Consider the following 139987-nt stretch of genomic DNA (forward strand, 5'->3'; position numbering starts at 1 on the left):
GGAGGGCTGTGGAGGGCAGCAGTGGGGGCTGCGGTTGAAGAGGGGGGCTGTGGTTGGAAGAGGGTGACTATGGAGGCAGACAGATTTATATGGGAGCCCCAGCTTTGCCACCTCTTAGCTGTGACACTTTGCACAAGGCACGTTAAATCTTGACCTCAGTTCCTCCTCGTTAAAATGGGGATTACATTGCTCACTTCAAAGGAATTCCTGAAAACTACATAATAATCATGACATACCAAAGGTTCTGATCCATAATAAGTGTACAATAAAAGTGAGACATGATCAGGGCTGGTATGGAGGCATCTCCATTAGCAGGTGATCAGACTCCTTCCATCTCACTGCTCTGCTATCCTTGGCATTCTGCCTCATGGTCCAAAGTGGCTGCTGAGCACCAGCCCTCATGTCTGCATTCCAGCCAGCAGGAAGGAGGTAAGGGTGAAAAAAGATGCCATTTCTTTATGAATATGTCCCAGAAGTTCATATAGATCACAACAAGCCAGTCCACTTTACGAGCGGAGGTAGACTCCAAAAGGTCTGATGATTCTCAGAAGGTAACGTGTGCAGCGGGGGAGCAGGATTCAAATGTAAGTGGGCTGCCATCCGAACAATAGCAGCCAACCGAAGGGCTCCCTGCACTCCAGCACCTATCCCAGAGCTTATACCTAGTCATTTAATCCTCGCAGCTAGTGAGGGAAGAGCTGGTTACCCCATTGTACAGAGGAGGTCACCGAGGCTCAGAGAGGGTAGGTGATGTGCTCAAGGTTTCAGAGCCAGTACATGGAAAGGTTGGGACTCCAATCCGGGAAGTCTGCTCCAGAATCCACACTTTGACCACCACGCTCCACTGTCACTCAGCATTGTAAAGACTCCCCTTGGAATCCTGTCTGCAAATGTGGTTCAAGTTGAGATGAGAAATGAGGCAAGGGAGGGCCGCTGGTGTCTAACAGTCCCATGTTCAAAAATAATAAAGTACAGCGTGGGCAACATGGTGAGACCACCGTCTCTACAAAAAGTAAAAATTAACTGGGCGTCATAGTGTGTGCCTGTAGTCCTACCTACTTGGGAGGCTGAGGTGAGAGGATCGCTTGAACCTGGGAGGTTGAGGCTGCAGTGAGCCAAGATCACACCACTGCACTCCAGCCTGGGTGACAGAGTGAGACCCTCAAAAATATATATAATAATAGTATTAAAGTACTTCTTTTGCGGTGTATTCATCACCTTGGGCTGCCATAACAATGTGTCATAGATGGAGTGGCTTAAACAACAGAAATTTCCCCCAGTTCTAGAGGCTGGAAGTCCGAGATCAAGGTGCCAGCAGGGTCCATTTCTGGTGATGAATACTCCCTCACTTGCTGGCTGATTCACTGTGTCCTCATGTGGTGGAGAGAGAGAAAGATTTCTCTGCCTTCTTCTTAGAAGGTGACAGTCCTATTGGATTAGGGCTCAACCCTCATGATCTCATTTATCCTTAAATACCTTCTAAAGACCCTATCTACAGACACAGTCATAGTGGGGGTTAGAGCTTAAACATCTGAATTTGTGGGGGCTGAGTGGAGGATGCAATTCAGTCCACAGCACAGGGTTAGTTTATTTCAGGAATAAATGAACTAGAATTTCAAAGTCAGGACCATAGATTCAAAAGGTGAGACCCAGCCTTTAACAGTTTAACTTTTCTCATGGTGTCTAGAACGATGTAATCAACATTCCCACTGTTCAGATGGGGAGAGTGCTGAGTGCCCTTGACAAAGTCCTTGGAAACAGCCAGGACCTAGACTTTGCTAGGGCATTTGTTTGTAAACCCACAGAGGCGATGGGCCGTTTCCTAACTGTGATTGTAATCATCTTCCGAGCTTGGGTCTGGCTCACAAACGATACATTGCATAAACTAAAATCCTTTTCCCTTTGAGGCTCGCTCAGCAAGCTTACAGAATCTGGTTGATTGGTTTGTACTTGAGTTTTTTCCCTTCCTGGTGGAGACAGAGGGAAGTCATATGTCGGGTTCTGCCATGTGCCAGGCCCTTCACAAACATTAGCTTCCCGACCCAACCTCTGCTCCTTGTTACTTCCCAGTTAGCAGCTTCGGGGTAAAGGGGCTCTCAGGGTCACACAGTGTCAGAGCTGGGAGTGAGCCCAGAGCTGTCATTCAAGCCCCTGTTTGCTTTTGCTGTGCTCTGCTGACCCCCAAAGGAGCTTCTCTTAGTAAAACAAAATTCTGTTTAAAAAAACTAAATATCCAAAATTCACCATCTGTTGCAATCTCAATGTATTAGGTTGGTGCAAACGTAGCTGCACTTTTGAAAGTAATTGAAATTGCCATTGAAAATAATGGCTAAAACTGAAAACACTTTTGCACCAACCTAATAAAAGGGCTGTGCTGGTGAAAACTCCTGTTGGAATGGATTCTTCCCCTTGGAATCTTGCCAATCAATTAATTTGCAGCTCTGCTACTGGCCTCACTTTCTAAAACTTGAACCTGGGAGGTTGAGGCTGCAGTGAGCCAAGATCACACCACTGCACTCCAACCTGGGTAACAGAGGGAGACCATATCTCAAAAAAATAGGTTTTTCAGCCTTCCCTTGCTGGGTTGTGCTCTATTCCTCCGTTTCCTCTGTAGTTGACACACTCCCGTATGTGGGCAGCGTTCTCCACGTAGTAACACCCTGTACTAATGATGAGCGCACTGTCTACGTGACTCTATTTAGGGCAAGGCAATTCGGTGTAAATCCTGCATGAGGAATTCAACAAGAACGGAAAGCTTCAGAGAAAAACATCCGCAGCCTTCCCCTTTGTCTCAGTCACTATGGTTTCTGGGCAAATTAAGAAAACACTCAAGAAGCTTTTCTTTTTTCTTTAATAGAGCTGAAGCAAAGAGCCTCAGATGGCCACAAAATGATGAACACATTTATTTTGATTTTTTACTTATAATACTTGCATATAGAGAATTACAATAAATATAATATTCCCTCCAATTAAACAACAACAAAAAACCTTCTCCGTGCCAAAGCAGGGCAGCTGGCCAGGAAAAGAGGAGAAGATGGCCCCTGTGCTCCAGGGCAGAAGATACCTGGCCCACATCCCCCTGACCCCAGAGAGTTGTGGGCCTCTGTCAGGAGGCACTGTCCCTAACAAGAGCCGTGGGTGTGCTCTGGGCTTTCTGTTTGCCACTGCTGCTCAGTGATCAAGCCACGTCATCTTTCTGAGTGTCTTCTTGTGACATGCAATGATGATATTCGCTTCAACTGGGAAAGGCAACACTCAGATTCAGGGGTATGTGTGTATTTGAGAGCCCTGGTGAACTCAAGCTGTAGAAATTGTGGTCTTTAGCAGAATCCATTCGATGAAATTAGAGCCAACCCAGGGCCTTGGGAGCTCTCCGGGGTGCTGAAAGAATTGTCCTCAGACTCCGAGGATCAGCATAGTCTGTGCATAGGAGTGAGCCAGTGAGAATGTCATTCACTGACCACCTACTGTGTGCCTGGCGCCTGGCTTCCTCCACAGCATTATCTCATTATCACACATGGTTGCTACCGGACTGTTTGCCTCTGCCTGGCCTCTGCTCAGCCCTCCTGCTCCTGAAGCCCCCAGTGCCAGCCACTGCCCCAACCCGTGTGTGGCCTGACCACCTCTGTCCTTTGGTCTCTAGCACAGCTGACCTGCCTGTGGCAGTGCCATCCAGCCAGCCTCCTGGGCCACCGACTTGCTTTGTATCTCCTGGCCTTGGAAAGGCTGACATGGGCATGTTTGTGAAGGAGCTTGGAAAACTGGAAGCTGAGGTTCTTAAGGTCACGTTTTGATTATTCTCTACCATGTTTGTCATATGTGTTTGGTTCAGGAAAATTTGAAACTGAGCCTGGAGGACGGGGGTATTCAGGCTGTCATCCTATAACCCCATTCCCCTGTGCTGGACTGTTACAATTATTTCTATAAAATCAGCCTGTCCGTGGCACTGTGAGCCACTTGAGGGCGGAGCCTGTGCCTTATCCAGCCCTGTAGCTTCTGAGCCTGGCACAGGCTCCTGATGACAGTGAGGGCTCAGTCACTGTTTACGAACCCAGAAATGAAATGATGGAAGAGTGAGCCCACAACTTGGATTTCTGTCCTGAGAGCTGGCGTCTGTGGGAGAGGGTTCTGTATACACTCATGCCAGCCTGCACTCACTGAGCACTTGCTGGGCTTCTGGCTCTGCTCTCAAAACTGCACGAATATCAACATTTCCAGTCCTCACTGCAACCCACGAGATAGGGACTATGATCCTCATTTTACAAATGGGGAAACTGAGGCAAAGAGCTATGCATAACTTGCCAAATACCGCACAGCAGGTCAGTTGCAGGGCTGAGACAAGAACCCCAGTGGAGTTGCCAGCTCAGCTGTCAAGCCTCTGCACCACCATTCCCGGTGCCAAGGCTTTGTCCTATCCCCCGTGGACCTAGTAACTAAAACTTCGGGTGTCTTTCTTGATTGTGCCCAGTGACCATCACGCAGCTTGGGTGGGAAGAAAGGTCCTGGCTCCCACACTGCTGGGCGATGCTATGGGGATCACTGCATCTCTCCATGCCTCAGTTCCCCCAACTTCAGGGGGATGCTCACTCCTACCGTGGAACTGCGAGGAGGTCAGAGGCCATCTGTGTGAAGCCCAGGGCCCTGTGGTGGCATGATTGTATGCTGCGATCTGAATATGGTTAGTCATTATTGATGGTCTTGAGGTTTTCCTGTGTGGTGCTTCTATTTCAGAAAAGGAAAAGGGGATGGCCTAAAGGCAAGAAGAGAAACCCCCTGAGGGACCTTGCTGTTCCGTGCTCCTACGACAGGGTGAGATGCAGGAGATTACTCTGACCCAACGTTGAAGTAATCTGCAGGGCTCACCCTGTGGCCTGGGCCACGTGGCTGGGTTGGCATGATCCCATCTCAGCCTTTGTCTGTTCTTTTAGGGCCCTTGGTTAGTTAGGGAACCTGAAACCACTGGGAGTGTGGGATGCGCTGCTTAGTTATTTAAGCTGTAATGAGGTCCTGGTGCTAGAGGAGAGAGGACAGAAGAACCAGGCTTGGGTTCCAGACAGGCAAAGGGGTAGGTGTGGGCTTGGCGGGTCTGCTTTCCATCCCAGGCTTGAAGACATGGGTGCTCTGTGTCCTTGGGCAAGCTGGTTAACGTTCAGGAGGCTTAAGCCACCCTTCTCAGCACCTGGGACCTTGTCCCTTTCCCGTGAATCTTGCACCATAGAGGAAAGGTTCCATGCCAGCAGCTGACCAGAGCTCTGAGGGTCGCCTTGCCCCATCTGGAAGCTTGTACACTTTATCTTCAGGGTTCACACAGCTCTAACGCTGAGGGGCTTTCTTCAGTATTCCTGTGGCTCATATGGATGAAACTGGTTTGGCCACAGCCTTTCTCCCTCCCCCTCTAAAGAAGTCCTTGATCAGGAAGGGGAGGGGTCTGCACCTGGAGTATTAGGCCACACCTGTGAGCAGGTGGCATTATGTTCATTATACAGAGGGGGAAACTGAGGCACAGGTGGGTTAAGTGCTTTGTCCACATAATGCAGCATGGCTATTTGAACATGTCCCCTGCCAGACACAGCCACCCAGCCTTCATATACCTCATGTCCTATGGGGAGCCCCTCTTCTCGTTCCTAGGCCTTTTACCAGACTCTGGGTTAGCAAAGCCATTGGAGGATGTTCCCCTCTTAGCCTCCAGTTTTCTGGTTAGACTGAACAAGATGGGCAAACCCGTGACTTGTTATGAAAACAGGAAAGTGGAATGAGCCGCCCCCGGCCGCTCCCTTCCCCACCGGTTCCCACAGCCACGTACGTCCCTTCCCTGGCACAGGTACATGATATTCCTGAACAAGCAGAGAAGTCAGCTGAGGGCCACACACCCCGATCTGCCTTTCACGGAAATCACAAAGGTGCTGGCTGCTCAGTGGGCTCAGCTGTCTCAGGACAAAAAGGGGTAAGTCCTGTTCTCTGTGGTGAATACAAAGCGAGTGCCTCCCTGAGATGGGGCCTGGGCAGCCCTCAGACACCACCAGGGGCCATTCCCTCCTAATCCATTTCTCCCACCGGAGCCAGAGGGAACCCTCTAGAGTGCAGACATGAGGTGCCACTCACCCACCCATTTAGAGCAATTCATGGGTCCTCTTGCTTTTGGCAGCATCTCCTAAACTGGGTCACACAGAGTGGCCCATCCAGGAAACATGGGCCAGCTGTCAAATAAGTCATCTGTCACTAGTGCCCAGCCCAGGACCCTCTGCAGGGAAAAGTGCTGATGTTTGCATGAGGGATCATTGAAGAGAAGTCTAAGGTTCCCCAGGCGGGAGCTGATAATGCTGCCTTTCTCTGAAGTCATCGGACCAAACCTAGAGAATGGTATGGCCACAGCAAGGCAGATGCCAGTTGATGGGAAGGAAAACAGTGCCATTCAAACAATGAATGAACTTGCTTGGAGGTAGTGAGTTTCCTGTCCCTGGAGGTGTGCAAGCAGAAGCTGAGCAGTAGCTTCTTGGGATCATCCTAAAGAGCCCCAGGGAGGTTGGACAAGAGGGTGACCAGCCTCCATCCCCATCCCAACCCCAAATCTGGAGCGCCTCAGAATCTCTGTGCTCCTTCCTCCAGAGGTATGTGTCCCCTGTGGACGAGGCCAAGTAGAGCTACATCTGAGAGCTGCAGGCCTTCCAGAGCCCTGAGGCCTACTGAGCCTTCCTGCAGAGGTGTGCAGCCCACAAGGCGCTGTGTGGTGAGTGGGGACGCAGGGGTGGATGGGAGCTCCCCTCTCCCAAGCCAGGGTCTGGGATGTTTACACAACAGAAAGTGCGCTGGGAAAGCCTTTGGTGTTACTCCACCTCCTTCAGCGCTCACAGCAGTCACCCTGATTGAAGAGCCAAAGCAGTTGACATCCAGTCTCCCTTTTCAGCCCATCCTGAACTGGTTGAAGATTAAAGGTAAGAGGCAGCTTGTTCCCTTCTACTTGGGAGGGTCAGTGGACATTCAGGGAGTGCTGGGGCAGTGGTTACTTTGTAGCGTTTAGAAAAGGGAAAGGAATCACAGTGACAGACCTGGCACGGTCTCAAATTCCTGCATGCACATGGTCACTGTGGGTCTTGCTAGTAGGCAGGTTCTGCTCCAGCAGGCTCAGGGTGGGGCATGGGAGTCTGCATTTCTGACATGCCCATGGGCTCACACTGACGATGCTGCAGGTTGGTTCCTGCAGCACTCACCACTCCTACACGTCGCGGCACCCTCCCACAGCCCAGCATCTCTGCCGTGGGCTTTTCTCAGATGGCCATGGGGCCAGATGTGCAGGGCAGAGCTAGCAAACTGAGCATCCATGTAAACCCATGCAGGCAGCTTTCCACCACCACTGCCATGCTGGCACAAATCCAAGGTGGGTTCCACACCCCAGAGAGTTCCCATGGGACTGAGCCCCGTTCCTGTAATGGCCCTTCCCAGTCACCTGACTCACTCCCAGCCCTACCGGTGCTTCCTGAGGTCAATACCCAAACAAACCATTGACACCAGAATCGTCATCTGGGGGGCCCAGCTCTGCCCCCAGAGCCTGAGGCAGAGGAGGGAACCCTATTCATTGTCTACTCACTATGCCTTCACCATGGAGGGCACCTTCCACTCATTTTTCTTTGTCATGCTTTTTGAAAATATTCTCAACGCAGAGCCCATCAGAGGCACGTTTATGTTGAGACCCACAGGGTGGCCACCAGCCACCAGGATTCCAGTCTCCTCTGAGGGGCACAGGCCCGCAGGGCAGCATTGAAGTGTCCTTGTCAGTGGGGGTCCAGGCGCCAGTCTCTGGCCCCACCAGTGGCTGCTCCAGGGCAGAGGTAGGCCTCTCCCAGTGGTCCTGGGTCCACCCCCATTCACCCCGCATGTTCCTGCCTGCGCTCTCCATGGTCCGGGCCGGCCTGCGTCCCTAGGACATCACAGCAAGGCCTGCCTATCCTTCACATTGCCGCCTCTCTGGCTGAGCACCGGAGGAAGCGTGCATCAGGGGCTCTGCCATCCACGAGACTCCAAGACCAGCCACATGTGTCCCATGCTCCCACCGGGACTGGCTGAGAGAACTGCCTTCCTAGTGACCAGGGTGTGGGCTCCAGAGTCCAAGTACCCAGGTTGGAATGCCAGCTCTACCACTTGGGGGCTCTCTGTGGCCCTGCACAAATTGCTGGAATACTCGCTGCCTCAGTTTTCTCATCTGAAAAATGGGGCTGTCACAGGCCCTTCTCAGGGCTCAGTGTGGATGAATGAGCTAACCCACAGAGAGGTTGGTACTCAGCGCCTGGTACATGGCAAGTGTGCAGTAAGTGTTCACACTTAGTGCCTCTCCCTGTGCGCTGGGGCACGGCCCCCACCCTAACTTCCTCCAAAGGAGGGGTCAGCAAACTTTTTCTGGGAAAGGATAGATAGCAACTGTCATAGGCTCTGTGGGCCACATGGCCTCTGTCACAATCATTCAACTCTATGCTTGTAGCAGGAAAGCAGCCATAGAAAATATGTACACAAAGGGCTGTGTCTGTGTGCCAATAAAACTTTATTTGTAAAAACATACAGAGGGCTGAGTTGGTCCACAGGTAGCTACTCTGGCCCGTCGTACTTACTGGGTTTCCACATAACCTTTGTTCTCAATCAAGTGCCTGTAGATAAAAATAATCAACTGGAAAATCTCTGGTCTGGCATAGAACTAGCAGATGTACCCATGCCTGGTGGCGTCTGTGATGGTTCCAGGGGAGCTGCAAGGCCTCTGGTCCTCATCATGAATGTCAGATCTCTTGGTACCAGAGCTAAGCAGAGGGTGCCTAAGAACAGCTGTCATTCCTGCTCCTAGTTTTCTCCCAAAATGCCATTTGTCCGAGCTTAGCAGAGAACAGCTCATCTTGCTGAATTCTTCATTCATGCTGAGGCCCTGCGGCCTTCTCCTCATTTGGGGGATTGTTTATAAATTGTCATCATGCAAAAAACCTGGTGTGTTACCAAGAACGGTCACTCCAACACAGCTTGGTCTTTAAACAAATAAAATATGTCACTGCCTTATTTAAAACATAGTAATTTTAAGAGTTAGCCATATAAAATGTATTAGTAGTCAATATGCATTTTTAAAATATCACCTAGAATCTGCCATGCTAAGAAATGAAGTTTTCATTTTTGCTCGTTTCTCTCTCATCTTCATTCCGTACCTAGCCGGGTGCTTATACATTGACATCAGAGGTACCTGGTGTTTCCTCTTGGCTCACTGGGGTTTTCAGGCCTCAGATTAAATTGAACAGCATTGATCCTCCTCCTCCGGCAGGTAACACGAAGACCCCTCAAATGATGTTTGCAATCAAAGAAGGCGGCTCTGACCCTCTGATTGGTGTCCCCCAAATAGGGCTGAGTCCTTTTCTGAGACAAATTCTTTTTTAAAGGATGTCTTTTGTTTCCCATCAGAAACAGGGACCCCAGGAAGTGAATTTGAGAGTGAGAGCCTTGACTTCTCAGAAATTGATGTCAGTGTTTTGGGAGGGAAGCTGCATCACACCTCATTTGGTGTGGGAGGCTGAAAAACGGTCTCTCCCGGAAGACATCCATGTCCTAATGCCTGGCCCCTGTGAATGTCACCTTCTGTGATGGAAAAAAGGTGGGAGGGTTGGAGGATGTGGTGAAGGATCTTGGTGGTGGCAGGGCGGGGGGAAATTATGCAGCCACCAGTGTCCCAACAAGAGGAACGCAGAGGGAGATGTGACCCAGGAGAACAGAAGTTCTTGTGATCGCAGAGGCAGCCTGGAGCGATGTGGTCACCAGGAGTGGCTGGAAGAGGTGAGGAACTGGCTCTCCCCTGAAGCCTCCAGGAGAACTGTGCACTGCCCACACCATCATGTTGGCCCAGTCAGACTGATTTTAAACTTCTGGCCTCCAATACTAGGAGAGAATAAGTGTCTGTTGTTTTTTGGGGGGTTTTTTTTGTTTTGTTTTTTGGTTTGGTTTTTTTTTTTTTTTTTTGGTTTTTTTTTTGAGACGGAGTCTTGCTCTGTCGCCCAGGCTAGAGTGCTGTGGTGCGATCTCAGCTCACTGCAAGCTCCGCCTCCCAGGTTCACGCCATTCTCCTGCCTCAGCCTCCTGAGTAGCTGGGACTACAGGCACCCGCCACCACACCTGGCTAATTTTTTGTATTTTTAGTAGAGATGGGGTTTCACCATGTTAGCCAGGATGGTCTCGATCTCCTGACCTCGTGATCCACCCGCCTGGGCCTCCCAAAGTGCTGGGATTATAGGCTTGAGCCACCACGCCCGGCCCAGTGTCTGTTATTTTAAGCCACCAGTTGATGGCAGTTGGTTACAGCAGCCCTAGGAGACACACATTTGAACACAGGAGACTGTGGATCAATGAAGTGAGGCCCACACATCCATCTCTTACTCCGTGGCAGCGTGTCCACACGGAAAGGAGTCTGAGGCTGGCTGGGTGAGGCCAAGAAGACTCACAGGGCAGCGATTCTGAGATGACCTCTAATGGAGAATAAATGAGAAATTCCCAGAGGAAGCCCTGGACGGGGTGGATGCAGAGGTACATGATGCAGACAGGGTGTTCCGGGCAGAGGAAACAGGATGTGCAAAGGCCCGGAGATGGGCAGCAGCGTTGCAGGTTTGGGGAGTCATGAGCAGCTCAGGATGCCTGGACCAGGCTCTGTGCCTGGCGTGTGGGCACGAGGATGGGGCTGGGTGGGGAAAGGACTCATCCGATGTGGGAACAAGCTGGATGGAAGCTGGAGGTGTTTCCCCTTTGAGTTTTAATTGACAGTGAAATATACGTTTAATTAACAAATGAAGAATGACTGAAAATGAGTTTTAAGGGGCAGATCCATGTGTTTACAATGGCGTTTTCTGGAAGGCTACACAAGAAACTATGTAGTGAGTAGAAATGGGGTGTTGGGTCTCTTGTGCTTTTGACTTTATACCCCCTCCTTTTTTAAAATTTCAGCATGCACTTATAATCACTCTGTAAGTGGCTTTGCATACAATACCTTGTATCATCAGGACATGACTTAAGGACTTAAAGGGCAAAAGACTTCCTGAGTGCATCATCTGCCTGAAAGGTCAGTCCTCGGTGGACCAGGCTGGGTTGCTGTGGCAGGAGCCACTTAAGTGGGGTTCCAGCCTGCAGCCACTCCCGATGGAAGGGGCCTGCTCTGGGCTGCAGGCTACTCTCCCAGCAACCCAGCCACCCTCTCCTGGAGCCTGCCTTGGCTCGCCATGGCCTTTACGATAAGGCCTTCCACAACCTGGCTCCCATCTCCCTGTCCAATGTCATCCACCCACCACGTCTCCCAGGCCTCATGGAGTGCTGCCAGTAGTGAGCATGCAGCGAGTTCTAGAACCTTACTTTCTTCCTTACCAACCCACAACCACCTCCACATCCCCAGGCATCCACTATGATCCGTTTGCAGCACACCCTCCAGAAACACTCCACAGACATGCAGGCACCTGCAGATTAGCGCATACATATTCTGCTAAAAGGATGCGTTCTTGTTTCATCTTAGAGTTCATTTTGGTTTAAGATTTCAGAAAACCTCTGAAAATAAGCAAGACCTGGAATTGGTTACATGCTCTCTCAAACAACACCGCCAACTGTCAAAACGCACCTCTCTCTACCGAGGCCCTAGCACTTTCTCTCTCACCGGATGACAGAGGTCTTGAGATGAATTGAAATTCTCATCTGTGCTCAGACACGCATCACACCTAGCAAGGAAATTTACAGTGGGGAAAGGGAGTTGCCAGACCCAGCCCTGTCCACACAACGCCCATGTGTCTTTTTCAGCTGATTTTACGTTCAGAGAAGGCTGGACCGCCTGAGCCTCCTCCCTGCTCACCTGAAACCCTTTCTGTCCTCAGGGAGATGAACACAATGGCCTGTACTGTGGGACCTGCAGGCAGCTCTTCAGCTCCCTGCGCAACAAGAAGCAACCTGCTGCAGAGGCAGCACCTGCAGCGCCTCACAGGTAACCAGCCTGGGCCAGGCTGCTCAGCCACAAACACTGGCCTTGACTCCACCTGCACCAAAGGTCACCAATGGGCAGCCCACATGACGCCTCTTGTTATTAAAATGCAATTTTGGCCAGGCGCAGTGGCTCATGCCTGTAATCCTAGCACTTTGGGAGGCCGAGATGGGCGGATCACGAGGTCAGGAGATCGAGACCACCCTGGCTAACACGGTGAAACCCCATCTCTACTAAAACTACAAAAAAATTATCCGGGCGCGGTGGTGGGCGCCTGTAGTCCCAGCTACACGGGAGGCTGAGGCAGGAGAATGGCGTGAACCCAGGAGGCGGAGCTTGCAGTGAGTGGAGATCGCGCCACTGCACTCCAGCCTGGGCGACAGAGGAGACTCCGTCTCAAAAAAAAAAAAAAAAGAAAAGAAAAGAAAAAATAAAATGCAATTTTAAGACAGACTCTAGCCAAGCCCACTTACCACCAGGTGGGTGTTTAGGACAGGATAGGTCTTCCACTGTATCTGTTTTCCTCTTAGTTCACCAGGTTCGCCTGCTCTGGGCCCCCCAGGACACAGACCTCAGCTTCTCCTGGAGCCCTTGGTCACTTTATTCCAACTCTACGAGCTCCTTAACTATCCCAGAGCACCCCAGGCCCATAGCCACCTCGGGTCCGGATGCCGCATTCTCTGACATGTGGCACATTCTGGGTGCCCATGATTATGATCAGGTTCTGTGCCCATGTGGCCTCAGGGCTCTTGTGACCACCCTTCATCCAGGTCTTTGCTCACCTGTCTCCTGCCCAAGGATGCCACCCCAGTCACTGGTGCAAACTCCAGCCCCTGCCCGTTTCTCTTCATGATTGCATCGCCGCCTCGCAGCCTCTTCCACTTGCTCATTCCTGGTGTTATTGCCTATCTCCCCCTGGAAGAGAAGGCCCTCAAGTTCAGCTATTGCTTTGTCTGTGTTGTTCACTGTGGTGAACCCTGGGCATAGAACCACACCTGGCACTCCCAGTAGGTGCTCCATAAGTATCCAATGAGTGGACAAATGAATGAATGTGTTCAACAAATGACCCTGGAGCATGTATTCCTTCCAGGAACAGAGCGAGGTGCTAGGGACACAGGAAGGACAAGGCAGAGCTCTGTGCTAATGAAACTAAGGGCCAAGCATGTGGATGAATATGAATATCCTGGCATTAAAACATCTTGCATTCTAGTGAAATGAGACCCATTGGACACAGAGAGGCCCCACTACAATTGCATCTGTGTAAAATCGAGAGAATGATCATGAAAACAGCCACGGCAGGTGCTGGACTAAGGGGTGACATTGGGTTTTCTCTTCCCACCTATCCTTTAGGGTTGTTAAAATAGAACTAGGTTTCACGTAGGCCCCTGCTCTGCAGTCTGCTTCCTGAGTCATGCAGGGCCAGCTATGCAGCCACCCTGTGCTTCCCCGGCCTCGTCTGTAAAATAAGGATGACACCGCCTGCCGGGCAGTGCTCTCCCGTGAATACACAGTGCCTCGTGCAGGGCCCAGTGCAGCTGAGAGGTCACCTCCTCCAGGAAGACTGTCCTGACCTCGACTTGGGGTTGGGCCTCCCCAGGGCTCCTAAGGCTTCCACACATACCTTTCACTTTGCAATGATCATCCCCTGTTACTGTCCCACAACACACATTACACACAACACTATACAAACACATGCACTCTACACACACACAACATACACATGCGCTACATATAACACACACTATAGAGTACATACACAACACATACCCCACCCTTCACACTCATATACACACATACACTACCCACATACACTCCACACACGTGTAGTACGCACTACATACGACACACTCATACCACACACGCGCACACACAGGTCTGGAGGGCAGTGCTGTGTGGGGATCCGGGCGCATCCCTGATCCATAGCAGATACTGAATATTTGCTGAAGGAATATCCAGGAGGCTCGTGCTACGTCTGGTGTTTGAAAGGAAATGAACTGTTCTTGGTAATGTCTTGTTTAGGGTGAATAACGGCACTGAAGACAGAAAATGCGTCTTATCACCTGCTCTGGAGCAAAACATGTGTGCTTGGATGGGTAGAGTTATTCTGTGTAAATTACCCACCAGAGAGAATTCAGGCCTATTTCAAAATCTATAAAACCACGTGCTGGGGAACCATGAAAAGTTGTAGACGTATGTGGCCGTGAACCAGTGTAACTCTCTGGGGGCCTTTGTGATTATTTAAAAGGAAACAGACATGGGCAAACCTTGTTTCATCTCCCTTCTAAATCACCTACAATTGTACAGTAGCAGTCGGGCTCCTGAGAGCTTTCCCACTTCCGCTTTTCTTGGTGGAGCTTTCTGGAAATCAGTGCTTCCGGCAGCTGCCGTCTCCGAGGCTGGGCCCTGATTGGGGAGGGGGTTGTTAACCTTGCATTCTTTAGGGCTCGGGTCTCAGATGGTTCTTGTAGCCCTGGGATCTGAGGAGCGAGACCAGGCCTTGGCTATCTCCACCCCGGAAGAACCTTCCCTGCTCTTCCACATCCAGCCCAGGCCTCGGCTTCCTCGTCTGCAAAACGAGGTGCTGAGAAGATGGGGGCAGGGGTCCAGCGTTTTCTTCAGCACAGCTGCTGAGCTGTAATTCCCGTGCCATAGTGCCCACTGGCTGAAAGTCTATACAGTTCAGTGGTTTCCAGTACATTTTCAGACATGTGCAGCCATCACTGCAGTGGACTTTACAACATCTCTGTCACCCCAAAGAGCAACCCCTTTTCCACTGGTGTCACTCCCCCTGCTCTGCATCCCCAGTCCAGCAGCCTAGGACAAGCTTTCTGCCTCTGCAGGAGTTCCCCAAGTTTCAGGACTTGATGTCTCCTTTCTGTGGGGAGTCCAGCAGGCATCTCCACCTAGGGACAGCTTAGTGGACAGTGCTGTGTCACCATCAAGGGCCTGAATCCCTGCTCTGTCTCCTACTACCTCTTTTACCTTGGGCAAATTCTTCACCCATTGCTTTGGTTTCCTCAGGTGAAAACAGGATAATCGTGCTAACCTCAAGGGCTGCTGTAGGATTCGATGTTCCTCATGTCACAGTCTCTAACCGTGTGGCACATTCTGGGTGCCCATGGTTACAATGATGGGTATGGGGACTGGAAGGATCAGTGATTTTCTGCCTCCACCCCCTCTTAGGAATGGAAGGCACCTGCTGTGTGGTTCCCTGCATGCTGCCCTTCTCCTGCTGTGGCTTTTCACCTTTGTGTGCCAGTCTGGCACCTGTTCATGCTTCAAAACCCCATCAAAAAGACAATAACAGGTGCTGGCGAGCATGTAGAGAAACTGAAATCCTGCTGCTCTGGCAGAGTCAGAGGGCACACTGCATTGGAGAACAGTCTGACAGCTCCTCAAAAGGTTAAACTAGAGTTGCTGTGTGATCCAGCAATTCCGCTCCAGTGGCCAATCTGAGGTTTCATTCTAGGCTGTCTGTTTCCAAGGACTCTGTTCTTTACCACTTTCTATGTGTATACCCAAAGAACTGCAAATGTATCATCAACCAAAAATATAAACATGAATGCTCATCACAGCACAGTTCGTAATAGCCAAAAGGTGGAAACAAACCAAATGCCCATCGAGGGTTGAATGGATAAACAAAACGTGGTCCATCCTTACCACAGCGCAACGTTGAGTCGTACAGAGGAGTGAACTGTGATATGTGCCATGATGTGGAGGAAACTTGAAAACAAAGTGAAAGAAACCAGACACAAAGGACCACACACTGTGTGATTCCATTCACACGAGATGTCCAGAGCAGGAGATCTGTAGAGGCAGAAAGGAGATTGCTGGTTGTCTAGGGCTGGGTTTCGGGAGGATAAGGGAGTGACAGTCAAAGTCTGAGAGGTTCTTTTTGAAGGATGAAAATGTCCTAAAATTGCCGTGATGGTTGCATGTCTGTGAATCTACTAAAAACCACTGAATCACCCTCCCTCCTTCCCTCCCTCCCTCCCTCCCTCCCTCCCTTCCTTCCTTCCTTCCTTCCTTCCTTCCTTCCTTCCTTCCTTCCTTCCTTCCTTCCTTCCTTTCTCTCTTTCTTTCTTGAGTCAAGGTCTCACTCTGTCGTCCAGGCTGGAGTCCAGTGGTACAGTCACAATTCACTGCAGCCTCAACCTCCCAGGTTCAGGTGATCCTCCCACCTCAGCCTCCCGAGTAGCTGGGACTACTGGCGTTTCCCACCATGCCTGGCTGTTTTTTTTGTAGAGATGGGTTTTACACCATGTTATCCAGCATGGTTTTGAACTCCTGGACTCAAGGGATCCATCCACCTCGGCCACCCAAAGTGCTAGGATTACAGGCGTGAGCCACTGCACCCAACCATGATGTGTGAACTACATCTCAATAAAGCTGTTAGGCCAAAAAAAAAGAAAAAAAATTATCAGTCAAGGACCCTTCCCCCAAGAGGCTTCCTCTGCTGGCCTCTGCCCCTGCCTGGTCCTGACATGTTCCGCTTGTCTGTCTCTCTGTCCACCAGATGGGGGACCCTGAGGCGGGGACTGATTCGCACACATCTGGACAGAGAGCCAGGCCTGGAAGTGCTGCTCATTCTATGCTCATGGGCCGACCTCTGTGACAGGCTTTCTTTGCTTTTTAGGGGAATTCAAAAAAGATTCTGCCGCATACTCAAAGCACCCAGAGCCTCTGGAAGAAGAGAAAGGACAAGATTCAAATGAGGCTGAGTCAGAGGAGGAAGCTGAGGGCCCCGAATCCCTTCCGCTCAGAAGTCTGCATCCAGAGAGGAGTTTTGCTTCACTCGACTTGTGTTTCTCGCAAGGGTTTGTCTATAGATTGCTGAAAAGTGAGTAATCAAGTTCAGCAACTCCCTGGCAACTGTGATGACCTAGGGTTTATAATCCTAGTCAGAGTAACCTACAGAGAGGTTATAATATGAGGTGGAACAAAACAGAAAAGTCGCTAGAGGAATAACGATAGTAAAAATTACAATCAGATGAAGAACAAAGTTTTCAATGAGGTACAGTTCTAAGCACTTCATACAAATAACCTGTCTTAATTCTCATAAAAGTACTGCGAGGCAGATACTAATATCATCTCCTTCTAAAGATAAAATGCAGCACAGAGAGGTTAAGTAACTTGTCCAAGGTTGAACAGCGAATGGCCAATCTGAGATTTAAATCCAGGCTGTCTGGGTCCAAGAACTCTGTTCTTCACTACTTCTCAACAATGTCAACTATGTAAAATGACACACACACATAAACCCACATCAATGGTAATGGTGGTTATCCCTGGCTGGCAAGATGAAAAAAGATGTTATGTAATTCTTCAGTCCTTTCTGTGTCTGCCACATTTTCCCCAATGGATAGATGTCAATTAAACTATCAGAGGAAGAAACAAACTCTATTAAAAATTATTTCAAGGGCTGGGCAAGGTGGGTTACACCTGTAATCCTAGCATTTTGGGAAGCCGAGGTTGACGGATCACCTGAGGTCAGGAGTTCCAGACCAGCCTGGCCAATATGGTGAAACCCCATCTCTACTAAAGATACTAAAATTAGCCAGGCATGGTGGCATGCACCTGTAAAAAAATCTCAAGAATGAACTGTTTATACAGGGCTACCAGTCATCACCTGCATAAGGAGGTAGGTACTAGTAGCATCTCCATCTTCTTTTTTTTTTTTTTTTTTTTTTTTTTTTTTGAGATGGAGTCTTGCTGTGTCACCCAGACTGGAGTGCAGTGGCACGATCTCGGCTCACTGCAACCTCTGCCTCCCAGGTTCAAGCGATTCTCCTGCCTCAGCCTCCTGAGTAGCTGGGATTACAGGCGTGCCACCACACCTGGCTAATTTTTGTATTTTTAGTAGAAATGGGGTTTCACCATATTGGTTAGGCTGGTCTCGAACTCCTGACCTCGTGATTCACCTGCCTCAGCTTCCCAAAGTGTTGGGATTACAGGAACATCTCCTTTTAAAACTGAAGACATTGTAGCACAGAGAGGTTAAGTAACTTGTCCAAAGTTGCACAGCTAAGGAAGGGGAGGTTTTGGATTGAGAAGAACAGACAATGATGGTCTTCTCTTCCCTTTCCTCTCAGTCAAGGAATTGGAGCTCAGGGAGCTGAGGAGGACTGTAGAAAGAGCTGGAGCAGAGGAGGAGGCCCTGCAGAGGCAGCTGGTGGAGTTCCAGGTGATGGCCCCATGTGCGTGCCGGAGGCTTGGGGCGGGAAGCGCCCACATGGCTCAGCTGGTGGGGGGGCCCACCTGGAGGTGCTTAGGAAGCAAAGAGTAGATACCACTTGGTCCACTTAAAATGGTACTCTACAAACCCTGCATGCTAGGATGTGTTTGCTATGTACCCTTATAAAATACACAGTGTTTGGTCCCTTGGTGTTCCTGGTGCGTGGGAATCTGTGCCATGAGCCTGCTCGTGTTGCTTGCTTGTTTCACTCAATACCCTATTTCATCCATGCTGCCACGTGGCCTCTGGCCTCTTCTGTCAGATCTGCCTTGTGGGCCCATTCCCTTCCTGGCAGGTCCCAGTTTGCCCCAGCTTCCCACACCCATAGCTAGGGGTGTGATGAACATCCTTACACATGCCCTTTTATGGAGCTGTGGGGTGGGCTCTCTGGGAAGAGGGGTTACCTGGTCATAGGCAGTATGTGGTGTGGACTCTTCAATGGCAAATTTTGTAAGTTTAAGCGGTCATGGTGGTTCCCGGTAATGAGAACAAAGGGAATAAAATGAGGAGAAACCATGCGTATTGTCACATTTTAAACATTTGTTGTTTTGGCTAGATGTGGTGGCTCCTGCCTGTAATCCTAGCAATTTGGGAGGCTGAGGCGGACAGATCACCTGAGGTCAGGAGTTCAAGACCAGCCTGGCCAACATGGCAAAACCCCGTCTCTACTAAAAATACAAAAAAATTAGCTGGGCATGGTGGCACATGCCTGTAATCCCAGCTACTTGGGAGGCTGAGGCAGGAGAATCGCTTGAACCCGGGAGGTGGAGGTTGCAGTGAGCCAAGATCACACCACTGCACTTAAGCCTGGGTGACATAGCAAGGTTTCATCTCAAAAAATAATAATAAAATAAAATAAAATAAAATTGTTGTGTTATTCTGCTTATAAAATTAACATATTCATTGAGGCTGGGCGTGGTGGCTCATACCTGTAATCACAGCCCTTTGGGAGAACACAGCGGGTAGATCACTTGAGGCCAGGAGTTCGAGACCAGCCTGGCCAACATGGTGAAACCCCCGTCTCCACTAAAAATATAAAAATTAGCTGGGTGTGGTGGCGGACGCCTGTAACCCCAGCTACTCAGGAGGCTGAGGCACGAGAATTGCTTGAACCCAAGAGGTGGATGTTGCAGTGAGCTGAGATTGTACCACTGCACCCCAACCTGGGTGACAGAGTAAGACTCTGCCTCAAAATAAATAAAATAAACATATTCACTGAAGAAAATTTTGAAAATTTCAGAAAAGTATATGAAGAAAATATAAACCCTATTGTTAACATTTCAGTGCAGTGTTTCCAGTCTTGTTTCTATAAATATCTGAATCTATCCGCCTACTTCTCTCCCTACCTAAATATATCTGCATGGTATTTGTATATCTGCATATTTATCTTATATTTATCTAAATAAATATATCTAACTATATCTCTATATAGACATAGAGATAGAAAAATGGAGAGAAAGAGAGATAGGGAGATGGACGTAAAGGTAAAATCCATCCTGCAGCTTCCATTTGCAGAAGAGCGTGAGCATTTTCACATCTCCTTTGACGTTCTTTTAGCAGGAAAACCTGTGTGTGCAAAGGGAAGGAGGTTGGAAACGCAGAGGGAGGGAGGGAGAAGAGCAATAAATGATGCATCCTTGTGCAGAACAGGAGGATATACTCTTTTCTTTAAAGAAAAAATCATGAATGCCATTTCATCCTAAAATATTCCGAAATGATCCTTCAGACAGTCAGAAACTGCAGCCATTTCCCTTCCTCTCCCTGGACGTTTTCACTGTTAACATCTTCATGCGCATCTTTCCTTCTAAGCATTTTTCTATTTATGGATGAATGGGTTGATAGTCGGAGAGTTGAAAACCGGAACTTCTCAGGACACCACCAGCAAGCAGGCTTTGTCCTTGGAGCAGGGTCCCTGGGGGTGACGTGCTGAGCCAGGTTTCAACACGTTAGATGGTGGATGGTCTGGGGGACATTTGCCAAACAGAACTGATGCGGCCTCACTAGTGCGTCACTGGCCAGCCGTCGGCACCGTACAAACACTAGCAGAAAGGCTCGTCTGTCAGCAGCACGATTCCTATTTCCTTTTTTTTTCTTTTTTTGAGACAGAGTCTCGCTCTGTCGCCCAGGCTGGAGTGCAGTGGCCGGATCTCAGCTCACTGCAAGCTCCGCCTCCCAGGTTTATGCCATTCTCCTGCCTCAGCCTCCCGAGTAGCTGGGACTACAGGCACCTGCCACCTCGCCCGGCTAGTTTTTTTGTATTTTTTAGTAGAGACAGGGTTTCACCGTGTTAGCCAGGATGGTCTCGATCTCCTGACCTCGTGATCCGCCCGCCTCAGCCTCCCAAAGTGCTGGGATTACAGGCTTGAGCCACCGCGCCCGGCCACGATTCCTATTTCTTACCCAGAGGAGGGCACTGTTCATATTGTTCTTGGTGTGCTTCCTGTGCCTCACTTAGCACTCCTTCCCATCTACACATAGTCCCCTTTGTTGTCACCTCTGTACGGTGTGATGCAGCCAACCCCAGCACCCTGTCCCTGTTGATGGACACTGCAGTGGGAATAGCCTAAGGTTACACCAGCACACGATGGTGCAGTGACTCCTAGAGCACACCACGGCTGGGCACAGGCTGGAGCACTCCTGCTCTCAAACAGTGAAGCTCAGGCCCAGGCCCCTGGCATGAGAGGGGTGGGTGGGCCCTGCTGTTGCAGAAGCTTAGAGAGACCCTTCCCTTCCACGCCCCTCCCATTCCCCTGACCTTGAGTGACAGCATTGGCCTTGGAGTGATTTCCATGTGAAATTTTACACATATCTCATGTAGGATTAGACGAAAGTGGTCAGGCTCAAGGGCTACTAAGGAAAAAGGAATAGGCAGACTTGGGTCTCATTGGATGCAGGGAGCAGGTAGGAGACACGTTCTTTAGTGTTAATAAACCCACCAGCCCCTGTTCTTTCTTCCTTGACACTCAGATGCAATTCCTGCAGTCATGACATTGGCCGCTTTGGGAAGCAGTGAAGAATGCTGTGGGCTGTTGGGCAGTGGGGTGGGGGCTGGCTAACGTCAGATGCGCATTCACATGAGCATCCTCACAGGGAAGGTGTGATGGAAGGTGCTGGAGCTGGCACCTGGGCAGTGTGATGAGAAAGGAACCTGGCTTTCAGAAAGCAAAGTTACAAATGCATCTAGCATCAAGTAATGTCCAGAAACCAGTTTTGCCAGGTTCAGCTCCTTCCTGGCTCCAGCCACTCTCTCTATTTCCTGCAGTTCCCACTCCAGTCCACTCACTCAGCTCATTCCTTCCAGAAGACATCTTCTGAGCACCTACTGTATGCCAAGCCCTGGGCTTGGTACTGGAAGTCCAGAAATTAGGGATGTTTTATGACTTCACAGGGCTTTGAGTCTCAGAAGCGTGGCACAGGGGTAGTGAATCAGGGGTACCAGTGTGGTCAAGGCATCGGGGTGACCTTGAGTCATGTACAGCAGGGGTACCGGGGGTGCCAAGGTGGGGAGCAGGGCTTCAGCCTTCAAGACCCAGTCCCAGGGCAGAGCAAGCCTCCAAGTTCTTTCCCAGGCCCAGTAGGTCTCCAGGAGGGTTTAAGAGGAGAGTGAGTGAGTTACGATCAAGTGAGGCTGGTGCTCCCCCAGCTTTGTCCTGGCAGTAACTCTTCCTCTCCCTTCCCAACTCTGCAGCATACAGCCATGTCCTGCCCCAGGACCAGCCTCCAGGACCCCTCCCAGGTGCTCGAGGGTGGCTTCCATAGCAGCAAAGGAAGGACGGAAAGTCCCAGGGCTTTGCAGATGGACAGTCAGACAACTTTGCTGACCAAGGAGAAAATAAATTGTGTGTGTGTGGGTGTGTTCATGAGTGTGCATGTGTGTGCATGCATGTGCATGTATGTATGCATGTGTGAGTGTGTGTGTGTGAGCAACCAGCTCAGTCTGTGTCTGTGTCTGGGGCTCAGCAGAGCATCTGCACTGTAAATATTGCTACTGTGGACTATAACCTGGGTAGCTTTGATTTGGGAAGATTTTGGTAATGTGGCTCCATCTTTCCACACCTGACATCCCTCAGAGGGACATGTACACACCTACTCTGACCATGTGCACAGGTACCAAGCAGCTGTGGGGACAGACCACTTCTGGTTTTGGCCTCTGGAGTCCTTATTTAGAGCCCATTGCTACCTCCTGTGGGCCTTCGTGGTGACTTGGGGCACAGTTGATTTTCTCCATTGAATTAGGACAATAATCGCTACTTGTCAGCCTCAAAGAGTAGGGTGAAGATGGAGTAAGGCAATCAACTTGTCCAGGTTTGGATCCCCAAGAAACCAACCCTGAGATAAGCATTTGCCTGCAAGTGGGTTATTTGGGAGGTAATCCCAGGTAGGGGATGTTATAAATACATTTTCATGGCCGCAAAAGAAATAGCACTCAGACATAAATTTCATTTTCTCAGGAAGGCAATTTTACTTCTATAGAAGGGTGTGATTCATGGATGGAGCCATGGCAAAAGCACACCTGAAAAAGGGAGGGGAAGGGGTTTTTATTCCTGACACAAGTAGCCCCTACTGCTCTGTCATTCCCCTGTTGGCTAGGGTTGGACTGCACAGTCTAAACTAATTCCGATTGATCATTTCAAAGAGAGCAAGGACACGAGTTGGAGTGGCGGGGTGAGTTGTTTGGCGGGAAGGACAGTTACAGAACAGGTGACTCAAGGTGACTCAGGCCAGAGCAGGTGACCAGGGGTGACTCAGGACAGAGCAGGTGATAGAGGCTAGGAGAGGGTTGTTTACTGAAACTAGGGGCAAGGAGACAAAGAGAACGAGGAAGTTAAACTTCAAAATGAAGAACGAAGAACGGGGGAGCAGAACATACGGATATATTGGTTCTTTGGAGAGTCTCAGAACTCAGTGTACTTAACAATTTACGGGCTAAAACTTTTTAAGAGGAATTTATTATATCACATAGGGAGTTATGGAAGAGAAACTGGAAAGGGAAGACAGCTTTGTGAATTAGGGGGTTATCCCAGCCACTGGAGCCGGGAAAGCCTGAAGCCAGCGCAGCCCCTGCATCTGAGAGTCAACACGTGATGGCGAGGTAGCCAGGGTGTCTGTGCAGCAGCTCCCTCCAGTCTGCAGGAGGACCGCTTCCAGGAGGACTTCCGGCCTGCTGTGCCGGTGGCAACGTGCGCACAGAAGGCCAGAAGAGCCCGTGGGCAGGGAGGGCGGTGCTGCCCCTGGGAGGCTGTGCCCTGGGCGCTTGGGTGTGGGGTTCGCCAGCGCGCCTGGGAGCCGATCAAGGGCGCGCACCCCGCAGTGGGAGAGGGGGTTCCTGTGCAGCGCGGGAGGAGCTGCCAGGACGGAAGCTGTCTGGGGCAGAGCCCTGGCCACGGTGGTCTCGCAGCACAACGAAAGCACAGGGACTGCGCAGTCAGGAGGCGCTCGCTCTCGGTGCAGCCACCCGGGTGCGCGGCCGCACTGCTTGCAGCCATCGCCCTGCGGGGCCTCGCGACTCGGGCATCGCCCAGCTCTCCAGGCAGGACTAGAGCTTCCAGAAAGTCCCAGGGCGCCCCTCGCGCATCCCAGGGGCCAGGGGGGCGCTGCAAGGCCTGCTGGGAGGTGTAGTTTTCGCTGAAGACGGGGGCTGCCCACAGTCAAAGCAGGGTGGGCTCCGGAGCAAGAAACCATCGTGGACACGGCATCTGCGGGAGGAAAGCAGCTCGTTCTGGCCCCGCGAAGGCCGCCTTGTCCAGGAGCCCCAGCGCCCTTCTCCTAACCAGGTGGATGACAGCTCCCAGCGCCTCGAAGGCCTGCTCTGTGCCGCGCACCCTGCACACACAATTGCATTTCCTGCATGCAGCCCTGCGGCGGGGCAGGTCGAGTCGTTTACAAATGGAAGAGAGGAGCCCAACACCTTGTTGGAGGTGCCGTCAGCAAAGGCGCGGGTTTCTTTTCCATCCTGATTGTGTCTGTTTTCTGCTCTGGCCGCGGGGCCTGCAGGGCCGTTAACCCCATTTGCAGGAGGAAGGGCGCCCTTTTCTTTCCAGACCAGTCTCTCCCTCTGGTCAGTTACACCGCCCCTATTGGCCCTGCCCTCCCACTTTACCCCCTCCCCAAGGTATGGGGCATTCTCCCTGCTTCCCCTCTGGGCTGGGAGCTCTTCCAGAGCCCGGCCCCTGGTGCCCGCTTGGCCAATCTTGATGAGTGATTAACACTCAGATTCTCCAAATTAGACTATGAATAGGATTGACAGATAAAGCAGATAGAAATACAGACACCACCAGCTAAATCTCAATGCCAGATAAACAACTTTCAGTAGGTACATAGTCAGACAGGATCAGGCCAGGAGAGACACCCCCGACCCCCATGCAGCCAGTGCCAGGGAAAGGCTGTCTCCCAATCCCTAGAAACACCTGAAGATGGTGATCAGCAGCTTTCCAATTAGATCGCAGGAGCTGGGCGAGTGGGCTCAAGTGCGAACACTAAGAGGCAAAATGGTGGAGTTTAACTGGTCTGTAACCTTCTAGGAAAACTTCACTGGTAAGGGAAACACGCCTCAAAGGAGCATGCGTACAACTCTGGTAAACACACTGCAAATGCAGCCCCCCCAAGTACTGGCAGGCCACTGTGAATACAGACAGCCTACCCCAAAGGAAGAGTCGGGGAGAAGGGACACAACCCCGCAGAAGCATGCCAACATGCAAAACCCAGGGTCAAAGGTCAAACCGCTCACTTGATCTCTCAAGTCACCCGCTTGGCCCTCCTCCAAGTGTACTTTACATCCTTTCCTTCCTGCTCTAAAACTTTTTAAAGATAAAGTGTCACATTAACTCTAAAACTTGCCTCGGTCTCAAACTCTGTCTCATGCCCCTAGGTTGAATTATTTCTTCTGAGGATGCAAAGAATTGCAGTTGCCACAGACCCATATGGATTCACCACTGCTAACATAAGTATATCCCTTGTAATATTTGGGATATACTTATATAAAAGTTATCCATTTTTTATCTGAAATTCAAATCTAATTGGATGTATTAGTCTGGGTTCTCTAGAGGGACAGAAGTAATAGGATAGATCAATATATGTAAGGGGAATTTATTAAGTATTAATTTACACGATCAGAAGGTCCCACAATAGGCTGTCTGCAAGCTGAGGAGCAAGGAGAGCCAGTCCAAATCCCAAAACTGAAGAACTTGGAATCTGATGTTCTAGGGAAGGAAGCATCCAGCCTGGGAGAAAGATGTAGGCTGGGAGGCTAAGCCAGTCTTTCCTTTCACATTTTTCTGCCTGCTTTATCTTCTAGCCTCACTGGCAGCTGATTAGATGGTGCCCACCCAGATTGAGGGTGGGTCTGCTTTTCCCAGCCCACTGACTCAAATGTTAATCTCCTTTGGCAACACCCCCACAAACACAGCCAGGATCAATACTTTGTATCCTTCAATCCAATCAAGTTGACACTCAGTATTCACCATCACACTGGGCATCCTGTATTTTATCTGGCAACTCTGCTCATTTAGCTCAGCCCCTTCCTGTCATCACAGGGAATACAGGTGCCCAGAGGGGGAAAGGGGTCCTCCCAGACACACAGCAAATTGGTAGTAGCTATCCCCAGGCACCTGGAACTGAGACAGGGCTTTTCCACAAAATAACACAAAAGTAGCAGTTTCCAAGTAAGGAGGGGGCAGTGCCATGGTCCAGGAGGTGCAGTGGGTGTCTCAGGCGGCAAGTGGAAGGATTTACCTGCAGATGGTGGGCAGGGTTAATTCTGGCCTTGGTGCTACCTCCAGGAGCCTGCAGGACCTGAAGCCCACCTCTTCGCCTTCTTTTCCCCACCTGCCACAAGTGAGTTAGAATAGCTGGGGGAGCTAATACTGCCAGTCTCAATGTCAGCAGACACGCCCAATCCCCACACTCAATCTTATCTCCACCTTAGCTCAGGTGGGGCACTGAGCAGGGCACCACCTCTCTGAGCCTCAGGTTTCAGATGTGTAAAATGGGATGTCAACACCTGATGGGATTACTGCAAGGATGAAAGCAGATGTGATACTTGTATCCTGCAGGGGCTCTAGACCTAGTTATTCATGTTGTTATTGACAGTCACTCTCCCAGGATCAGTTCTGAGAGATGCTGTGATAATAACACCTGGATGGATTGCCTGGTGTGTGCCATGCCTGTGCTGACTGTCTCGTCTCGTGTAATCCCCGTGGTTGAGCCTTATTGCTAAAGTGATTCCATTCACAGTGCACCTTGGGGTTCAGGTTGGGCCTTGGGTTTCATGTCTGGCCAGCAAGCAAGCCCCCCAGCTGAGGTGCCCACACATCTCCACCCAATGAGCCAGCACTTACAAGACCCAGGGCCACCATTCTGGGTCATTGAGGACAAAACAGCCAAACCTGGGCCTTCAGCATTGCGTGTGAGGCCGGGGAGCGGAGAGGAGTGACAGACACAGACATTGGTGCACACACGCCCCCTCCCAGTGGGTCAGGTCACCGATGCCAGCCTGGCCTGCACCTGGAGCTTGGGTCCCAGGCCTCGACAGGACATGCTTCTCTGCACAAATTTAAAGTACCCCAGGAAACCAGATCACTAGGGGTAACGGAGCACAAAACAGGACCATGGCTGCCCTGGGACAAAAAGGAATGAGCTGGGTGGGGAGGCTTCCCTGGCAACAGAAGGAGAGATGCCTGCACTCATCGGTGAGCCACGACTGTGCCCCCTAGCAAGCAGAGCTGTGGCATCACAGTCTGAGTCACCCTGCTGGGACAGGAGGCACGGTAAGAAATGGATTTTACATACGATCCAGCACACAGATATAACTAAGACCAAGCCCCTTGCCCAACAATATTTACTCCACTTCAGAGGTGCGCTCTGACCCTTTGTTTTCTTTTCTATTTCATATTTTTTTAACTACTGTGCACAGCCCACTAAATTGCTTTCGGGACTTCCTAATAAAGCGTGGGATGCAGCTTTAAAATTTTAGACAATCCTCATCACGGCCCCTTTAAATTTGACTACCCACTTTTATGACCAGGCAAGTTGAAGTCGCGGGCCTGAGCTATTTCCTCTCTCCACGCTGGGAAGTGCCTAGACCACAGTTGGGGGCCGGCCAGCCCTTCCATCCCAAGAGCCAGCCCCTGTGGCCCCTGAGGCCCCTGTGTAAATATGGAACTCTCAGGCCAGGATCGGGACTGCCAGGCTCAAGCAGTAAACTTTGTAAGTTCTTACAAAACAGAAGTGCACACAGGGACACTATAATAAAGCGTATCGGGAGTTACTGAAACTCTCCAACAAGTTTAGAATCTCTGGTTTCAAAAACTATTGCAACATTATAATAAGCAAATATCCATAACTTAGAAATAGAAAAATATAAAGATGGTCACATTTGACTAAAAGAACAACATTTTTGTACCAAGCTTTGATGACACAATTATTAAAGAGGAAGATAATTTTTAAATTAAATTTCCCTTGTAATTCAAGATACAGTGATAGAAGGCACAAATGGGCAGTTACACTGTAGTACATTCAAGTCTTATAGCCACTGCTGGTTCTTTGTATGACCCCCACAGGTTACAGGAAGGTCAGCCATGAAACATTAAAATACCACTATCTGTCTACATTTAAAATTTAATTCAGAGTCACATAAAAATGATTTGTATAAGGAGTTAACTATTTTTAGAAAAATTGTTCTGCAAGAATCATCAGCTCTAGATATACTGACATTTGTATTTCAAAATTATCAAAAATGTATCTCAAAGTTATTACAGCCTATAAGATACTCTTAATAGCTCAAATAACAAATGCATCAGCAGAAAGGTCCTTCTTAAAATGAAAAGTGACCTAAAATGACTTGTGAGCTTGTATTTGCCAAGAGCAACTGACGTCACATTCAATTAGATAGATTAAAAACAAAGTTGCTAAAGGCATAAGCTTTGAGGACCTAATAAATGAATCTGCAGAAAAGTGAGTCAGGGAAAGCTTCTAATCCAGTTATCACATTAATAAAGTATTTTTTGTTTTATTATATAAATAATGACAACCAGAATATTATTTTGACAAATTTGTAAGTTGATGTTGTTACTCATGCATCACTATCATCCTTATTACATTGTATAAGTAATAAATTTTTCAAGGGAAAAGGTTTCTATTTAACCCCTTTAACTGGACTTTCCCCCTGCTTTTTGAAAAAGGGGCCTGAATTTTTATTTTGCACTGGGTCTTTCAAATTACGCAGCAAGGTAGGACCCCGCAGGTGGGAAGCTCTGGGCTCTGAGTGGACTGTGCCATGCTGTCTGTGATATCTGCTAACATAGAATGTCTCCCCTCAAGAGTCTACCAATATGTTACTACGGATGTGGGGAGTACTGGCTTTGAATCAAAAGATCCTTGGTGAAAATCCCTGCCTCACCACTATGTGTCCTTGGGGAAGTCACCTCTGCACCTTTTCTTTGGCATCAGGTAGTGAGATGGCACAGGGGACCTGCATGGAGGGGAATGTAGGTGACTCTGAGTGCTGAATCTCCTCCCTGCGCAAAAGTGTGCTCTAAGCACCAGCCGCATCGACATCACCTGGGAGCTGGTTACAAATACCGAATCTCGAGCTCGTCCCAGACCTACTGAGACAGAATCGGCATTTTAATAGTATTCCGAGATGATTTGTAGGCCTGGGAAAGTCTAAGAAGCATGGCCCTAGACAAACTGCTTGGGGCAACATTACCTGAGTGCTTTGCCCTTTAAATTAGTCCTAATTCTTGTTATTCAAAGTATGACCACTAGAGGACACAAGAGTCAAGTGGTTAGTTGATTTGCCAAGCAGGAACTTGGAAAAAGAAAAAAAAAATGGCACAAACAGGGCTGGGAGTTACCTCCAAGAGTCAAATCCTCCTCTACAACCCCGATCCCCACCCCGAAGACAAGAGCTTTCTGCTGACCTCCTCAAAAGCATGGTTTTTATTGGGAGGGCCAAGGTGAGAGTTGGGGTTTTTTTGTTTGTTTGGGAGCTTTTGTTTTTGTTTTTGTTTTTTTGAGGCAGAGTCTTGCTCTGTCACCCAGGAGGGGGTGCAGTGGTGTGATCATAGCTCACTGCAGCCTCAACCTCCCGGGCTCAAGCAATCCTCCCACCTCAGCCTCGCGAGTAACTGGAACCATAGGTGTGCACCACAACGCCCAGCTAATTTTCTTATTTTTATTTTTGTAGAGACATGGTCTCACTATATTACCCAGGCTGGTCTCGAACTCCTGGGCTCAAGTCATCCTCCCACATCAGCCTCCCAAAGTGCTTGGATTTTTCAAGCACTTTGCCTCCGTGTCTGGCCTCAAAGGCATGTTTAATCGGAAATGTGCATTGGCCAAGGGCCTCCAGATCTGAGGTGGGAGGACTGATTTCCACAGCAGAGGCCCTACAGTCGAACCAGCCTGCAGGGATGTGGGAATCCAGGACTGGGGGGCGGGGGGCTTGCACGGTGCTCACTGCCACCAGGTGACCTTGGGCAAGTCACTTCTCTCCTGGCCCTCGTGCCTCTATCTTTAAAGTGCAGGCAGTTGGAGCGCAGGATTCCCAGGGTCCCTCTCGGTTTTAAAGCCTAGGCTTGGATGGTGTGGGTCTTTTCCTGTTGCAGCTTTCTGGTTTGTGCCCCAGAATTTGCCAGGGAAATAGAACCAAGCTCCAAGCTTCTGTCTTCAGAGATAAGATGGCCTTTTCTTCCTGTCATCTAAGGCCCTGGGAGGCCCTAGAATTTGGAGTGTCTGGCAGGCCTGGACTGTTAAGGTACCCAGCATCCCAGAGGTGACGGCATACTTGTCTGTGTCAAGGGGGCTCTGGGCATGGGTAGGGAGGTGTGAGGTCAGAGAGGGCAGAGCTGAGGGCACAAACCCAACCATTTCACAAATGGGGAAACCAAGGTTCAGAGGAGGACATGGCTGTAGCCCGGGTCCCTGTAGCCCAGAGTCAGTGGTGGAGCCAGGACTTGAACTCAAGTATTGGAGTGCAAAAGGCGGCAGCCCAAATGCTGAGGGCGTCCTCCCGAGGGCTCTGGGCCCTGGAGTCGAGTGGGTGCTCGTTGCCTGGGTCTCTGGGGGAGCTCGCACTCCCTGGCATTCTCATGGGCACCTCCTTCCCTGGGCAGAGCTCCAAGCCTTGGCCAGCAGAGCAGGACGGGCCTGCAGGGGTTGCCCACGGTCCTAGTGTTCTTGGGGTTCCTGCTAAGGTAACAAGAGCAGGAGGCTCCCTCCCCACGCTGGGTCCTATCCAGTCCTCTGCTTGGCTCCAGGGGCACTCACTGGGATCCTCAAGCCTGCTGGGCCAAAGTGGTAGAGGCCATATCACCCCAGAGCATGGCTCTGACCAGGCCACTTCCCTGCTTAAAAGCCTCTAGGGGCGGGGGCACAGTGGCTCACACCTGTAATCCCAGCACTTTGGGAGGCCGAGGCGTGTGGATCATGAGGTCAGGAGTTCGAGACCAGCCTGGCCAATATGGTGAAACCACATCTCTACTAAAAATACAAAAATTAGCCAGGCGTGGTGGCGCATGCCTGTAATCCCAGCTACTCGGGAGGCAGGAGAATCACTTGAAACCGGGAGGCAGAGGTTGCAGTGAGCTGAGATCGCACCACTGCACTCCAGCCTGGGTGACAGAGCAAGACTTCGTCTTGGGGGGAAAAAAGGTTTTAGGGGCTTCCTATTGCCTGGGTGATACAGCAGGTGACATCCACACTCCTCAGCCTGGAGTTCGATGTCCTTCGGCTTGGGACCCAACCTCCTTGGCCGTGCACACCAAGCTGTCCTGCCCACGGGAATCTCTTGCTGGGCCCACCTAAGCCCAAGCCTGCCTGCCCACCTCCCTTTTTCCATCTCTATTTATAGAGCCCCTGCCTGGTGCCAGGCAGTGCTGTAGGCACTGGGGAGGCAGCAGTGAGCAAACAGAGCCCTCCCTCTTTGGACTCACGTTCTAATGGGAGGCAGGCAAAGAAATCAACAGCTAAGCTTATGGCACCCAGCAGGGAGACAGGAAGGGGGATGGGATGGGAGGGCTGCAGTGTCCCCTAGGGTGGCCAGGGAGGGTGTCTGAGAAGGTGGCACATGTATTGGGATCATGAACTGGGCGTGGCTGTGCAGCATCCAGGCAGAGGGAACAGTAAGTATAAGGACCTGAGGCAGGAGTGGGCTCAGCATGTTCCATGATCGGCAAGGCCAGCTTGAGACCAGTGAGGAAAAAAAGGTGGCGGTGGGAGATGGGGCCCACACTGCCAGGCCATGCAGGGCCTTGGGGGCATTGGAAGGACTTTGGCTTTTACATTGAGAAGACAGAAGCCCTGGAGGGCTTTGTCCAAGGACTGATGAGCCCGGACATTACAGGCTGCTCTGGTGAGCCTGGAGGGCAGACAAGGAAGGAAATGGGGAGACCATGGGAGGTGACCCATTTCCGCAAACCTGGACCCCTGCGGATGCCGTTCCATCTACCTGAGCCCCTCCCTGCAAGCTGTGCTTGGAGGACGCCTATATGTTCATGAAAGCTAAGCTCAAATGCCATGTGCCTGCTCTGGTACCGGATGTGAGCCCTAGTAAGAGAGCAGGGGGCTGGGCTGGTTTTGACACCATGGAGTGGTGCACCTGGCCTTTTACACAGGCCTCCAAGCCACCCAGCAGGGCCTCCTGGACAGCCTCACCCAGACCAATGGAACAAAATCTGTGTTGGGGGATGGGGGGTTGAGCTTCTGGTTTCAAAGTTCTTCCGGGGGTTTTAACGTGCAGCTAAAGGTCAGAGACACTTCACTCTCTGTTAGGAACCGCCTGGGGCTTTGGGTTAATTTGTCTCCCTGGGGTTTTGTGTTCATTTGTCTTGCTGGGAGTAGGGTCCAGCGAGATCGTCCTAAATTCAAATCCTGCAGCAGCCATAGTAGCTGTGGGATGTGGTCACTTAATCTCCCTGAGCCTCAGTCCCTCTTCCATAGCCCCAGGTGCCCAGCAAGCCGACAGGGGCTGGGGCCGCCTCTCCCACCTCTTTGAATTGGGCTGAGAGACAGATGTGCACCTTCCAGAGAGGACCGTCAGGCTAAAGGAGGCACAGCTAGTGTCTAACGGGAGGGTGGGTTCTAGGGAAGTGAAGATCTATAATGAGAGAAATGAGTGGGTGTGATCATGTTTCTCATACCGCAGTGTGTGAGCCTGTGCAAACGCCATGTCTGTCCCCTCTCAGGAGAACCCTCTCTCAGAGCTGTGAAAATTCCTACCTTGCCTCATTCAGACTCTCAAAATCTGAACTCTGTCACTTTAGAGCACAGGACTCAAATGTGACTGTGCTCAGGAATCAGATGGGGGTTGGGTTAGGATGCAGATTCCCATGGGCAGGTCCAGGGCAGAGCCCACGATTGCATTTCTAGCTCATCCTTGGTGATGCTGGCACCACTGGAAAAACAGATGGCACTTTGAATAGCAAGATTGCACTCCCTATGCCCTACTGACGTAGAATCTGCAACGTAACACTTTCTCCAAGAGATGCATTTGCATGCTAATGTTTGAGAATAACCAGTGCAGAGACTTGGAAGAATGCTTATTTGAGGGTTCAGCATGCCCTAGAGAGAGGTCAAGGAATACCTTTGTCATTCTGGTCTCCTTTGAAAAACTGTGAGTGCCTCTTTTGGTTTATTGTTAGGTATTGAGTTATTCAGATAATGCCTAATCTGCTCCACAAAACCCTCTGTCAGTGTGTGCAGTCATGCCTGGCTCCCAGTGGGGGAGGGACAGAGGTTGTACAATGGCCTGGGAAAGGTGTGGGTTCTGCAGAGAGGGAAGTTAACTTTGGTTAAGGCTGCTTACTTGGTGCCAGCTTTTGTGCAGATCGCTGCGCCTGGATTAGTTACCGTATATACTCCTCACAGCAGCTTTTGGAGGCAGATATTACTCCTGGGTTACAGATGGGGAAACCAAGGCTGGGAGGAGGAAAGGCACTTGCCCAAGGCAAGCTGGCTAGCAGAGGGTGAGACAGGGATCGAAGGCAGGCTTGTGTGTTAGATGGGACAAGGCTAGCTGCGGCAACATATCAACCCCAGATTGCAGGAGCTTGGTCAACAGAAGTTCATTTTTGTTCCCTAACAGTGCAAGCTGGTGCTCCTGGTTGGTGGGCCACCTTGCTCCACACGGTGACTCAGGGACCCAACCTGCGTCTAGCCTGTGGTTTCACGCTCCCCAGGGCTTCAGGGCCCCCTCCTGGTGGCAGTTGGAGGATGACTGTGTAGAGACCGTAGAGGCTTCTTTAAACCCACAGCGCAGAAGTGGGACGTATCATTTCCCAGGCTTCCATTGGTAAGAAGCAGTCACGTGACCACACACAGCCTGAGGGCACTGGGAGTTGTCACCCAGGCTGGAGTGCAGTGGCTCAATCGTAGCTCACTGTAGCCTTGAACTCCTGGGCTCCAGTGATCCTCCAGCCTCAGTCTCTAGAGTAGCTGGGACGACAGGTGTGGGCCACCATGCTGGCTGATTAATTACTTGTCTATTTATATTTTCTGTAGAGACAGTGATATGGTTAGGCTTTGTGTCCCCACCCAAATCTCATCTTGAATTGTAATCTCTATAATCCTCACATGTCAAGGGAGAGACCGGGGAGGTGATTGGATCATGGGGGCATTTCCCCCATGCTGTTCTCATCACGGTGAGTGAGTTCTATGGGATCTGATAGTTCTATAAGGGGCTCTTCTCCCTTCGCTCAGCACTTATCCTTCCTGCTGCCTTGTGAAGAAGGTTCCTCGCTTCCCCTTCACCTTCCACCATGATTGTAAGTCTCCTGTGGCCTGTCCAGCCATACTCAACTATGAATCCGTTAAACCTCTTTCCTTTATAAATTACCCAGCCTTGGGCAATTCTTTATAGCAGTGTGAAAATGGACTAATTTTCAGACGTGGTCTCACTGTGTTGCCCAGGCTAGTCTGTAACTTTTGGGCTCAAGCGATCCTCCCACCTTGGCTTCCTAAAGCACTGGGATTACAGGTGGGAGCCACCGTACCTGGCTGGGGTTGTGATGTTGGAAAATCACACAGCCTTGAAGTTAGAAAGGCTCTGAGGTTCTGTTCATCCATCGGGCACCTGAAGCTGCTCTGCAAATCTGGCAAGATGATCATCTAGCCTCTGCCAGACAAGAAGCTGCAGCAGGCCCAGTGACCTGGAGTCACCCTCTGGTAAGGCTGCTGCCCTGGGACCTGCGTTTCTGGGATGCTGCTGACCTCTGCCCTCCAGGCTGACCTGAGGCTGACAGGGAAGTCCAGTGGTTCGAGAAACGAGGAAAGGTGGGAGTGCGGGCCCTCCCGGTCACCTCTCACTCACCCTCCTCAGGTTACAGTGGTTATCTGATTGATCAGTCAATAAATACCCTGGACTGGTTGCTAGGGACAGTGTGGGTGTACTGCTTAAATGGCCCCTAAATCCATGCCCACTTGGAACCTCAGAATATGACCTCATTTGGAAATAGGGTTTTGGAAGAGGTAAGCAAGGGAAGATGAGGTCATTATGTGACCGGCAGCAAATACCCTGACATTCCTAGTGGGTTGGGGAAGCCTTCTCCTGCCCTGCTCATGTCTGTCTCACCACCTGTAGCAGCTAGGAGGGGCCCTACTCTGAGGACTGGTGCCCTTTTAAGAAGAGGAGTGTGGGCACAGTAACTCACGCCTATAATCCCAGCACTTTGAGAGGCCAAGGCAGGCTGAGGTCAGGAGTTCAAGAGCAGCCTGGCCAACGTGGTGAAAACCCATCTCTACTAAAAATACAAAAATTAGCCGGGCATGGTGGTGCATGCCTGTAATCCCAGCTACTCGGGAGGCTGAGGCGGGAGAATCGCTTGAACTCAGGAGGTAGAGGTTGCAGTGAGCTGAGATCACACCACTGCACTCCAGCTTGGGTGACAAAGTAAGACTCCATCTCAAAAAAATAAATAAAATAAAATAAAATAGTTAAAATGGTCAGTTTGGATGGGCATGGTGGCTCACACCTGTAATCCCGGCACTTTGGGAGGCCAAGGCGGGCAGATCACTTGAGCTCAGGAGTTTGAGATCAACCTGGGTAACATGGCAAGACCCCATCTCTACAAAAATTATAGAAATTAGCCGGGTGCGCCAGCGTGTACCTAGAGTCCCAGCCACTGAGGAGGCCGACGTGGGAGGATCTCTTGAGCCCAGGGGGTCGAGGCTGCAGTAAACTGTGATCACACCACTGCACTTCAAACCTGGGTGACATAGTGAGACCTTGTCTCAAAAAACAAACAAACAAAAAACTCAAGTGCTGTATTAGAATCATATACTAGAATCGCTTGAACCCAGGAGGTGGAGGTTGCAGTGAACCAAGATCAGGCCACTGCATTCCAGCCTGGGAGACAAAGTGAGATTCCATCTCAAAAAAAAAAAAAAAAAAAAAAAAAGAAGAAGAAGAAGAGGAAACTGGATACAGACACAGAGAAGCTCATGCCATGTGAACAGAGACAGGGAAGACTCCACGGAACAATGGGGACGCGACGGGAGACACACCGCCGCAAAGACCACCAGCAACCAGTGAAGCCAGGAGAGAGGCAGGGACCCAGGAAGGAGCCAAGCCTGCCCACCCCTGGGTTGCAGACTCCTGACCCTAGGACTGTTTGGGAGAATGCATTTCTGTTGTCTGAAGCCACTCATTGTGGCGCTTTGTTACGGCAGCCAGGGCACCACCAGCGAGGGGCAGAAACCAGTGGGCGAGCCATCTGCAGGCCAGGAAGGGAGAATGAGGAAGACGCAATTCACAGGCAAAGACACAAACAAAACACAAACAAGGGAGACCAAGACAGCCTGCATTGAGCAGGGGTGGGAGGGTGCAGCGGAGGGCAGCAGGAGAGGACGCCATGTGAAGGTGTGGGGAAGGAGGGCTGAGAGTGAGCGCCTTTGTGAAGCAGGGACTCTGGGCAGAGAGAGCAGCACAGGCGAAGGCCCTGGACTGGGAAAGAGCTTGGTGTCTTCAGGGGACAGGAAGGAGGCCGGTGCGGCTGCGTGGGTGTGAGGGGCAGACGGGGCTGAGCTCAGCGGGGAGAGTCACTCTGGGAGGCCACAGGAAGGAGTGAGCGTTTTCTTCTAAGTGCATCAGGAAGTCTATGGAGGGTTTTAAGCAAGAGAGTGACACGATGGGATTGATGTCATTTGGACTACTGTGTGGAGGATGTGAAAGCATCCATTCATCCATTCATTCATTCATTCATTCATCATTTCAACAAGTAATAATACAAACAACCTCAGGACCGTGACCAGGCCTGTGGATGAAAGAAATGGCAGAGAGATCACAGCCTTGGGGAGTCAGGGCTGTCGGAGAAGTCCCCTCTAAGATGACCTGGAGCAGGGAAGGGTGCTCCAGGGTGGGCAGCGAGCGCAAAGGCCGGCTGGTAGCTCACGCCCCTGCAAGCCATCTCTCCTCCAGGCTGGAGGCAGTGCTTCCCACAATTACTTCTCATGACTTTTTCATTTTGTGAGAAATTCCTGATAGTGATGCTCTCAGCTTTCTATCAAAGAGCTCAATTGTTCCTCAGGCAGTACCGATCTTAATCGTTACAGTCAAGAAGTTTTATAAGCACTTTTTTAAAAAAAATTTTTTGAGACAGAGTCTTGCTCTGTCGCCCAGGCTGGAGTGCAGTGGTAAAAGCTCACTGCAATCTCCTCCTCCCGGGTTCAAGCAATTATCATGCCTCAGCCTCCCGAGTAACTGGGACTACAGGCATATGCCACTATGCCCAGCTGATTTCTGTAATTTTGGTAGAGATGGGTTTCACCATGTTGATCAGGCTGGTCTCGAACTCCTGACCTCAAGTGATTCTCCCGCCTCGGCCTCCCAAAGTGCTGGGACTACAGGTGCGCATCACCACACCCAGCTAGTTTTTGTATTTTTAGTAGAGATGGGGTTTCACCATGTTGGCCAGGCTGGTCTTGAATTCCTGACCTCAAGTAATCCGCCCTCCTTGGCCTCCCAAAGTGCTGGGATTACAGGTGTGAGCCACCAAGCATGGCCTTATTAGCACTTTATAATTTGCAAAGCCTTTCTGCAATTCAGTTCAATAGCCCTTCCCTTGGCCCAGAGGTGTGGGGAGAAGGCAGATGTGCACACACATCTTATCTCACCTTCAGGAAGGTCTGACTCCATCTGGTCATACAGGATAACCGCTGTGCAAGTTCCATAGCAAAGCCATCATAGAGACACATACCCAGGTGCACTGATGTGAAACATTTACCCGTCATTCAACTCCCAGAGGAACCTCAGAGGTAGCAGTCTAAAATGTGGCAGGTTGATAATGAGCAGTCGGGGTGTGAGAAATGCCAGGAGGGAGAAGACAAGATTTGGTCCTTGGCTCTGTGGCCTCAAACAAACATCTTAAGCTTTCTGAACCTCAGTTGCAAAAGATCAATTCCATTTGATTCCCACAGGAGGCTCTGAGCTGTCAAGAGTGGGTCAGGCTGGGCCGGGCACGGTGGCTCACGCCTGTAATCCCAGCACTTTGGGAGGCCAAGGCGGACAGATCACCTGAGGTCAGGAGTTCGTGACCCAGCCTGGCCAACATGGTGAAACTCCACCTCTACTAAAAATACAAAATTAGCTGGTCGTGGTGACCAGCGCCAGCTGTTTGGGAGGCTGAGGCATAAGAATTGCTTGAACTCGGGAGGTGGAGGTTGCAGCGAGCCAAGATCGCGCCACTGCACTCCAGCCTGGGCGATGGAGCAAGACTTCGTCTAAAAAAAAAAAAAAAAAAAAAAACAAGAGTGAGGTCAGGCTGGGCATGAATTCTGTCTCTATCAACTACCACCTGACCCCAGACAAGGCAGTAAAAGCTCTGTTTCCTGAACCATAAAATAGGGGGAGTGATGGAATCCACCTGATAGCTGTTTCTTCTTTAAGACTGAGCTCCAGTGCCACCCTTTCCCCAGCCCCTCACAGTCCATCTCTGGATCCTACCGTCCATGCTCCACACCTGCCACCCTGAGCTTATTCTGAAAATACCTGCCTGTGCTGCTTTCAAAGCTCAGCATGTCTTGGGCCCCCAGTGTCTCTGCAGGCAGGGTCTCTGCACAGATGTCAGGCCAGACTGTCCCTCTTTGCTCAGGGACAAAGAGGATGAGCTCTCAAGGTGCCAGCCTGTGGTCCCTGAACAGGGCAGGACAAAGGTAAGTAGAATTGAGAATCACCACCAGGACTATACTTCCCCCAGGAAAAACTCGAAATGAGTTCATGTAGCATTTTGGGTCCCACCAGAACGGCAGTCCTAGAGAGAGTGCCAAGATCATTCCTATACCCAGGTTTCTTCTCTTTCTCTTGCCAGAAGCTCTTAGCATTTCACAAAGCAAGTTGCAACCAGAGTCTGGCAGCTTCCATTGTATTGAACAATTAAGGAAAACAATGATCTGTGATCACAGCAAGCTTCTGGGTAATTTATATTTCTAAAGATTGTCAAAAACAGTATCTCCTTTGCTAAAACTGTTCAAATTGCTCCCACAAACATCAAAAGTGCTCCCCACCCCGCCCCCCACTTTCTCTGCCTGTCTCTATGGCAACAGGGAGCTGTGCTATTCTGATCGTTGCTGCCAAGCCAAGCAGGTGTCCGGAAAGTTTTGGGAGGATTCTGAGTTGGGTAATTTTTGGCTCTTCTTGACATTTCCTAAGTGCTGTGATGTCTAAAATTTTGTTCTATTGTTTCCTGCTAAAGTGAACAAGAAGTTCCCTCTCCCACCAGCTCTGGTTTTTCATTTTTCGGTGTTTTTTTTTTTTTTTTTTTTTTTTTTGAGAGAGAGTCTTGCTCTGTCACCAGGCTGGTATGCATTGGCGCGATCTCGGCTCACTGCAACCTCTGCCTCCCAGGTTCAGATGATTCTCTTGCCTCAGCCTCCCAAGTAGCTGGGACTAAAGGCACACGCCACCATGCCCAGCTAATTTTTGTATTTTTTGTAGAGATAGGGTTTCACCATGTTGGCCAGGATGGTCTCGACCTCTGGCGCCCTTGATCTGCCTTCCTCAGCCTCCCAAAGTGCTGGGATGACAGGCGTGAGCCACCGTGCCCAGCCTAGCTCTGGGTTTTGAAAAGATGACAGGAGGGACTCAGGGCTGAAATAAGTGAGGGAGGAGGCCAGGCGTGGTGGCTCTCACCTGTAATCCCAGCACTTTGGGGAGGCTGAGGCAGGTGGATTGCTTGAGCCCAGGAGTTCAAGAGCAGCCTGGGCAACATGTAAGACCCCATCTCTACAAAAATTACTAAAACAAAAAAATTAGTTGGGAGTGGTGAAGTGTGCCTGTAGTCCCAGCTACAGGGTTGCTGGGATGCTGAAGTGGAAGGATTGCTTGAGCCCAGGAGGCTGAGGTTGTGGTAAACCGAGATCATGCCACTGCACTCCAGCCTGGGTGACAGAACAAGATTCTGTCTCAAAAAAAAAAAAAAAAAAAGTGAAGAGATGCTGCAAATGCTCCTCCACCCCAAACCACACCCCGGGGGTGTTTGTCTAAAAAAACATCTTTTGTGACCTTCGTGTTATCTTCTTTACAGCCACCTGAAATGCAGAAGGGGAGCTTGCTGGATATCACAGATGGGTAAGTGTGCGGTGGCATTGCTGCAGGGATTGGAGGCCATCGGACCAAAGAGGTGACCCAGAGTGGCCATGGGCACAGCACTCAACCTCAGAGCCTCTGGTTCTTGGTCTATAGCCTGGGGATGATCCCGCCTCCCAGGTTGTTGTGTGGATTTAATGAGCCACCAGGTGTAATCGGTATTCAGGAAGGGGTGGCAATGGTCTCTGGTGTGGTTATGGAGGAAACCGATGTCCACCAGCTCCACTTCCACACAGGTTAGCTCCCAGGTCTTCCCAATAACCCTTTGGGGCAAAGGATTTACTGAATTGACGCTCGGGGAGGTCCAGTGAGTTGCTCCAGGTCTAATGACATTGCCTAAGCGTGTCATAACCCCTCCCCATGCTCAGTTCCCTAATTTAAAGTCAGTGCCTCTTGGAAGCCAACACAATGTCCTTCAGGAGGTGAGTGGATACATAAGTGGATCCATAAGCTGTGGTCCATCCAGACAATGGAATATTACTCAGCAATAAAGAGAAATGAGTTACCAAGCCATGGAGGAAGCTGAACTGCATATCACGGAGTGAAGGGAGCCAGGATGAAAAGTCTACACACTGCACCGTTCCAACTCTGTGACATTCCGGACAGGACAAAACCATGGAGACTGGGAAAAGATCAGTGGTTACCATGAGGCAGCGGGAGGAAGGGATGAATCAGTGGAGCGTGAAGAGCTTTAGGACAGTGAGGCCACTCTGTCTCATGCTGCAGCGGTGGTCCATGTCATTCTCCATTTTTCCAAACCCACAGAATGCACAATGCCCAGGGTGGACCCCGATGTAAATGCTGCGCTCTGGGAGGTAGCAATGTGTCAGTGCAGGTTATCCATTGGAACAGGTGTGGGGGAGGCTTTGCATGGGGAGGGGTGGGGTCTATGGGAACCATCTGCACTTTCCACTCAGCTTTGCTGGGAACCCCAAACTGCTCTTAGAAATAAGGTCTATTAAAAAGGCGTAGGGGGCGGCTGGGTGTGGGGGCTCACACCTGTACTCCCGGCACTTTGGGGGGCAGAGAGATATGGGAAGACCACTTGAGCTTAGGAGTTCAAGACCAGCCTGGGCAACACGGCAAAACCCCTTCTCTACAAAAATACACAAAGTAGCTAGATGTGGTGGTGTTTGCCTGTAGTCCCAGCCACTCTGGAGGCTGAGGAACGAAGAGCACCTGAGCCTGGGAAGTCGTGGCTGCAGTGACCCAAGATGGTACCACTACACTCAATGGAGTGAGACTCTATCTCAAAAATACTTAGGGGAGTAGGGGGAAGAATAAAGCCAGCACCTCCTCCAGGGAGCCTTCCCTGATCACCGTCACCTGCTGCAATTTCTCCCCCTGCCAGGAAGCTGTAGGCTGGCATCACTTCTCCTCCGGCTAGCCCCTCCCCAGAATAACAGTGGCTGGGGTTTCCAGTTTCCAGACATAACAAGTCCCTCCAGGGCAGGTACAGGGCTGTGTGCCTTAGACCCTTCCACCTCACACCATGGCACCCAGCGAGACCTGTGAGGGAGCCACACCAGAGACCATTGCCACCCCTTCCTGAATACCGATTACACCTGGTGGCTCATTAAATCCACACAACAACCTGGGAGGCGGGATCGTCCCCAGGCTATAGACCAAGAACCAGAGGCTCTGAGGTTGAGTGCTGTGCCCGTGGCCACTCTGGGTCACCTCTTTGGTCCGATGGCCTCTAATCCCTGCAGCAATGCCACCGCACACTTACCCATCTGTGAAATCCAGCAAGCTCCCCTTCTGCATTTCAGGTAGCAGGTGTTGAACGAATGCCCTTCCTGCCAATGACTGACATTTGTAAGAGAGACTCAGCATGAAACGACAGCTGTGTGGTGTGGGCACATTGATGTGCTCAGCAAATGAGGCCCCTGCTGCTGCCGTGTCCTGTGTCCAGTGTCCAGTCCTGGTGACACAGCCCTGGGACCTGAGACCTGTGCCCACGTCCCATGCTGGCTGCTGTCATGGTCACTCTTCCCTGCACCCAGGGCAGGCTGGGCCCATTTCAAAGGTGAGGGCTTGGGGAGGTGGGGGACCTCACCTGGCACTGCTCAGTGACATAGGGACACGACTGGGACACAGGCAGGTCTGGGAACAGCGCCTCTCCCCACACAGGGCATTTTCCTTCTGCCTCAAAGTTGCTTTTGCATCCTGGCTTTTTTTTTTTTTTTTTTTTTTTAATTCCCCGAATGAAACTTCCCAATGCACTTGGTGACTCATCTGCGGGCTGTTAAGTGGCACTCGCTCTCTGCCTTCAGAGATGAGCACATCACGACTCAGACCCATGGGAGGGCTCAGAGCTACCCGGTGACAACGCAGTATGTGTGTGTGCAGGTGGGCGTGTGCACGGGGGTGTGTGTGGAGGTGCTGGCAGGCGTGGGCCTCTGATGTGGCACCAGCCCTGGTGACACAGAGCCGTGTGACCAGCACCAAGCCCCCCACGACACCCCCACCAGCCACAACTCCAGCCACTTGGGCTGTGATTCCAAGGAGACTGCAGAGTGGGCAGGGAACTCAGGTTTATAAAGGGAACATTGGGAAGGAGGGAGAAGGAGTGGCGGGCCCAGGGTGGGATAGGAGCAGGGAAGTCGGGGAGAAGGAAGGAGGAGGGTGGGAACCCAGAGGCTCCATGGTACAGCAGCTGCAGGGTGTATGATCCTGGGGAGCTTCCATAGCCTCAGACTCTCGGACAGCGAGGGAGGCCACCCTGTGTGTCACATCGTGTTACGAAGATCCATTGGGGTGTAACAGCAAAGAGAGCTTCCTACCTTAGGCGTGGTCAAGGCCTGGTGGGATCGCCTCAGAAAAGAGGCAGCGGATGGGGCACATGGCCTGAGTGAGCTCCAGACCTTGCTAAATTGCAAAGGCACCCATGTGGCTGCTCTGCTGCACCCCTATCCAGGACTCCCCATAGAATGCAGACTTCTGGTCCAGCTGACCCGGGCAGAACAAGCTCTCCAGGTGGCTCTATGTGCACAGCCTGAGCTAAGCACCTCCGGCTTGGAGCACGGCTTCTCCAGCTTGCTTTATTCATTTATTTAGAAACAGGGTCTCACTATATCGTCCAGAGTGGTCTTGAACTCCTGGGCTCAAGCAATCCTCCCCAACCCTCCTGAGTAGCTAGGACTACAGGCACATGCCACCACTGGCTCTAACCTTAATGGGCATGCAAATCCCAAGGGCATCTTATTAAAATGCAAATTCTGACTGAGGAGGTCCATGGTTGGCACGGGATTCTGCATTTGTAACAGGCGTCCAGGTGACTGAGGAATGCTGGATGCTGATGTTGCTGGTCTGGTGGACCCATCACACTATGAACCACCCTGCTTTATAGTATGGGTCTCAAATGTTCCTGTGTCTCACAATCCCCCGCCAGGAACCTGTCACAGTGCAGATTCCTGGGCCTGGCTCCCAGGGATGCCAACATGGGTGGTCCTACAGTTGCACTCTGCTGGAAGTCCAATGTGTGGCCGCCATGCCCCAACATGTTCTGCTCTTTTCTTATCTCTTCTCCTTTCTTTTCTTTTGAGACAGGGTCTCACTCTGATGCCCAGGCTGGAGTGCAGTGGTGCAATCTTGGCTCACTGCAGCCTCGAACTCCCCAGTTCAAGCAATCTTCTCGCTTCAGCTTCCTGAGTAGCTGGGACTACAGGCACATGCCACCACGTCTGGCTGATTTTTAAATTCTCTTGTGGAGATGGGTTTTTGCCATGTTGCCTAGGCTGATCTTTTTTTTTTTTTTTTTTTTTTTTTTTTTGAGGTGGAGTCTCGCTCTGTCGCCCAGGCTGGAGTGCAGTGGCGCGATCTCGGCTCACTGCAAGCTCCGCCTCCCGGGTTCACGCCATTCTCCTGCCTCAGCCTCTGGAGTAGCTGGGACTACAGGCGCCCGCCACCTCGCCAGGCTAGTTTTTTGTATTTTTTTTAGTAGAGACAGGGTTTCACCGTGTTAGCTAGGATGGTCTTGATCTCCGGACCTCGTGATCCACCCATCTCGGCCTCCCAAAGTGCTGGGATTACAGGCTTGAGCCACCGCGCCCGGCCTAGGCTGATCTTGAACTTCTGGGCTCAAGCAATCCCTGGGGCTTGGCCTCCTGAAGTGCTGGGATGACAGGTGTGAGCCACCACGCCCAGCCAGCGCCACATGTTTTTTTTTGTTGTTGTTGTTTGTTTGTTTGTTTGTTTTTTGTGATGAAGTTTCACTCTTGTTGTCCAGGATAGAGTGTGATGGCATGATCTCGGCTCACTGCAACCTCAGCCTCCCCAGTAGTTGGGATTACAGGCATGCGCCACCAAGTCCAGCTAATTTTGTATTTTTAGTAGGGATGGGGTTTCATCATGTTGGTCAGGCTGGTCTTGAACTCCCGATCTCAGGTGATCCACCCCCCTAGGCCTCCCAAAGTGCTGGGATTACAGGTGTGAGCCACCATGCCTGTCCCATGTTGTTTTTATCTCATTAACTCAGTGGGCTAAAAACTCATTGCCACAACTGAGTAGTTTAAACCACAGAAATGGATTCTGCCACAGTTCTGGAGGCTGGAAGTCTGAAATCAGTATCACTGGGCAAAAATCAAGGAGAATCTGTTCCCTGCTCTTCCAGAGTCCAGGGACTGCCCGCATCCCTTCACTTGTGGCCACAGAACTCCTATCTTCAATGCCCACGTCTTGGAATCTCTCTCTGCTCCATGTCCACATCAACTTCTCTGTGTGTGGCCGAATCTCTGTCTGCCTCTCTCCTGCAAGGAGATCAGCCAGGCTAATGGCCCCTTCTCAAAATCCTTATTTAATCACACCTGCAAAAACGGTTTTCTAAATAAGGTGCCATTCACAGGCTCCAGGAAGTGATCTTGTTGGGGGCCTGGTACCCCAATAGCCTGTAAACCCCCAAACTCTGCTGTCTTTCAGATGATAACTCACCAAGCCTCTGTCTTCATTTCCTTTGAGTACTTGGCATGTAGCCCAATGCCTGCAACAGGTAGGATGTCACTAAACATTTTTTTATTTGTATTTATTTTATTATGATTATTATTGTTATTATTTTTGAGATGGAGTCTCACTCTGTTGCCCAGGCTGGAGTGCAGTGGTGTGATCTCAGCTCATTGCTACTTCCGCTTCTTGGGTTCAAGCGATTCTCTTGCCTCAGCCTCCTGTGTAGTGGGGATTACAGGCATGCGCCATGACGTCCGGCTAATTTTTTTTTGTATTTTTAGTAGGGATGGGGTTTCACCACGTTGGCCGGGCTGGTCTCAAACTGCTGACCTCAAGTGATCCACTAACCTTGGCCCACCAAAGGGCTGGTCAGGCATGAGCCACCACGCCTGGCCAAAAGTCAGTAAACGTTTGTTGAGTAAATGGAAGTAAGTTTTAAATAGGTGTAGGGAAGGAAGTGGAGCAAGAACTTGAATGCAGAGTCTGAAAATCATGGGCAGACATCAAATGACTGAATTGTGGGGGGCATATTTGGATATCAGGTTAAAGAGTTTGGACACTGTCCTGTGGGCAAGAAAGAGCTTGTATGAAGTCCTGGCATAGGTGACTCATTCATCCATCCATCCATCCATCCATTCATTCAATACTCAACAGCAACACGCAGGGCTCAGCTCTTGGTGGAACAAGGACAGGCGTCCTAGAAGAGACAGCATTGAACAGCTGGCTCTTTCTCCCACCAGAGCTGTGTTTTAATGAGTTCTAGTATTTCTAGCAGTTACTGCTTTAAGTGTGTGGCTACTAGATTTTCTGGCTCATTCAGATTCATGACAATGAAATCTCTGTGGATTGTGCCTGGCACCCTTACATAATACCACTCTGTTCCCGTGAATGCTTTCCACCACGCAGTCTTCCTTATCAATAGTAATTTGCCATTTTGCAAATGTCTGCTGTGAGCTTCTACTTCTCAATATTTTTGGTGTGTTTCTTGTAAATAGCGCTTAACTGGACTTTAGTTTATGCCCCAATCTTACAGACTTTGGATGGGAAATTCAGCCCATTCACCTGTGTTATGAAGTCTGGTAGCCATGGCTTTATTTATTTTATCTCATGTTTACTGTCATTAAGCTTATTGTTCTTGCTAGTATTTACTTTTCCCCCTTAATTTTGCTTCCTTACTCTCCCTCCATCCCTCCCCCAACTTCTACCTAGTAATTCAGGAGTTCTACTCTGCTTCTTTCCCGTGAGTTGCTACTTTCCAATTCCTGAGAGTCATAATTAAACCAATCTTCCCCTGCTAATGTATTAAAAGTAAATGGTAATGAAGCCCCCCTCTCCACTACCAAAAGGCTTTCCTTCCCCACTCACCAAATCAGATCCTTTTACTTCCTCCTTCTCCCCTCAACCAAATGTGATCTTAAAATATTCTGACTTCTCCATGATAAGATTCTATTTTCTTCTTTTTTTTTTTTTTTTTAGTTCCAGGCTAATACAGCTTTCTCTTGCAGCATGTAGCTTATGTTTTAAGAATCCTTATGTGACATTGCTAGTTACAAAATCACAGGCACATGTGGATTAGCCATACTGTATATTTTGCAAGGGTCATTGCTCAACACCACTTCCTGTTCTGAGCGTTTGCTCTATCTTGAAATCTCTACTGTGATTGAACTGTCTCGGTGACGGGGGAACTCTGAATATCTTCCTCTAAAAGGGGACATGGCTGGGGTCCTTTCTCTGTCCTGCCACATTGGATATTTTCTTTCTTTTGTCCAGACAGATGAATCTTGTAGTAGCCACGGTAAGGATCCTTGATCCTATAATCAGAGTCCCTGGACATTGCTCCAAAGTCCCCTAGGAACCACTTCAACTTTCCTCCCCTTAGATGTGACCTGTTCTTTCTGGAACTCTACAATACCCTCTCTTTTTCCTTGGCATCTGGGATTCCCAGGGACACTTTCTCCTGGCACTTTGCTAACCTCTGTTTCCCCTATAGCTCTTCCTGCAGTACCTATCTTTGCGTAATACACCTCCTGGAACTGTCTTTCCAGTCTCTGCTTTTTGTACTGATGATTTTCAAGTGCTTTTCCTCTATATCATGCAGCATTTACTCCATATTATCTTCCAGTTTGCTCATTTGTCCTTACCTCCACTCTTCTCTTTCGGAATTTGCCTGTTGCTTTTTCAGTCTCCAGCTCCGTGGCATATGTTCCATGTTGCTGTGTTCTGATGGAGACTCCCTAAGCTGTCTTGCAGATTTTTGTTGCACTTTCTCTCTTCCCTTAGACCTCCACAGGAGGAACTCTTCAATCTATCCTCTTCTCTCTGCTTAAGGAGTCCCTGCAAAGGGTTTGTGAAGTGCGTCAGCCTCTCTGTGATTGTGTGTTCACATTAATATTTATTATTTTCTTAAATGTGCATCAGTCTCAAAATGTCAACAGTAATCATCTTTGAGTGATTTTTTTCTCCTTTCTACTTTTAGTAATTCTCCAAATTTTCTACAGTTAGTGTATGATAAGGTGGAAAGACATCTTCAAGACTTTGGGCAAATAACTATGTCTGAGCCTCAATTTTCACATCAATAAAAATGGGCCCAATGCCACCTGCCTCCTTGGGTTACCAGGGGGGCCCGTGAAAGTTGTGAAAGCCCCTAAGCCAACCTGGACAGAGCAGGCGAGGCTCACGGCAGGTTTCCTCCTTCCTCTGCAAGCCTCACAGGGTCACAGGTGAACATTGGGGATTGAGGGTGGGCAGTGGGGGCAGCTGGAGAATCAAATGAGGTGACTGACATGAACTATGCCGCTTTGACAAAAGTCCTGCAAAGTAGTGTGTTCAGAACTCATCTCCAAAGCCATCTGGAATATCTGCTCCCAACATGTTGGTAAGTACTATCGCCGGCAGTCACTTCGAGCCGCAGTTTCTGCTGTGATAACTAGGACAGGTATCTCAGGTTGGCTGTGGGGACCAGAGACAGAGCAGGCAGGTTCTCACATGCCCGAGGGCCTCTCAAGGATAGACCCTCTCTCTCGTCTCCAAACCACGTCTCCCAGACAGCAACCAAAGGAGAGGGTCTCCAAACTGCCGGAGCCTTGCTCACTCCCTGGGCTAACACACTCTTTAAAGGAATCCCACAGTCACCGTGTGAAAAGCTTGCTACATTGCATTTGATTCTGTGCACTGAAAGCAGCACTTGGCTGCAGACACACGTTTCAAACAGGCCCCATTTTTCCATCTCTGCTGCTGTTATTCGGGGAGCCCTTAGACGCTCTTGCAGCGCCGGAATAGGCGCTCAAGACGTGCGTTAATATTGCAACAGCAAATGTAATGAATCTGCAGTTGGGGCCGCTGAGGCCGGAGTGGTGGATGAAAGGTAGCCAGAGCCTTCTCCACGGGTCCAAACCACCTGTTACAGGAGAAGGCAAGTGGCCTCGCTAAGCAACTGGACGTTCTGTGGCCGGGGCGGGGGCGGGGCCGGGGCCCGAGTCCGCTCGGAAACTTTCGCTGTGGGCGAGCCAGACCCGCCCTCTGGCCCCTCGGGCCCAACCGCGCAGGGGGAGTGCCGGGCAGCAGCTAGGCGAGGCGTGCCCTGATTGGCGGAGGTGTGGCGTGATTGGCAGTTGCACCGACCACTCAGCAGGCCAAGCTGGCGCCGCATCCGGGGGACCGCTTCTGGAGTGGAGGGCGGCCGAAGGTCCCGCCCCTTCCCCGCCCCCTCGTGCCGAGGGCCGCGCTAGCCGGCTCTTCAGCAGCCAGTGCAGTTTGCTCCGCCGTGGCAGTCGGTCTCCCGATTTTGCTGTGTTCTGCTGCTCCAGAACAACTTTACTGCTGGCCCAGAGACCCCAGGGCGTCGCGGAGCCGCGTGCGGCCCACTCACGGGCCGGTGAGTACTTCGGGGCTGGGGCCTTGGCGCGGTGGCGCGCAGGAGGCGGGCAAGAGCCCGGAGGCACTGCCCGCTTCGGGCCTCAGTTTCCCCTTCCGAGCTGATGGGTGGCTGGTCCCAAAGTCCCGGCAAGGTCCCCGAAGTTGGAGGGCCGCGGATCCCGCCGGCTCTGCAACGTGCAAGGCGACCCCTGTCCCGGGCCCGAACGGGTCACTCGGGAGGCGCGCCCCGGGCCCCCGCGCGCTGTCGTCTGGAACCCCGCCGCGGGCTGGACAGCAGGCCCGAGAGGCGGAGCGGCCGGTGAGCAGGCCCCCTCCCCGCGCCCCGCGCCATCCTCCCCGCCCCCGAGTTGCCCCGTCATGCCCCTCCCCCGCGGTCTCGGGACCCACGGCCGCCCTCGGTGCCCGCTCGGTCGCTAGAACGCGCCTGGACCCCCGTGAGGTGTTGTGGGGGGAAGAGGAGTTCAGTCCCCCAGAGGGACCCGCCCGCCCGCGGGGCAGCTTAGGGGTCACTCTGAATCCCCACAGCCCACTTAGGAGCACCGTGGCAGTTCCTCTCCCTCTCCGGGTCCCTCAGTAGAGAGTTGAGGGTGTTCAGTGGCGGCCCCTGGACCCTGCCTCGTATGAACTCCACCCTCTGGATCATTAGTTTTTTTATTTGATCAACGAAAACTTTCTGGAGAATCCTGCCCAGCCCTTTTGGATGTGATGGCGCCCTGGCCTCTCACCCACTTAGTAGTTGATGTTATGAATTCCAAGGAAGTCGCATTTGTGCAACCCCCCACCCCCCGCCACCACCCAGATTTAACCCTCTCGGTAGCCTTAGGTGGAGAAGTTACAGTTCCCATTTGGCATCCCAGGAAGCTGAGGCTCAGCAGGGTTTGGTGCCAGCCCAGGACCACGAAGCTGATCAGGGCAGAGCCTGGTGTGAGGCCTCTGCCCCATCTCTCCAGAAGCAGCCCGGCCTCTCCTCACCTTGGACGATGACCCCTGGCATTTGGCCCAGGGCTTTGCAGTTTGTAAAGGGCCTTCTCTTCTGCCAGCATCCATCACTCAAGGAGCTGAGCCCTGGGTACCCCATGTGCTGGCTGCCCATTCTCTGCAGCAGGGTAGGGAGACCACAGGAAGCTCAGAGGCCACCTTTGCCACTGTCCCCACCTGTTTACTTCTGTCTCGAAGGGTCTGTGATTCCCATAGAGGCTCCGTTGTATTCAGCCTCTTTTCCCTGCCTGTTCCTTTGTCCTCCTCCCTTCGCAGAAACAGGAAAAGTTTGCTGGGAGACCCCGTCTCACCTTCTTTCCCAGGATGGAAGAGCATGGAGGGTGTCTCTGACTTAGGCCTGCCCTGCCCATCCCAGACCAGGGCTGGACAGGCTTCTGGGGCTGGTCACAGAGGGGACCCCAGCTCAGTCTCAACCCCCAGCGATGTCTGCACTGCCAGACCCCAAACACCCATCCATGATGGTGGCAATAAGAATCATAATAGGTCAGGAGCTTTGTGCCTACATGCTCCCCTCCCCTCCCACAGCCCTACCTCCAGAAGTGGTACCACCGCAGCCAGCCAGCCCCAGCCGCAAACCAGACCACCCCCTGTGCCCCTCATTCCTCACTCCCAGTTGGTTCTCTCTTGTCTCTCCTGGCTCCTGAGCCTCACTCGGATGCCTGCCCTGGTTCAGGACCCTCGCCTCTCCCTGGATGGCCCCCAGGCTCCTCCCTGGTCCCAATCCAGGCCTGGCTCCACACAGCCCTGCTGGTTCTTCAGCTGCCACTTCCCTCTGGGCTATCGGGTCAAGTCCGCCTCCTGAGCCAGCATTCCTTCAGGCCCTCAGGGACCTGCCTCGCTGCTCACTCAGCCTCTCCCTCCTGTGTCCTCTCCCCAGCAGTCACTTCCCAGCCACCTGCATGTTCTTGGCCACAAGGCCGGCTCACTGTCCCTCTGCTGCCTCCACTCCTGGGCACACCCCCTGCTGGAATGCCCAGCCACCTCCCACTTTGCCTGGCTCCTGCCTGCTTGTCCAGAAGGCTCAGCTGAGGCCTCTTGCAGGATTTCTGGCCTGCCTCTTCCCACAGTGGAGTGAGGGCCCCCTTCTGTGCCGTCTTTGTGGGTATCTGTTTAGGTGTTACCCTTCCCATCTAGATGAAGCTGTTCTAATGCTGGCCCTGGACGAGACTTCTCTAGGTCAGGGGGGCCCAGCACAGTGCCTGGCACAAGATGGACCTACCCTTAGTCCACACCTGCTGCCCATCCAGGCCAGGCCTGGAGCCAGTGCCAGGTGTGTGGTGGGGGCTTGGCCACTATGGCTGTCATGATTGCTGCTTGGGGCAGTCCCAATTCAAATCCCTCTGTGTTCTGTCAGTGTGCCACATTGGATAGAGCTGGAATGTTCCTTGGTTTGGCCCTTAATACTCTGAGCAAAAATAGGTACCTGGGATCCATCAAGGGCTTTGTGCCCTTGTCTTGAGGAGCAGCACTGTGCCAGGGGGCTGGGTCAGGCCATGCCAGAGCAGACCTCCCAGGGCCGGGACCTCCTGGGCCTGCTCCCTTAGGGCTTGGTCACAGATGGGTTTTAAAAGAACATTTGCTTTAATTTCAAAAACATTACACATTCATTATAGAAAACTAGGGAAATATGTTTAAAAGAAGAATAAAATGAAACCACGCATAATCTTTACCCAGAGACAGCAAGTATCTTTTTTAGGGGGCATTTTCTTCCATTTTTTTTGCAGATACATTTTGTTTTCATCCGAAACAGACTCTTGCTAATATCTTCTCTGGCTAATGCTTTAAATCCTGCCTTAACAGTGTTATGCCGACCTTTTCCTTGTCTCGAAATGTTCATGTACGAGGTCACATTTACAAGCTGCACAGCACAGCATTGCACCGTATGGAGGAGTGTAGATTTTATAACCAGCCCCTTGCTGGACAGTGCTGAAAGTGCCACGTGACAGACATTGTGTGTGACCCCCGAGGGCATCTCCAGTGGCTCCCCTGGAGGCAGAAGCACTGATCAGAGAGAGCGTGAATATCACCTCGGCTTCCCACGGGGGCTGTTTCTGAGGCTCTGGCTTGGGAGGTGGGGTTGCCCCCGCAGAGAGAACAGAATGGGGGCGGCGTGGGTGAGGGCCAGAGCCTTTAGGGCAGAAGGCCACATGTGGTCATTCTGCTGTGGGTCTGAGTGGATGCATGATCCCTGCAGCCCTCTCCGGGTGGCGGCCTCTCCGCTGAACTCCTTATGTTTGGATGGGATAAAAATACACTTCAGTGCTCATGGGGAAAGAATGCTAGCAACTTTGCTTTTGTGGATCTTACACAGTGACGGCTTCTAAGCCATTGCTGTGGTCACCAGTGGGGAGTTGAGGCTGAGCACCCCACCGTGCAGGTAGGGATCTGGGGGTACAGAGTAGATGTAGCTGGGGACGCCTGGATGCTGGGATCTGGGGGAGGGACTTGCTAAGGTCCCACAGCATTATTGCCTGGATGGTGCTCCTGCCCTAGGCCAGGCTACTTCAGGCTTCTGCCCACATACATTAAGTGCTTAACATAGGCCAGGCAAGGCAGCAGGTCTTCTGAGCGGATAAGCCGCAGCCCCTGCCCTCAGGGCTCACAGTGGCTGCCACACTCAGGAAAACTCAGGGAGGGACCAGACAGCAGGTCCTTCCACCAGGAGATCGTTTCTGATCTTCATTGTCCCTGGGACCAACCATGATCGGGTTTGCTGGTTTTGAAATAACAAGCCCTTTGATCCAAACCAGACTTGGCCGACCCTCAGGGAACCTGAAAATTAATCCCCCTGTATTCATCCATTCTTGCTAACCAGAGATTTTACTTTAAACTGTTTTTTTTTTTTTTTTTTTTAACTGCAGTGTGACATGGTACATAGGCCAGCTAGAATCTGTTTTCCTGAAATTCCTTTTACGAAGTGTTTTCCAACTGAACATGCCTTTGTTTAGCACCTGGGTGTAGTGGCTTAGGGTTTTTTTAAATGCCCAATAATTTGCTTTCTCTTCCATCATACGCATCATCCCCATAGCACCCCTATGTGGGAGGTGCTATCCCCGTTTTACATGTAGAGAAACAGACACAGTGAGGTCCTGTGGCCCCTAGTAAGGGTAACCGACCCCAGGCCGTGTTGCTTCCGGCTGTAACTTCTAGCAGAGGGAGGGCTCTGATGGAGAGGTGATCACCTGAGTTCTGTATGTTTACCTGAGCAGGTGAGGAAGATAAGGACTCAGAAGAGACATAGCTTGGAAGCTCCCACAAAGGAGGTGTCGCTGGAGCTCTTGACTTAAAGGGTGCTTAGGGTCTAGGCTGGGGGAGGGTGGGAAGGCACTCCAGGAAGAGGGCCCTGGGGAGAGGGAAGTGTGGAGGTCAGTGTTTGTGTGCTGATGTTGAAGGGTAGCCAGCGTTTTGCGGTGATTGGGCCCAGGGAGAGAGGATGCAGTGGTGGTCGGATTTCAGAGTCATCGTTTTCAGAAATGAGCTTGCAGAAGCGTTAGAATTGGGCAGGTCTGGATTTGATTTTCAGCTCTGGTACCTGCAGATGTTTGACCTTGAGCAGGTCCCTCCGCTCCCTGCACCTGGGTTCCTGTCTGAAGTGGGGTGAGGTTGAAAGATAAAACATTTCCCCATCTATAACTCTGGGATGACAATAGGATCTACCTTGCAGGTCCATGCGAGGAACTCATGAGAAAAGACAAGTACCGAGAACAGAGCCATTGGTCTTAATGGCAGAGATGCCCTGGCGTAGGTCAGCCTTCAGTAAAGGTGCCCTCCCTCTCTGAGAAAGTGGCACCTGACTTGGGGGCAGTGGGAACCATGGGAGAGAAGGTAGACATGGCCATGTGTCATTTGAAGACCTGACTTTTCACCGTCTCAGGTGGTCCAGTGGCCTGCAGGACCGTGGTTCTGTTTGTCCACAGCGTGTGGGTTCCACTTGCAATCCTGTATTTCTCTGCCACAGCTGACTAAGGGGGCACTTAGGTCTGCACGTGCAGTTAAATGACTGCTTTTGTGGAAGGTGCCAGTTCCCGGAAGCTTGGAACTTGGAAACAGGATAGAGTAGGCTCCCAAGCTTGACCATGCATGGTTTGCACCTGGGGGATGTTTTAAGCTGAGGGCTCAGTCCCTGTAAGGGAGGACCGTGTGGACTGAAATATGCAGAGTTCTTGAGCGGCACGGATCTGATCTTTAGGACCCATTTGCAGCTGGGAATGGAGCAGAAATTGTTGTGTATGGGAGCCTGGGGCCACTCCTGACTCTTCCAGTCATGGCTGCCCCCAAAAGTGACCTCTGGGCACCTCCTGGAACCCGGCTCCGTGCCAAGCACTGGGTGTTCAGAGGTGGCCGGGGGACTCCCTCGTGCCACCCATGGTGACTGGTCTCACTGGTCCTCACAGTTGCTCTGTCCCCATTTTCAGATGAGGAGGCTGAGGTGCAGGGAGGGATGTGGGCTGCTCAGGACCACACAGCTGGTGGGCACAGAACCAGGAGCACAGCGCGGCGGCAGCTTGGGGCTGGGAGCAAGATTCTCTGCTTACCAGCCTCTCCCTGCTCTGCCCCTCAGAGGATGGCTGTGGCCCTGAGCTTGGGAGGGTCATTTGGGAATCTGAGGAAGAGTTTCCACTGCCTCACACGGCAGGTACAAGGTCCAACAGCGTCAGGGGTTTGCATCCCACCCCTAACGCCTCTCACCCAGGGCCCCATCCGGGTCCCGGGGCTCAGGATCCTGCAACGCTTTCAGCTCTGTGTCTGTGGCCAGTGGTTGTCCTTCATTACAGGGATGGTGGTGTTTTTCCATGTTGCTAAGCAGCGTGTGAGGGCCTCTGTTGAATAAAATAAAGCCCTTGCTCCGGCGTGACACGGGTCACAGGATCTCTGCGCACTCTAGTCTCTTCTGACGCCCCCACCGCACTGTTTGCCTAGTTTGCTTTTTACTGCGTGTGTTGATTTCTGGGGCATCAGTCCTGTGACTTCGGTGCCATGGCTTGGGCCTGGGGTGGGGGCTGTGGAGCGGCAGAGCTGGGTATGAATCCCGGCTCCACCAGCTTGGCTCCCCCTCTTCTCTCCCCTGCCCTCTTCTCCCCTCCCCAGCTCCCTTCCCCTCTCATATTTACTTAACTTTACTCAGTGCCAGCGTCGTAGTTTCCTAGGGCTTCCGTAAGAAACTACTGCAAACTTGGTGGCTTAAAACAACAGAGGTTTGTTCTGTGATGGTTCTGGAGGCAGAAGTCTGAAGTCAAAGTGTGAGCAGGGTGGGTCCCTCCCGGAGGCTCTGAGGGAGGCTCAGTTCCTCGCCTCTGTCCAGCTTCTGGCAGTGGCCAGTGGTCCTCCTGCTCCTTGCCCGCTGTCACCCATCTCCACATGGCTCTGTTACCCTCCTCTTCCTATAGGCCATCAACTATTGGAGCCAGGGCTTCCCTACTCCAGGCTGATCTCATTTTAAGATCCTTAAGTACGTCTTCAGAGACCTGTTTTTCCAAATAAGTGCATGTTCACAGACATTGGTGGACACATGATGTGGGGCCCAATTCAGCCCCCTGCAGCCGGGCTCCACATGGGTGGTGTCTGGGTGTTGCTATCGTCATCCCCATTTCTTGAATGAGGGAAGGTCAGGGTTGTGTGGCTCATGCCCAGTGAGGCAAGGACTCCGGGCCTCGGCACTTGCTGGTCTGGGATTGTAAGTGCCGTGCCATCTGTAGAGTCACATGGGTGAGTGTCCTCCCGCGGTTTCCTCCCTGGAAGCAGGGCTGGCCCATGGGGGCTGTGCTGAGTGTTCACGAGATCCTGTATGGAGTGTCTGGCAGCTCCCGCCTGCCTCCCTCTGCTTTTCCATCTCCAGCAGACACTAAGTGCCCGAGCGGGCTCTGCCGGTGCTGGGTGGGCCTGACCCTGACTTTTCTTCAGGCAGGATGGACTCCGACACTGCTCCACTGGGCCCCTCCTGCCCACAGCCCCCACCAGCACCGCAGCCCCAGGCGCGTTCCCGACTCAATGCCACAGCCTCGTTGGAGCAGGAGAGGAGCGAAAGGCCCCGAGCCCCCGGACCCCAGGCTGGCCCTGGCCCTGGTGTTAGAGATGCAGCAGCCCCCGCTGAGCCCCACGCCCAGCACACCAGGAGCCGGGAGAGAGCAGACGGCACCGGTAAGGGGGCAGGCCGGGAAGCCCAGGCTGGGGCTGTTCAGGGATAGCTGGGTGGGAACGGGGTCCAGCCACCCCTGGAAGGTCCCCCCTCCAGGTCCCCTGCAATTCAGCATTGTGCAGCTCCCATGCTGTGCACAGGCATCCGTCCGCTGGGGCCACCCACGTCCTCGAGCCTTGCACCTGTCACCTCTGTGGCACCCACTCGAGGTGGTGCTGGTGCCCCCACCCCTCTGCAGTCCTTCTCTTCCCAGGACCTCTGCAGCACTTCACAGCTTCCGTTTGCAACAGCGTCCAAACGTGTGGAGTAAATTCACGGGCCCTCTGTAACCAACTAGGGTGGCAGGCCAGAGGTGACAGCCACACTGTCGGGAGTGAGGCCACATGCGGGCGAAGCCCTTGGTGCTGAGTTTCTCCTCTCCCTGAGGGAGACTTGTAAGGGACGGGCATCCTTCACCTCCATCCTGAGGTGGGATGCTGGGGCCCTGGGTGTTCACAAGCAGAGATAAGGCCCTTGGTGTTCACAGGCAGAGCTGACTGAGGCCCTGGGTGTTCACAGGCAGAGCTGACTGAGGCCCTGGGTGTTCACAGGCAGAGCTGACTGAGGCCCTGGGTGTTCACAGGCAGAGCTGACTGAGGCCCTGGGTGTTCAGAGCAGAGCTGACTGAGGTCCTGGGTGTTCACAGGCAGAGCTGACTGAGGTCCTGGGTGTTCAGAGCAGAGCTGACTGAGGCCCTGGGTGTTCAGAGCAGAGCTGACTGAGGTCCTGGGTGTTCACAGGCAGAGCTGACTGAGGCCCTGGGTGTTCACAGGCAGAGCTGACCAGGCCCTGGGTGTTCACAGGCAGAGCTGACCGAGGCCCTGGGTGTTCACAGGCAGAGCTGACTGAGGCCCTGGGTGTTCAGAGCAGAGCTGAGGCCCTTGATGTTCACAGGCAGAGCTGACAGGCTTGTTGGTTCCCAGGTGGCAGTGTGAGGGTGGTGGGTGTAAGCCAGAGGAGTCCGGCCTCTGGGCACCTTCTCCAGCTCACTCAGGCCTCAGTCAGCCTCCACTTTTGCTAGAGAGGCCGCTGCCAGGGGGCTCAGTCCTGGCCCATCACTGCCCCTCCTGCCCATGCAGAAGCCCCAGATCCATGGTGAGTTCCTGCTGTGTACACCAGCCTTGTCCATGTGCCAGAGCGGGACTCCTCATGGCCGTCCTGAGAGGGGAAACTCAGGCACTAAGTCTAGGTGACTTGCCAAGTGACCCAGCGGGTGAGAGACGAGGTGCTCGAGTGGCCCAGGTTTACTTCTTGTTCTAGTCACCTCACTGGCAGGGCCGTGGGGCCTCCCTGCTCTGGTCACAGTGCACTGAGACTCCCATGTACCGCTCTTACTGGACGCGCCCTCAGAATCTCACCACAGCCCTGGGTCCTGTTTGTCTTTGCATCTCCTTAAAAGATCACCGTGCTCCTCCGCTTTGTTTGGAGGCCTCTGGGTGGACAAGGGCCTGACCCCGGGATTTGGGCCTAGCCTCACGGCTTCGGGGGAACAGAGACCAGGGCTGGGAAGCTTGGTTTCAATCTGGGTAATGAGAACAGCCTGCAAGGGACAGAGTCCAAGACTGTGTGTGTTTCAGATAAGAAGAGTCAGGAAGCAGCTGTGGTTTGTTTGGCTTCTGTCTCCAGTGTGGGGGTGGTGAAGAGCAAGCCCTGGGCGCTGCCTGAGAGCCCAGACCCCAACACTGGACCTGCAGCTGGGGGCAGTGGGCGTCCCATCTCCCAGTCACTGGTCACTGATGTGGCCACAGCAGGCCTGGCCCTGCGTGCCCAATGGCCACAGGGAGGGCAGGGCCCAGCGTCCCTGCCAGTAGCAGCTGCTGCGAGAGTCTGTTATTTGGCTCCCCCGTCCAGCCAACATAGATGGGTGAGCATCAGTTAACATACCAACAGGTGACAACAAGAGTAGCTATTTAACTGAAACTCCCTGAGCCAGGCATCTTTTTAGGGCATTAGCCCACTTGCTTCTTTACCAGCCTTGGGGGGCAGGCTCTGCTGCTGCCCCATTTTTCAGATGGGAAACCGAAGGATAGAGGGCTTAAGCAGATGACCTGGCGTCCTGTGGCTGGTGAAGGGTGGAGGGGAGATTTGAACATACCCTGAAGCCTGTGCTCACTATGGACCTCAGGTCAGCTGTGCCCAGGGATCCCCATGTCACAGGCTCAGAAGTGCACAGAGCAGGTTGGCCTGTCCCTAGACCAGTGCCTGGCCAGGCCCTGGTGACAGGAGTGAAGGCTCAGGCCTGCCCTCCAGGAGCCCTGAGCAATATGGGAGACAGGAGTGAACAAGGAACTACATTCTGGGGGCTAAGCGCAGCGCGGGGGACAGCCCACATTGCAGTCCCCTAGGGGCCCTCCAGGAGAGCCTGGTCACTCTTTAGGGCATCAGGAAGACTGCCTGGAGGAGGCACCATCGGAGGCCCATGTGAGCTGTTCCTTGTCCTGTACACTTGGGAAACAGGAGAAGAGCAGCCTTGGGATCGCCCTTCTCTGGCTGCCTCCCTGAGGAACTGACCCCCTTCTCAGCCCTCCATTCAGCAAGGTTGGGGCGGGGCTGCTTCAGAAACTTCCCTGGGCTGGAGCCCCACACTTCCGTCCCATCCTGGCCCTGTGGCCTTGGCAAGTCACTTGCCACCTGGGGAACCACTGCCAATGGGTCAGGGCTTAGAAACTCAGGGGCTCCCGGGCCCAGACAGGTAAAGACAAACAGCGACTCAGGCTAGAAAGGAGACCGCAGGGAGCTGTGGGGCTCTTGGGTGTCCCTGTGCCAGGGCGTGACTCCTCATGGCAGCCCTGAGAGGGGAAACTGTCCTGTGTGGAGTGTGGATGCCCGTGTGCTGAGAAGTGGTGTCTGTTCTGATTTTTGACAGCAGCCCAAGTGATGTGCCAGTGGGCCACGGCCAGCACCTGCCTATCCATGGCTGCCCCAGAGCTGTTGGGCGGGGGGCCGTTTCTTCACGGGTAGCTGTGGTGAGTCCTGTGATCACCCCAGTGTTGTCTTCAGCCCTGGGGGAACCTGTTGTTCTGCTCAACAAGAGAATAAAGCTGGGCTGGTCACACCTGGTCCTAGGTGATCCAGCAGGCACAGAGACCTAGAGTTGACACCAAGCCACTCAGCCACCATGGCACTGCTGTGCGAGTCCACGCCCTGGCAGAAAGTCTGTTCTGGGCCTGTTCTGTTTAGCCCTGGGGCTAAAGGGCAGGCTCAGACGCACAGAGGGACTGGCCTGGTGCAGGTGGGAGGAAGGAAAGCTTCAGGCTGGGCGTGCTGTGGCTATCATGTGCTTAGCCTGTGCTAAGTGTGTGCTAAGCATGTGGCTCTGGTGGGCACTCAGGCCTCCTGGGCACCAGCCAAGGCCCCACCCCTTCCCACTGTGCGGCCCTTAGCTCTCTTGCTGCCTTGGTCATTCACAGGTCGACTGGTAGGACACGGCCCGGGGTTGGTGGGGGAGGAAGGAGGCGAGATGCGGGAGCTCTCCAAGCCGTACCTGCCACTCCGTCTCCGAGCAGCAGTCTTGTCTCTACAAGTCTCTACAGCAGTGCTGCCACCACCTTGACCGGGGGCCCACCCTCCTATGAGGTGGCGCAGCTCACTATGAGACTCTGGGGCAGTCATACGCCCTTTCTGTTGACCCCAGTGGGCGGCCAGCCCACATGCCTGCTGAATCTGCCAGGCCTTCCAACCATGGGGGATAGGGGGATTGCTTTGGCAGCCACAGGGACACAGATATGGACAGGAGCAGGAGCCCTGGGGAGGAGGTGCACCCCACCGGGAAGCACCCACCAATGCTGACCGAGGCTGCACTGCCAGCCAGAGCCACTGAGTGAGGGACGAAGAAGGGCCTTCGGGCGTGGGGAAAGCAGGCACCCCAGCTCCTACACTGAGGGCACCCTGGGCAGAGAGGGAGCCCAGCAGAGGGCACCCAAGACCCATGAGGAATTGGCCATGGTGTCAAGAGGTCAGCCAGGCCAAGCAGGGCCCCGAGGGTCAGGGAAGGGAGAGGGGATTGTTGTGAGTGGGCCTCAGCTGTCAGATGGATTGTTTACATTAAAGGCCAGCCAGGAGGTGGAGCAGAGAGAGGAGTAACCAGGCCACAGGAAGGCTGAGGGACAGGTAGACAGGGAGGGGAGAAAGCCAGGGTGGCCTCTAGGTTTCTGGCTGGGGCTGCCAGGTGGACGGTGGTGGCACAGCAGGAGGTAGGGTCCTGGGGGTTTCCCAGCGGGGTGCGAGCTTAGTCTTAGATCGGGGCCCAGGAGGGGCTGGGGCTCTGACGCAGATGTGGAGTGCGCGGAGCCCCCGCTGCCCTGGGGACAGGCACAGCAGGAGGTGCTGCTCAGGGCTGTGCCGGCTGCTGGGGCACCTGCCCTTGATTATTTAGGAAGCAGCTGTCATGTCTGTTCTGTATCCTGACCTGGCCCATCTGATTGCTGTGTTCCTGCTGAGCCCCCACACCACACTGTGAGGACTGGCCGCAGGATCTGGGGAGGCTCAGTCTTCTGGGAACTTGGCAGCGTGTCTGTCTTACTTGTGCTCCAAGCCTCGGACATCACCTCCAGGAAGCCTCCCGCCTCGAGTGAAGTCTACAATTGTGTACCCAGCCCCAACCCTCATGGGTGGACGTGCTCGTTCTCGCCTGGCCCAGGGCGGGCTGTGGTGAGCTCAGGAGTCCTGCCTCTCAGTTTGGTGCCCTCGGCTCCTGGCACCCCAGACTGGCGTTTGGCCATTGCTCAGGAAAGGTCCACTGGGTCAGTGATGGGGGCCCAGTCCAACGCCCCTGGGCAGGGCCTGTTAGAAGGGTGCCCTCCCTGCCAGGGCCTCCAGGCCACTGTCTGCCCTGTTCCCACCTCAGAGCTCAGCCAGCCCTGGGAAGAGAGGGCTGAGGACCATTCAGCCTGTTCATTCACGCGAACCATGGTCAGTGTCCCAGAGGCTGACGGGATGCCTGTGGTGCAGGGTGACCTCAACTTCCCCATGTGGGGGATGCCCCGGTAGTGCGAGGCCACCACCCTGTGCCCTGTCTCTGGCACAGGGATGATGACAGCACACAGCACATCCTCTTTTCTTTCCACCTTTCCCTTTGGCACAGCCCCTTGTTGTGGTCGTCACGAGAGGAGCAGAGAGATCGTGGAGGTCAAGGGCTTGCCCAGGACCAGTGAGGCAGGGAGAGGGCAGCAGCACCCTTAGAGATGGGAGGGTTACATTGTATTTATTTACTACATGCCTAAGATTGTACTCTTAAGAGCGTTTGACATACATCCAAAATTTTTTAAACACTATAGAAGCATGTCTGGAGGCATCAGTAATGTGAAAGTGGAAGCCAGCTGCCCTACTCCCAGCCCACTCTGGGAGAATTCTGTGCACGTTTGGAGCCAGCTGTTTGGGGAGAGAGGCCCCAGCCACTGCCCCTTGGGTGGATTTGATGTTCTGTGTTTGGGAAGAAGCCTTCTCTCCATCCTTTTCTGTTTCTGCAGAATATCTGTTTAAGTCAGGGAGTTGAGCTTGGCAGTTCAGCTGCTCAGCCAGGCAGGTGCTGTGTCCTGGACTATGCTAGGATCTGGGGAGGAGAGAGGGCAGCTGCAGGCCCTGTTTGCAGTGGCTCCCTCCTGGGATCCCCATTGTTCCTCCCCACATCTGCTCACTGTGTACTGTCCAGCGCCGTAGTGGAAGCTGGGGGCAAGATGGGTGAGACCCATGGACATAGATGGCATCCACGAAGGCTGGCGGAACCTGTGATAGACGATGGATGATGACCCAGGTTCCAGCAAGAAATGGCAGTGGGCTGTGCTGGGAAGGGGCGCATCCTGGAGGAGGCCCTAGATAGTGCCTAAGAAAGTGAGGGTCATTGACTGATTCCGCGTGGCATCCATGAATCTCTCAAATCCATATGGCCTGTGCATGACAAATAATTAAAAAGGTGAAGGGTGTTCTCCATGGAACCTCACAGAGGGAAGGAGACCTGCCCATGGTATCCAGCTCTGATCACACTGCTGTTTTGTGATTAATAGGCAGACTTTCAAAGAATGAATTAGATTCAGGACCCTTTTAGTTTCAAGTGACAAAATCTCAATGTAAGTTGACACAAGCCAAAAAAGTAGAGGAGCAAGGGATTGATGAGTCCATGGATCTGTAGAGCCTAGAGTAGTTTGCTTCAGGCATGACTGGATCTGGGGGCTCAGTGATGTCATCAGGAAGTACTCGCCCTGCCCCCATTCCACTCTGCTTTCCTGTGCTGCCTCTCTCTCAGGGGCTCTGCCCACAGGGTGACCTTCCACAGTTCAAGCTGGCATCCACGTGCCAAGATCAGCAGAAGGTGAAAGCCCATTTCCCAGCAGTTCTAGCACAAACCCTGCTAGGCTGTGTCCATCGCTGAACCAGGTGCTGTAGTCAGGGAGATGACCTGGCAACTCTGATTGGCCAGGTGGGGATGCAGGCCTTCTGTGCAGCACAGGGGACAGGGCAGTGCCACCCAGACCATGAGAGTGGGGGGGTTCCCCAAAAGGGGCATCAAGATGCAGTCATCAGAAAAAGCAAGGAACGGAGATCGAGCACACAGAAAAACGTGTGTTTCATGGGCCTAGGTGGTCCACACTGATGCAGCCAGCTTCTGGGGGTGATCTTTCTGGCATGAGCAGTGAGCATGCTGGGATTTGCCTTTGAGCCCATGAAGGCTCCTGCTTCATGGACTAAGCTAATTGGTCTTCAGGACAAGCCCACCACTGCCATACGGAAACTGGAATAATGAAGAGGGTGTCTGTCCATCTCATTAAGATTCTGGGCCGGGCACAGTGGCTCGCACCTGTAATCCCAGCACTTTGGGAGGCTGAGGCAGACGGATCATCTGAGATCAGTAGTTCGAGACCAGCTGGCCAACATGGTGAAACCCCGTCTCTACTAAAATACAAAAAACTTAGCCAGGCGCGGTGGCGGCCGCCTGTTTTCCCAGCTACTCAGGAGGCTGAGGCAGAAGAATCGCTTGAACTGGAGAGGCAGAGGTTGCAGTGAGCCAACATCACAACACTGCACTACAGCCTGGGCGATGAGAGTGAGACTGCGTCTCAAAAAAAAAAAAAAAAAAAAAAAAAAAGATTCTATATATTGGGAAGATGTCTTGAAAGCTATTGGCCGGGCGCGGTGGCTCACGCCTGTAATCCCAGCACTTTGGGAGGCCGAGGCGGGTGGATCACGAGGTCAGGAGATTGAGAGCATCCTGGCTAACATGGTTGAAACCCCGTCTCTACTAAAAATACAAGAAAGTAGCCGGGCGTGGTGATAGGCGCCTGTAGTCCCAGCTACGCGGGAGGCTGAGGCAGGAGAATGGCGTGAACCCGAAGGCAGAGCTTGCGGTGAGCCGAGATTGCGCCACTGCACTCCCGCCTGGGTGACACAGCGAGACTGTATCTCAAAAAAAAAAAAAAAAAAAGAAAGAAATGTCAGGCTGTGAATAACTTCTGTGAAAAATTAATTACGGACTGGAAGAATCTTTTTAGACCACCACACAGGCTTGGACCTTCCATGTTTTGATTTTTTTTTTAAAGGGAAGAATAATATGGCTTGTGAACTTCGTCAAGTAAAGAGATTTGAATTCGCGAGAGGTGCTGGCGTTGTGGTGGGAAGCACAGCAACGGCCCTGGGGTGTCCTGGGGAAGTGGGGAGGGAAGAGAAAGCCTCCTCTTGTGAACAGCAGCTTTGGACCACTCACTGCAAAGCATCTCTTTTCATCATAAACCATCCTGTCAGATTGATGTTAACGATCAGATGGAAGCTGCTTCGGAGCAGTGATGTGACCTGCACCAGGTCACACAGCACCTTACTGTTGAGCGTGGACCCACACGGGGGTCTGTGTCATTGTGATCGCTCACACTGCTGTGTGGGCCCATGGCCTTGATGCCTGCAGGCTCTGTGTCTGCAGTTCCTCTAGGAATCGTGAGCCTGCTGCTGAGCCTGCTGCTGAGCCTGCTGCTGAGCCTGCAACCAGAAAGCACACGGGGGGGCTCGCGGGGCAACGGCAGCAAGGAGGGAGAATTACCCTTGTTGGATTCAGGGAGCATCAAGGTCTCAGGACTCTGGGGAGGGTGGTGTCCAAAAGGGCTGCCCTGCGGGACCTGATGCCATCTCTGAGCAACGTCCTTGAGGACCCCAGCAAGGAAGCTGAGGCCGAAACTCTGTGCAAGAGTTGCGTCCAGGGAGAGTTACGTCCAGGAGGAGGGGCGTCCAGGGAGAGGGACATTCAAGGAGGGGTCGTCCAGGGAGGGGGGCCTCCAGGGAGGGGGGCGACCAGGGAGGGTGGTGTCCAGGGAAAGCGGCATCGAGGGAGAGGGGTATCCAGGGACAGGGGCATCCAGGGATAGGGGCCTTTGTGTCGGCAAGTTGCCCATCCAGAGGGCTGGAGTGCATCTGCCTGACCACAAGAGCTTGTAAAGAATCCTTCTAATTCTTCCCTTCTGCAAATGTGTGTCTCACCCACACAACTTCACCTGTGAGGGCCTCACCTGCCGCCTACAACTTTGAGTTGTCCCAGCCTCCCTCTGCCCTCTGCAAACTGGGTGTGACCCCTCCTTTCTGCCTTTGCACCTGGCCACGTCCCATGCTGTCTCCCACTGGAGTCCTGTCTCCTGTACACCTGGGTCCTCTGAAGGCAGTGGCCAGGCAGCATTTGGTGCTGCAGAGCCGGTTCAGAGCCTTGCATGGGATGGTTCTGGGAAGGCCCTGGGAGAATTGGACCAGAAAGGCTGGTCCTCGGTGTGGTGTTACTGGGAACCATGCAGCCTGTCCCACTGTCAGCACACTTGGGTGAAATGGGTAAGACTGCGTGATGCTTTTATACATTCAGATAACTTCTTAGGAAGTAACATACAGCACGAACTGTAGTTGATGTTTGGACCCTTGGTCTAACAATTCAACTGGAGAACCTGTGCTAGGAAAATGACTTCCCAAAAGAAAAGAAACGGTTCATGGCACCACTGGAGAAAACAAGAGGTTATCGGAAGCAACCTACGGACCTGATGGAGAGGAGCGGAGAGGCCCAGTAACCTGACTATGTCTCCTTGACAGATCTAGGAGCCACCCAAACGGTGAACTGACTGCAGCGCATTGTGGGAAACCAGAGGACAATCCACTGCTGTGGACTGAAAGTTTGTGTCTCTCCCAGATTCATGTGCTGAGATCCTCTCCCCCAGTCCGATGGTGTTAGGAGGTGATGAATCGTGAGCAATGGCTTTACGGTGGAATTAGTGCCGCTATAAAAGAAACCTCAGAGAGCCCCCTTGCCCCTTCCACCCTGTGAGGACGCAGCCAGAAGACCGGAACCAAAACACAGGCCTTCAGTAGACACGGAGTCTGCAACACTATGATCTTGGACTTCCCAGTCTCCAGAATTGAAAGGAGTACGTTTCTGATGTTTGTAAGCCACCAGGGTTGGTCTATGGTATTAATATTTTTGTTATAACAGCTCGAACAGGCTAAGGCGTTCACTCTTCAGAAGGAAAAGGTAATATCAAGATGTATATACACTGATTATAATCTCCAAAAAAATATGTTTTATGTTGGTACGATCATGGAAAACATGAACTTGATCTGTTGGGGTGCTGGGCTTTGGATGCAGGTTCTTTGTATTCCTTAGGTCATGGGCTGTCAAACTTGAGTCCTTGGATCTTTCTAGAGCCCCAGCTAGAGCAGGCCTAAGCCGAGGGGCATGATGGTGGGACTTGGCTCTGTGCTCCCCTGCTTCCCGTGCCTCCCACCCCAAGAACTTCGAATTGCTGTTGAACCACCCCACCCGCGTAGAGTTTGCTCACCTTGCTCGGGGCTGCTTGTGATCGGAAGGCAAACGGTGACTCTCTGGGCATCTTCCCTCTCTGTGTCTGTGTCTCTCTGTACTCCTGGCCTGGATTTGAAGGTGATGAGCAGCAGCAGATCTGAAGAGCCTCCTGCCGTCCCCTCCGTCCTTCTGACAAGCGACAAAGTTGGCTTTGTGACATGTGTGTTTATTTCTTCTGTGTTAAAGGGCCTACAAAAGGAGACGTGGAAATCCCCTTTGAAGAAATCCTGGAGAGGGCCAAGGCCGGGGACCCCAAGGCACAGACTGAGGTGAGGACTGCAGTGCCGGCGGGGACTTCAGGACGCTGCCCCCAGCACAACGGGCCTGGCCACGAGCTCCACAGCCCACAGAGAAGTGTTGGTGCCTGAGACTGGGGTCAGGAGCCAGCATGATGCACCCTACCCCGCTTGAGCCCCATGTTGGTGGGGTGCCCATGTTCACTGTGCCAGTGTTCCTCCTGGCACCCCTCTGGGGAGCAGCGCTCTTCCCCCTTTTGTCCAGCTCACACCTCATCTTGGGCATCACCTCCTCCAGGATGACCTCCTGGCTTCTTGCAGCTGCCTGCTCTGTGCCACCCCCCAACATACACTGTGTATGCTGCACACTCTTGTCTCCCTGACTGGCCTTTCACCTGGCTTTTAGCTGTGTGCACAGGGCCCTCAGAGCAGTGACCGTTAACTCAGCATCAGCCACGGGCTGGGCTTTGTGCCAGTGCTGGGGACGTGATGTGGCCCTGTCTTCATGGGTGACAGGTTAGTGGAAGAAGTAGACCCAAAAAACCCAAGTAGACAGACAGAAATACAATGATTTTGAATTTTGAATTTTGAATTACGGTAAGGGGAGAAGCCAGCAGCAGGCTGAGACAGGAGGTAGCCGGGGGTCCTGTGTCCTCTGTGGAGGCAAGTTCTTCCCACCTCACTCTCTCCCCTTGCACAGGACTCAAGCAGGTGACCACAGTTATCCTGAGCAGTTTCCCGCCCCCTCTTCTCCCTAAGGAGGAGAAAAGCTTCGATGCAAAACTATAAATGAAGAATTTCTGGCCGGGCGTGGCAGCTCACGCCTGTAATCCCAGCACTTTGGGAGGCCGAGGCGGGTGGATCACCTGAGGTCAGGAGTTCGTGAGCAGCCTGGCCAACATGGTGAAACCGTGTCTCTACCACAAATACAAAAATTAGCCAGACATGGTGGTGCATACCTGTACTCCCAGCTACTCAGGAGGCTGAGACAGGAAAATCACTTGAACCCAGGAGGTGGAGGTTGCAGTGAGCCGAGATTGCACCACTGCACTCCAGCCTGGGCAACACAGTGAGATTCCATCTTAAAAAAAAAAAAAATTATTTCCTGACCTCACAGCCATATTGTATTTAAAAGTTCCTCTGACATCCATTTGCCCAGGCATTTGGAGGCTGGGGGAGCGTAGTGAGCCCTTTTATGGGGTCTCTGTGCCCTGGGCCTCACTTTTTCCATCTGTAGAATGAGAAGATTGAACCATTTTAGCAGGGATTTTTTTTTTTTTTTGCAAAGGGACAGATAGTGAATATTCTGGACTCCGCACAATTTCTCGTGTTGCTCAGCTTTGCTGTGGAGCACATAAAAGCAGCATGGACAACATGCAAATGAGTGGTTATGGTTGTATTTCAAAAAAACTTTGCAGGGGGCCAGTGCCAACCCCTGGCTAGCTGGCCTCTCTCCAGCCCTGGATTTCTGTGGTCCCCTGTTTTGAGAGGTGTAAAGGACCCAGTCATGGTTCTGATTTCCATGCACTGATGGTAAGCCTTGGCAGGCAGGAGCAACTCAAGGAAGAGAGCCTGTACCAGTCGGAGCCCGTGATGACTCCTTCACTGTGTGGATGGGGTGGCCACACCTTCCTCACCTTGTTTTGAGGAGGAGCGAGTGGCCGGAGGCTCAGTAGGGCCTAGCCTAGTGGACATGCCTGGTGTAACCCCATTTCCGCCCCTTCCTTCCTGGCCTGGGTGACAAAGGGAAGTGGGTGAAAGGAGGTGGGCTGGCTGGGAGCATGGGGTGGGAGAGGGTCTGAGAAGCTGGAGGCTGACTGGCATCTGTCTTGCAGGTGGGGAAGCACTACCTGCAGTTGGCCGGCGACACGGATGAAGAACTCAACAGCTGCACTGCTGTGGACTGGCTGGTCCTCGCCGCAAAGCAGGGCCGGCGGGAGGCTGTGAAGCTGCTTCGCCGGTGCTTGGCGGACAGAAAGGGTGGGTCTGCCTGAGGCTTAGAACAGCCTCTGGAGGCTGGGCGCGGTGGCTCAAGCCTGTAATCCCAGCACTTTGGGAGGCTGAGACGGGCGGATCACGAGGTCAGGAGATCAAGACCATCCTGGCTAACGTGGTGAAACCCTGTCTCCACTAAAAAATACAAAAAACTAGCCAGGCGCGGTGGCGGGCACCTGCAGTCCCAGCTACTCGGGAGGCTGAGGCAGGAGAATGGCGTAAACCCGGGAGGCGGAGCTTGCAGTGAGCTGAGAGCCAGCCACTGCACTCCAGCCTGGGCGACAGAGCGAGACTCCATCTCAAAAAAAATAAAAAAAAGAACAGCCTCTGGAGGGTTGAGCAGTTTGTAATGCTGCTTGCTAACTGAACAACTAAAACCTTACCAAACCTAATGCCGGTCATGCTGTTGGGAAATTTCAGTTTCTGTTTTGCTGGTGGCCTTGTCATTTTAGACACTGTTTCTGGACCTAACATGGGATATTTAACAGACCAAGCCATTTTCATTCTGTTTGGCTTGTGTTGGTGTCTCCAAGTGGTAACTATACATCCTGCTTCCCTGCTGGGTTCTGATCCAAACGGAGACATCGATCCTGGGTTCAGCTGAGAGGCAGTTTCCCTGAGGCAAAGCTGGACACTGTGATGTGACCTGCAGTCAGAGCGGCCCATGCCCCTGAGCTGACGTCCATCCGGTCTGGGCGGACCAGCTGAGGGGCTGTGGGCCCACGCAGACCTGGGCAGGTGTGCTCACTTTGGGAGGAGGCAGGCTGACCCCTCAAAGATAGTCTCTTTCAAACAGAGAGGCAGGGGAGGAAAGGGATGCAGCTCAGGCCACGGGTGCTCAGTTAGGACGTTGTCCTGCGCAAGGGAAGTGGCTGTCCCTGGTGCCGTGGGGCAGTGTGCTTCCTGAAGGTTCCATGTCTCAGGGAAAGATGAAAGTGGGTGTCACAAAGGTGTTTTTTGTAATGATACCTTTGTATAAGTATTTTATGCTTATCATAGAAAACTTGGAATATGTAGAACACATAAAGATACAAATTACTCATAACCTGGAAGCCCAGAAGCAGCTCCCATATTTTGGTGTATTGTCTTCTGTTTTTTGTTTATTTTTTGAGGTGGAGTCTCACTCTGTCACCCAGGCTGGAGTGCAGTGGCGTGATCTTGGCTCACTGTAACTTCCATCTCTGTGGTTCAAGCAATTCTCCTGCCTCAGCCTTTTGAGTAGCTGAGATTACCACCCCAGCTAATTTTTTTAGTTTTAGTAGAGACAGGGTTTCATCATGTTGGCCAGGCTGGTTACACACTCCTGACCTCAGGTGATCCACCCGCCTTGGCCTCCCAAAGTGATGGGATTACAGGCGTGAGCCACTGCAGCCAGCTTGTATCATAATATTTTAAGAGTTACATTTACTATACAGAGTCTTTCTTTGAAAACCAAACTGACGGTTTTGAAAAAACTAACAATGGCATTGTTAGCCAGAATTTCTCACCAGTCTGGCCTCCTGATTCCAGAGCAGGTGGAATGATCTGGAGGGGGCTCAGGCGGCCCACACGGCTCATTGGCAGGAGCCAGGGATACCCCAGAGGCTGCTGGAGCAGAGCGTGCAAGGGAGGAGGCTGGTTGGCCCCCTGTGTTTCCCCCAGCTGCACACACCTTCTCATGTGCAGTTGTGCTTTCTGATTTGAAAAGAAATACATGGTCACGTGGAAAATTTGGGAAATGTTCAAAAGGATCTCCATGCGAGTCCTCCTGCCCTCTACTGGGTTGTGTGGGCGTCCCAGGCTGTTGAGGGTAAAGGGAGGAGGGTAGCCGCAGACCAGCAGTAAAACCTGCTCTCCCTCTGCCTGCTGTCCAAGCCTTCCTTAGAAAGGGCTGAGCTGTGTGTGAGACAGAGGAAACTCTGTGCCGTGTGTGAGACAGAGGAAAGCTCTGTGGACACAGGGGTGGCCCTGCCAGTGCGCCCAGGTTTGTGACTGCAGTGAGACCACCGTGGGTTCAACACAGCTCTGCCTCTTTCTGAATGTGTGACCTTGGGTGAGCCAGAACACAGGCCTGTGCCCCGGTGTCTGCACCTCTGAGAGGGGGATAGCAGCACCTTCTGGGAGGGTGAAACGGGAACAGGAGGAACAGGAAGAGGCTGCCTCCTTCCTGCCACCACATAGGGTGCGCTTGGGGCTGTCTGCTGCAAGACCAGCCTGGCCTCCCAGCTGGAGAGTGGACGTGGCAGGGGCATGGTGCGACGTCCTCCTGGGCCAGGTGTCCATCCATCCTTCCCTGGTAACCAGGTCCTGACACCTTGTATGAGTCTCCCTCGACAGCCTTCCAGGCAGAGTTGGCGGAGTCAGAGTGGCACTGAAAGCTCTAGGCAGGGCACACAAGGCCTTGACCACATCCTGTCCCTCAGGCATCACATCCGAGAATGAACGGGAAGTGAGGCAACTCTCCTCCGAGACCGACCTGGAGAGGGCCGTGCGCAAGGCAGCCCTGGTCATGTACTGGAAGCTCAACCCCAAGAAGAAGAAGCAGGTGGCCGTGGCGGAGCTGCTGGAGAATGTCGGCCAGGTCAACGAGCACGGTGCGAGGATTCACCCTGGGCGCCAGCCTTCCCGCAGGGGCCAGGACCTTCCCTCAGGGGCTGGGTCTTCCCACGGGAGCCGGGACCTTCCCTGTGAGGACAGGGGCCTTCCTTGTGGGGACCAGGGGACCAGAACCTTCCTGTAGAGACCATGCCCTAGTGGGGAGGTGTGTGGGTGGCATTTTGCCAGCATCTGCCCTGGCTCCAGTGCTCACTCATTGAACAAACCAGAGGGTATTCTGCCCAGTGCTCTGTGACCACGTCTACCAATGGACGGACCGTGTCCATCACCAAGTGGGAGCACACTACAGGGTGTGGAGTCCACCCTGGCAGCTGGAGGTGCAGAGGTGTGGTGGCCCCTGCACTGCCTGCCCTGGGGCCCTGTGATCCCCAGAACGTAGGACGCCCCTGGAATTGGTGTGCCCTGGGAACAGTGTGTCAGTTTCTGGTGGGCTGCAGGGCACGAGGTGATGGTCAGCCTGTCTGACTCTTAATCCACCCTGTCCCCTGCAGATGGAGGGGTGCAGCCAGGCCCTGTGCCCAAGTCCCTGCAGAAGCAGAGGAGGATGCTGGAGCGCCTGGTCAGCAGCGAGTGTGAGTGCAGCCCTGCCCCGTCTCACCCATGCCTCCTGGCCCGTGTCTGCAGGGTGACCTCTCCTTCCTGTGTGACCCCATCCTGGCCCTGCTAGGATCTCAGGCGGTCCATTTGGGGGTCAGTGTTCTGGATGCTGGGAGTGGACACTGCCCACCTGGAGTGCACACACTGGAGGGAAGGCAGACACAGGACAGAAACCATGATGTGCCAGTCCCTCCTGGACAGGGAAATACCGGGGGTGGGGACCCGCGGGGGAGTCCTGAGTGGGGAAGGATGAGGAGGGCGTTAGGGGAGGGGCTCGGGGCAGAGGGAACAGCATGAGCAAAGGCCCAGGAGACCCAGCAGGGTGTGGAAGGGGCTCTGCCCCAGCATAGGCCCTTTGTAGGTAGGCAGGGAACAGAGCGGGCAGAGCCTAGGCGGGGGGATAGAGCTCTGGGGCACACTGAGCTGGGGGTGCCTTTGGGATGTTTGTGGTCAAAGAATGAGAAGAGACTTCACATCCTCCAGGTGCAGCTGGCCAGCCTCACTGTCTTCCATCCACGTGGGGTAGACTCGGCAGTCTGAGGCACCGGTAGCTCCTGTCCTGAAGAAGATAGACAGGCGGGGGGCTCGGGGGCTCAGTATCAGTGGGGGCCTGGGCCAAGACCCAGGTCTGCCACAGACTCTTCTTGTGACATGGGCAGGTCTCATTTTTCTTTCTGGGTCTCAGTTTCCCTTCTGAACAGCGAGATGATCAGACGAGGGGACTGAAGGACGTCGCCTGTCCTAGGAGCCTCTGTGGCATGTAGGGCAGAGTACAGGTGGGAGCACAGATCCCACCTTCCCGCTGGGCCAGTGAGAAACTGTCCAGAGGGTGTGGTCACAGCCCTTGCCTCTGCGTGGGCGGGCATGGGTGCTGGGGCTGCGGGTTTCCTGCTCCATTTGGGGGAGACAAAGAAACGCCTCACATGGAAATGGGAAGAAATCTGTGACTCGGAAACCCAAGGACCAGAGAGGCTGTGACAGTGTCCTGCCACTGAGGTGGCGTGGTGCCTGCTGTCCTGAAGGGGGAGGCACCTCTGGGCAGGAGCAGCCCAGCCTGGGTCTCCATCCTGGGTGGCACTGCAGGCAGAGGCTAGACCCCACCTCACTTCCCACTCCCACAGGGGTTTGTGGTGAGCCGGGCACACCCGCTGCTGGGCCCAGTCTCTGTTGCTGGGGGTGAGTTAGGAGTCAGCACTGCCAGCCTGGGGGTCCCTCCGCCAGGCCCTCAGGGACAGGACCCCAGCACCCCCATTGTTTCCCCTCCATCAGAACGTTCCCATCAGGCATCACCTGTTTCTCTGCCCGCTTTTCCAACAGAACTCCCAGAAAGAGGCGTCTGTCGTCCCCGTCTCTCGTCCCCCCTCCCGTGCTCTCAGGCCTCTCCCACATTATTCCACCGAAGCGGCTCGTCCAGGCCATCAGTGACCTCCTTGCTCAGCCACTTCTTGTCTTGTCTGACTTGGTCCGTCGGCAGCATGGGCAAAAATGACTGCTCTTCTCCTTAGAGCCTCTGCCCGGCCAGGCCCGGGGCCCTTGCTGCCACCCTGGCCACTCCTTCTTGGGGTCCCTAGACTCATGTTCTGTCTCTCAGGACAGGACATCCTGCCCGAGGTATTCATCCTATGAGGACAGGGCCTTCCTTGTGGGGACCAGGGTCTTCCCGTAGGGACTGTGCCCTGGTAGGGAAATGTGTGGGTGGCCTTGGTGACCACTCTTGTGTGTCAGACGCCATCCTCAACCCGAAAGCCCCCAGCCTGCCCGGGTTGCCTCCTGCCCATGCTCCTTCCACATCTCCTGTACCTGGCTGTCCCATGGTCAGCTCACAGCTCTGGTGTCTACAGTGAGCTGCTGAGGCCTGTGCCATCTGCCACCTGTGTGGGCCCCCCAAGCTGCCTCATCTCTCTTTGCTGCTGCTACATCTGGGTGCTGCCCCGACTCCTCTCCTCCTGCACACACAGCTGATCCATTAGGAGGTCTGTCAGCGCCCACTATCACGGCTGCCATCTTGGATGCAGCCTGTCTCCTCCCTAGGGTTTCTGCAGCACCCTGGCTTGTCTCCCTCTGCCCTGCCCCAGCATGGTCCTTCCTTTCTCATCCTTCCCATGGAGGCCCTCCTGGACACCATTTCACCCACGGTAGCTGGGGTCCCTCAGGGGCCTCATTCCCTCCTTAGGAATCATGTTGGATGGAGGGGTCAGTGGGCGCGTAGCTCTCGGTGGATCACGTTGGGTAGAGGGGTCAGTGGGCACGTAACAGGCTCTTGGTGGAACATGTTGGATGGAGGGGTAAGTCGGCCCATGGCAGGGCGCATGTTGGATGGAGGTGTTAGCAGGCACATAGTAGGTGTGGGCAGATCCTGTTGGATGGAGCGGTTAGCAGGTGCACAGTAGGCCCTGGGTAGATCATGTTGAACGGAGGGGTTGGGGGCGCAGATCGTGTTGGATGGAGCGGTTGGCAGGGTGCTGGCCTACAGGGCGGCTTGTCACCTGTGCTGTGAGAAGCCACACGCTGGCTGGAGGTAGAGGAGGGAGTCAGCATGCACTGGAGATGCAGGTTGTGAGGCTTGGTAGGTGAACTGGGTGAAAGGTGTGGGTAAGTGGCCTCCAGGCATGAGGAGCTAGGCAGAGAGGGACACTTGGGGTGGGGACAGCACACCCAGGGGCCGGGGGCCAGGAGTTGAGGCTGGCACTCGGCAAACCTGCCCTCTTCCTCCTGACCCAGCCTGGTCCTCACCCCTCAGGCCGCCCGGGGAAGGGTTTCCTCCACCTGAACCCACTCAGCTCCTTTCTTAGCTTGGCCCCACGCCACCATCCCCAGCCCACTGCTCTGTGATAGGGCGGCAGTGGGGCTGCAGTGTGGGGCCCCCATGCTGTTTTCTCTCATGCTTCAGCCAAGAACTACATCGCACTGGATGACTTTGTGGAGATCACTAAGAAGTACGCCAAGGGCGTCATCCCCAGCAGCCTGTTCCTGCAGGACGACGAAGATGATGACGAGCTGGCGGGGAAGAGCCCTGAGGACCTGCCGCTGCGCCTGAAGGTGAGTGACCGAGACCCCAGTGAGGCCAGAGCCTGCCTCCCAAGGACTCGCACACCTTAGGCAGGGCACCTTCCAGGAAGCTGCAGGTGAGGAGGTTCTCGTCTATCACAGAGTGTCCCAGAACCGCGCCGCTGGTACCTCGGGACATCATCTGTCCTCATAAGGATGTGTCCTCGGGAGGGAGGCCTTTCTTTCCTGAGCTGTCAGGCTCGGAAACCAGGGGCGGTGCTGGGCAGGAGTGCTGGGATGGCCAGCACGGGGCCTCGGGTCCTTCTGTGCAGAGCGTAGGGGGCGGTGGGGCGGGCTGAGGCCGACTTTCATCTAGACTTCGTCACTTAGCAGATTTCTCCATGTATGTCCAGAGTGGAGGCCAGTGCCTTGAGATGCCTTCCCCCAAAACAAAGTGCCCATGTCCATCAGGCCAGGGAGGACCTGCAGAGGCGCCCACTGCCCCTGGACCTGCAAGGGCTCAGGGAGTGAGGCCAGTGTGGGAGCGTGGTGGGTGGCACTTGTGCAGGGTGACATTGGGCACACCTGGAGGACACGAGCAGCTTGGGCAGCAGGAGGAAAGCGGGGAAGCCCAGCAATGTGGGCCTGACAGCTTGTTTTCTTGGCCATGTGGCCCTATGGCCTCTCACAGAGTTGCCCACGGTTCAGCTTGCATGGTTCAATTAGATGTGTGCCTGTCTCACTCTGCAGAGAGTACCAGGATTTCCAGAAGCTTGGCCTCATGACACAGGATCCCCACTGAGGCCAGCACAAGGGGCCCCAGCAGATGGTTGTCACAGTGCCTGCGGGCAGCATCATGCACACACCCTGGGGTTCTGTCTTCTGAACCGACTGAGAACCTGAAGGAACTGCCATCATTGTGCTCAGATGGGTGCATGAGTCAGGGCCAGGACCAGGAGATGTTGGGCCACCAGCTGTCAGGCAGGCAGTAGGCTGAAAGGTCACCATCCTGGAGCCAGGGAGAGGGTCAGAGTAAGCCCACCCTCGCGGGGGGGAAGAGCAGGAACCCAGGTGCTGCAGGAGCGGCTTCAGCCCAGAGAACAGCAGGCACAACAGCCCTGCTCCGGGGACTCGGAGCCAGATGAGTCTGAGTGTGAGCCCCACCGAGTGCCCAGAGCTGCGAGTCCTCTAGGGTTGCAGGTGGAAGGCTCTGCTCCTCCCACTTGTATGTCCAGGGTATGACACTGACCGGTCTGCCGAAGTTCTGAGACGTGGGCCGGGATGGCCAAGAGCTTGAACCAAGCGAGCACATGGTTTTGACTGACGATCTGCTCAGAGCTGGCCCTAGGCGGGCATATTCAGAGATTGGGTGCCATCATCGCCTTACTAATGGGAGATGAGGAAGCTGGGGTTCTGGCATGGTTTTGGCAAAGACACTCCCGAAATGCCAGTGAGGGTCACAGGTGAAAGGGCAACTTGGAGAAGACCCTTGGGCCAGGCGGCCATGGCCCAGGTGTCCCAGTTTATGCCGTCTGGTGTAAGTACTGTTATAGTAATGCCTCCTCGCATATGCATCCTGTTTGGATGCATTATGTCACCTATTTATGGATGGTGAGTCCAATATTGTGTAGCACCTGAAAGTCCTATTTTTTTCTGTTACTTAATGACAGGGTCTTGTTCTGTTGCCCAGGCTGAAGTGCAGTGGCAGGGTCACAGCTCACTGCAGCCTCAACGTGCCAGACTCTAGTTACCCTCCCACCTCAGCCTCCCAAACAGCTGGATGACAGGCATGGGCCACCACACCCAGCTGATTGTTTGAAACAATTTTGTAGCGATGGGGTCTCACTATTGTTGCCTACGCTGGTCTCAGACTCCTGGGCCAAGTGAGCCTCCCACTTTGACCTCCCAAACTTCTGGGATTCAGGCGTGAGACCCTGTGTCCAGCCAGCCTGAAAGTCCTTTTTAGAAGGGAGAGATTTAAACTATTCTGACAAGAAATAAACAAGGCTCCGATTCGCTTCGGTTTTTGAAGCTGTCAGAGCACTTTGATTCCTTTGCGGCTTGTCTTCTTAGAAGTCTCTTGTGAGGGAGGTAATGAATCGTCACAAGCATCTCCCCAGGCTGAGAGCTGTCCCAGCTTTTAGTAGCCGTTTGCAGAACAGAGAGGTCTTCACCCAAAGTGAAAATGGCAGATGCCTCTTTGTGAGCCAGGCTTACTCCCACAAAGAATGTTCCAGACTCCACACAGTTCTCTTCTGGAGCCTGGAGGTGCAAGCTGTCATCGTAGATAAAATCCTCTGAAAACAAACTTCATCATATCTGAAAATCCGAACATTCTTAACATTACATAATTGGAAAATCCGACACGGGAACATTTTTGCCCACAGGTTTGAGCAGAATCTCGTCTTGGCTCCGTTCCGCAGCCCGCGTTCTTCATGGGTCCGCTCGGCCACCTGTGTGGTGATGCTGCTTCCTGGTTTCTCGTGGCAGCAGAAGGGCTGATCACCGCGGGCCCAGACCGAGAGCTCTGCAGCGTTCTATTCATAGAAGCAGACTCCTCACTCATTTTTAAAATTTCATTCTTTTTCCATCTCAGGAGTTGCATTTGTTTGAACCTTCTCTGCAGAAAAGGAGACTGAACTTTTTAATCCCATGTCAGAGGAGGGTCTTGAGTGGACACTGCAGGGAGCAGAAATTGGGGCTTTAAAAAGAGAATCGTTCCCTGGTCATTGAGTTCAGGTGGATGGCCAGCCCCTCCACACTGTCTGAGCAGAGGCAAGATGCCATCCGACATAATGTTCTAGAATCTTCCTTGTCTTTTAAAGGCCCTCTCAACCAGGTGGCTGTATGTGTTCCTCTAGGCAAAAGAATGTGCATGACTTTGAGTAAGACGGGATTTCAGATTAATTTTTACCAAGGCCACCCCCTTGCTACCATGGCGGTCGTGCGTGAGACAGTGGTGGTGAGCAGTGGCGGGCCAGGCCACCTTTAGTTGTCCTGCTGTTAGCAAGGCCCCCACACAGGGATTAACTGAGCAGCCTGCCGGCTGACGCACATGTTGACTCATTTCTAGCTGTTGATTTTAGCCGGCTGGCCTGGCGTCATACTCCAGGGGCTCGCCCCAGACAAACCCTGGAGTAGGTTGGTTTTCATAAATGCCCTCTGGCTCTCTGGCAAGCATTGGAAATGCCCTCAAACCCTGTAGTGCCTGGTCTTCCCTAGTCACCCCTGGCCATCTCCTGGCAGTGTGAGCACCTCTCTGCTCGTGGAGAAGGTTGTTGACCCCAGAGAGACCTGGGGGAGCTATTGGCTGCTTTAATCATTTATTTGCTTGTTATAAAACAGAGATTAAGTGGACTGTCACAAATATATACGAAGCAGCAGAGATATTACCCCATACGTGTAGACGTGCATGCACACACTCCTGAACACTTCCGTTTCCTCCATGAGCCTGCCCCTCTCCTCAAATCTGTGGAAGACTCAAGTCTGTGTGTGTAGTTGTGCATGCACACACTCCTAAACACTTCCGTTTCCTCTGTGAGCCTGTCCCTGTCATCCGTGGAAGGCTCAGTCTGTGTGTGTAGATGTGCATGCAAACACTCATTTTACTTCCATTTCCTCCATGAGCCTGTCCCTCTCATCTGTGGAAGACTCAGTCTTCCGGTTGCTTCCAGGTGTTCTGGTCCTCCAGAGCTGACAGCCAAGGCTCTTGGCAGGTGAGGGCCACATTCTGGTGTTGTCACCCAGTTGCCATTCACCTGGGATGCCTCCTTGGCCCTCTGGTGGGCCGGGTGGAGAAAGCCTGCCCCAGGGGATTTGTGGGGGCTGGTGCTTCCCCGAGGCCCTGAGCTCATAGGGTGCAGCTGCGACTTCTTGTCTGTCGGTGCTCCAGCCTGGCTGTGTCACGTAGCCCCTCAGTAGACTCTGGACACGCAGCCAGGCTTCCGTACCCCCATGTGGGGCCACCCCCTAGGCGTCCACTTCCTGGTGTTGGTCCAGGCTCCTGGCACTTCTGAAGATGCCCAGACCCTGCTTTGTATGCCACACCATGCTGCATAAGCACTGGCACCATGGCCACTTTCTCCCACATCCCCTCCAGTCCCTCTGCCTGGCTGCCCCGTGTTCTGGCAGGGCTCAGGGCCTCTGAGTTCTGCACAGACCAGGCAGGCATGGGGGCCGGCCCTGGGTGGCAGCACTGCTTCACCCCATCCTGATGCTGCTCCCAGCATGCCTTCCTCAGCCCTCTGCTCCTTTTGGCTGTGGTGAAGGCCAAGAGCTGCTTCTGACCTCAGCGCTGTGTGCAGAGCAGGGAAGCAGGACCCACAGGTGGGGGGAGGGCAGCCTTTGGCCGTGGCTGTATGGGATTGTGTGCCTATTATAAGCACCATGGGGGGCGTGCGCTGGTGTGTATGCATAGGTGCACACGTGTAGGGTAGGTGTGCATATGTGCACGTGTGTAGGGGTGGGTGTGCATGTGTGAGGATGCACGTGTAGGACTGGGTGTGTACATGTGTGTGCACAGTGTAGGGGTGGGTGTGCACCTGTGTGAATGCATGTTGTGTGTAGGGGTGGGTCACATGAGTGTGTGTGAATGTGTGCATGTGTATAGGGGTGGGTTGTGTGAATGCGTGTGTGAATGTGTGCGTATGTAGGGGTGGTTGTGTGTGTGAATGTGCGTGTGTGAATGTGCATTTGTAGGGGTGGGTTGTGTGTGTGTGAATTGTGTAGGGGTGGGTTGTGTGGATGTGTGTGTGTAGGGGTGGGTTGCATGTGTGTGTGAATGTGCATGTGTAGGGGTGGGTTTTGTGTGTGTGTGTGTGCATGCATGTGTAGGAGTGGGTTGTGTGTGTGAGTATGCACGTGTGTGTAGGGGTGGGTTGTATGTGTGTGTGAATGCATGTGTAGGGGTGGGTTTGTGTGTGAATGTGCGTGTGTAGGGGTGAGTTGTGTGTGTGTGTGAATGTGCGTGTAGGGGTGGGTTTGTGTGTGCATGTGTGTGTAGGGGTGGGTTGTGTGTGTGTGAATGTGCATGTGTAGGGGTGGGTTGCATGTGTGTGTGAATATGTGTGTGTAGGGGTGGGTTGTATGTGTGTGTGAATGTGCGTGTGTAGGGGTGGGTTTGTGTGTGAATGTATGCGTGTGTGTAGGGGTGGGTTGTGTGTGTGTGTGAATGTGTGTGTGTAGGGGTGGGTTGTGTGTGAATGTATGTGTGTGTGTAGGGGTGGGTTTGTGTGTGAATGTATGTGTGTGTGTAGGGGTGGGTTGCGTGTGTGTGTGTGAATGTATGTGTGTGTAGGGGTGAGTTGCGTGTGTGTGTATGTATGCGTGTGTGTAGGGGTGGGTTGTGTGTGTGTGAATGTGTGCGTGTGTGTAGGGGTGGGTTTGTGTGTGAATGTATGCGTGTGTGTAGGGGTGGGTTGCGTGTGTGTGTGTGTGAATGTGTGCGTGTGTGTAGGGGTGGGTTGTGTGTGTGTGTGTGAATGCGTGTGTGTAGGGGTGGGTTTGTGTGTGTGTGAGAATGTATGCGTGTGTGTAGGGGTGGGTTGTGTGTGTGTGTGTGAATGTGCGTGTGTAGGGGTGGGTTGTGTGTGTGTGTGTGTATGCATGTGTGTAGGGGTGGGTTGCGTGTGTGTGAATGTGCGTGTGTAGGGGTGGGTTGTGTGTGTGTGTGTGAATGTGTGTGTGTAGGGGTGGGTTGTGTGTGTGTGAATATGTGTGTGTAGGGGTGGGTTGTGTGTGTGTGTGAATGTATGCGTGTGTGTAGGGGGTGGGTTGTGTGTGTGAATGTGCGTGTGTAGGGGTGGGTTGTGTGTGTGTGAATGCGTGTGTGTAGGGGTGGGTTGCGTGTGTGTGTGTGAATGCGTGTGTAGGGGTGGGTTGTGTGTGTGTGTGAATGCGTGTGTGTAGGGGTGGGTTGCGTGTGTGTGAATGTGTGTGTGTAGGGGTGGGTTGCGTGTGTGTGTGTGAATGTGCGTGTGTAGGGGTGGGTTGTGTGTGTGTGTGAATGTGTGTGTGTAGGGGTGGGTTGCGTGTGTGTGTGAATGTGTGTGTGTAGGGGTGGGTTGCGTGTGTGTGTGAATGTGTGTGTGTAGGGGTGGGTTGCGTGTGTGTGTGTGAATGCGTGTGTGTAGGTGTGGGTTGCGTGTGAATGTGTGCGTGTGTGTAGGGGTGGGTTGCGTGTGTTTGTGTGAATGCATGTGTGTAGGGGTGGGTTGCGTGTGTGTGTGTGAATGTATGCGTGTGTGTAGGGGTGGGTTGCGTGTGTGTGTGTGTGAATGTGCGTGTGTAGGGGTGGGTTGCGTGTGTGTGTGTGAATGTGCGTGTGTAGGGGTGGGTTTGTGTGTGTGAATGCGTGTGTGTAGGGGTGGGTTGTGTGTGTGTGTGTGAATGTATGTGTGTGTGTAGGGGTGGGTTGCGTGTGTGTGTGTGAATGTGTGTGTGTGTAGGGGTGGGTTGTGTGTGTGTGTGTGAATGTATGCGTGTGTGTAGGGGTGGGTTGCGTGTGTGTGTGTGTGAATGTATGCGTGTGTGTAGGGGTGGGTTGTGTGTGTGTGTGTGAATGTATGCGTGTGTGTAGGGGTGGGTTGTGTGTGAATGTATGCGTGTGTGTAGGGGTGGGTTGTGTGTGTGTGTGTGAATGTATGCGTGTGTGTAGGGGCGGCAGGTGGCCTGGCAGCTGCTTCTCAGTGTCTTCTGCCACAGGGAGGGCAGCTCATCCGGCCGCCCCGTGCCGTTGAATGGTGTCTTTGCTGGGAGAGTGGTGCTGGTCCCTCTGCCTGTGTCTGCATTGAACTCCCTTTTCCTGACGCTTGCTCTGCCGCCTCTCCCAGGACTGCCTGCGGCTTCCCCTCCTAGAGCCCAACCTCATGAGGATTGCCGTTTCCCTTCATGGAGGCTCAGGGAGGTGACATCCTTGCTGCAGTGCAGAGCTGGGTCACAAAACCAGCTCCCAGACAGGCATCTTAGGGCTCCATCATCTCTTCATGTGGGTGACCCTGAGGGGAGGGAAGTGCGGAGCCCGTGGCTGCTGGAGGTCTTGCAGGGAGAGAAGCACATGCGTCTAGTCACGGTGGCAGAAGGTGGGGAGCCAGGCACGGGACAGAGAAGGGCTCCAGGCCCAGAAGAGGGAGGGCCCACAGGGACCACAAGCGTGGGGAGGGCCATCTGGAAAAGGATGGAGGGAGGACCACTAGGATGGGGCCGGCAACGGGAAAACGCAGGAGTGCATGTTCCTTTTGCCCAGAGGCAGGGTGGTCAGAGGGAGGCATGAGATGGGAGCGGTGGGGGTCCTGTCCTAGCCTGGTTCCCACATACCGTCTTTCCCCTAGGTGGTCAAGTATCCCCTGCACGCCATCATGGAGATCAAGGAGTACCTGATCGACATGGCCTCCAGGGCGGGCATGCACTGGCTGTCCACCATCATCCCCACGCACCACATCAACGCCCTCATCTTCTTCTTCATTATCAGCAACCTCACCATCGACTTCTTCGCCTTCTTCATCCCACTGGTCATCTTCTACCTGTCCTTCATCTCCATGGTGATCTGCACCCTCAAGGTGTTCCAGGACAGCAAGGCCTGGGAGAACTTCCGCACCCTCACTGACCTGCTGCTGCGCTTCGAGCCCAACCTGGACGTGGAGCAGGCCGAGGTCAACTTCGGCTGGAACCACCTGGAGCCCTACGCCCACTTCCTGCTCTCTGTTGTCTTCGTCATCTTCTCCTTTCCCATCGCCAGCAAGGACTGCATCCCCTGCTCGGAGCTGGCTGTCATCGCCGGCTTCTTTACCGTGACCAGCTACCTGAGCCTGAGCACCCACGCAGAGCCCTACACGCGCAGGGCCCTGGCCACCGAGGTCACCGCCGGCCTGCTGTCGCTGCTGCCCTCCATGCCCCTGAATTGGCCCTACCTGAAGGTCCTTGGCCAGACCTTCATCACTGTGCCTGTCGGCCACCTGGTCGTCCTCAACATCAGCGTCCCCTGCCTGCTCTACGTCTACCTGCTCTACCTCTTCTTCCGCATGGCGCAGCTGAGGAATTTCAAGGGCACCTACTGCTACCTGGTGCCCTACCTGGTGTGCTTCATGTGGTGCGAGCTCTCGGTGGTCATCCTGCTGGAGTCCACCGGCCTGGGGCTGCTCCGTGCCTCCATCGGCTACTTCCTCTTCCTCTTTGCCCTCCCCATCCTGGTGGCCGGCCTGGCCCTGGTGGGCGTGCTGCAGTTCGCCCGGTGGTTCATGTCTCTGGAGCTCACCAAGATCGCAGTCACCATGGCGGTCTGCAGCGTGCCCCTGCTGCTGCGCTGGTGGACCAAGGCCAGCTTCTCCGTGGTGGGGGTGGTGAAGTCCCTGACGCGGAGCTCCATGGTCAAGCTCATCCTGGTGTGGCTCACGGCCATCGTGCTGTTCTGCTGGTTCTATGTGTACCGCTCAGAGGGCATGAAGGTCTACAACTCCACACTGACCTGGCAGCAGTACGGGGCACTGTGTGGGCCACGCGCCTGGAAGGAGACCAACATGGCACGCACCCAGATCCTCTGCAGCCACCTGGAGGGCCACAGGGTCACGTGGACCGGCCGCTTCAAGTACGTCCGCGTGACCGACATCGACAACAGCGCCGAGTCGGCCATCAACATGCTCCCGTTCTTCATCGGCGACTGGATGCGCTGCCTCTACGGCGAGACCTACCCTGCCTGCAGCCCTGGCAACACCTCCACGGCCGAGGAGGAGCTCTGTCGCCTTAAGCTGCTGGCCAAGCACCCCTGCCACATCAAGAAGTTCGACCGCTACAAGTTCGAGATCACCGTGGGCATGCCATTCAGCAGCGGCGCCGACAGCTCGCGCGGCCGCGAGGAGGATGACGTCACCAAGGACATCGTGCTGCGGGCCAGCAGCGAGTTCAAGAGCGTGCTGCTCAGCCTGCGCCAGGGCAGCGTCATCGAGTTCAGCACCATCCTGGAGGGCCGCCTGGGCAGCAAGTGGCCTGTCTTCGAGCTCAAGGCCATCAGCTGCCTCAACTGCATGGCCCAGCTCTCGCCCGCCAGGCGGCACGTGAAGATCGAGCATGACTGGCGCAGCACCGTGCATGGCGCCGTGAAGTTCGCCTTCGACTTCTTCTTCTTCCCGTTCCTGTCGGCGGCCTGAGGATGGTCCGCCACGAGGAGCTTCCAGTGCATGCTGCCGTGAGGCCCTTCCCCAGTGTGGCCCCAGCCCGACAGGCGTGCACCAGTGCCATGTGTGCCCACGTGTGCAGACCTTGACTGCAGAGACCTCGCGTCCATGTGTAGACTGCGTGGACCCCGACAAAGGGGTGGCCGCTGTGTAGCTCTGTCCACTGTGAATGCCCAGTGTGTTGGGAATTGCATGCCATCTCCACCCCGAGCCCGACCTTTCTGAGTGACGTGGGTGTGCCAGGCTAGACTAGGAGGTTCCTGTGTCTCGAAAAACACTTTACACATGAGATTCCCTCTCCTCACCCACCTTCAAGCGCCCTGTTGCCTCTTATTTACTTTTGTGTTGGATTTGTTGTTTAAAGAACCAAATAAGCATCTGTGTAAACTCCACAATAGTGTTTCTTATTTCTTTGGTCACTGCTAACCCTAAGCAGCCGTTCCCCTTTCCTGGGGGATGTGCGCAGCAGCTGGCGCCTATCATGTGCTCAAGGCCCAGCCCCAGCAGAGGCTGGGAGAGGCGGCGCACTGGCAGTGTGTCACACTGAGCACAGCACCACAGGCTGCCTCATGACCCTCCTGTCCAGCAGGTAGTGGGTGAGTTTGTGAGGGTCTTGCCTGAATCCATCGGGACTTGGGAAACAGAGAACCCTGTGGTGGGGGGCGGGGGGAGGGGTCCTGTCAGTGCTCGGAAGAGCCTGACCATGTTCAGTGCTGTAGAGCAGAAAGCCGGGGTCCTGAGTGGCTGAAATAAAAACCTCTGGTGGAACGTGCAGTGCTTTCCTTCCTTCCTTACTGAAAAGAAGTATTTCTTGTACATGCATGAGAATCAGCAGAGCCCGCACTCCTGTCGAATGAAATGCAAGCGCGGTCTGAGTTACAGAAGAGCAAGGTTGACGTTTCACAGTTGACAGCTTCCTGCCAAAGCCAGACCCTGGCTTCACCTCCAGCTGGGGCACCTGCTGTAACTGTGGGGTGGCCTGGGCGTGGGCTGCCTGTGCAGAGACACCTGTGCTGAAGGTGACCATGGAGTGTCAGCCCAGCCATCCTCTCAGATCTTACTGAGCGGAAAGTGCATAGTCACTTTCCGAATTATCCTCGAATTCCAGTTACCCATGAAGCGGAGCCTATAGGGTGATTCACGGTGCGGGGGCTGCCGCCCATGCCGGAGTATGTTGTGAAACCGCCTCCTGTGTTCCCTCATCTGCAGTGATGACCCCATGGAATTATAAGCAGAACGTAGTCATTCGGGGGTGCCCGAGCAGCTGGAGGTCCCTCAGCAAGCCTCACCCCTCTTGGGCTGCCTGTCTGTCCCAGCCCCTTGGGTCTTTGGTGTCTTCCCTGAGGTTGAGGATGTGGCCTATACCTGCTCCTGTCCCCCGTAGGCTGGGCTGCTCTCTGCTGGGCAGCAGGCCTCGCCTCTTTGCTGTGGATGGGGAATGTCGAGTGGTCACACGCTCTGGCTTGGCCACCTGGTGTTGCCGTGCAGGATGTCGTTGCTCCATTTTCCTCGGACGGCACTGGGTGGTGGCAGCTACACCCCCGCACTGTCCTCCCATCCTGGCTTGTCCTGCCTGGGGGTGCTGCGTGAAACCACACGAGAGGCAGGAGGTGTCATCCCTCCGAGCCACGGGCTCGCCCCTGGGTTTCTTTCCCAGGCAGTGAGATGAGGTTGGAGTTCAGTCCCACTTCCTCTCCCCATCCTGCGGATTTGTGAGGCCATGGAGGACCCTCGCCCTGTGACTCTGCCCCCAGGATCCCCACTGACTGTGCAGAGGAGGGAAGCCGCATGATGCGTTCCGAGTGGACAAAGATGACAGCACAGCATCTCCTCACAACACCTGGATGAGGAAGATGCTCTAACATCCCCCATCTACAGAAGAGGACACCGAGGTTCAGAGTGGAGGCCATAGCACAGTAGCACATGGCACATAGCATAGCAGGAAGGACAGATCCCCCCCCGTCCCCTTCCCCTGGGCCACCACGCTGCCACTCAGCACCCCTGATTAGTTTCTAACCAACCAGCAGAGGCACAGCTTGGAGGAGGAGTGGTGCTGTCTTTTGGGCAGAGTCCAGATTGGGCATGGTCCGGAGTTTCACTCATTCTGCCACAAAGCCCTATGCCACCAGGCACCATTTAGCACCTGTCCCCAGGCCTCAGTGTCCCGATCTGTAAAATGGAAAGTTCTGGGCTAGGTCAGTGGTTTTCAAAACTTAGCAACACCATTTTTGTTTGTTTGTTTGAAATAGGGTCCCTTTGTCACCCAGGCTGGAGTGTAGTGGTGCTATCTGGGCTCACTGCAGTCTCCACATTTGTCCTGGGGTTTACGGAAAGGCTCTTCCCCCCCTGCACCCACCACCCAGGAAAGAACCTGCCGTCTGCAGAAACAGCAGTTATTTAACACCCCGTCCCGGCCACCTGCTCTGGGCTGGGCCTTCACCCCACGGAGCTGTGGGACAACCAGGGAGGGACCGGGGGCAGAGTCTCACTTGGCTTCCATGAGGTAGTAGCATTTGAGAGAATGAGTCAAGAAAGACCCAACTGGGTGGTGCCATCCCAAGTGCCAGGAGAGGGTTTGGCGCCAGAGTTTCCAAGCCCTCTGGAAGCCCAGCTCCCGGAGCGTTCTTTCAGGGGCCTTCACTGTCCATTCTCGGGCGGCGAAGCCATCAGAAAGACCACTCTGCCTCCTTTGGACATGCTCTTAAAGACCAGGCATTCAAAGTTCGATTATTCAAATGCTCTTTTCCTTTTTTTTTTGAATCCTACATCATGCAAGCGCACTCCCAAGTGAGGTGACAAAAACCCACATTTCTGCAGATTCCCACGAAGCAGGACCTGTCTCTCTTGAGTCTGCCACCTGAGGACAGAATCCTGTAACCACCCCAGCTCCCAGTCAGCAGGATGGGGTGTCGGGGCTATTAAACAGCCACGTGGCCCAGTGCATCTCATCCAGCAGCCCGGGGAAAGTATGCTTTGACGGCCAGGCCCCTATCCGATAAATGGTGCTTCCTCTTCGTGACAAATAAAATGAACGCTCATTCACCCAAAATATTGAGCCCCTGCTGTGTGCTTCACTCTTCCTGGCACAGGGGATGCAGCAATGCACAGAGAAGAGCCCCTGCCCCGCTGGGAGGGATGTTTGTGGGGAGATGGACCACACACCAATCAGTGAATATAGCACAATGGCAGGTAGAGAAAAGAGCTACAGTCATCTACCGTGAGCGCCGTGATGCTCTGCCCAGTTTCACCAACATTAATGGAGCAACCACTATATGCTGGACACATACCATGCATTTTCTCATCCTGGCAGCTGTTGCAAAATAGACAGTTCCATCCTGAAGACTGTGGGCACTAGAATTGCAGCCCCCAAAGATGTCCGGGTGGCTAATCCCCAAATCCTGTTCGTGTGTTCCCTCGTATGGCAAGAGGGACATTGCGGATGGGATTCAGTTAAAGATCTTGATACCGGGGAGATGATTCTGGACTTTCCTATCCAGGAGGGCCCAATGTAATCTCAAGTGTCCTTGTAAGAGGGAGGCTAGAAGGTCAGGGTGAGAGATTGGAAGGCTTCAAGATAGAGGAAGGGACCATGAGTCAAGGAATGTGGGTGTCTCTCACGCTGGAAAAGGTGAGGAGATGGTTCTCGCCTGCAGCCTCCAGTGAGACACAGCTGGAGTGAGGCGTCAGACTGGGCCACTGACAGGGCTCTAGAGTCCCAGATTCCCACACCCCTGCCCCTCTGCATGGCTCCTGAGTCCCTCTCTGAGGTGTCTCCTGGAAAACCCTTGGGTTCCTGCTCCTTGCCTGTTGTCCCTGAATGTTGCTGCCTTTTGCAGCTAGTCTGTCTCTCTCTGAGGCTCATGATGTCATCTGACTGTGTGGGCCCCACGCATAATTCTAAGAGCACCCAGGTAAAGATAAAGGGGCTTTGTTGTTTTTCTAAAAAGGACTTTGCTGTTTCTTGACTCACTCATAGCTTGATCAATTACCTGGAGCTCTAAAAGCTTCCCAGTTGTTAGGAAACCGCACCTTGGAGGCTGGCAAACCATTGTTAAAGTTGCTCCTAAAGGGTTGAACTTCTGCGGTGACTTTGGAAAGTAGCCTGGGGAAAATCAAACAAACAAACAAACAAGAAAACAGAAAAGACTTCGGTTCCCTTTTCTTTCTTTCCAGAAGTGATCAATCAGCTAACCTCACTGTTTCTAGCTTTCCTCTGCCTACATGATGTGCTTTTTTCTGCTGTTGGCCAGAAAGGCCATTTTCTTCCTATGTTAGTCACAGAGTAACCTGTCTCTTTAGGACAGTGGGGTCCTGTGCTGAATCCCACCCCCAAAGATGGAAAGAACTCGGGTGCTGCGTTGTGGGAAGCCCCAGCTGAGACTAAGTGTACAACGGGCTGAGAGCCGAGAGCCTGGCCCGGCAAGCCAGGCAGTGAGGGGACCCAGTACCCCACTCCCCGTTTCTGCTGGAGCTGGAAGAGCCCCGAGGACGTCAGCCCCATGACAGGAGGGAGCTGGGGCCCAGAGCTGGGTGGGGCAGCCGACTGCTCCCTGCAGAACACCGACCAGTGTCTCCAGGTATTTCCAAACCTGGGAGGGCTTTGTGTTTAGTTAAGTCGAGGAGGCTGTCCCCTCTTCGAGGCTGTTTGGATTTATTTCAGCAAAAAGTGGCGGAAGTTATTACGCAGGAACTTTTTGTAGCATATGAACAATGAATCCCGATGGGTACTGTGATGGTTACCGTGAGGTGTCAACTGGATTGGATTGAGGGATGCCCAGATAGCTAGTGAAGCGTTGTTTCTGGGTGTGTCCATGGGGGTGTTGCCAGAGGAGACTGACATTTGAGTCAGTGGACTGGGAGAGGAAGACCTACCCTCCATGTGGGTGGACACCATCCAACCGGCTGCCAGCGCGGCTCCAACTGAGCAGGAGGAAGGTGGGGGAAGCTGGCTTGCTGAGTCTTCCAGTTTCATCTTCCTCCCATGCTGGATGCTTCCTTCTGCTCCTCCTGCCCTTGGAGACATCAGACTCCACGTTCTTCGGCCTTTGAACTCTGGGACTTACACCAGTGGTTTGCCGGGGGCTCTGGGGCTTTCAGCCAAAGACCGAAGGCTGCACTGTCGGCTTCCCTACTTTTGAGGCTTTTGGACTCATGCTGAGCCACTACTGGCTTCCTTCTTCCCCAGCTTGCAGACCGCCTGTCATGACACTTTCCTTTGTGATCATGTGAGCTAGTTCTCCCTGATAAACCCCCTTTCACAGACACATAGATCCTATTTGTTCTGTCCCTCCGGAGAACCCTAATACAGGTACCAACAGAAACCTTACGACTTCCCCTAGATTCTGCAGGCTGCATGGAGTTCACCACCCTTTGCCTCGCGATATCAGTGCGGGAAGAACAGAGGCGCGCTGGGGTCAAGACAGAATGGGACCAGACCCCAGCTCCGGAACCTATGACCACATAGGTTTCAGAGACCTGGGTTCCAGCCTGGCCTCTGCCTTTACTGTGTGGCCCTGGGCAGGTTCCCTAACCTTTCTGAAACTCAAGTTCCTTACCTCTAGAACAGGAGCAATCATAGGACATGCCTCACAGGTTTATGTAGAATGAAATAGAGTGCAAAGTGTGCAACACAAGGCCCGGCACGCAGTAGGTCTCAATCAGTGGTCACTCTTGTCACTACCTGTAGGATGGGCCTTGGGCATGCCTCCTAACTTTTCTGACCTCAATTGGCTCCTCTGTGAGATCAGGATTATAAAGATCTGCTTTTCAGGGTGGCTACGATTTGTTGAGAAATAAAGTATCCATCACACCATCATTTACACAATCATTCATTCATGGAGCCATTCATTCCTTCAATCATTTATTCAATCATTCATGAATTTATGGATTTAGTCCATCATCCATTCATTCTCCAGTTCTCAAGGATCCTGTGCTGGGCGCAGCCAAGACATGCTCCCTTCCAGTGGGCAGCTAGGTAAGCGGGGGCCTGAGGAAGTGCAGGGACTGTCATCAGCAAATCCTGCTCCAGAATGGAGACAGAGCAGAGCATGTTCCACCCAGGAAGCCTTTGCTTTGCTCCCTCTCCTGCCAGCCCAGCTCAGGTTCTGCCAGTCCCTGAACCCTTCTCACACTCTCCACCCCACCCATCAGGACACATAGGGCAGACTGTCAGAGGCGTGTGAACCAGAGCAACTCCATCTTGAATAGGGTAAAATGAGGCTGAAACCTACGGGGCTGCATTCCCAGACGATTAAGGCATTCGAAGTCACAGGATCAGACAGCAGACTGGCACAGGATACAGGTTATAAAGACCTCGCCCATAAAACAGTTTGCAGTCAAGAAGCCGGCCAAAACCCACCAAAACCAAGATGGCCACGAGAGTGGCCTCTGGTCGCCTTTGCTGCCACACGCCCACCAGTGCCATGACAGTTTACAAAGGCAGGGGCAATGTCAGGAAGTTACCCTCCATGTTCTAGACAGGGGAGGCATGAATAATGCGCCCCTCGTTTAGCATAGCATCAGAAATAACCATAAAAATAGGCAACCAGCAGCCCTCGGGGCTGCTCTGTCCATGGAGTAGCCATTCTTTTATTCCTTTACTTTCCTAATAAACTTGCTTTCACTTTACAGACTCGCCCTGAATTCTTTCTTCCACGAGATCCAAGAACCCTCTCTTGGGGTCTGCACTGGGACCTCTTTCCGCAACATCTTCGCTTCCTTTCTCTTTAAGTTAAATTAAATGCTCATGGGTTTTAAAGCCTCTATCCCTTTGCTCTCACCCCGCGTTGCCATGCCTTAGAGGAACGGCCTCCACCCCTTTCAGCTGCTTCTTCTGCTAGTTACCTTCATGTTTTGGAATAACATGTTCATACACTATTTCTGATTTTCCAGTTTGACTTAATATGCATGGACACTATGAAAGAAAAATCATCTCTCATATGGCCCCCCAGCCTCCTTCAACCAGACTTTAGTGGACAAGCCACCTTCCCAATATGACCATCTCACCGGGTCCTGTTAAATCAGTGTCCACCATTTCTGTGCTGTGTAAATAGGATTCACAGCTGGGCCACGGAAGGCACTACGATCTCCTTCCTTCCTTCCTCCCTTCCTTCCTTCCTTCCTTCCTCCCTCCCTCCCTCCCTCCCTCCCTCCCTCCCTTCCTTCCTTCCTTCCTCCCTCCCTCCCTCCCTCCCTCCCTCCCTCCCTCCTTCCTTCCTTCCTTCTTTCCTCTCTTTCTTTCTTTCTTTCTTTCTTTCTTTCTTTCTTTCTTTCTTTCTTTCTTTCTTTCTTTCTTTCTTTCTTTCTTTTCTTTCTTTCTTTCTCTCTCTCTCTTTCTTTCTTTCTTTCTTTCTTGAGACTGAGTCTCACTCTGTCACCCAGGCTGGAGTGCAGTGGCGTGATCTTGGCTCACTGCAACCTCCACCTCCCAGGTTCAAGCAATTCTCCTACCTTGGCCTCCTGAGTAGCTGGGATTACAGGCACCTGCCACCATAGCCGGCTAAGTTTTAGTAGAGACGGGATTTTGCCATGTTGGCCAATCTGGTCACAAACTCTTAACCTCAGGTGATCTGCCTGCCTCAGCCTCCCAAAGTGCTGGGATTACAGGCGTGAGCCACTGTGCCTGGCTTATGATTACTTTTTGTTTACACTGTGCCTAATAATTATCTAGTTTTTTGTTTGCCTATTTTTTTCCACATTGATCACTAATTCATTTGTGAAAAATAGAAAATTCTTCTCAATGTGTTAAAACTATCAGATAAACTCTCAACTTCTGCTTCCCCAGCCCCCGTAGATTTGTTGTTTGGAACTTTCCATCTTCCTGTGTCAATCTGGACTGTTCACTCTCCAGGCCCACCACCCAGCTGTCACCCTGGGGACTCCCTCACTGTCACCCGGGTGTTCCCTTTGCGTCTCTCCTCTGTGGTATCCCTGTTTCTGGGATCCCAGATGGATTAGCTAGGAAACAGGCTAGGCTGCTATAACGGAGACCCCCCAGTACAACAGTTTATGCAAAACAGAATTGTGTTTCTTTCTCAGGTCAGCATCTGAGTAAGTGGCCCAGGCTAGCGTGCTGGCTCCAGGCAGGTCTCTTCTCTCTTGTCGCTCTCTCTCTTTTGACCCACATTTTCTATCCTGAGATCTAAACTAGCTGCTCCAGCTCCTGAAACTGCCTTTGCAAAATTATAACTGAGGAAATTACGACAGTGAAAAAAGTCAGACTTAACCGACTCCATCTTCCTTCTAACCTTTAAGCTGTCCTTGTTCATTCCTGGACATAGGCCAAACTAACTTTGGGAAGGACTTCGGTTCATGGTTTGACTGAAATAAATTGCTAACAGCCCTTTCCCAAAAAGACCCCCCTTCTTGCCTGGGGTCCAGTCTGCCTTTGCAGGACTAACAAACTAGCTACGAGATTAGAAATGAACAGTTTAGCGGTCATGCAACCTCTGGCTCCAAGAGTCTGAACCTCCCCATATTGCTCCTGGGGATAACATCACCATTGGAAAACCTAAGACCAGTGCTCGAGATATTTTGCAGACCCTGCACTCAATGGATCAGCCAACACCACCCAGACCAGTAACCAGGCTGAACCAGTTCTACCATTGTACCTAGGAAGAGAAGACATTAAGAAAGCCTCACTTCAAACTCCTGTGATTCCATCTCCAACCTGACCAATCAGCACTCCCCACTTCCCAAGCCCCTACCCGCCAAATTGTCTTTAAAAACTGTGATCCTGGCCGGGCGCAGTAGCTCATGCCTGTAATCCCAGCACTTTGGGAGGCCGAGATGAGCAGATCACTTGAGGTCAGGAGTTCGAGACCAGCCTGGCCAAGGCAGTGAAACCCTGTCTCTACTAAAAATACAAAAATTAGCCGGTCATGGTTGCGGGTGCCTGTAGTCCCAGCTACTCGGGAGGCTGAGGAAGGAGAATCACCTGAACCCAGGAGGTGGATGTTGCAGTGAGCCAAGATCGTGCCACTGCACTCCAGCCTGGGTGACAGAGCGAGACTCTGTCTCCAAATTAATTAATTAATCAAATTAAAATTAACACTCTGATCCCCAAATGCTTGGGGAGACTGATTTTGAATAATAAAAAACTCCAGTCTCCCACACAACTGGCTCTGCATAAATTACTTTCTCCGTTGCGATTCCCCTGTCTTGATAAATCGGTGCTGTCCAGGCAGGGGGCGAGGTGAACCCCCTGGGCGGTTACACTTCCAGCCCTGCGTCTACAGTCTGGCCAGCATTGAGGATGGGAGGGCAGGTGAAAGAGAGGCTTCTCCCCTCTTACAGCAGTGCCTGGAGCAGATCACTTCCATGTCCTCTCTGTGGGCCCCACCTGGCTCTGGCGGACGATCCTGTGTCCAGACAACAACTCCACTGTGATGTGCAAAGGGAAGGTCAGATGTCAGGGACAACCAGGGGTCCCTGCCTCATGGGTTTCCTTCTTTCCTGGTTGCATGTTAGTGATGCACACCCTCCAGCGGCTTCCTGAGAAATTGTCTTTACGTGAATGGGAGCCAGTTTGAAAAATTCCCCACCATAGGTCCATACCTTTGGGTCGTCTCCTCTCATGGTGACCTGGGCTGGGTCCTGTCACTTGTTTTGGCCCACGGGACGACAGTAAATGTGACACAAGCAGAGACTTGAGAAGCAGGTGTGCCTTGGGGCTTATCTTACTGACCTTGGGAGCTCCAGTGTCACAGACATTGGAACCACAGTGACTCCATCTTGAATGGGGGCTGAGTAAAATGAGACTGAGACCTGCTGGGCTGCATTCCCAGGTTAGGCATTCTTAGTCAACAGGAGATTTACAGATAGGGAATAAGTGAACAATGTTTACCGAACAGACCCCGGATTTAACAAACCCAGGAAATGTCCTGATGTCCCAATACCTTAAGAACAAAAGCATTCTTAGTTTAAAAATAAGTTTGGTGGCTGAGCGCGGTGGCTCACACCTGTAATCCCAGCACTTTGGGAGGCTGAGGTAGGCAGATCACCGGAGGTCAGGGGTTCAAGACCAGCCTAGCCAACCTGGTGAAATGCATCTCCATTAAAAACACAAAAAATTAGCAAGGCATGGTGGCTGGCACCTGTAATCCCAGCTACTTGGGAGGCTGAGGCAGAAGAATTGCTTGAACCTGGGAGGCAGAGGTTGCAGTGAGTGGAGACTGCACCACTGCACTCCAGCCTGGGTGACAGAGCAAGACTCTATCTCAAAAAAAAAAAAAAAAAAAAGGTTTGCTGTAAAGATTCTTGCAGAAGACAGTAGTTGCACAAAGATGAACAATCCCTAGTCACCAGCCCTAGCAGCAGAGCACACCTCCCCCAGGATTTTGTGGTTTGTTGTCTTGTATATAAACAAGCACTGTACCTCCTCTTGCTCTTGGGAACACCCTACTCTGCCTGTGGATAGCAATTCCTTCTAGCAATTCCTTCTTGCCTTTACTCTCTTAATAAACTTGCTTTCACTTTACTCTGTGGACTCGCCCTGAATTCTTTCTTGTGCAAGATCCAAAAACCCGCTCTTGGGTCTGGATTGAGACCGCTTTCTGGTAACACTGGGGCGATCACAGGGCTGGCCTGGGAGAGCCCCCTGGGTGACAGAGACGCCTGCTGATGGCATCTGTGTTACCCTGAGACAACCAGAAAACCTGTGAGTGAGGCCGTTCTTAAACATTCACCCTCAACTCTGCCTCCCAGCCCACACACGGAATTGTAAGAAATAGTCAATGTTTACTCTTTTTTTTTAAAAGACCCTAAATTCTGGGGTGTTTCATTACACATCAAAAGCTAATTGGTACAAAACCTCGCGTGGGTAAAACGTCTTTGTTTCCCTCTCGAGTGTAATCAATAGTTTGAAGGGGCATAGCCAGCATTTGAGGTTCGACAATTTCTTCTTAGACTTTGAAAGCAGCACTCCCTTCCCTTATTGCTGCTGGGATGCCTGAAGACGTATTCTGATTCTCCTAAGCCATGGTTTACAGTGTTCTCAGTCTCCCTGAGTTCTGATTCCTCAAAGGGATGGCCCTGGAAGTGGGTGGATTTTCTGCTGTCGTGCCAGACACAGTGGTTTCTTTTCATCTGCAAAGTTTGATTCTTCAGGTCAGAAAACTTTTGAATATTTTCTTGCCTCCATTTTCTTTGTTGAACTCCTCACATCTGTGTGCTGAGGCCTCTTAGAGGAGGTTAGCTTTGTTGTTTATTTATTTATTTATTTATTTATTTATTTTGAGACGGAGTCTCACTCTGTCGCCCAGGCTGGAATGCAGTGGCGCAATCTTGGCCCACTACAAGCTCCACCTTCCGGGTTCAAGCGATTCTCCTGCCTCAGCCTCCCAAGTAGCTGGGATTACAGGCATGCCCCACCATGCCCGGCTAATTTTTGTATTTTTAGTAGAGACGGGTTTCACTATGTTGGCCAGGCTGGTCTCCATCTCCTGACCTCAAGTGATCCGCCTGCCTTGGCCTCCCAAAGTGCTGGGATTACAGGTGTGAGCCACCGTGCCTGGCCAAGGTTATCCCTTTTTCTCATCTGTTTTCTTTGGGATTCTCTTTGATTTTTTTTTGTTCTACTTCCTGAGAAATTTCCTCAACCATATCTTCCAATCTTTGCAGAGATCTTTATTTTTGCAATCATGCTTCTAATTTCCATGGTTTCCTTAGCGTCTCCATGTGTTTCTATGGCTATGTTTTCCATATTCTCTTATCTCTATGCAGATATTCATTATCAGAGTTTTGAAAACTAGATTCCACTTGGCACTGTAGCTAAAGGTTGCAGCTGTGGAACTGAGCGCCAATAAAGCCCCAATAAAGCAGACCCGCAGAACAGCACCTGCCTTCCTCCTGCTGAACCTGAAGCCCAGAACTCCCTCTTGAAAGCCAGAGGCAGGGCCTGGCTCCTGGCAGGGTGCAGGGAAACTTACCCGCACACTCTCCTGTTTAGCTCAGCAATTGTGGCAGGTGGGGCAGAGCCTCTCTGGCTTCCTGAAGAATCCAGGTACCCTGTCGTTTCTCTCCCCCGAGGCTTCCATTCTCTGGGACCCTCAGGCACGTCTGTGGGGGAGAACTGAATGAGGAGTTATGTGCTACCTGTGTGATTGTGAGCTAATTCTTCAACCTCTCTGAATCAGTTTCCTCATCTGTATCATATTCTCATGGAGAGTGTGTGTGTGGAGATCATGATGGGCCGTGCACACCTGATGCAAGACAAAACAAGACAACTATCATTACGGAGTGTTGTGTGCCAAGCACTGTGTTTTGCACTATCCAAGTTAATCTTTCCCTTTCTCTCCCACCACAAACCTACAAAATAGGGAGTCCTTGTAGCTCCATTTCCTCAGTGATGAATTCAGAGCTAGGGAAAGTTAAGAGCTGAATTAGGAGCTAGAGGCAGCAAACCCTTGATGTGAACCCAGCTTCCCAGTGCAAAGCCCATGGGCATCCCCACTTGCTGTACTGCCTCCCGACGGGCTCCACCTCCATGAAGTTGGACTCATTAAAAACAAACAGCATCCTGGGCCTCGTTTTTGATGTAACATTTGTTATTTTATTGGAAAAAGCTGGTATTAACATATTTATAGTTTTATTCAACAATTGGGTAATTTGTGAGACACCAAAGAGAAAAAGAATGCACCTATGAGTTACAGAGTCCAAACTGATCAGGGCTGACAACTTGATCACCATGTATCCCACACCACCACCACCACCACCCCTACCTCCACCACCACCACCTCCACCACCACCCCCATCACCAAGAGCTTCGTCCTCAGAGAAGAGCTAAATTTAAAAAACCCAACAACTTCACAACGACCATGTGAACGCCCGTACATTCGAGAAGACCAGAAAATGTAAGCAGAGCAGGGATGCAAGTCTGTGACTATTATGCTGGTCCTTCCGCCATTTCTGGTTTTGTCCCTCCCACTGACACCTTTTCTTAACACACATTTTATCTTCACAATTTGCTTTGGACATCATTATTTTCCAGGGATCCAAAGACATACTTTTTCTCAAAGAAGATCTTTTCCTTTCTTTTTTCTCCTTTTTGGTTTGGTACCCAAAGTTTAAAACAGAAGTAAGGAACTAGGAACCGTATTAAGACTTCCTTTTGAAGAACATGTAAGATTCGTACTTTGAAGATGGTAAATGTTAAATCTATGATGTGACAGTAACCTCTAGCTGCAAATACAAGTTTCCTCTCTTAACATTTGACTCACAAAGGGAGATGGATCGTAGCAAATATCCAAGTAATTGGTAAGGCCCTCAGAGCTGGGTTTTGGCTTCAACACGCTATCTATACAATTAACCACATTCTCAAACCTCTTTACAAGGGGGAAAAAGTAATCCAATCCTTTGATTGTTAAATTTAATTAGAATAGATATGTACATATAATACTGTCCAGGTCAACTGGATTTTATAGTGATATATAAACAAACATTCTTCATTCACGTTGATTAAAAAAAAAAAAATCAATGATCCATTTCCCTGTGTAAATGTTATATGGCCAGAAGTGAGTACACATGCACTTTGTGCTTTTACACACACAAAAGTATACTGTAATCCACTGAGAATAACCTCAGCTGGGTCTATTTCCTGGGTTATGTTACATCTTGTAAAAAACAAAACAAAACAAAATGGTTGGATTTGGCTGGGTCTCTGCTCCTCGCTTTCTGAATCAAAATGCCAAACTACGTGGTTCTGCTGTGAGTCCATGAGCAAAGACGACTCAGAGGGGTGGGCAGGTGTGGTATCATCAGAACAGGAGCATCTACCATGGAAACACCACCTTCTCTGTCGCCCTCATTGTCAGAGGGGCAGAGTTCCCGAGGGACACGTCCTCTGGGACTGTGTGGTCCTTAAAGTAAAGGTATCCTAAAATGGTCAGAACATGCAATTTCCTTTCAGAGGCAGTTCAGTGCATTGGCTCAAGGAGGGTGCAAGCCCAGGGTGAAGTGGAGTCCCGGGGAGGGCTGTACTCCTGAAGCCACCAAGCAGAGCAAGGAGCTCCGGGGGTCTTCTCCATCTTCCATCCTGCGTTTCAGTTCTCCTGGACCCTTGTCGTAGCCAAGTCTGCCATGTCCTATTTTCCAAGACAGAGAGGCATTCCTTTCCAAACCTTCCATTCGAGTGTCACTTAAACATGAGCCACCCACGAGATGGACTGGAGAGAACCTTGTGTGAAGACCCGGACGGGCTCCTGACACCACTGCTTGGCGGGCGCCTGCCATGGGTGACCTGTGCATCTGCTCAGAGCCTCAGTTTCTTCTCGTGGACAGAGGGGATCCTAAGGCTTCCTCTTATCCCCAGCATCCAGCCCAGAGCCTGGCACGCTTCAAGAAGTTGGTGCTTATGATGGAAATGAATGAACACCCACCTCGCAGTCAGGAGGAAGATTCCAAAAAATCGTGAATGGGAGCCAGTGTCCGCTCCAGGAAGGTGCCCAGTGAATGCTGAAGGGCGAGGGGAAAGCGGCTGCAGGGAGGGCTGCAGGGGTAAGTCAACAGCCTCTAGGGCTGAGCACCATGCCCAGCACACAGGAGAGGCTCAGCAAACGGCAGGTGAATCAGATGAGGACACAGGCACGCAGAAGACAAATCCCACCCCGCTCCTCTCAGGAAACTGCACCAGATCTGGGACCTGGGATGTTTCAAGACGTTCAGAAAACCTAGGAAAGAAGCTTGCATCTGCAAATTCTCAGCGTGAATTCACCCTCCGAAATACAAAGGTGAGATCATCAGCTCTCAGACAGGGCCAACTGCTCCATTTATAACCAAAAGACCCCCTGGCTGGCTCGTTTGAGATTCATCATCTGTCCCTGGAGCCCTGATCTGGGACCGGTGAGGCATGGGGGGAAAGCAGCTCCCATCAGCTCCGGCCCCTGCAGCAGGACGCACTGGAGTGAAAAATTAACCCGGACGCATAAAAAGTCCTATCGATGTGGTAAAGACCACAGACCGAGACGGTGAAGGGACGTGAATGAAAGAACCCTGAACTGTAAGACTCCACAGTCATGTCCATTTTATGATTTGTGGCGGTGAACGCTTCCTTTCCTTTTTATTTTTTTAAACAGACAATTACTGCCAAACACAATTCTGGCCTAGGGAAGCTGGGGCAGGGATGGGGGCCCAGGCTTCCTGTGTCCACACACTGCCACCTCTGCGGCTGTCCTCGTTGGCGCTGTGACTTCCTTCCCCTCCTTGCGTTGCGGTCGTGAAGATCATGTCGGGGATGACTTGCGCAAGGCTGGGTGGTGGGGGCCGGGATCTGCACGTACCTAGTGCATGTCAGAGTTCACCTTGTCCTGGAAGATGTACAGGTTGTTGGTGGCAGCGATGGCGATGATGTTCTCAGCCGGGTGCCAGGCCGTGTGCAGGATCTTCTTGGTGAAGTCCAAGCTGTCCACACTGATGTCATCACGCCGGCGCTTGCCCCCCACGCACACACGCCGCGGCTTGAGCACAGCCCGGGGCTTGCTGCTTTCCCTTGAGGCCTCCAGGGTCACGTCTCGCTTGGTATTCCGATCGAACATGCGGAAGAAGTTGTTGTAGGCCCCGGTCATGATGACGCTGGTGGGAGAAGGAGAGGCGTCAGGCGAGGAGGAGCACGAGCCTCTTCTCAAGAAATAAGCCCAGGTGTGGGGACTCATGCCTATACCCCCAGGACTTTGGAAGGCCCCGGTGGGAGGATCGCGTCAGCCTACGAGTTCAGGACCAGCCTGGACAACATAGCGAGACTCCACCTCTACAAAAAAAAATTTTAAATGACCATAGTCCCAGCTATTCGGGAGGCTGAGGCAGGAGGATCACCTGAGCCTGGGGAGGCAGAGGCTGCAGTGAGCTGTGATTGTACCGCTGCAGTCTAGCCTGGGTGACAGAGTAAAACTCTGTCTCAAAACAACAAACAGACAAAAAAGAAAGCAAGCCCAGAGCCTACAGAGCCATCACTCCCTGGAAAGGGAACCCACACCTGCCTCTATTCCCCTGTCTCTTGGGGTCTCTTATATCCCCTCACATGTCAGCTGCCACCAACACGTAGACTCAGGCCAGGAGCTAAGATCATTTTTATGCTCTGCCCCAATCATCATGAAAATACCCTGCTGGCCGGGCGCGGGGACTCACACCTATAATCCCAGCACTTTGGGAGTCCGAGGCGGGTGGATCACCTGAGGTGAGGAGTTTGAGACCAGCCTGGCCAACATGATGAAACCCCGTCTCTACTAGAAATACAAAAATTAACTGGGCATGGTAGTGGGCACCTGTAATCCCAGCTACTCGGGAGGCTGAGGCAGGAGAGTTGCTTGAATCCAGGAGGCGAGGTTGTAGTGAGCCGAGATCGCACCACTGTACTCCAGCCTGGGCAATAAGAGCAAAACTCCGTCTCGGAAAAAAAAAAAAAAAAAGAAGAAAGAAGGAAAGAAAAGAAAAGACAATGCCCTCCTGTAATTTCTGTTAGTCCAGGAGAGAAAGCCCTGGCCTTCCAAAGGGACTGTGCGACCACAGCAGGAGGTAGCCACGGAAGCAGCTGGGACAGAGAACCACCAGGCCCTGCTTCCCTCCAGGGGCCCGCCTGTCCCGAGGAGTCGGGTGAATAAAGGAATATGCATCGCCATGAGGGACGGGGCGAGCAGTGCTGATGTGCAGAGGCTCACCGCCCTCGCCATCCTGCTAAAGAGAATTCCACACCATTTCCTTGCTCTCCCTGCTCCTAAGGAGGGGATCCTGCTGGTGGGAGGAAGGATAAGTTCATCGACATAGTAAGAGGCAGCAGAGAAAGCACAGCTCTGTGGGCCTGTGCCCAGAGGAAGGGTTTTGGGGTTTGGCCTCTGCAGGGCCCTGGAGCAGCTGTGGGGTGCAAGGTAAGTGGGGAGGAAGAGGGCATTCCAAAAAGCAGCCACGAGATAAAGAAGTTGTCCTGCTGAAGGCTCTTCAGGGAGGAAATCCTATTTCCTTTTGGAAGCCGAGTTGGGCTTCCTGAGGTTAACACCGCTCTGAGACAGAACCAGGGGGATCCCTGGGTCTCCACGGGTTATGCACAGAGGACAAAAGCTCACACGTGAGCTCAGGCACTGTGGTCAGGGGCTTGGGGTCTGGCCAGTCCCCCTGGGTCTGGGTCCTAGCTCTGCCCTACCCTGACATGCACCCTATCTTAGTTTTCTATAAATATTAGGGTCAACAAGGGAACGCAGCCCCTGGTAAGTGCGAATCAGGGGACGCAGGCTGAACACCCCGCACAGTGCTGGGCTTGGGGCACTTTGCCTCTTGTTATTTACCAGGTACTTCTCGATCCTAATCGTCCATGTGACCGAAGCCACACCTGCTTTATATATGTGACTCAGAGCCTGGGACAAGGGAAGCAGCATGAGAGTGGGGCTGGGTGAACGAGTCCCACAGAAGGGCCCTGCCCAGGCACCACAGGCTGACTGGGGGAGGCCACACTCCCCGCGCTGGCACAGTGGGGAGGCAGCCCCCTTTGTTCTTCAGGGAACAGTTCATAAAATGAACCTGGGTGATTTCACACAACGCTGGCTCTTCTGATCCATTTAGTGGAAGGAAAGCGACATAATCAAAGTTATTTGCAACCCACACAGTTCCTGATCCTCCCTCTGTTCGGGTGTGGAATTCAGCTGACACGTGCTCTGGGGGAGAGGGAGGGGGCCCCCTCTCATCCTACAGCACCAAGCCCCAGCACCGTGAGAGCCATTCCTCACATTCATGCAGGTTTCTTAAATTCCAGAAGATTCTCTTAACAGGGAAAAGGCAGGTGAGCTGCTTCACCTCTCCTAGCCTCATCTGCATGTGGGATCAAAACGCCGGCTGCTTTTAGCCCTAGTGCTCCCCTCCTCTTTCCTTTGGGGAAAGAAAGGCTCCTGCCCACCGTGCCCCCGCCAGGGCTTGTAATCCCAGCTGCTTGGGAGGCTGAGGCAGAAGAATTGCTTCACCTGGGAAGGCGGAGGTTGCAGTGAGCTAAGATGGCGGCACTGCACTCCCTATCCCTGTCAGCTGTCAATCACAGTGCTCTCCCCGCCCCTGGCCAGGGGTTCAAAAAGTGGGCATGTGACCCACACAAAGCCAATCAGATCCTTCCATGAGAGTTTTACACAATCCCTGGAAGGGGTTTGCTGGCTGAGGATAATGGAAAGGGGAATGATTTGGGAGTCATCTCCGAAGAGGGAGAGGACGAGGCTAGTGTGTAAGGAGAAGCAGGGAGAAGCAGAGATGGGGAAGCACAGAGAGAAGAAAATGGCCCTACGGATACAGCATGAGCCCCTGGGGAAGCCTTGCCCTGGGATTTCTCGGAGCAAGTGTAGGTGTGTCTGACTCCTGCACCTGAGCATGCTCAGCTGGCACAAATCCCTCCCACCAGGCAGGACAGATAAGGAGAGCTTCATGGAGGAGGGGACGTTGGAGCTGGGTGTGGGAGGGTCTGCGGGATTCCTCCAAGTGGGTAACCAGGGGAAGGGCAGGCCTGCCAACAGGACAGTCCACGCAGGATCACTGGGACCCCTGCCCATACGAACTGGGATCTTGCTGAAGGCATCACACATGGTCTCATCCCCAAAACGGCCACGGAGGTCACAGTTTCCTAGAACCACTTTCCAGGTGAGCTGACTTAGAGAGGCCCAGGGGCTTCCTCAAGCACACGGTGGAGAGGGGTAGAACGTGGACCAGAAACTGAGGGAGTCCAGCAGGAGAGCTGCTGCCTCTCCACAGCGCGCTGCCCATCCGCGTTCTGCCGGCACTGGGAAGCCCCACTGCAAGGTCCATCAGGCAGCCACCATGCGGCAGCCGCGGCGGTCTGTGGGCCGGGCCAATGGTCAGAGGGAGTCAACAGGAATACGAGGGCAGCAACTGGGAGCCCGCGAGGATTCGAGTTTGCTTTGGTCTGCAAGGATGCGGGGACCGGGGGCAATCCTTGCTTCTCTCCTGAGCCTCTGAGCCCCTGGAAGGCAGGACCCAGGATCTGTTTATCTTGGACTCCTGACCATGGGGCATGTTGTTCTCAGAACAGTGCTCAAAGTGAAGTAGGAGGTGGCACACCTCTATGCCTTCTAGAAACATCCACAGCCACTGGACGCACCTGCCGTCCCAGTGAAGGGCTCAGAACAGGTTGAGTCAGAGTAGCCCCCCAGGGCACGCCACCCATTGTGGGAGGTAAACAAGGACAGACAGGGAGGCATGTGGGGGATCACTAGGACAGGGTGTGGCTGGTGTGTAAAGTGCACGCAGGAAGTTGCGGGTGGGAGGCAGGACAGGAGAGCCCAGGCCTGGACGCCACTGTCAGCTTGGAGGAGTTTGGCGGCTTCTCCAGTCCTGGGAGCAGGCGTCACCCGGCCTCGGGTGCCCCCTGGTGGCAGCTTGAAGGAAGGACGGGCTGTGGGTTGCAACCAGCGGGGACCTATCCCCCAAAACGCACAACAGCTGCAGGTTCCTCTCCTCCGATTTGAATAGACCCTCTTGGGGCCCACTGCACTAGGGAACCCCTAATGTGTCAGGGCCTGCAGCTCAGGAGCATGGGAGGAGCCCTGTCTGCTGGGGGTGTCTGGGATCTATCTGGGGGCAGGGCCTTAGAGAGAAGGTCCTGTGTCCTGCTGACCCAGCTGTGTCAGCCCAGTCCCAGGCCAGGCCTCCATCCTGGTTTTCTAAGTATCCTTTAGTGGCTCCCTGTGATCACCATGTCGGCCCCTCGCCTGACCTTGGGCTCTGCTCGGAGACCCCCGCGGTCAGGGGTAGCTCCAGGATGTTGGCAGCTCTCACGAACCGCCTTCCCTGGACACAATGGCTTGGCCCCCTGCTTGGATCCAGCCCTGCTTCCAGGGGGCTCCCTCCTGGTCCTGTCCCTGCCATGTCCAACCCCTCCTCTTATCCCACACACCAACCCTGATGGTCCCAGTCCTGTGCCCAGAGCCAGAGGGTCATAGCATAGTCATCTCACATGACCACCACAGTGCCGGCCACCCTCAGAGGTCCGGCAGAGCCCAGACCTGTCATGTGACTGATGCCATCCACAGGGTGGACACCCCCCTACCAGGTGACGCCCGAGTCAGGGCTGCTGGCTCTTACTCCGCCCTCCTTGCCTACCACACTGGACAGGACTGTGGGGAGGAGGTGACAGTACATGGGCTCCTGACGGGTGGTATTCTGATCTAGCAGCCAGTGTGGTCTTTATCTCCACACTGTCTGTCACCTGGAGACCCACTTCCGGATCTGGGCAGCTGGACTAGGAGGTATCCGGTCCTTGAGGAAGCAGCTGTAGGAGACACTGAGAGGCCACCTCTCAGCTTCTGAGCTTGAAACTCACAGATGGAGAACAGGCTTGTCTATTTCAGAATCTTACACCCGGCAGGACCCTGAGCACTAAGCTGATGTGATTTGGGAGGGCAGAGGAGGGATTTTCCCACCTCCAGAATGGAGGGAGAATCCCAGAGAAGAGACACAGAGGTAAGGAATCACAGGTAGAGGTAAGGGGGCCTCTGCCACGGCCCCCTTGTCCATACCCACCCTGGGCTGAGCCCAGGCTAGGGAGACACAGGAACTCACTTCTGGCACTGGGGGACCACTTTCCAAGGAGGTGAGTTTGAGAGACAGCTGGACCTGTGGGTTATGACCAGCCCTGGAGGGTGCTGGAGCTCCGAGGTGCCCCTGAGCCTCAGCGGGCCTGAGTGGGGTGTCACCAGGAAGAGAGGGAGACAGCAGTGGTGATGGGAAGAGGGGTGAGTAGGCTGATGGTCAAAGCTATAGGGGAGCAGGGCTGTCTCAGGGCATGCAGGTGTGGATAGATGATGGTGACCAGGTGTTGGGCTACAGCCCTCGCCCCTGACAAGCTGGGAGAGGGGAGCACACCACTGGGGCCCCTGAATTAACTAAATATGTTCCCACTGCTGCCTATAGGGCAGGCGCCAATGTGGCTGTGAGGTTCAGTGACAGAAGATGAAGAAAGTTTCCTCTCCTGCCCCTTGAATCTGAGCGCTACACCTGGACCCATCGAGGCTGAGTAGCCGTGTGCTGTGGGTCACCGGGATCCTAGCCCAGGCCCCTGCAAGGAAGAAACCCTCCCCACGGTGAGGTGAGGTGCGGGCGGAGGTCAGGGCTTACCTGTCGCTCCCATTCCAGGCACATTCAAACTTGTCGAAAATGCAGTCATTCTCGTACAGGGAACAGAGCTTGCTCCGAAGGTAGTCGTGGACCTGGTGGGAGAAGGGATGAGGTGAGTGGATGGGGTGCCCCGACCATCCTGGCCCCTCCACAAAAAGGGTCTCAGAGCAGCAAGGGTTTGCACGCCCTGACACGGCCCGACGCAGCCCTGCTCATCTCAGCACGGGTCTGAACACCCTGACACAGCCCAGTACAGCCCTGCTCATCTTATCGGGGGGCCCACGACCAGGCACATGGCTGACCTCCGAGCTGTGAGCAGAGTCCACTGTGACAGACAGAACGCCCGCGGCACAGGGGCCAGATCCTGGCTCTGCCCTCCCAGCTGTGTGATCTTGGACAAGTACTTCACCTCTCTGAGCCTCAGTTTCTTCAAACTTAAAGTGATAAGAGGGCGAACCCCACAGTAATTCTGGGATTAAGTGCAGGGCAGGCTTTTGAGGGTAATGATTACCAAGAACACAGGGTGGCGGCCATCAAGAAAGGGGAAGAGGGAACCCACACAGGCTTCTCATCCGTCCACAGCACGAGGCACTGAGGCTCACAGGGTCACACAGCCTCTAAGAGGCTGACCAGGGCCCTTCCCCAGGATTCCCGGACCCCACAGGAGAGATGGTGACATCCCATGACCCGCATCCACCTGACTGCAGCCAGTCCTACAAGCCCTGTACCCAGAGGGTCTCATGAGTGCCGGGACTGGGGCTGGAGCTGCCAGGACAACAGGGCATGGGCTCTGTCCTCTGGGTGGGGAAGGGCAAGTAACTGGGTGCCATGGAGCCCGGTTTCAACTCCCAGAAGTTGAAATTAACAACCAATGAACACAGAAAACGTGAAGGGTGGTGTGAACATCAATTTCGTGTGTCAGCTTGGCAGGGCCATGGTACCCAGATCCTTGGTGTTTCTGTGAAGACATTTTGTAGGGGAGGTTAACATTTAAGCTGATAGACTGAGTAACAGGCTGCCCTCCGTCATGTGGGGGGTCTCGTCCAATCAGTCGAAGACCCCGATAGAACAAAGACAGACCTCCCTGAGGACCGGCGGATTCCACCAACAGATGCCCGTGGGCTCGCACGGTCACTCCCCTGAGTCGCCAGCCTGCCGGCCTGCTCTGCAGATTTAGAACATGCCACGTGAGCCGATTCCTTCAAGTCTCCCTCTCTTTCTCAGTCTCTCTCCCCATCCTGTTGCTTCTGTTTCTCTGAACCATCTGACTAACATGGTGTAAGGGCTACACAGGAAAACAGAGTGGCATTAGGGGAAGCAGGATTGGGAGGAGGGGCCTGCTATTCACTGCAGACAGGATGGTTAGACAAGGCTACTGTACTCCCGCCTGGGGCCGTGCTCATCCCTCCCCACTCCCCGTGTCCTCCTGGTGACCCTAGCCTTCCCCTTGGGCCCCTGGGCTGCAGCCCCACCAGGCTGAGGGTCACTGTGTTCCTGTCTGTCTGAGACTCTTGAGGGTGAGGCCGAGGTTCTTCCTTCTCTCTGGGCCCAGAGTTGAGCACTGTGTTGGGCACAGGGTACTGGCTCAGTATGTGTAACAACTAAAATCAAGGGGGATGAATGGCAGCAGGTTTTAGTGTTCATGTCCCATCCCGGGGCTGCATTTTTGTGTGTCCCCCTTACTCAGTCCCAGCAGCCTTAGTGATGCATGCTTCCAAATACGCAAGCTGTTCTCTCTCCCGTGCACTAAGCCTCTCCTGCCCTCTAGTGGCAGGGTGAGGAAGAGCTCTGGAGAAAGACAGTGAATGTCAATCTGAGGTCCGCTGCTTGCTGGCTCTGTCACAGATTCACCATTTAACTCAATTGTCTTCCAATAAAACGGGATGGAGAGAACACCGGCCCTACCTCCCAGGACAGCTGGGAGGCTTAGATGAGGCAAAGTCTACTATGGACTTACCTCAGTGTGGCTCATTCAACACCTGTCCCCAGCCCCTTCACCCCTTCCTTCTTCAACCACAGAGACTGTCAAACTATTAATTTTCCCAGCCACTGTGGTGGCTGCTGGGGACCCATTCTAGACAATGAGGTGTAAGAAGTCTTCTGAGAAGCATTCTGGGGAAGATTTTACAATCACAGTGAAACACGCAATAGACCCCAGGGGTGAGATAAAGCACATTTCCTATTTCCTGCCTGGAATGTAGGCAAAGTGCTTGGAGGTGTGGCAGCCACTTTGCCACCATGAGGTACCACATATGAAGTGGAAAACCAACGCCCAAATGATGGCAGACTGGATCACAGAAGGAACCACTGTGGTGCTGCCGGGGTCATGGAGCACCCCCACCTTCTTGAACTGCCCTCTCCAGACTCCCTGTGGTGGGAGAAAAACAGCCCCGATTTGTTAAGCACTGCATACCAGCCGAACGCAGTCCTGCTACACACAATTTCTAGCACATCATAAGCCACCAAGAAATGTTGGTTGTTGTGCTGCTTTTATGTAGTTATTGCTATTATTTTAGCATCAATATGTCAGCTGGGCCAGATGCCAAGTGCCCAGCTTAGGGCCTCACCCTTCAGAGCAGTCATTCCCCTGCTTCGTGGGGTCCTTCATGAGAATTTCGGAAAGTTGTGTCCCCTTCCCCTGAAAATGCTGGTAGAAAACATTCCACATAGTTTCAGGGGTTCAAGGGCCTTCATTGACCACAGGGATGGATGTAAGCGACTGGATGAGGGGCCGGAGGGGGTTGGAGATGTTCATTTCCCTGAGCTGCCTCCAGAGGGAGCCAGAGAGTGACTCCTGCAAGCTTGAGCCGGGCTTATCCTGTCCCTCTCCTAGTCTGGGGTCGCCGCCATTCCCACAGGGACAGAGGAGGGCTGAGTCCTGCCTGGGGTGTGCAGTGTGAGGAGGGGGCCTGAGGGAGGAACTGGGGCAGTCGCAAGAACTCAAGTATACACACGTGGCTGACAAAGGGGCAGTCCCCATAGCGGCCCTTGTGGGGTGTGGCTTCCAGGGGCGTGCGCTGTTCCTCTGGGGCCCGAGTCAGATCAGAGCAGCCCACCCTCTGACATCTGCACCCATTCCCAGCGGGGCCTGTGCCGCCCAGGACGCCTCCCCGCCAGGTCTTGGCAGGGAGGAAAGGAAAGCGTAGGGCTCTGAGCCTGGGCTCTGAATCTGTCACTGCCCAGCCCAGAGACACCTCCCTCATCTCCCCACCTCTTAGTGCCCGGGTTCCCTTTCCACCAAACGGGATGACGGCTCCTTGTCACCAGGAAGTAAGGAATGGAGGTGACAGATGTCAAGCACATGGCACCCCGTGTGTAAGGAGTGACACTGTGAGGAACCGGTTTCTGATGGGGTGTTTTCCTACCCATGTTTGCACAGCCAGATCTTACTCATCCTTCAAGGCCTGGCACAAATGCCGCCTCCTCCAAGAAGCCTCCCTGATCTCCCCACCTAACTGGAACCGGCTTTGAAGCCATCCCACATCTCTTTCAAGTCCACATTTTATTTTAACATCACATGAGTTTTGTTGTCTACCCCCTAACATATCTGCATGGATCAAAATAGCAAGATAATAAATAATACTGTCCAAGAAGGGCCCGGACTTCACCTATACTCTGGGCTTATAGGCCTGTGCTAAGGATCTGGAAAGGAAACATGTGCCAAGTTCACCTCTGCATGCACTGCTCACAGACGCACCCTGGGAGGGCAACGCTTAACCCACTTTAATGGTACAGCTCCGATACAGGCTCCCGGGGGTGAGGACGGAAGCCGTCATCTACACGCTCCACTGGGGCCCAGCCTGACGCTCATCTCTGTTCCCACATCTCTCTCCTCCCTTGAACTGGGGCCCCTGGGCCTTGTTTGGGGACATCCAAAGCTCCCTGTGAGGCAGGACTGAGCACTCCGACCCTCTGCCAAGCTACGTGTGGGGATGAGTTGCTGGATTTCTTCAGCCTCCGTATCTTCACCTACAAATTGGGCATATGAAAGCCACACCTGGCTAGGAAGGCCCCTCCATGGGGATCTCAGCATAGGGAAAAAAGACCCAGGATTGGAGGCCTCCTGCTGTGCTGCCCACCTGGTAGGTCTCTATGGGTCTTGCCTCCATGTTCAGGTCCCAGACCTTGACTGTCAGGTAATCCCGGGTGAGCATGTAGCGGCCACTGTGGCTGAACTTCACATCAGACACGGAGGAGATGATTTCCGAGAAGAAGGAGCGGTTACTGGGGTCCTCGGGCTCTTCAAAGACTGTGGAGACAGAGAAGCAATGGCCGTCACTGGGCTGCTCTCACTCACAGGGTTGGCATGACAGATGACTGTTTTGCACCTGGGCCCATGCTCTGTTTATTCAGTCATTCATTCATTCCTCAATGAGCAAAGGAGCCTGGTAAGATTCTGTGTATGTAGAAATAGCCATTACTATCCCCATTCATAGCCAAGAAAATGGAGGAGCAGCTGGCTAAAACCCATGCCTGGGGAGTCAGTGCTGGAAGAAAGTGGTAGAGTTGGCATTTGAGGCCAGATCTATACTTGATGTGCTGCCCTCTACTGCCCCCTACTGGTGATGCTGAATGCCAGATTGCAAAGGTGTCCTGACATTCTCAAATGTGCTGGACAATGTCCTCCACCGGGCTGGGCACTGCTTGTGGCTCTGACACTAACTGGCCCTGGGACCTTGGGCCAGTAGTTCTCTCTGTTCATGGTGTCCTGGGCAGGCATGGCTGAGCCCTGCCCACAGGTGGGTTTTGTTTCACTGCCATGGGGGTTGTAACAAAATCAAATCTGACAGTCACGGAGGTGGTACAGTCTCTTGTGTGCCACCCCCTGACCATCTCCTATTTTCTGGGAGCACCTGCTCCACACAGGAAGGTGCTTATCTGGTCCCTAAAGGCAACAGTTTGCTGCCCACCCTGGACAATTATAGATTGGGACAGAGTGGTCAATGAGGGCTCCCCAGAGAACATTCCCTCCCCACTGCCCCCATGACCTGGCCTTCCGGAACTGCAGAGGTTCCCAAAGTGGGACAAGGTCTCTAAGCTCATTTCTGCTGGTATCTGTCTCACTGGTAGCAGTGACCCTGGGGCTGAAGTAGTGTGGGGACTAGGACCCCTGTTGGGCCAGGCACTAACTCCCTAGGACCTGGGCCACAGAGAGACTCAGGGAGCCATGGGAAGAGGACGTGGTGGTGGGGTTGACAGCCATTCACCAGCCAATCTGGAAGGACCTAAACATATGACAACCTGTCCAGCTCTCCCCATGGAAACCGGTTGAGTGGCAGCCTTGCCTGCTGGCCTGCTCTGGTTTCTACCCCTGAAACAGGGGGGCAGAGCTGATCACAGCACCCTGAGCCTCCCGAGAGGCCCCTCTCTGCTGGTGCCTCTCAGCCACAAGGTCTCATGTCCTGCCTCCCAGGTCTGTCCCAGCCCCTTATCCCCCCATGGGAAATGGCAGCACCCCATTCTCCCTCCCGTCCAAGGTGGACACTGTACCTGGCCACTGCCTCTCCAGAAATACAACTCCCGTCCAGCTCCCCTCTGCAGGGCCCAGTGGATGCCGTGATGGACCCATTCATTCATTCATTCATTCATTCACTCACTCACTCACTCAGCCAATCCAAACAGCACCTACGCTGTGCCAGGCCCTGAGATGATGCAGTGACCAGCATAAAGCCACTGTTCCCATGCAGCCAACATTCTCCTTGCAGAGACAGACAATAAAACTAAGTGGCACCCTGAACTGCCAGGAATCAGCACGTACTGGGGAAGAAGAGCCAGCAGGGAGATGGGCACTGGGGGCTGGTAGTTTAGGTAGACAGGGCCTCCATGGGAGGTGCTGTTTGACCAAGGTCTGGGTAAAGTTGGTGAGATTGGTGGTGATGCCTGGAGAGGGGTGCGCTGGGCAGAAGGGACGGCACATGCAAAGGCCCTGAGGCAGGGACACGCCGAGGGCCATGCAGGCAGAGAAAGGAGTGAGCAGGGGGAAGAGGGATGCAAGGGGCCACCCACGCAGGATCTCCCGGGCCACGGCAAGGGGTGAGGAAGTCACCATTAGGGAAATGGGAGCCACTGAGGGTTCAGAGACAGGGAGGATGAAATCTGAGTCAAGGAGGTAGGGAAGGGCAGGCAGGAGGCTAGAGTCCCCTCCCCATGAGGAAGGAAGTTCCAGCACCCAGTGGGCCAGGGCTGCAGAGCCGAGGTGTCACCACCCTGATCCCAGGCCACTGTGTGCGGGGAGGGGAGGGGAGGGGAGGGGAGGGGAGGGAAGCTGCTTACAGGGCAGGAAAAGGCTCCCACGTTTATGTTCCTGCCTCTGGTATCCCCCCAAGTCAGAGCAGGCAGGCAGGAGGAAGGTCCCTCCCCCACCTCTCTTGAGAGCAAGGCCTCCAAACACCTGTCTCTGAAGCAGACCCCTGAAGCTCAGGAGATCTAGAGCTCCGTCCTTAGCCTCTCCACGGCCTCTGATGAGCGGTGGTGGCCTTCAACCCCACACCTCTGCTCTCAAAGCCGCGGCACTGCACCGCGTATCCTGAGGGCAGGCGGTCGCTCCTTCCAGTCCCAGTGTCAAGAACGGGAAGGCGGGAGGGAGCCCAGTTTATCCAGTAATAGGTGGTGTCATATTTTGGAATTAGAATGCTGTCAGGCTGGCAGGTGTTGAATCAACAAAACTCAAAACTGACAGTAGGCGCCTCCTTTTCCAGGAGCCCAACCCACCCCTCCACACACCCCCGGTCCCCAGGCCTGCCTCCTGACCTCAGTCTCCCTCCACCGTTCAAAGGGATGCCCTTCTCAGTGGCCCGAGCTTTCCTCTTTCCACAAGGGCATGTTGAAGGGAGGACCAGAAAGAAAACCAGCACCATGGGAAGGAGGGGTGAGGCTGCTCGCAGGGGGAGCTGGGAGGGAACAGGCTACCGGGTCTGAATCCCTGAGCCCCTCGTGTGGCCTTGACTGCCTTCACCTCCCTGAGCCCTGGCCTTGCTCCTCCCTACAATAGGAGTCAAGGGCGCTTTCCAGGAAGGGGTGGGAGGAGGGGGCTGCAGCCAGGCCTGGCACCACCCTGGGTACAGGCAGGGCCATAGGCAGCAAAGATCCTGTACAGAGGGAGCCCAGTGCACGATGCATGCTGCAGCCCTACCGACTTCCCTCCCTCCCTCCCTCCCTCCCTGCCTCCTTCTCTCCCTCCCTCCTTCCCTCCTTCCCTCCCTCCTTCCGTCCCTCCAAGCCCTCCCTGCCTGTGGAGGAGGACAGGTAGGGCAGGGGTAGTAAAATCTCCCTGGGATTCACCTTGAGCTTCTGAAACCTCTGAGTTCTATTTGGTCATCTCACACGATAATGTTTTGTGCCCCAATAATAATAATTAAATTGGCATCGTTGTTCCCGCAGATATATATATATATATATATATATATATATATATATATATATATATATATATATATGTAGTTTTTCTTTGTTAAGCCAAAGAAGGATCAACCACAGTTCCCTTTTCTCTCTGATGCCTGCAGTAAAGAAAATCACTCTGAACGCTTGATTCCTTAAAGGGGTGATGTTGTGCTGCCTTTCCGTTAGCATTGGGTAGAAACCTCATATTTGGGAAAAGCAGGGAGAGGGCTTGAGAGAAGAGGGATCCCTGGTGGCTAAATAGATGGAAACAAGGAACAGAATCTCAGCAGGACCTGGTGGCCCCCAGCACCTGCCCAGGTGAGTGGCGGGAACCCTGTCTGGCCTTAACTAGGCTTTCTGCCGCTTGGGGGTGAGGCAGAGGTGAGTCTCATGGCTCGAGCTGGTTCCCTGACAACCACATCCTCCTCCTCCCTTGGTGTTGCACGGTGTTGTGGGCACAAAGAGCCCTCCCCACCCCCACCCCCAGCTCAGACCAAGGTGGAGGGGACCTGGGGAGCCCAACCACGGCGTGGGGTGGCTGTGACGGACCTGTGAATCAAAGGAAACGGGAGGTGAAGCCTGAGAGCGGGTGCCCGCCTTCCTTTCCAGCCTCACATACAACCGACAGCTCCTCCTTCTGCTTAAAGCCCTCCTTGGCTCCCCAGTGCCCACAGAATCCAGGATCAAGGTTTAGGCTCCCACCTGTAGCTGACCAGCTCCTTCTCAATGGGTCCCAGCCAGCCTGCTGCTTCTGCCTCACACACGTGAGTTCCCCTCTGCCGAATACTCCAGCCCCCTTCCTGCTGGGCCCCTGGGGCACTGCATCCACTCAAAGGCTCTGGGGGTGAGTATCTCCTCAATGTTGAGCCCTAGGCATCTCCCCCTGCCTCCCCTAGCCCCTGCCCTGCCATGTGGGGGCAGAGAGCAGAGTGGATCAGGTTCTGTGTGACCTCAGGCAAGCCCCTGGTCCTCTCTGAGCCCGGCTTCCCTCGTCTGGAGAAGAAGCACGATGGCATCTTCAGAGGTCATGTCTGAAGGCGCTGGCCCAGTGCGGGGCTTGCAGTAACTGCTCAATAAAACCACGGAGGGATTCCTGGAATGAGTTTCATATCATTTTCTCTCCCTGAGATCCCTTCCCCATTTTCAGCTGGTCTTTCTTACCCACTCCTATATATCCTCCAGAACCCCAGGTTCACACCTGCTTCCCGTGCACATTGTTCGGATGCTCTCTAAAGAAATCCAGGGCTTACCCTCTGCTGCCTCCAAGCCGCTGGACCCTTCTTCTGTGGCACTGGCAGGAGGGCCGGGTCCCCCCATGGGGCTGTGAGCTCCCTCGGGCCAGGGGTCCTGCCTTGGTCATTAGTCACTGGTCATCTTGGCGCCTCTGCCTAGCACGGACCCTGTCTCATGGCCCTGCCCTGCTCCCTGAGCAGAGAAGCTTGTGCTGCTGCCCGCCGTTTCTGCTCCAGCCCCTCCCTGACATCTTTCTTCCTCAACCTGATGCAGTTCCATTGCAGTTTCCAGGCCTGGCAGAGAAGCCTCGACCAACCTGGGGGTGGCCCCTGTGTGCCCGTGGCACTTGCTCTGTGGTCCTCTTGGTGGCACCTGCTGTGCCCCACTCCCATCGTCGTCAGTGTGTGGATGACGCTCCTCTGGGACTGGGGTGGAGGCCGACTGGGTTCAGACGATAGAAATGCATGGGCTTAAGCCATGCATTCAGGGACAAGTGCAGCTCAGTGAGGCCTCTGGAGAAAAAGACGGGGTGGGAGGGACCTGCAGGTGGGTGCAGGTGGGAAACACGGGAGGAGGTGGCCTGGAGGGGAGAGGGGCTTATGGGGTCCCGGGTGGTGATCGCCCCGGGCTACTCTGGCCACGGTTCCCTCCTGTGATCTGATGGGATACGAGGCCATCCATGAGGGTGGAGTGGCCTGAGCCTGCTGGCCTCACCTCGGACAGCGCACCAGGAGGAGCTTGGAGGGTCTGAGCAGCAGAAGAAGGACAATGGGGGTTATGGGTCCCGGAGCACCCCTGGACACTGGGTTGCTCCTGGGTTCCAGGTGATGCCACTGTTTGGGGAGGGGCCTCCTTCCCTAGCCCTGAGGCTGTACAAAGTGGGGAGGGGCAGAGAGTTCCTACAAGGGCACGGGTGGGTACAGTAGGTGCTCACTGATGAAGAGATGACAGCTGTCACTCCCTGCCCAGCACCATGTGATCGAGCCCCGTCAAACAAAACAAAACTCAAGCCCAGCTGTGGCCCCCGGGCCCGGCACACTCTCCCCTCATCCCATCTTTGCACACAAGAGCCCACCTCTCCACCTGTTCCAGCCACACGGGTCCTGACGTCAGCCAGGTTCCTCTCAGCCACTACTGTGGGGTGTGGCACCCCCTCTCCCATTCCCAGGCTCTTTCTCACCCAGGGACACCTCTCCTGGCCCCTGGGGAGCAATGCATCAGAGGGCTGCTGACGCCCTTCATGGAAACCTTCCCACTCCAAGGCGCCTACTTATTTACCAGTGCACTTCCTGTGGTTCCTCCACACAGCTCCACACAGACAGGAGCCTGGTCTCTGCACAGAGCCTGAAGCCATCCCGGACCCTCCCTCCCTCTCCATGCAATCCAGCAGCAAATCCAGCAGCTCCACCCGAGATGGGGGGCAGGGCCCAGCCCCTTCCGCACCTGCACAGGCCGCTCACTCTGTGCACCAGCGTCTCTCCCCTGCATGAACACGCTTGCCCTCAGCCGGCCCCCACTTCTACCTCGCCCCTCAGCTTATTCTCCACTGGGCAGCGAGAGGGATCCTGTGAACACATGGCCAGGCTGGCCCACTCCCTGCTCGGACGGCCCTGTGGTTGCCGTCCCTTTCAGAGGAAACCCGAAGCTCTTGCCCTGGCCTGAGGCCTCCTCTAGCCACACACCTCTCTGACCTCACCTCCTCTCGCCAGCCTCTGTATCCAGCCACAGGGCCTTCACATGGGCTATTCCCACTGTTGGGGAGCTCTGCCCCGGCCCTGCACCCAGATAGCTGCAGGGTCTGGGCTGGGGCTGGTCTTTCCGCAGCAGACCCATTACTAGAGTGAGTTGACTCCACACAGCCCCTTTAAATGAACCCACTCAGGTGGGGCACAGTGGCTCACGCCTGGAATCCCAGCACTTCTGGAGGCCGAAGTGGACGGATCACCTGAAATCAGGAGTTTGAGACCAGCCTGGCCAACATGGCAAAACCTTGTCTCTACTAAGAATACAAAAAGCCGGGCGTGGTGGCGGGCACCTGCAGTCCCATCTACTCAGGAGGCTGAGGCAGGAGATTGAACCCGGGAGGCGTAGCCAAGATCACACCATTGCACTCCAGCCTGGGCAACAGAGTGAGACTCCGTTTCAAAAAAAAAAAAAGAAAAGAAAAAGAACCCAGCTCACCCACAATTCCTGTAAGAGTTTTAGTTCTCAAGGCTTCTGTGATGAGTAAGGGAGAAAGAGTGCAGGCTGAAGGCACGAGACTCTCTGAGGCTCTATCTTGACTCTACTTAGCTGTGTGACCTTGGGCAAATGTCTTAATCTCTCTGTGCTTCAATGCAGTAGACAACAATGACTCCTAAAGCCATCCATCTGCATCCTCCACCCTAGAATCTGTGCACCTGTTACCTCACATGGCAAAAGGGCCTTTGCAGATGTCATTAAGTGAAGGACCTTGAAGTAGGGGGTGACCCTGGATAATCTGGATGGGCCCAATGCCATCACAAGGGTCTGTATAGGAGGAAGAAGGAAGGTCAAAGATGGAAGAAAGAGATGGGATGATGGAAGCAGAGGTTGGAAGGATGAGCCGAGGCGTGCAGGCAGCCTCTAGAAGCCTCTAGTAGCTGGAAAAGATAAAAAAACAGCCCCACCCTGCAGCCTCCAGAGATAACACAGGCGGCTGATGCCTTCATGTTAGCCCCTGAGTTCCAGAATGTACAACAGTCTGGTGTGTTGTTTTGAGCTACTAAGCTCGTGGCAATTGTTCCCACAGCGATGGGAAGTGAGTATACAATTGCCCCTCGACCCTCACACAATACAGGCTTGAACCTGTGGGTCCCCTGATGTGCGGTTTTCCCAATAAATACACTGAAAACATTTTGGAGATTTGCCACAATTGGAAAAAACTCAGATGCACCCTGTAGCCTCGGATACACACACACATACATGAAAAGAAAAAGTTAGGTATGTCACAAATGCATAAAATCCAGGTAGACTCCAGTCTCTTCCAATGTTCATCAGCTGTTGATGTTACCGGTAATGCTCCCCACCAACAGTCGCCTATTAGGAGTGAAGTTTTGAGGGAGTCAAAAGTTGAGTGTGGACTTTCAACTGCGTTCGGGCACTGTCTGCACCCCTAACCCCCACATCATTGCAGGGTCAAGTGTATTCAATTTCCTCATCTGTAGGATGAAGAGTATAACACACCCATTGTAGGTGCTGAGTGTTTAATGAGATATAAACTGAAAACAGCATGTGTGTGCACTAAGCGTGCAAGGAATGAGCTGTGGTTATTATTTCACCCAATACCGGGCCAGGCACGTCGTTGGGGACCTACGAAGGGTCTCGGCCATCATCACCCCCTATTCTAAGAAATCCCGGTGTTCTGGGCACGGCCCTTTCTTTCCGTGGGCTCTGTGCTGTCATAAGCAGAAGTAACTGTCTATTTTGAGGACTCATGTATGGTTGTTTCCATGGTTACCCTGTCACCCTGCCAAGCAGACACAAGACCCGGATTTCTAGTGCTTCGGAGAAAGGTGGGAAGCTGCAGAGGGAACAGAGTGGCCTGTGTACCCCCAGCTCTGCCCTGATGGAGAAGGGGTCCAGGGAAGTTACAGAGCTTCTCAGACCCTCAGAAAGGAGCATCTTCCTGCATCCAGGACGCTCTTCATTCGCAGTTTGATTCTGTTAGGAAAATGATGCTGTGAGCACATCTCCGGGGTGTCACTATCAGCCGCTCCCTGAGTTTTGAGCAGTAACTGGATACGTGGATGGAAGTGGGAGGTGAAGAACTAATCCTAATCCCCAAATCTCTTTTTAAAAATTAGCTCAAATAACAGCCATTTGTGTTCAGATTAAAAACAGCCACCACCTGCTAATTGGAAATCAGCTGTGTGCTTGATTTCCCATGAGAGCCTCAGAGCAAAACACAGCCTGGACAAGGCACACAGAAGGACAGACACTTCAGCCACTCACCCCAATATGTGGCAAATTAAACGAGGAGAAATGGAAGCTGTAAAAGCATGCTAAAAATTGCTGCACAATCTTTTTGCTGGCATGAAAGAGAAAGTGTCCGTACAAGATTTTGAGTTTCAGAATGAAAAATATTCCAGAAAAATTTTAAATAAAATTTGCATAAATCAATAATCAAAAAAGAAATTAAGCTGGTTTTTTAAAATTTTTCTTCTCTTGACTGGGTATGGTGGCTCATGCCTGTAATCCCAGCACTGGAGGCCAGGAGTTTGAGACCAGCCTGGCCAACATAGCAAAACCCTGTCTTTACTAAAAATACAAAAAAAAAAAAAAAAAATTAGCCAGGCATGGTGGTACACACCTGTAATCCCAGCTACTCCAGAGGCTGAGGTGAGATAATCCCTTGAACCCAGGAGGTGGAGGCTGCAGTGAGCCAAGATCGTGTCAGGGCAATGGAGCCAAATTCTGTCTAAAAAAAAAAAAAGAAAAAAATTCTTCTCTTCCTCAAAAGGACACCAAATAGATTTGCACACAAGTTTTCCTAAGATTTCGAGAAGCAGATATATTACATCAACTGTTCCAGAAAAAGAAAGAAAAAGCTGCCCAGTTCATTTTAGGAGAGTTGAAGAATCTTAAAATTGGGCAAAGAGAGTATAGGAAAAGAAAATTAAAAACCAACTTCGCCTATGACTGTGTGTGCAAAAAGTGTACATAAAACCTTAGTAAATCACAGGCAGCCCCACCCTGTCTACAGACTTGGGATCACTGGTGGGGGCAAAAGCCCCCAGAGGTCAGCATGATGCCAACCTCCCAGGTGAGTCACTGGGCACAGCCAACAGGCCCTTGGGGATTTCTCAGCAAGGACCTGGCCCCAAGGTCGCCCAGGCACAGTCAAAAGTCCTCAGTGGCCTGGAAGACACCATGTCCCTCTCTCTGCACCTCGGCCTGCCAGAGCCTTCTAGAACCTCAGTGCAATCCGGAGAGGAGCAGAATCTGCCGAGGCCCCAAAGTCAATATTCACTGCAGCCCTGGGAGCTGGGGGTGAAGAAGGAAATTGAATTGAGTCATCGAAAATACTCATATTTCTTGTACTCTTGAGTTTGTTGGCTGATTCACACGAGGCTCATACATTACCAGGCATATGAAATCATGTGACTGAAATGGATGCATCTGTGCTTGGACTCACAAAATGTGCAAGGTATATGTGACCGCTGCTTCTGCCCTGGGGAACCAGATAGCACAGGCTTCGGGAGCCAAAGGGGGTCTGACTGCGCCCTCTGGCCCACTAAAACATGTCACACAAACATCAAGGGGTGCACAAAACTGTCCTATGCCTGTCTCTGTTCTCCCTAAATTCCACCCTTCCTGCACACACATGTGTTTTCTGATTCAAAGTTCAAATCCATCATTAAAATAAAAATACACCAAAAGAAAATATCCCATCAGTTTCTTACAGCTCACCACTCAGGGACAACTCCGTGTATTTCTTTCCAGAGTTTTCTCTGTTTCCATTTTTTTTGGTGGTCTAGCCTTATTTTGTTATCCCCTAAATCCTTCATCATAATCATTTCCCCGTGGCATTAAAAAATCTTCTACAACAATAGTTGACATGACCAAACAATATCCTGTTACATGGATGTCACCATTGTCGACATCATTTTCTCGGCATTTTAAACTGGTGGCTTCACATTTTCCTCCTCTCCCTCAAAAGGACGCCGAATAGATTCACACACAAGTTTTCCTAATACTTCAAGGAGCAGATGTATTACACCAATGGTTCCAGAAAAAGAAAGAAAAAGCTGCCTAGCTCATTTTAGAAGAGTTGAATAATCTTAGCATTTAAGATTAGGATGTTGAGGATGTTTCTGGATTTCCACCCGTATAAACAACGGGGTGACATGAAGCCCCGTCCTCCCTCCCACAGGGCTCACACAGGGTCGGGGACGGACCAGGAGCAGGAAGAGTCTCCTCTCTTCTCCAATATTCTCCCGTCCCATTCTGACCCAGAGCCGGCTGCACACAAGCACAGCTGGAGGCCCATGCGGCCTGAGTCAATGGGCGGGGGGCGTAGGTGGTGTAGGTGGTGGGGGCAGTGCCCTGCAGTGGGCAATGGAACGGCCCCCAGCGATGGCTGCGTCCTGATCCCTAGCACCTGTGACTATGCTGTGCTACATGGCAAAGTCAAATTAAGGCCAAAGATGAAATCAAGGCTACAACTCAGCCGTCCTTGAGACGGGGAAGTCATCCTGGATCATCGGAGTGGGGGCAGGGAGGGCAAGGTGATCACAGGGGTCTTTATACGTGAAAGACAGACAGGAGGGTCAGAGTCATGGGAGAGGCTTGGCTGCTGTGGGCTTGGAGAGTGGGGGAGAGGGGCCACGTGCCAGGGAATGCAGCGCCTCTAGAAGCACCTCTACAAGAGACAGGGAAACCAGCGTTCCCAAAGAGCCTCCGGAAGGCACCAGCCCACAGCACCTTCATTCCGGCCAGTGAGCCGGGTATGGGACTGTGGCCTGAGACGATACATATGCCCTGTTTCAAGCCACCAAGTGTGTGGTCCTTTGTTGTGATGCACAGGACACAGCCCCGGGCCCCCTGTACCAGGGGAATCTCAGCTGGTCTCTGGCCTCCCATCCGTCCACGGGCCACTAACTCCACACTTACCTCCAGGCGGCACTGCTGCCTGGACATCTGGCTGCCTACTCCACCCCTTTCCTTGGAGCCCAATACGGGCCTCAGGCTTGTAGGTCTGAAACCTGCCTGCTGGTCCCCGGCACCGCCTGTTGTTTCAGGCCACAGACCCACCTTCACCCACAGCTCAAACCAAACTGCAGAGTCACGCCCCACAAGGCAAAGCTCGACCTCCAAGCAACATCCTGAGGGGCAGCCAGGTGAGCCCTGCCCCACCTCCTAACCCCCACCCCCACCCCTGGGGTCACCATTTCTTTCTGCAGACCCTGCAGGGGACTCCGATGCCTGCTCCCCCGGGGAACCTCTGCAGCGTCTCCTCCTCATCCTCAAGTCCCCATCTCACGACAACCCACAGCTTCTCCTTCTCAGCTCACCCAGAACAAAACCCAGTCCCTCCCTTGACCTACAGGCAATGTCTGGAGTCATGGCCACTGCAGTTCCCTCCTTCTAGAACATTCTTCCCCAGAGATCAGCATGGCCCACCCCCTCAGGGTGTCTGTTCCACTGTGATCTCTTCAGGGAGGCCCTCCCTGACCCCGCTGTCCCTGTACTTGACTTTGTGGGTGTTGGTGCCATTGCTCGCCACGCCCTGACATGCGTCAGGTATGTGTTCACTGCCTGTCTCCCCGGCAGATGCCAGCTCCCGAAGGTTGGCCTCTGCTGCACGCCCATGCTGGGAATAGGTGCCTACTGAATGCCTGGATGGCTGAGTGTGACACATGGAGCGTGGACAAACCCAGAGGAGATGAAGGGGTGGACGTGGGGGCCAGAACTTGGCCAAAGAAGGAGGCAGAAGTTGGAGGTTTTGGGGGGCCCTGAGCCTGAGTCCTGGGGCTGGTGTGCACCCTGTCTCTGACTGCCCAGCAAAACCAGACTCCCCAAGGGAACAGTGTGGCCCTGTCACTCCCAACCAGCCCTCTGCCACTGGCACCCAGGCTTTAGTCAGGCTCCTCCGGGTTTATTCAACAAGAGTTTATTTCCAGACACTATGGTAGGCGCTGGGGACAGACAGTGAGGGGAACCAGATAACCAAAGTCCCTGCCCTCTGCCTGGGGGACACCCCCCTCCTGCCTAGCCCCTTGCTAGCCCTGCAGGGCTGTCTGGGAAGAAGGATGCCATGGCCTGATCCCGCACCATCAAGGACCTCTGGGACGGCTGTGGCAGTGTGAGCCCGTGGCCACAACCCAGTGCCAGGCAGCCCAGCCCTGCCACTACTGAATGTGGGTGACCTTGGGCCAATAACTGGAGCTTCTGTTTCTTTTGAACAGCACCTCCTGGGGCTTGTATGAAGATTCGATGAGCTCACAGGTGAAGCCCTCGGTGGGGGCTGGGCTCAGAGTGAGTGTTCGGTGTGAGCTGTTATGCTGGGGGTTGCTGTGTCACAAAATGTCCCCTGGAACTCGTTCAGCCCCAGACCTCCACGGATACCCCTGTGGGACCCCCCAGCAGGCCCTGTGGTGGGCTCTAGGATGAGGGCAGGTGTTACAGACCCTGCTCCAAGGAGCCGGAGAAGATGGGCAGCCCACAGCAAGTTCGTCGGGTGTGGCTAGTTCCGGAAGAAAGGGAAGCTTTGGGGGCTGTAGGGCCACAGAGCAGGATCCTGATCTAAAGTAGGGGTCTGGGAAGGTTTCCGAGAGGAGGCGATATTTAAGTTTGGTGCCTCCTTACCTTCTGGATGCCCTGACCCTGGTCCTAGAGCCCTGAACCCTAGAAGCTGGGATGTTCCTGGCTGTGCAGGGACTCTGGGGGGCGGCAGGTGGCAAGACCAGGCTCCCCGACCAGCCAGCACTAAAGAAGCAATGGGCTCACCCACCTTGGCCAGTGCAGGATATGCTCATCCCATACCCACCACCACCCCTGCAGCAGCTGCACCAGGACAGGACATCCCCACCCGCCCACCTGCCCTCTGCACAGCCCCCTACCCCAGGTACCGGCACTTACGCTTGGAATGCTTGTCACACAGGGCAGCTGCCCGCATGTCGCAGAGCCGCAGGGAGCCCTTGCTGCTGCTGTAGACGAAGAGGTTGCAGTGGTGCGGGTGGAACTCAGATGCTGTGATCACCTCCGTGAGGTCCTCCATGTTGGCCGGCTTGATGTCCACGATGTCTGGGAGCAGTGCGGTCAAGGAAGGGGCAGTGAAGCGCGCCCTCAATGCTCCGCCTTCCTGGAGGTTTCCGACACCTCTCCCAGGCAAAGCCATCCACCCTTGTGTCTGAACTGCCTCTCTGTTCCTGAGACCCTCAAAATGCATCCCAGCCAATGAGCTGCAGACCTGCATGGTGAACCACCTGCTGGCCACCCCTTCTAGGTGCCTGTCCACTGTCCCCATGAAGCTGGACCCACCACTTCCCTCCTGACCTGCTCCCCAACACCTGCACCCCACCCCAGTGAGGGTGCATCAGTTCCAGCCACACATAGCACTGACCTGTGGAGCCCCTCTCCTCTGCCCTCCTCCCCCTGTTGGTTGCCAAGCAGAAGGAAAAGAGCATTTATTGTGTGCCTACTGCATGCTGGGCGGTGGATGCTCTTGGTGAATGATTTCAAGTCTTCCCGGTCCCTCTTCAAATTGTGTCTGGAATTCAGTGTGTGGGCATCTGGGAGATTCCCTTCAGGCCCCCAGCACTCACTCCCCTTCTTCTGTCCGCAGTATGGAGATTCTCCTTTGGGCAAAGGTTCTTCTGGGTTTCGGGGTCGACCCCAGCTCGGCTCTGATCTGTGCCCTCCAGCCCCCAGGAGCTGGAATACTGAAAAGGTTGGGATGCAGCTTGGTCACCCCTGCTGGGCTGGGTGGTGTAGACAGAAGGGGCTTCTATCTGCTGCCAGGGTGAGGAGAAACCCTGGAGCTTGAGGGTGGGGCAGACAGTGGAAAGAGTGCAGAGAAAGATCTGGTGATGCCATTGGAATCCTGCATCAAGCTGCACCTGAAGCCATTCCCCACAGAATGTTAAAGATGGGAGCCAATAAATGTCCGCTTTTTGTTTGGAGTCACGGACTTGACTGCGTGCAAAGGCAGTATCCCTGACTGTTACACTGGAGTACAGAGAAGATGAGCAACGTGTCCGGGGTGGCCCAGGTGTGAGTGGTAAGCGTGGATTCAGCCTCACGACCTCCCCGGCCCCAGCACCTGCTCTTTCCCTGGCCCTTCCCTGCTGCCCAGCAGCAGATCAGAATCTCTTGGAGCATGCAAGGACTGGCCCCCACCGAGCCTCTCTCCGGCTTTCCAGCTTCAGATCCCACCTGTCACCCTGACAGAAAGGCCCTCTCCCGTCTCACAGCAATGACCTCGGGCTCCGGTCTCCCGGGCCCTGCATGGGGCTTTGCAGGGTCTGTTTCCTCTGACTTTTCAGGTGAATGTGAGCCCTGGAGTCGGAAGGTCTGGGGTTTGAATCCCAGCTCTGTCACCTCCTGGCTATGTGACCCTGAGCGAGTTCCCAGCTATCCGTGCCTCAGCTTCCTCATCTGTGAAATGAGTCAGCAGTATGACTTCATCGCTTTTCTGTGAAGACCATCAGAGGCAAAGCCCTTCACACATTGCCTGATGTGTTGCAAAGCTCAATGAATGTCAGTTTCCATTATTATTTTATCTCTGGAAAATCTGAAATCCATCTGCCCTCCCTCTTCCTCCACCCAAGCTGTTGTCTCTCTCAATAAGAAAGCAGTATTTGTAATCCCAGCACTTTGGGAGGCCGAGGCGGGTGGATCATGAGGTCAGGAGATCAAGACCATCCTGGCCAACATGGTAAAACCCCATCTCTACTAGAATACAAAAGAAAAAAAAATTAGTTGGAGACAAGCCTGACCAACATGGCAAAACCCCATCTCTACTGAAAAAAAAAATTAGTGGTGGCATACGCCTGTAGTCCCAGAGGCTGAGGCAGGGGAATCACTTGAACCCAGGAGGTGGAGGTTGCAGTGAGCCGAGATTGCGCCATTATATTCCAGCCTGGTGACAGGGTAAGACTGTCAGAAAAAAAAAAAAAGGCAAGCAAGAAAGCAGTATTCTCAAGCCTGTAATCCCAGCACTTTGGGAGGCCAAGATGGGCGGATCACGAGGTCAGGAGATCGAGACCATCCTGGCTAACCCGGTGAAACCCCGTCTCTACTAAAAAATACAAAAAACTAGCCGGGTGAGGTGGCGGGCGCCTGTAGTCCCAGCTACTCGGGAGGCTGAGGCAGGAGAATGGCGTAAACCCGGGAGGCGGAGCTTGCAGTGAGCTGAGATCCGGCCACTGCACTCCAGCCTGGGCTACAGAGCGAGACTCCGTCTCAAAAAAAAAAAAAAAAAAAAAAAGAAAAAAAAGAAAGCAGTATTTTCCGACCTCTCTAAACACGAGGGTTTATAAAATGCCAGGAAAAAATAATGGCTGATCTGTGCAGTCAGAAAGCACTTACAAGGGTCTCTGTGCTCGTGCTCAAATCTTACTTCCTGGAAGCACATTATTAACCAGAAACTGAGAATCACATAAAAATAAAGAGGGAAAAACGAGTTGTCATCACTGCCTGGCTGGTTTCCCAGGAAACTACAGTTTTCCAGTATGAAAAGAAGCAGTGATTAAATAATGAAAAATGATACTGAAGGCCAAGGGAGAAAACAGCCCTCCTCCTGCCACGCTGATTTCACCAGCGCCCGCCCGGCAGCCCCGCCCTCGCGGGCCAAACGCCTCCCATGGCTTTCCAGCACATGCTACCCGCTCAGGCAGCTCTCAGGTCCTTACTGAACTTCACTAAAATGGGATCCAGAGAAAAAGTGCGGCCACTGAGGAAATGTCACACACATTCACAGCCCATGGAAATGTCACAGCCCATGGATAATGTGCACTAGAGGCAGGGCAGACAGGGGCTAAATTGTCTCTGCACACCCTGAGACACACAGAAGCCACGGGAGGCTTGGCAGCAACAGAAGTGCCCGGGAATGCGGGTCCCGCGTGAGTTCTGCTGTGTCATCAGGACACGCGTTCTCGCTGTATTTCCTGGGGTTATAACTCATGGGGCACAGTGGGTACGGGAGGACTCGGTGGGATGAAGTCAAATGCTGACACACAGGGCGTTCCTTGAATATTCCAGGTTCTCTCCCAGGGGAGTCCTCTCCCTCGGCCTTTCAGGACCCAGAGTGGCCAGCGGCTTGTTGCTTCTGCCAATGAACAGACAAGTGAGGCATGTTACTTCCAGGCTGAAGTTTTGAGAGCCAGCGCGTGGTCTGCTGTGATACCATTCCCTCTGCAGTGAGATCGCACCGAAGCCAGCCTGTGACAGACACATTTGCAGTGTGAGTGGGAGGTTTGAAGTCGGTGTTTGAAGCCTCAGAGATCTTCAGGTTGTTTGCTACCACTGCAAAACCTGCGCCCCCCGACAGGTTCAGTGTCCACCCAAACGCTCCTTCCTTTCCCACCTGGGAATGTTTCAGAACTTTTCAAAGTATGTAGGAGGCCAGGCGCCACGGCTCACACCTGTAATCCCAGCACTTTGGGAGGCCGAGGCGGGCAGGTCACCTGAGCTCAGGAGTTCAAGACCAGCCTAACCAACATGCCAAACCCTGTCTCTACTAAAAATACAAAAAAAATTAGCCAGGCGTGGTGGTGTGTGCCTGAAATCCCAGCTACTTGGGAGGCTGAGGCAGCAGAATTAATTGCTTGACCTGGGAGGCAGAGGTTACCCACTCCAGACTGGGTAACAGAGCAAGACTCCATCTCAAAAATAAATTAATTAATTAAGTAAGTAAGTAATAAAAGGACGCAGGGCTCCACTACATCTCTAGCCCTGTGGCAAACATACCCGAGCCACAGCAACCCAGGACCGGCTGATGGGCATGGACACTCAATCGAGCACCCCATGTATAGGCTGGGGACACAGAGTCCCCAAAGGCAAAGGGATCGAGGGCCTGACTTTGGGGAGAGAAAGTCCCCCAAACCTGGGTCCCACCAACAGCCCAGGACCATGGGGGAGCCATCACAGGGGAATCTCTCCTGCTGTTTCTCTCTGTCTTTGGATAGGGTGGCTGGTGTGAAACAATCATGTGAGACACAGAGGCCCTGCATCCACATCACCCCGCAGAAGGAGCAAAATCACTGTCATGGCAGGTCCCCCACAACAGGGTCCCCAAGGTAAGAGCTCCCTGGGGAGGCAAGCAGTCCCGACCCTCTGAATTCCAGGGCCCAGAGCCGTGCCCAGAACCTCTGGGCCGCACAGCACCCTCCAGGGTGTGGGCACTGGGCTGGGTCCATGCTCACCCGGTCCCTGAGACCACCTCTCCAAGACTTTGGCTCAGGTGGCCATAGGACCTACCCAGGCCTGCAGCCCAGCCCTTTGCAAAAGGAATTAATTACGGAGTGGGGTGGTCCCTGTTGGCGCTCCCTCAATCCATCATAACACAGGGGCCTGAAGATGGACTCCTGACAAGGGAAGTAGCTGTGGGAGAAGCCTTCGGAGAATTACGGAGAATTACGCCCAAACTCAGCTACCGCGAACACACCTTTTTGCCTCACATCGTGGCCCCCCATGTGTAGACTTTGAAGCATTTGGCCCTGTGACTACATTCGGCAGCTTTAACTTTGGCAGGACCAGCACCAGGTCAGAAGCTGGGGACCCCCAGCTGGGCATCTGGTCTTGGCTCTCATTGGGACATCATTTCCATTCTGCAAGCCTCGGTTTCCCCATCTGCAAAATGAGGGTCTGGGCCCTTTCCTTTCCAGGACTAACTGCAGGTGGCCCCACCCCTGCTTCATGATAGCCGCCTAAATCCTACTTGAAAAACTGCTTCACAAGGTTCATTTCAGGACTGGCGTCCCTTAGCAAAGAGCATAATTAGGCTCATTTAAGAGTCCCCCTTCCCCTGGCAAAGCGGCTTGAATTATTCACCTTCTGTTCTTCCACCTAATTCCACTCCAACTGTCTGGTGGCCTTTTGTTTCACTTCCAGTCACACTCTAGCAGCTAAGAGTCATTTTCCCTGCAGGAAAAGTTTGTCAGACACAGGTAGGAATTCCAGAGAGCGGAGCAAGTTACGCAGAGAGGATGAAAAGCAGAGAAGGTAAAATCGCTCTTCAATCCCATATGCCTCAACTGAGCACAGACTATCTTTCTCCAGTGCGGTGGGCTGAAGAGTGGCCCCCACAAATACGTTAGCATAGTATATGTCCATACATCCTAATCCCAGAGACTGTGGAGTGTCATCTCATTTGGGAAAAGGGTCTTTGAAGATGTAGTTGAAGATCTTGAGATGAGATCACCCTGGATTACCCAAGTGGGCTCTAAATGCAATGACAAGTGACCTTCTAAGAAACAGAAGAGGAGACACCAGAGGAGAAGGCCACGTGGAGACAAATGCAGAGATGGGAGCAATGGCTATAGGAACACCTGGAGCCCCGGAGCTGGAGGAGACAAGGAAGGCTCCTCCCCTAGAGCCTTCAGAAAGAGCATGGCCCCGCCAACACCTGGACTGAGAACTTGTGGCCCCTAGGACGGTGAGAATATATCTGTTGTTTGAAGCCATGACGTTTATGGCAATTTGCTACAGCAGCCACAGGACACAAACTCACCCAAGGTGCCTCCTGGGAGTTGGGAAATAAGAGCAGACACAACGCCAGTGCCATGGGCGCCTGCACAGCCACCCACACCGACAGCCCCCCACACCGACAGCCTCCCACACCGACAGCCCCCCACACCGACAGCCCCCCACACCGACAGCCCCCTACACCGACAGCCCCCCACACCGACAGCCCCCCCACACCGACAGCCCCCCACACCGACAGCCCCCATACCGACAGCCCCCCACGCCGACAGCCCCCCACGCCGACATCCCCCCACGCCGACATCCCCCCACACCGACAGCCCTCCACACCGACAGCCCCCTATACCGACATCCCCCCACACCGACAGCCACCCACACCGACATCCCCCCACACTGACAGCCCCCCCACACTGACAGCCTCCCACACCGACAGCACCCACACCGACAGCCCCTCACACTGACAGCTCCCCACACCGACAGACCCCCACACTGACAGTCACCCACACCGACAGCCCCCCACACCGACAACCTCCCACACCGACAGCCCCCCCACACCGACAGCCCCCCACACCGACAGCCCCCCTAACACCGACAGCCACCCACACCGACAGCCCCCCCACACCGACAGCCCCCCACACCGACAGCCCCCCACACTGACAGCCCCCCACACTGACAGCCCCCCACACCGACAGTCACCCACACCGACAGCCCCCCACACCGACAGCCCCCCACGCCGACAGCCCCCCACGCCGACAGTCACCCACACCGACAGTCACCCACACCGACAGCCCCCCACACCGACAGCCACGCACACCGACAGCCCCCTACACCGACAGCCACGCACACCGACAGCCCCCTACACCGACAGCCACGCACACCGACAGCCCCCCACACCGACAGCCACCCACACCGACAGCCCCCCACACCGACAGCCCCCCCACACCGACAGCCCTCCACACTGACAGTCACCCACACCGACAGCCCCCCACACCGACAGCCCCCACACCAACAGCCCCCCACACCGACAGCCCCCACACCGACAGTCACCCACACCGACAGCCCCCCACACCGACAGTTCCCACACCGACAGCCCCCCACACCGACAGCCCCCACACCGACAGCCCCCCACACCGACAGCCCCCACACCGACAGCCACCCACACCGACAGCCCCCCACACCGACAGCCCCCCACACCAACAGCCCCCCGACATCAATAGCCAGCCACACTGACAGCCCCCTACACCGACAGCCCCCCACACTGACAGCCACCCACACCGACAGCCCCCACACTGACAGCCCCCCACACCGACAGCCCCCTACACCGACAGCCCCCCACACTGACAGCCACCCACACCGACAGCCCCCCACACCGACAGCCCCCCACACCAACTACCCCCCACACCGACAGCCCCCCACACCGACAGCACCCCCCCACATCGCTCGTTCTCTAGAACTCCCCATTTCCCCATCCCCAGCCCTGGGACACCAAGCCAGGCATCAGGAGAGCTTCTTCCTCATTCTAAGCCCTTCCCTTGTCCAGCCAGTCTTCAGGTCCCGGGGCTCCTCCACCTGAAGCCCCTTCTGCTCTGCCCCTCAGCCCAGGCCATCGGCATCTCTGTCCCCATGGAGATCTGTGCCCAAGCTCAGCTAGAGTGAACTTCTGCAAACAGCTGCGGGACTCCCTACCACCCTGTGTGGCGGCCTCTCCCACTCCACGGAGGAGGTCAGACTTGCCCAGCCTGCTGCCCCTGCCTGCTCTTCCTCAGTCTCACCTTGGCCGCTTCTCCCTCCTTACCCGCCAACCATATCCAGCAGTTCAACGTTGCCGGAACATTCCAAGTCTCTGCCTGAACACCAAGGCGAGGCCCTACCCATCTGCTCATCCTCAGGATCACCATGCTGTGTATGTGCCCATCTCTCCCGCCCTGCAGGAGGCTCCAGGGCTGGCTCCCCCACCTGATTCACCTCTGTGCCCCCACACACCTCACACACGACCTGCCCAGAGCTGGTGCCTGGGACATGTTCACTGCATGACTGATCTGTGGACAAATATTAGATGAGGAGACGACTCTGAACCTTTCCCTGGGAACAGCCCTTCCAATTTAGAAACTCTGTCCACAGTCATTTGCCCCCACCCCCAACCCAACACACACTGACAGGGTGCAGAAGGCAGCTGGTGCACCGCTTTGCTTTCTTTAGGTCCAGAGACAGGCTCGGAGGGTTCCACAGTCAGTGAGCAGCAGAGCTGATACCTGAGCCAGGGTACATGATCGCGAATCCTGCTTGGGTTCCTCCGCCCACAGTCCCCCACAGCCAGGTCCCATTGCCCCTTAGAAGAAGCTGCAGGTTGTGCACATGGAGGTGTCCGGTCAGCCTGGGGCGTGATGGGCACATTCCCAAGCAGGGTCCTCACACGCATGCCCTTCAGATCTCTGCCTGAATGCTCCTTAACAAAGTAACCTCCTATAAATCTCCTCTGCCCCTCAAAATAAACATTTATTTTACCTTGCTTAATTATAGATTTTCTGCTTTCTCTTTTTGCAAGCATTAATCACTGCTTATTACATTATTGGCCTGTTTGTTGCTGTCTGCCCCCAGTGAGGGCAGGGACCTGCCTGTCAGGATTGCCACTGTACCTTCAATGCCTGGCACACAGTAGGTACTTAGTAAGTAGTTGCTGACTGAATGAATGAATGAATCAGTCCATTGTGGTCCCCTCTGATCAGGGCCCAGGGGCGAGAGGTTGCAAACCATCTCAAGGGGAAGCAGAGATAAGAGGCTTGGTCAGGGAGGCTTCAGGGTGTGAGGGGTTTTTTAGGAGTGGATCGTCACTGACAAAGGCCATTCAAAGGGGCCGTCCCCCTGCAGCGTGTTGAAAGTATTGCTGCTGTGGTACAAATGCAAGAGCACTGTGCTGGCTGGGCATGGTGGTTCACGCCTGTAATCACAGCACTTTGGGAGGTCGAGGTGGGAGGATCACTTGAGGTCAGGAGTTCGAGACCAGCCTAGCCAACATGGTGAAACCCTGTCTCTACTAAAACTACAAAAAAAAAAAAAAAAAAAAAATTAGCTGGGCATGGTGGTAGGCGCCAGTAATCCCAGCTACTCAGGAGGCTGAGGCAGAAGAATCACTTGAACCTGGGAGGCGGAGGTTGCAGTGAGCTGAGATCATGCCACTGCCCTCCAGTCTAGGCGACAGAGTGAGACTCCATCTGGAAAAAATAAAGAGAGAGCGCTGTGGTCTGGGAAGCCCGTCACACGTGCTGCTGGTCCAGCGAAGTCCATCAGGAAGAACGGGTTTCTACACCGCTTCCTCTGGTCTCCACTGCACTCTGCTCCAAGGCCCAGGAGCGAGATCTTTTTAGGTTGCAAATACTGGCTGGCCTGCTTGTGTCATTCACCTGACTGTGGGCAAAGTCGTTCTCCTGTTTATATCCCCCAAACCCCAGCCAGGCACCTGGTATCTGCCGCAGCTAACACGTGCAGCAGGCTGGCTGCACGGGACTAGCTTTGCATCTGTGGCTCATCCAATCCCCTCTGCCTTCTTTTTTTTTTTTTTTTTTTTTTTTTTTTTTTTTTTTTTTTTTTTGAGACGGAGTTTCGCTCTGTCGCCCAGGCTGGAGTGCAGTGGCCGGATCTCAGCTCACTGCAAGCTCCGCCTCCTGGGTTCACGCCATTCTCCTGCCTCAGCCTCCCGAGTAGCTGGGACTACAGGCGCCCGCCACCTCGCCCGGCTAATTTTTTGTATTTTTTAGTAGAGATGGGGTTTCACCGTGTTAGCCAGCATGGTCTCGATCTCCTGACCTCGTGATCCGCCCATCTCGGCCTCCCAAAGTGCTGGGATTACAGGCTTGAGCCACCGCGCCCGGCCCCTCTGCCTTCTGTGAGTGAGGTGTGCTCCTTCTACATTGGAAACAGAGGCTCGGCGAGGAGAAGCTAACTGCTCAGGGACAAGGAGAGAAGGGTCAGACCAGGGCTGGGACTCAGTTGGGCTTGAGTCTTCCACACACCCTCTGTGGCTCCAGAGTGCGATCCCTGCCCCATGACGATCTGGGGGTGGCTCCAGCTCTGTTGTTTGCTAGCTATGTATCCTTGGGCAAGTTTCTGAACCTCTCTGTGCCTCAGTTTCCCTAACTTCAGAAGAGCAAATGCACTCCGCAGCTACCAGGTGAGGATGGGGTAAGGTAGTCTACATGAAGCGCTGAGAACAGGACCAGGCTCAGAGTGGGTGCTCTGTAGGTGAGCTGCTGAGAAGGTCTGCCAGATGACAGGCCTGTTCTGCCTGGCTACCAGGGACCCCGGGTCCAAGCCTCAAATCTGCCCTTCATCTGCTGTGGAGCCTCAGGCCAGTCTCTCAGCATCTCTGGACTCTGTGTCATCTGAGGCGCAGGGAGCAGGAGGAGAAACGCACCTGCAGCCATAGGCATGAGACAGGGACAGTGAGGTCCTGGGCAAGGAGGGGCTGTCAGGTCCCTGGAGGGGCCCGGGGACCTGGCAGTTGTCTGGCTCCAGCCCCCCATGTCTTGAAATGAACTCCCTTTTCCTTCCAGTGGCCGAGAGCAAACATTCACAGGTGTTGGCAAGTATTTTCTGCAAAGAGCCAGAGAGTCAATATTTCAGGCCCAGCGAGATGTAGGATCTCTATCGAAACTGCAACGACTCAACTCTGCTGTTGTAACAGAAAACCAGCCAGAGGTGCTAGCTAAACAAAGGATGGCTATGTGCCCAGAAAGCCCCATACATGGTGGATTTGCCCTGCCACCCACAGCCCCAGGCCTAGAGGAGGGGGTGCAGTCTTGCTTGGGTCACACAGCCTCCCTTCTTTACTGCACACAGCCCCAGGTTCAATGTCAGATGGAGCAAGTGCAGCCCTGGAGGGACAGGTGGGCCTATTCCGGTCCTCCATCCACAGTACAAGGAGCTCCTCACCCTGGTGGGTTGGGGTAGGGGTGCTGGGTGCCCCCAGCTGTTCAGACCACCCCTGGGAGCTCAGAGCCTACACCTGGGGGAGTCAGCAAAACGGGGTTTCTTCCACCAAAGAGTGAGGTCTGCAGCCATCCCTGCCAAGGACACAGGAGGTGTGATCCACACAGGCCTCCCGTATAGTCCTTGGGTATGCAGAGGTTTTTATGGAAACTCCTTCATCTCCCCATCAAGCTACCAATGACTCTCCACAGAATTGGAAAAAACTACTTTAAAGTTCATAGGGAACCAAAAAAGAGCCCCCATTCCCAAGACAATCCTAAGCAAAAAGAACAAAGGTAGAGGCATCATGCTACCTGACTTCAAACTATACTACAAGGCTACAGTAACCAAAACAGCATGGTACTGGTACCAAAACAGAGATATAGACCGAAGGAACAGAACAAAGGCCTCAGAAATAACACCACACATATACAACCATCTGATCTTTGACAAACCTGACAAAAACAACAAATGGGGAAAGGAGTCCCTATTTAATAAATGGTGCTGGGAAAGTCGGCTAGCCATATATAGAAAGCTGAAACTGGATCCCTTCCTTACATCTTATACAAAAATTAATTCAAGATGCAATAAAGACTTAAATGTTAGACCTAAAACCATAAAAACCCTAGAAGAAAACGTAGGCAATACCATTCAGGACATAGGCCATGGGCAAGAACTTTATGACTAAAACACCAAAAGCAACGGCAATAAAAGCCAAAATAGACAAATGGGATCTAATTAAACTAAAGAACTTCTGCACAGCAAAAGAAACTACCATCAGAGTGAACAGGCAACCTACAGAATGGGAGAAAATTTTTGCAATCTACTCATCTGACAAAGGGTTAATATTCAGAATCTACAAAGAACTTAAACAAATTTACAAGAAAAAATCAAACCACCCCATCAAAAAGTGGGCAAAGGATATAAAGAGATACTTTTCAAAAGAAGACATTTATGCAGCCAACAGACACATGAAAAAATGCTCATCATCACTGGTCATCAGAGAAATGCAAATCAAAACCACAATGAGATACCATCTCACACCAGTTAGAATGGCAGTCATTAAGAAATCAGGAAACAACAGGTGCTGGAGAGGATGTGGAGAAATAGGAACACTTTTACACTGTTGGTGGGACTGTAAGCTAGTTCAACCATTGTGGAAAACAGTGTGGCGATTCCTCAAGGATCTAGAACTAGAAATACCATTTGACCCAGAGATCCCATCACAGGGTATATACCCAAAGGATTATAAATCATGCTACTATAAAGACACCTGCACATGTATGATTATTGCAGCACTACTCACAATAGCAAAGACTTGGAATCAACCCAAATGTCCATCAGTAATGGACTGGATTAAGAAAATGTGGCACATACACACCATGGAATACTATGCAGCCATAAAAAAGGATGAGTTCATGTCCTTTGCAGGGACATGGATGAAGCTGGAAACCATCATTCTGAGCAAACTATCACAAGGACAGAAAACCAAACACCGCATGTTCTCACTCATAGGTGAGAACTGAACAATGAGAACACCTGGACACAGGAAAGGGAACATCACACACTGGGACCTGTTGTGGGGTGGGGGGAGGGGGGAGGGATAGCATTAGGAGATATACCTAATGTACATGACAAGTTAATGGGTGCAGCAAACCAGCATGGCACATGTATACATATGTAACAAACCTGCACGTTGTGCACATGTACCCTAGAACTTAAAGTATAATAATAAAAAAAGAGCACTTGAAATGTAGCTAGTGCCAATGTTGAAATGATAATATTTGGGGTATCTTTAGTTAAATAAATTGTATTATTACGATTTTTATTACTAAAATAATTGTATCATTAAAATTTATTTCACCTGTGAAAAAAAAAGAAACTCCTTCATCTCCTGCTACCAGAGGCACGGCCTGCTCTTCTGGAGCCCAGCCACGCGAGCTCAGCCACACCAGCCCCACATGAGGCTGGAGGAGGTGGCTGCACCTCCAGGAGCCACGGCAGCCAAACTGCACCAGTCTGTACCCCGGTCGTCCTCTCCTATAAGATGGGCACAGGAATCAAGGGCTGCTTGCTCCTCTACGGGGCAAATCTCTGCTGACTGGAAATAAAGCCAGGTATGTGAAATGAAGAAGCATCACTGGTTCGGTCCAGCAAGGAGCTCAAGTGAGGAGCAGGTATGCAAAGCACTCCACAAACGCCAAAGCAGTGTGCAAGTACTCGTTCACATCATGATGGGCCCCAGTGGAGACCCCACAACAAGCTAATCTAAAAACCACAGCAAGTAACTGAACTTTGAGACGTGGTAATAACCCCAGAGAGCCATGCCCCACCATAGGCCAGGCAAAGAGGCCACCCCTGCAGGCAGGAACTGCCCAGGTGCCAACCCCACCCAGGAGGAGAGGGAGGCCCAGGGCCAGCAGTGATTTGCCCAGGGCCACACGGAGCCCTGGCAGTGTAAGGACTGAAATCCTGGCTCCCTAACTTCCAGTCAGCCTCCCTCCCGCAGTTCTGGAGTAAACTCATTTCCACACCATCTACAGCTTTCCCCATGGGGTCGGCACCCCAAGGACCCTGATGCCAGGCTGGCTAGACTGGCTTGTGTCCTCAGCAAGGGGGACGCTGGGTGCAGGGCAGGGATCCAAGACAGAGAGGGCTGCAGCCTTGGGCTCCACCAATTTCACCGAGCACAGTGAGGCTCATCCAGATGTCTCGGCAGGAGCCTGCTCTCAGGATGGAGGAAGCTGTCGCCATGGCAACCAAGCAGCCACTGGAGTTAGGGATGGAGGCAGCCCCGCCAAGAGCCACGAAAGGCCTCCCGCATGAACTCACCAGGGATTCTGGATGTGGAGGTGCCCTAGAAGGCCTCCTGCACACGGAGGTCGTCTTGAAAAACTACTTTTTCAGCAAATCTTCTCCAAAAGAGGACCTGACTACAAACATGAGCTGCATGATGCACTCATGATGCATGAACATGCACTCAGACCGAGGCATGTCAGACCCTACAGGAGGATTCCTAGCTGCTGTAACAAAATGCCACAGACCGAGTGGCTTATCAACATGTGTTTCTCATAGCTATGGAGGCCCGAAGTCCAACAACAAGGTGTCAGCAGGGATGGCTCCTTCTGAGGCCCATCTCCTCAGCTTGAAGGGGACTGCCTTCTCCTTGTGTCCTCACATTCTCATTCCTGCGTCTTAGCATCTCTCTGTGGGTTCTAATCACCTCTTCTTATAAGACCACCAGTCAGATTGGATTAGGGTCCACCCTACCAGCCTTATTTTAACTTAATCACCCCTTTAAGGCCCTGTCTCCAAATACAGTCTCATTCTGAGGTTCTGGGAGTTAGGGTTTAACACATGAATGGGGATGGGCAGACACAATCTAGCCTGTAACAGCCTCCTTCCCTGCTCCGCTCAAAACACCTTAATGATGATGCAATTCCTCTTGGGGAGCAGAACCCAGCTTGCTGGAACCATGGGAAAGGTGCTGTTCTATTTCACCACTCACTGCACAAGCCACTGAGCCCTGCACGCTCTCTGTGTGATGGCCCATCTTCACAGCTCTGCCACGGCCCAGCTCAGGTGATTCGTAAGTGCTTAGAACAGAATCAACCAAGCTATGAAAAAGGAAGTCCTGACTTCTGAATCACAAAGCCCAGAGCCTGAAAGTCCAGCCCCACTGCCTAACATCTGTGTGACCTCTTGAAAACTCAGCCTTTCTGTGCTCTGCTTCTCTTATCTGTAGAATGGGTTGGTAACTTCTGCTTTGCAGGGCTGTAATGAGGATTTCACCAGATGACATATGTCACAGGACCCAGCACATGGCTACAGTTAAATTGAAGTTAGTTAAATTAGAATTCCCAATCAGAGTTTTCTCTCCCTCTGGGGAAAAAAGCATACGACTAAGCAGGATGCAAAAGGTACAGTGCTTGTCACCCCCTGGGAGGACTAGGAGGGTCTATGGCAAATGGCATGCCTTGGTTTCCAAGAACTGGGAGAGGGAATCCAAGGTTGGACAGAGATGGGATGTGCACCCAGGCAGCTGTACCCCCACAGCACTGAGAAGGAGCAGACCAGACGCTGCCCTGACTGCCGGGGCTCCCAGCCTGGCAGGGAAGCAGATTTAGCTCCATGATCGATCAGTGGCCTAAGAGAGACACAGGTGCTCATGTCAGAGATTTAAAATGAGACCCTGAGATGGTGTAGAGTCAGGGAAAGGTCCTCTGAAGCCCATGGTGAGTAGGAGTTATCCCAGCAGAGTCAGCAGGTGGGAAAGTGTTTGGGTGTGTGTGTGTGTGTGTGTGTGTGTGTGTGTGTGTGTGTGTGTGTGTGTGTTGGAGGGGGTGAGAGGCTTGAAGAGTGGGAGTGCAAGGCTCAGAGGTGTGAGAGGCTGGGTGGCTGAGCATGAGGGAGGGAGGCAGAAAGGGCGAGAGCCAGGCTGGAGAGGATGCGGCACCAGCAGGACTTGGAGGGAGCATGGGTTCTGTCCAAAAGGAGAGGAGTTCTAAGGGTTCTAAGAGGGAGGGAGAGGCTCCAGGGTGATGGAGTGTGAGCTATGAGGGTACAGGGGTCCTGACATGAGGCTGGAAGTGGCAGGACCCATCCTGAAGAGGGAAGCAGGCCAAGGGTCTGGGGCTCAGGACTGGGGTCAAGAGGATTTTAACAGGGAGTGAGTTCTAGAAATGCCAGGGAGGTCTGTCAGGAAGGGACAGGAGGCAGGCCAAGGTCGCACACCTCTACTATGCCACCTGCAGGGCAAACGTGAGGATCAGGAAGGGACAGGAGGCAGGCCAGGGTCGCACACCTCTACTATGCCACCTGCAGGGCAAACGTGAGGATCAGGAAGGGACAGGAGGCAGGCCAGGGTTGCACACCTCTACTATGCCACCTGCAGGGCAAACATGAGGACTGCCATACAGCTACTGACAGCCATGCTCATCGCAAAATAACCTCCAATCTATCCTGCAATTGGGCCTGTCTTTCCACAGGACCTACAGCAAGAACCAAGAAATATGGCTGTCTCAACAGAGCTGGGCAGGCCATCAGAAGGACACTGGGCTCAGAGAGTCTTTCGGCAAAGGAGCCCACCTCTCAGAGCCCCTCTCCATTCTGCAGAGTTGGGACAGTGACAGCCCCCACCTGGTCAGTGGTCATGAGAGTGAAATGCAACCGGTGGCATCCTGCATTTGTTCACCCCAGCGCCAGGCAGGCTGCAACTGGGGTTGTTACCATCATGCCTGAGAGGCAGTGTAGCATGACAGTTAAGTGCATGGCTCTGCATCCAGGCGGCTTAAGTCTGAATCCCAGCCCTGGCACCCCCTTTCCCCGTTTGACTTTGGGTAGATTATTGAAACTTCTTGTGGCTTTGTTTCCTCATCTGTAAAAGGGGGATATTAATAATGCCTACCACATTGTGTTGTTGCGAAAATTCAACCAGTTAACATGGGCAGTGTGCTCAGAACACCGTGTAACATAGCAAATAGTGACAGTGGGGTGGGAGGTGGAGATGCTGACCTCGACGCAGCAAGCGCTCACAACAGGTCAGCACCACGGACAGCGCCATTGCACTCAGGAAGCCCTCAGTCATGGTGGAGGCTGACTGACCAACTGCCTGGCCTTGTGAAGGCTCCAGATCAGTTATGTGCTGGTAACTTGAACAATGCCCTCTCTTCTGGGGAGGGGAGAGATTGATTTTGTAGTGTTTGTAGATATCTGTAGAAATCCTACCACCAGGCTGGGTGCGGTCGCTCACACCTGTAATCCCAGCACTTTGGGAGGCCAAGGCGGGCAGATCACGAGGTCAGGAGATCGAGACCATCCTGGCTAACACAGTGAAACCCCGTCTCTACTAAAAATACAAAAAATTAGCTGGGTGTGGTGGCGGGCTCCTGTAGTCCCAGCTACTCAGGAGGCTGAGGAAGGAGAACGGCGTGAACCCGGGAGGCGAAGATTGCAGTGAGCCGAGATCGAGTCACTGCATTCCAGCCTGGGGGACAGAGCGAGACTCCATCTCAAAAAGAAAGAAAGAAAGAAAGAAAAGAAACAGAAAAAGAAAAGAAATACTACCACCATGGCCAAATTCAAGCTGCCAAAGAGATGCCTATGAAGCTGGATTTGGGAAGAGATGTGCACACCTGGCTGTTACAAGCCGTGTGTGACCTTGTGTCATGCCAGCAGCTAGCAAGACACAAGGTGGCACATAACCAGGTCAAGGGAGACCTGGCAAGGATAGCCCACCCGTCTAAATGAAAGCCAGCTTCAGGACACCAGTCCAGCCAAGAGAAGGGGAAACTGGTGTCCAGGAAGGTGAAGCAACCTGCCAGGGGACCACATGGCAGGCCCAGGACAGAAGCCTCAGTGCCAATGCCTTTCCATCAAGGACTTTCTAAGGAGACCAGGGTCCTCCCCACCTTACCCTAACACCCATCTCACTTTATTATGCTGGTTCCATTCTTTGAGCATCTACTCTGGACCAGGCATTACTCCAGGTAGACCAAACAAGGTCCCTGCTCTCATGAAGCCGCCAGTCCAGGAGGCAGAGTCGGGAAACGAACAGGGAATGAGGTAGAGGCCAAGTCTTAAGGGAAGGGGCTCGAGGGAGTCAGGGAGGGGAGGGACTAGTTCCGACAGACTGGTCAAGGAGGGTCTCTCTGAGAAGGTGTCCACTGAGCGGATGAGGGTGGAGAAACTTCACAGACAGAAGGAACAGCCAGTGCAAAATGACTCTGCTGCAGGAGATGGCTGGAAATATGGTGAAGAGTAGGGGCCAGGAAGGCTGAGCCAAGGGAGCAAGGGGAGAGAGGAAGAAGTGAGACAGGGAAGGGCCAGGGCCAGCTCCTGCAGGGCCTCGGAGGCCACAGAAAGGGGCGGAGTTACTCCAAGTTGGGAGAAGTTGCTGAAGGGTTCTGAGCAGGGAGTGACATGATCTTGTCATTTTTTTTTTTCTCATGTTGTAGGAGAACAGACTGTAAGGAAACACCTGGGGAAACACAGCTAATGAAGCAATGATCCTGCAGCTCAGTGATTTGCCAGGCACTGCGCTAAAGGCTTCCCACATATTATCATAGCACCCAGTCCTCAAGCAGCCACATGGTGTCAACAGGGGCTTCTCCTCACTTTACAGGTGAGGAGCTGGGGCACAGAGAGCCCAAGTGAGCTGACCGAGGCTGCAGAATCCCTATGTCTTGGGGCCAAGGTCTGAGCTCTGGCAATCTGGCTCCTAGACCTGAGAAGGGAGGCCAGTCAGGCCACCATCATGATCAGGGTGAGACAGTGGCCTGGACACATGTGGGGGGCAGAGAGGCAGGTGGGCTCAGGGTACATTCGGACGATAGGATCACAGGACTCACTGAGGCTTGAGAAGAAGAGTATCTTCTTGCTCACCTAGAAAGTTCACCCAGGCAACATCAGGATCCCCATTCACTCACAAAGTGCCTTTGCGCCAATTATTAAGAAAGCTCTTCCTTAGAGAACTAAAAAAACAAAAAAGTCCCTTCTTCTCAAGGTGCTTTGCTTGGATCATCACCTCTTTTGGGCAGCAGACACCCCATACAACTATACTTGCAGGCCCTGCCAGAGACCCTGTCTGCCTCCCTAGCACCAATGCTCAACACAGAGCAGACTCTTGGCCAGTGCTGCTGAATGAACCAGTGAATGCACAGAACCGCGGGCAGGTAGCGGCAGAGCTGCAGTCAGAACCCAGGGGTCCAGACTCCCGGCCGTCAGCTGTACGTATCTGATGTGCTGTGAACAGAGCATTTCTGAGCAGGGCATCCCAATCTCCCTCTCTCTAAATTAGCACCATGGGCAGGATGAAGAGGCAGCCTGTAAGGTGCCCACCAGTGGGTCATGGGCTGGTAAGGGTTGCGTGTCTGCGTCGCATCAGGCCCCATACTCATCTGCCATTCTCCCTTCACAGCTCCCGGTACAGGAGACATACTCCCATGGGGTGGATGAGATAAAGGGGGTACAGAAAGACTGAGTGACT

At 53.3% G+C, this 139987-nt stretch overlaps 2 protein-coding genes across 5 annotated transcripts; one reads left to right on the forward strand and one right to left on the reverse strand.

The window, feature by feature from the left end:
• Positions 1-48411: 48411 nt before the first annotated feature.
• LOC105483912 (wolframin ER transmembrane glycoprotein) lies at positions 48412-83937 on the forward strand. Of its 4 annotated transcripts, none has more exons than XM_011744991.2 (8): positions 48430-48595; positions 55498-55734; positions 65772-65854; positions 67657-67801; positions 70219-70389; positions 70903-70983; positions 73899-74047; positions 81325-83937. In XM_011744991.2, the coding sequence occupies exons 2-8, from the start codon at positions 55503-55505 to the stop codon at positions 83134-83136; spliced, it is 2673 nt and encodes an 890-aa protein (XP_011743293.2). In that variant the 5' UTR covers positions 48430-48595; positions 55498-55502; the 3' UTR covers positions 83137-83937. The 4 variants fall into 4 exon arrangements, with proteins under 4 accessions (XP_070950004.1, XP_011743293.2, XP_011743294.2 ...); XM_011744992.2 differs by having other exon boundaries at positions 55502-55734; XM_071093903.1 differs by lacking the exon at positions 55498-55734 and having other exon boundaries at positions 48412-48595.
• An 11750-nt stretch (positions 83938-95687) lies between these two features.
• On the reverse strand, positions 95688-121635 carry LOC105483910 (protein phosphatase 2 regulatory subunit Bgamma). Its single transcript, XM_071093904.1, has 4 exons — positions 121471-121635; positions 108336-108505; positions 104257-104348; positions 95688-98730 (listed from the first exon to the last, which is right to left on the reverse strand). The coding sequence occupies exons 1-4, from the start codon at positions 121607-121609 to the stop codon at positions 98439-98441; spliced, it is 693 nt and encodes a 230-aa protein (XP_070950005.1). The 5' UTR covers positions 121610-121635; the 3' UTR covers positions 95688-98438.
• Positions 121636-139987: the final 18352 nt, after the last annotated feature.

This window comes from Macaca nemestrina, chromosome 3 (genome assembly GCF_043159975.1).
Source record: "Macaca nemestrina isolate mMacNem1 chromosome 3, mMacNem.hap1, whole genome shotgun sequence".
NCBI lineage: Eukaryota > Metazoa > Chordata > Mammalia > Primates > Cercopithecidae > Macaca > Macaca nemestrina.

Coding starts and splice junctions, on each gene's coding strand:
- LOC105483912 (XM_011744991.2), top strand. CDS start 55,503: ATGGACTCCGACACTGCTCCACTGGGCCCCTCCTGCCCACAGCCCCCA. Junction 65,855..67,656: donor ACCCCAAGGCACAGACTGAG/GTGAGGACTGCA, acceptor TCTGTCTTGCAG/GTGGGGAAGCACTACCTGCA. Junction 70,984..73,898: donor GCGCCTGGTCAGCAGCGAGT/GTGAGTGCAGCC, acceptor CTCATGCTTCAG/CCAAGAACTACATCGCACTG.
- LOC105483910 (XM_071093904.1), bottom strand. CDS start 121,609: ATGGAGGACCTCACGGAGGTGATCACAGCATCTGAGTTCCACCCGCAC. Junction 108,506..121,470: donor GTGTGACAAGCATTCCAAGC/GTAAGTGCCGGT, acceptor CTGTCTCCACAG/TCTTTGAAGAGCCCGAGGAC. Junction 98,731..104,256: donor GCCTGGAATGGGAGCGACAG/GTAAGCCCTGAC, acceptor TTCTCCCACCAG/CGTCATCATGACCGGGGCCT.